The 144,179-nt window shown below is 40.8% G+C and overlaps 2 protein-coding genes across 2 annotated transcripts in view; one reads left to right on the top strand and one right to left on the bottom strand.

Annotated features, from left to right (window-relative positions):
• Positions 1 to 22,596, top strand: part of ACTR3 (actin related protein 3) — a 28,756-nt gene extending 6,160 nt beyond the window's left edge. The window contains exons 2-12 of the mRNA XM_058809114.1: positions 9,015 to 9,070; positions 12,685 to 12,809; positions 13,414 to 13,524; positions 14,977 to 15,072; positions 15,601 to 15,708; positions 17,646 to 17,789; positions 18,530 to 18,703; positions 19,068 to 19,160; positions 19,608 to 19,733; positions 21,281 to 21,364; positions 21,751 to 22,596. Of these exons, the coding sequence (XP_058665097.1) occupies positions 9,015 to 9,070; positions 12,685 to 12,809; positions 13,414 to 13,524; positions 14,977 to 15,072; positions 15,601 to 15,708; positions 17,646 to 17,789; positions 18,530 to 18,703; positions 19,068 to 19,160; positions 19,608 to 19,733; positions 21,281 to 21,364; positions 21,751 to 21,846 (1,213 nt within the window). The 3' untranslated portion in view covers positions 21,847 to 22,596. The remainder of the gene's footprint in view (positions 1 to 9,014; positions 9,071 to 12,684; positions 12,810 to 13,413; positions 13,525 to 14,976; positions 15,073 to 15,600; positions 15,709 to 17,645; positions 17,790 to 18,529; positions 18,704 to 19,067; positions 19,161 to 19,607; positions 19,734 to 21,280; positions 21,365 to 21,750) is intronic.
• Positions 22,597 to 49,135: 26,539 nt separating this feature from the next.
• On the bottom strand, positions 49,136 to 126,247 carry LOC131560784 (uncharacterized protein in mobD 3'region). Its single transcript, XM_058809736.1, has 2 exons — positions 126,082 to 126,247; positions 49,136 to 49,884 (listed from the first exon to the last, which is right to left on the bottom strand). Exons 1-2 carry the CDS (start codon positions 126,245 to 126,247, stop codon positions 49,136 to 49,138), a joined length of 915 nt encoding a protein of 304 aa, XP_058665719.1.
• Between the last annotated feature and the right edge of the window lie 17,932 nt (positions 126,248 to 144,179).

The following is a 144,179-nucleotide window of genomic DNA, read 5'->3' as shown; positions in this document are numbered from 1 at the left end:
GGGAGACAAGGTTAATTTCAAAGGTAAAATAACTAAAATCATACTTGGGTTTGTCCCCAAGGAAATTGCAAGTTCTTTTCTCCTCAGTGTAAGAAAAGGAATCTCTATTACTTTAATCCTTAATTTTTGGTCACTGAACTAAAATATATTTAGGTGTACCGTCTAACAGAAATCATCCATGGGTAGATGTTTAAAAATACCAATTGGACTGTAAACTTGTTAGTGCCCATAGCAGGGTTATTTAACCATCAAAATGAAGCATCAGTCCTTTCCAAGTGCTGCTTGTGATGTATTGCTGGGGTTTTGTTTATTCAGTTACATCCAAAATTGAAAAAAATAATCATGTTATTTGCTGACCTAATGTAGAGTATAATATGATTCATATCTTTTTATTTTTGTTCTGGTCATGGGTTTGCATTTTTAAGACTAGACGGAAAAACTCTAGATGAATGCAAGGTTTTGATTTTTTCTGGGATTTCCTTTTTCTCTTTATTATTCTCTTGTGGTCAGTGCAAATGTTTGCAGCTGTGCACAGGATGTGTTTTGGCATGCTCAGGCTGTAGAGAGCAAGATGCAGACAGGAGGTTGATAGTTTATTATGATAAATAAATGCTATCAATGGATGAATCCAGATTGTAATTTTTATCTCCATACCTCTTATCTAGGTTTTCAGTATTAGTATTTTTTTTTGTCATGACTTGCCTTAGATATAGTACATTGTTTATCATCTGCAGGATCTTTCACAATTCAACTGCTTGCATATTTACTGTCAGACTGCAGAATCTCTGTGATCCTGTTAAATGAGACCTGCTTTTTATATTAAACAAGATTTACTGGGATGTTTTTGTCCACAGCTGAGTTTTTTCCTATGAGCCAATTGTTTCTGATTGAAACAATCTTTTATTACAAATGTGGTGGAACATGATAAATATGTAATCTGGTGCTTTAGGTGCAAGGCTGCCCTTGATAGAAAACATTTGGTTACCTGCTGAAAGGCTGAAGTGGTGATGGGGCAATTGGGAGTGCTGGGACAATCCCTTGGTGCTTGCTGGGTGCTCCTGCCCTCCATCCCTGCTCTCCCAGCCATCCAGTCTCATCCTGCCCTCTGCACAGCTCTTGGGTCAAAGCTGGAGCTCTCAGGTGCTGAAACTGTGCAAATAGCAAGCACAAAAGCCCAACTTTTTTTTCCTTTTTTCTTTTTTTTTTTTAATGTTGAACAACTTTACAGTTTTAGCCACTTACTACATTTCTTGAAGGAACTTTCAAGTCAGGCTTTTTCTGCATCATAAGACTTAGATTTCATCAGTTAATTTCTTCAAGTGCAGGACTTTTTTTACTTGCAGGTTATGTATATGTTCATTTAATTGATCAGTCCTTCCTTGCTTTATCTGTTGAAAAATATGTATAATTCATTTATTTTCTTGGGTTTTTTTCTTCCTGATAAATGTCTGTGCAGTCATAGAATATTCTGAGTTGGAAAGGACCCACAAGGATAATTGAGTCCAACTCCTGATGTTAGATTATTTTGGGTAAATGATGTAGAAAGTTGCCAAATAAATCTCCCCCTCATACTAAATGACTTACACTGTTAAGTAATTATTCATGTAAGACTGACAAACTTTTGGGCATTCTTTCCTCAGTATTTGGAAATACTGCATGGAGTAGGCAGGCTGTGAAAAATGCTCAGAAAGCCTGGAAAAATGAAATAGAAATTTATTAAAAAGCCTATCAGTATAGGTGAGTGCTGTGTGGGTGTGGTGTAACACAGAGGCACTGTTAAGACACTTGTTAAAATGAATTAGGGTAGAAGTCTCAAAGGAAGCAGTGAGTAGAAAGGGAGCATTTTGCCTTTGCCAACACAAACTACTCTACTCTCATTATACAAAGATAATACCCAAAGCCATTTGCTCTTCTTATTTTGAGGAAAATACAGTCAGAGAAAAGCTTTAACTTTTGTGTTAAAGTATGTGCCAGTATTAAATATTAGAAATGGGTTTACAAATGCAAATAAAAGTGGCAAAGGCTACGAGGGGTAGTGTCATCAGGATGCCACAGTTTGGATTTTGTTAGTTGAAAATACTTTAAGTATGGGCTGGTTTCAAGTCCACTTTTCATGACTCAATTATAATCCAGTTCTTTGGACATAAATGCATCTTATCTTCCTCTTTACTTTCAGGAGAACTTTTCCAGAGTTCAGCTTACCAATGCTGTTTGTTGTTGGTTGGTTGGTTGATTTTCAAAGATTTGGTGGTAGTGAACAGAAAGCAAAATCGAAAGTTATTGCTCTTCTACTCCATCCAAATGTTGGCAAAGTTAGAAGCAGCACAAAGCAGTAGCTTGCTCTGTTCTCCAGACTGGTGTTAAAAATGTCACCTGGAGACCTGGATTACAGTACAAGTGAATTTATTCTGAGTGCTGTTCAGCACAGGCTGCTTTTGTCCCCTTGTTCCTCCTGGTCATTCTGCTCTGGCTGTGTGCAGCTGTGTCTTTGTGGTTCTCACTCCCCATTTTAGCTGCATTTTACCAGCAAGCTGTACAGTTGTCTGTGCTCTGAGTTGTAAAGGTAGCTGCTGATAAAAAGCAGCACTGGATAAATTTCTGCACAAACCAGAGATGCCTTTAAAGATAAATCAGCCTTTTTCAAAGGTGGTTTTTGTCTATTTAGGAAATAAAGCTGTACTAGAAGCACTTCTCTTTCAAGCTGCTTTTAAGCTCATTTATTAAATTGCTCACCAGTCTTCTTAGGGTTTGTTTTACTGTGATAGTTTCAGTATGTGGCACAGAAGTGTTTGTTGCCAAGGTAAAGGCTCTTGCTTGAGTGGGCTGAATTTTTTTGGGGGGAATACTGTAAAATAATAGTTTGAAACACAGAGTAGTACAGTTAATTCCAAGGTCAAGCTGGTAGACTGAGATTTTTAACACCTCTGCTGCCTAGAGGTCCCATATGTCACTGAAATAGTGTACTCCCTTTTACCATCCCTCCATGTGACTTATCTACAATTTAAGGAGGTTTTCTTTACCTGCTTCTAATCTTGTGGGCTTTTTCCATTTATAGAGCAATTTCTTTGGTTTCCACTATTGATTGCTTAAAACACTTGTAGATCAAAAATGTTTTCAAATTTGACAGAAGCAGCTGCTATTTAAAAATGGAAACTAGTAATGTGTGAAAGGTAAACTATATTAGCTAAAGATGTAAAATATGAGAAACATGGCTAATTTCAAAATCTTGCTGTCTTATGTTTTATCAAGGACATTTAAAAAGAGATAGTAAACTAATTTATTAATGCAAGTCCCATTTTCCTAAAGTAATCAGTCCTTCAGGGACTACTGCTGCTGCTTAACCAATTTGCACCTGATGCTAGAGCTGGGACCTTTTTTAAAGGGGCATGACAGCTTTCCTCTTTCACTGGAATTTCCTCATAATTTCTCTTTAAATGATTTGAAAAGTAAATACTTCCCATTTGGAAGTTCAGTCCCATCTGGATGAGAGAACAATCCTGATACAAGAAGGATGATAGAAGAAAAGCAGCAAATAAAACCATAAGGGCTTGTTTAGGCTTTTCAGTCACATGAGGCTCTGTGTATGAAGACTGTGAATTCATCCATGTTTGAGAAATGTTCCACTTCTTTTTAAGGCAGCTGTTTTCAGAAGACATCAGACAGTAAAAACATGGTATCTATCTCATAATCCCTTTCTATGTTGAATTTATCCAATTAAAACAAGAAAGAATATTAAGCCCTTTTTTATGAAGTCTTTTATGGACAGACCATGTGCAAGGAGCTGGTATTGAAGAGCAGAATCCCTTTCCATTCTGTTTAAAAACTAGGAGTTTTTGCCATGAGATTTATTTCATGCCCTTTTGAATATATTATCAGGTGCATGTTCTCCTTAGAATCTCCACAGTCTGAGCTTTTCTGTAGTGCCTTCTATACCCTGCTTTACTTAATTACAATATTTTGAGTTAAGGTCATTTAGCCAGCAATGAACATGTGTTGAATGATGAGTGTTGCAATCATCTTGCTTTCTGTCTTTGGCCCTTGCTTCCTGGAGTATTTTTTCCACGTGATTTCAGTAAAGAAATGCAAAGCACTCCTGCCTCAGGAGAGTTCATAAACACATGGGAAGAGGCTCTCAAGGGAAATGGGAGATTGGCTTCAGACCCATTTGCATGGAAGGGGATATGGAGCAGAGATCTCCTGCTGCCTGAGCAAGTGTGACACCTTGCAAAAAGGCAGTATCAGCTTACATTTCAGAATAAATGCATTTAACTGTGTAAAGGCTAATCTAATCACTGGATATTAGACTTGCTTGGAGCATCACCACTTGGACGTGTTCTGCATATGAGTTGAGGTGTGTTTAGGTAGGGAAACCTTGCTGGGCTTGATGTAGAGGCTGTGGTACACACCAAAACAGAATTTTAGCAGTTACACAGGTGTCCTGTCCAGACTGTGGTGCCTGTGAAACCCCTTGCATCTGCAGGGTGAGATACAGGCATAGGATGTGTTGTATATGGAGTGAGGACTTCCACATAAGGACTATGGCTCAGATGATGAACAGTAATTCAGAACCATCATGAAGAGAGCAGTTTGAACAAGAAGGAAAAAAACAGACTCTGAACAAAATGCCCTTGTTTTGCTGATGATGCACCTTGAAGGTAAACCAGAAAGAGACCATTTTGATTTCCTGTCAGTTATGGGTTTTTTTACTCCCACTTGCTTTACTTTTCCCACAGAAAAATGTTGGGGTTTTTTTTTTTTTTTTTTTTTTTTTTTTTTTTTTGTTTTTGTTTTTGTTTTTTTTTTTTTTTTTTTTTTTGGGTTTTTTTGGGTTTTTTTTGTGGTTTTTTTTTGTTTTTTTTGTTTTTTGTTTTTGTATCTTTCCAGTAGGACCAGCATTGCAGGTACATCTTACTTCTGTTTGTGTATGCATTTTAAATGTGTGCCATTTCTGTTAGCCCAGGTCATTAAGAGCAGCTGAGGAAAAGGCTGCAACCCAGATTTGCTCTAGGAGCTGGAGATCAGGTGCTGCTTGTCCTCGGGTGCTCTTGCCTGCTTGTGCTTGGCCAACTCCTGTCTTTGTGTGGAGCTGTCAGAGAATTGACACAATTTGTGTTGGACCCCCCAGCTCTGGGGTACTGCAGGAGCAGCTTGACAGCTGCATTGCCCACAAAGCAGTTGTGTTCCTCACTTGTGTTGGAATTGCAGTTGTGCTTGAACAGGGGTGTATAACTCGTGAGAATGGCATTTCTTGTGGGTAGGAGAGCAGTGGAGCAAAGGCACGTGCTCACAGTTTGTGGTTTGCAGATGGAGGTTCTGGTAATGACATCCTTGTTACAAATTCTTACCCTCAGCACTGTTTCCTCTTGGCTTTAAAACTGTCTGTGTGACTAATGCACAAGTAACCTCCCAGTGACATTGCTTTTGTGTCACAGCCTCAGAAACATCTATTCTAGATGAGAGAGCACATGTAGGAAATGCCATTAGTGCTGCTGAGAACATTGTGGGAAGCCTTTGGCTGTCCTTCCTGAGAGCTCTTGGGCAGAGGGTGCAGAGCTGCTGTGCACTTTCAGGATGTGTTTTTGAGGGTGGTGATCACATGCTGAAGATATTTCTCCACTGCTAGGTGAGATAGGAGTTAGTAGAGTTAACTCAGAAGGAACCCTCATTGGTTGCTCTCCCAAACCTGTTTGTGCTATGAATATCCAGTACAAAAAGATAATGTTTTATTTATCACATAACTCCGTAGGCTAGAGAGTGGTGCTGCCTTTTGGAGAAGGTGTTAGAGGGAAGTCACTGGGGAATATCAGCACTATATATATATATATATATTTATATATATATATGCATGCTCAGAGAGAGTGTGGGAGGGGGTGTATATGGTTCTCCATACACAGACATGCTCATATGTATAGAGAATGTGTACTGCTTTTGGATATTCTGTTGCTGATTTTCTGAATTAAAGTTATAGGCCATGATTATCCAATAAATTTCTTGCCTGATTGTTTCTTAGAGGTTTTTTTGTTTGTTTTTTTTTTAAGGAGATAATAGGCCTGCAGAAACAGTTCAGGGAGCTGAACACAGAGAAGTAGGAGGGAAACACCTGAACAATCCAGGCTTTCACCTTTGGGATTTTGTAAATCGGTTCTGTGTTACAGATTTTAATAGAAATCAGCTTATACCATTACAGTCCTGTGTGCAGTGCCTTGTGCCCTTACTGCTGAATGGCCCAAATTCCGTGTGGGAAAGCTGAGTCCATGTCTCATTAATGGGGTGTGCCTGCCTGTCTCAGTGCAAGTCCCTTCTGCCACTCTTCAGTTCTGAGTAGCAAGACCAGGGGTGATTGATGGAAAATCCAGTGTTGGTACTGCCTTATGGTATCTCTACACTCAGAATTCCTTTTCTATAGCAGCAGTAATTCCTGCCCTGGGGAAGCTGGGGTGTGCCTTGTTCCCCTGTGAATCATTGATTAGTCAGACACACGTTGCTGTGTGAGAACTCCTTATGGAAACTGTAGACTTGTGGAATCTGTCCTATAGTATCCTTCTTTTCATGTGATTTAAATATTTACTTCAAGTGAGTGATAGATCTGTTCAGTCTGAATAAAGCCTCTTATCTGCAAAAGTTAATTTGTAAAGAATCCCACAGTGACTAGATTGTGCATTTATTATTTAAGATTTTTATTGACTTTCGTTCAGTTTTACCTTAGCTTTTTGCCTCACCTAGCACATTTTTAGACTCCATTTTAACTCAAGAGTACCTCTATATGTATTTATTTATAAAAATCAGGTTTAGTGTTTATAATGTGTTGTGCCATGGTCCCTGGCTGTGCTGTGAGCCTGAGGCTCTCAGGGCAGCAGGGATCCATCCCCAGACCATGTGCCAGCAATGCTGGAATTCCAGGGGTGCAGGGAAGGTCTTGTACATGAGAGGTGTGAGGTGTTGTGTAGGACACTGCACTGGAGACTTTCTGATACAATGCTCTAATATTCAGAGATATCAAGGTTTTATTCCCCTTTCTTTTCTTGGAAGCCTAAAAATGCACTACTTTTTTTTTTCCCTGAGTCAGTACACTTCCTGCTGAGTAGGCCATAGTATTTTTATATATGCTGATTTTGTGTCTGAGTACTCTTTTTATGTAAAATGCATCTTTCATGAGATTATTTTTCTTTCAGTCTTCCTGGCTGTGTGTGTGCTGGGCAAACTCCCTCCCACAAGCAAATAAGCTGCCAGTTACCTGCAACAGTTCAGCTTCTGCTTTCTTTGAAATACTGAGTTTAATAATCAAACAGTTTTAACTGTTAAACAACACTTTTAATCTCATTGTAGGTTTATGCAGCATTCAGGCTCCAAAGTTCCTGTGTAGATTTAGCTTTAAAATCTGCATGCCACAGTTCTGGTTTGCAGGGGAAGGTAGAGGGAGTGAGTCAGTATTTGCTGGTTTACTTAGTAATTGTGGCACTAAAAGCCTCTTAGAACAATATAAATACAGTGAGCAATTGTGCTGTGCATGATAGGTTAAAGAAGCACCAGTTTGTGGAATTCTTGCTACTTTTCTTTGGAAGTAGATCTTTTGGAAGACAATCAAACTTCAATGAGCAAAATCCAAGTTGTGTGTCCTGAGTTGAGGTACATACAGTGCCTAATGTCTTCATGAGGTGTGAAGTTCTTTCTGATAGTTTCTTTTTTCATTATTTGTCATCTTTTATGTACAAAGTTGACTTTGTCAAGAAGCATTCCTGTTGGTTGGTATGAAGTCAAGTTTCTGTGCATGATTACTCACAACTGTTACAGTGTGTTACACACAAGATCCTGTTTACAGCTTTGAAAATGCATCTCCTGCGAAGCATTTGTGGTGTTAGATGAGGTCCTGTGCTAAGCACGTTGTAACTCAGAGAGAAATTCACCTTCCCTGTGAGATCTGGAGCCTTGGCCAGCGCTGATGGGTGCAGTCAGCACCGGGGATGGAGATTGTGTGGGTGCTGCTGCTCTCTGCTTGGGGGCACGGCAGCACCACTCCCTCCCAGCCTCCTGCTGTGTCACTGCCATGGATTTATGGCTTGTGAGAGTATTTACTGCTGCCTGACACCTCCTAAGATCTTCCAGCCTTCCATCAGAGTGCTGAAAGCTCTAGAGGTGCTACTACAGCCTTCATGCCTTTGCTGGTGGTGCTAATTCAGTGCAGCTGCACTCAGATAAAATGAGAACTTTGTCATGTCTGTGTTTAAGAACATGTGGGTGAGCTCTAACTCTTGAGCTAGAGCTGTGCATTTTGGTCTGCATGCTTTAGAATTTGCCTGTGCTGCTTTAGTGACAGCATTTCTAGCAGCTGGTTTTGGTACCCTGAGTTTTGAAGTTATTTTTCTTGAATACTTTGTTAATTTCTTCAGTTTTTTTACATTGTAATAATGAAGATAATGTATATATCCATAGCACATTCTGGAGACTCGGTGAAGGCATGTGGTTATTTTCCCCTTGCTTTCTTTATTCTTATTAAACACATTTTGACAGTGTTTTTTCCATTTGTGAAATGGAATGGCTTTTGCTAGGACTTGGCATCATCAGCTGCTTGTGACACAAGGATGACCAGCCCAGCCTCATGCCCAGCTGGCAGTCCATGGGCAGGGCAGCTTTTCTTCCTATAGTGGAATTACAAAAACATTTTAACCACCAGCATTAGCTATATGAAAATATTTATGTGAAGACACTAGCTGCTGAGCAGGGAGGAACAAAAATTGCACTCCTAAACATTGATAGAGTTACATGTAACTTTGTGTTCCTTAGTAAAATGTTGTTAAGAGTTGAAGTTAGCAGTGATGCTTGATCTGTGGCTGGGAGCAGTTTTATACTTTACGAGAGAAATTCTTACTTTGCCTTAGTTTTTTTAATTTATTTTTATAGGAAAGTCAGTGTGGTGTCCTCCTGATATGGGAAGAGGGATCTGTTCATTAAAAAAGCAGATATCTTTGTTATTTGTGCTATTAAGTATTGCAACCAAATCTTTTTTGCCTCAACAGGTACACAAAGCTCGGCTATGCGGGTAATACTGAGCCCCAGTTCATTATCCCTTCATGTAAGTATTTGTTAATTGTGTATCAGTGCTGAAGTTACTCTTGGACATTCTGTAACATGCCATAAAAAAACCCCAAAACACAAAACAAAACAAACAAAAAAACTCCCACCAACCAAAAACAAAACAAAAAAACTCCAAAAAACCAACATTAAAAGAGAATTACTTGATCTCTGAGTGATGACACAGAGTAATAATGTGGCGTATTTTTTGTTTTGCTGCGGGTACTCGGTTTAGAGAGATACATTCATTAAGAAAGGATAGTAATAGTTGAAGCTGATTTTTTTCTGGGCATTGAAATTATGTAAAAATCCAGTAGCATGGCTACATTTACCTTCTAGGAGGTTCCCCCCCCCCCCCCCGTTTAGTTATTAATCTGGTAAAACATTGAGTTGATTATAACTGGAAAAAAATTAAAATTGTATGGTTTTATATCTCTAGGGTTTAAAATGTTCTGCTTGCCTGGAAGTTGTCAGTATTAGAGCGATGTTAATTTACTGTATTTTGCAAATGTAACAAGAAACCGTGCCAGTTTTTTCCCCCCACGTAGAGCAGCTTATTTATTTGCTGCCTGGCTGCTGAACTGTTTCTCCCACCTGAAGAGATAAAGTTCTACCCCAGAGAGTGGAGCTCACTCAGCTTCCCTTAGAAATGCTTCACCTTTTGACCTCCTACACCACTTGGCAGTTCCTCATTGTTCATCTGTGCCAAAGCAATCATGGATTACATCCTGGTGAAAAGGAATAATTAGCACACCCAGTTTTCCCTGCAAATACAACAGGAAGAGAGCTGGAACTAATACTACTTTAGCACAGTAACTGTGAAATAGACTTGGAAGTTCAGGCTCTGGGTTGATTTTTCAAGGAAACATGCTTCAAAAAGTAATTTTCATGGAAAGATGAGGCTAATTCACTTATATGAGAACAGAAGAATGCATTCAGAGAATCCATTCTGTATCTTCTATTTTAGCTTCTAATAAGTATTTCTTAGATTATTTGGTTTTCCAAATTAACTTCATTAAGTTTATCTCAGTGTCATGTAAAACACTCTACAGTTTTGCTTTTCACACAAAAGCTAGTTTAAGTTTGTCTTAAAAGTTTCTAAACATTGAAAAAATGCTTACAGTGCTCTTTAAACTTTGTAGCACTTGTTAAAATGTAAATGGGCAAGTGGTTATTTAATTTCAGAAACACAGTGTTTATTTTTTCTGCATCTTTAGATTTGGTTATTTAATTTGAAGATCCCTTTCTTGTTCAAAAAAAAAAGAAATGTGATATTTTAAACACTGGAAATGAAATGACCTGTCAGATCATTAAGCAGGGAAATTTGTCCAACAGGGATGCTATTAAAGTAGAAGAGAAGGAGATGAAATGAGATTTTTTTGATGGCCTTTTGATGCAGTGTGGTGTATGGAAAAAAGGATGCTCAGTCCAGATGCTCCTGCAGCTGAAATGACCCTTGATTGCAATTCTCTCAATAAAAAAGGCATTTTTCTCACTTGTGCTGCAGCCCAAGCTAGATAATTACAGTAACGGCATGAGTTTGTGTTAATCCTCTGCCTGGAATGAAACAAAATAGCACTGGGTTAATCCACGTTAGAGAAACTGAAATAGAGTACAGCAGCACCCAGTTTCAAAGTAAAATGTTACAAAATACCACTTTGGTGTGTGTAATTTCCTTAATTCTATTCTATGTGGCAAAATGGTTTGGTTTCTCCTTGCACTTCCAGCAGTGGCATTTTATCAGTTTGATTCTCTAAAATTAATGTTTGCTGTTAAACAGGTCTGAGCAGCATTCCTTGTGCCTTGTTCACTTGTAGCTTATCTTATTCACTCCTGCTCTTAACAAATTTTTATCTCCTTATGAGGTGTTCTTGATTTTATTCTGAATATGCTTCTGTAGAGATGATAAATGCTTACATGAAAAGTGAAGTAAATGAGAATCTATTGGGCCAATGCTTTGATGCAGCTTGGGTTCACTACTTTCTTCCCTGGCTGCTTTTTAGATCTTAGATCATTCATTTTGTTTCATTTTTATTCACTTCAGCAGGTTTTTCCTGCTGTTTGTTAAAATGGGAGTCACCTTCTTTCCATTACCCAGTAGTTCCCTTGATTTTTGATTATTTCAGTTTATCTGTGATAGCTGATGACTTCTAAAAGAAAAAAATAGTGTCAGCACAAAAATTGATTCAATGCAAGGATTTTATTTTTTTTTTTTCCCTAAAAGCTCTTAATTCTTGTGCCAAGCCAACCAAAGGCAACTGCTCTGAATATTGCTGGGGTGCTGCCCATCCTCAGGCACAGCAGCTGAGGTTTCAGCAAGATTTATTTTCTTGTTTGTGTTTTCAGGATATGATTCAGGTTGTTTGCTCCTAGTTTCAGTCTTTCAAAAGCAGGGCTGAACAAGCTGGCCTTGAGGGCAGCAAAATATTGGAGACCTCCCATCTTGTTTTAGGCTTGTAACAGAGTGACACCATTGGGTTTGAAAGCAATCCTGTGGCAAGTGGTGGATTTCACTTGGGAGTTCTTGAGGATGAGACACATCTGGGCAGAATAATTCCCCCAGATGTGTGAGCTCTGTAACAATGACCTGAAAATATTTGTCAGGGTTCCTCTCTTGACTTGCAGCAAGCACCTGCCTTGCAACATTTCCTTCCCTGTGATTTCAGCTTCTGCTTCCCATCTCCCCCCCTTCTGTTTGGCTTCCCCCAGCCTTCTGCTTCCTCTCTGCTCTCCTGTAAGCAGCTACAGAAGTTGCACTATGATTCAGTTTTCTTCCTGAAGAGCTCAAAATAATGGCTTGTGTTCCATCCTGTTCAGTCTTTCACAACACTCAGCTTCTTGGTTCCCGTGGCTCTGTCTGCGTTGCTCGCTGTGGGAAGGGAAGGGAAGGGAGGAGGATGAGGAGGATCTGTGAGCTCAGCTGCTGATTTCCAGGTCCTGTAGCTGTGCTGCCCTGGCTGCTGGGCTTCAGAATGCAGCTTTTCATAACTTTTATAGTCTTAATTGTGAGCAAACGTAACTTGCTGAAGGTGAGAACTAAAAAAATACTTCTGCCATTGAAAGAGCTTTTGGAGCACAGCCTTAGGACAGTTGAGGCTGATTTAATTCTGCTTGGATAGGTGAATTTCATCATCTGTGTAAAGGATTGTGTTTAAAGGCAATTAGTAAGATTCGAAAAAATACAGCAGATATTGCTGGAGCTGCAGCCCTCATGGCTGGGGAGTAATTATTTTTGAAAGAATAGCAACACTAATAATACTTAAAATTGTTATTGTTATTATTGGAGTGTGCAGAAGATTAGCATGTTTGTTAAATAAAATAAGATCTGTAGGGGTATCCTGTCTTAGTGTTTCTGAGTATATTTTATCTTTCTGATTGCATGCTGGGTGTCTAACAATTAAATTTGTAGTTAAGCCTGTTACTGTGTTACTTTATAAGTCCTTACCATGCTTACCCATGACTGGAAGTCAAATTATCTGTGTTCTATGTAGCTTTTCTGAATTACACTTGAAACAAAGGATGATTGTGATCAGGGTGTCTGTTTTTCCAGTGTAGGTTTTCTTTTTTTGGTGCAGGATATGTGACCTGCAATAATGTTTGTGTTCTCTGTTGAAGGTATTGCTATCAAAGAGTCAGCAAAAGTGGTGGATCAAGCACAAAGGAGGGTTTTGAAAGGTGTGGATGATTTAGACTTCTTCATTGGGGACGAAGCAATAGAAAAACCAACTTATGCAACCAAGGTATCTTGGAAATTTTTAAAAATAATTTTTCAATCCTGTTTGGCAAGCATCATGTGTACAGTAAAGATAATATTAAGAATGCTTTTTGGATAAGTTAAATCTTATTTATTTATTAACTCTGTTTAAATAGAAAATAAGCTTTGGTATTAGTTTTGTTGACTTTGGGGAGCATGTGGGAATTTGCAAAACACTGTGAAAATGTATATTACAGATATATATAAAATTTCCTCATAAGTGAAAGGAGGCTGAGAGCGTGTTAAGTGGAAATGCCCATTCTTTTGTTCCTTGGCAGCTTCTGTCAGCAGCATCAGAGTGGGACACTGGGCTGGGGGAACTTTTGGTTTATCCCAGTACCACCATTCTGTACTGAAAAAAATGCAGTGTGTTGTCTCAGCTACTCAAGATTGGAATCAGAATTTTCAGTAGGTGTCACACAGGAACAGGGCCTGAATTGAGATTTATTGCCTGTGTAAATCATATACTTTAATATATGCAGTTGAAAGCATATTTCAGTTGAAAACAGATTTTTTTGTTTGCTTTTGGTGTTTTTTTTTTCTTGTTTTCCATTTGTTTCCAATTCTAATTTGATATTTTTCTCCACCAGTGGCCTATCCGCCATGGTATAGTTGAAGACTGGGACTTGATGGAGAGGTTTATGGAGCAAGTAATCTTTAAGTATTTAAGGGCAGAACCTGAGGACCATTATTTTCTTTTGGTAGGTAAATTTATGCCTTGCTTAAGAAGTTCTGTGTGATGAATAACAATGTGTTGATTTATGTAAATTCTTAAATATAAATATTCATATTTTGAAAGCAAAAGTAAATAAATTACCTGGAGCTTTGTTGACCTGCCTTAAGCCATCCAGGTTCTTTAATTTTCTAAAAATGTCAATGTGTTTGAACAGCAAACATTTTTCTGTTCTCTTCTCATTTTCCTCCAAATTGTCTGATTCATCACTTTATTTTCCTTCTCCACTGAATTCAGTAATCTCAAGTTTATATGTTTGAGACAAAAACAATACTTGTGTTTTGACTTTACATAATTGCAATTATTTTGTTTTTACAGTACTGCCATCTGGATGAAGTATCTAGAGAGTAAATTTCTGTCTTTTGTTTTCTGTGAAACTGGAAGGGTTGATTGTCATATTTGGGCTGATCAGATATCAATTAAGGCCAATGTTATTCTGAAGCATCTGCTATTCCTTAGTATTTTATTTAGGGTCATTGAAATAAGCAATTTGGTTTAGTGTGATTTTTATAGACAAGTTTGGAATTAGAGGTGTTGGCCATACCTGTTTGAATGCCTTCATCCTCTTGAAACAATAATTAGGTCCAGTTGCTCAATGCTCTGTCCTGCCAAGCTGTGAATATCTCCAAGGATCAAAATGCCATTGCAACCCTGGCTCCCTTTTCAATATTTGACCACCTTTAAGTCACCTTTTTTCCTCCTAATACCTACTTAGGATTTCCCAGGTAGTTTTGTGTCCCTGGCCCTTGTCCCAACACCTTTGTGAAGAATTTGACTCCCTCCTCTTTTACCCTCCTGTTACACAGTTGTTGCAATGGAAGAATGATGTTTTCTTTTCTCAAGTATCTTTTACCACTATCCAAAATGCTCCTTCAGAGTATAGCCTTGAGTATGTTTGATATTTCAATGAAAGTTATAGCATACTATTATGGGATGGTTTATGCTCAGCTTCTGTCACTTGAATACATTCCTGTAGCTGAGCATATCAACTTGTGTTACAGTGGCTGCCTTCTGAAGGAAAACAGGTCTTTTCACTGAGAAATCTAAAAATGTCATTCTTTAAATGTGCTAAACTGCATCCTTTGACATATTTGGATAGTCCTTGATTCTTTCAAGTGAAATCAAAAGTTGTAATGAGCTAACCAGCCCACAAAGGGGGTCTTGGATGTAAATTCTTAAGCACAGTAACTGATGTAGTTTTTATTGGACTTTTGTTTTTCTTTCTTTTAATGCAATTTGCATAAATTCTTAAAAGCACCCTTTGTCCTTACTATTTTTACATGCTATTGTTGTTGAATGACTCATCTTAAAAGTTAGGAGTTGGTGGTTCTATTTTTTAAAGTCAAATGTTTGGTTTGAATGTAAGTAAAATTCATCTGTTTTTTTGTTTTTGTGTTTGTTTGTTTTTTGTGTCTCACAGACTGAGCCTCCATTAAATACTCCAGAAAATAGAGAATATACTGCTGAAATCATGTTTGAGTCTTTCAACGTTCCAGGGCTATATATTGCTGTTCAGGTAAGGGGAGGGCTGTTGAAATCACAGCTGCAGTATTTTTCCTTGGGCTAAAACTAATTTCACTTTGAAAAAAACAGTGTAAGTGGTGTTTGGAATATGTTTCTGTCCTTCTGGCATTTCCAGCACTGCATGTTTGACATGCTTTGATTCTGTGGGTGGTTACTGGACACTGTTCCTCTGTTACCTCTGCAGGCCTCTGAGCAGTAGAGTATGATATCTGTTGCATCATAAGTAAATAAAAAACCACACCACATCATAATAATTCCATTAATCCAAGAACTGAATCCCTTTCAGTATGAAGTAACGAAAAACTATGTTTGAGCATGGCTGAAAAAACATCAGGCAATTGTCAAAAATTACATTTTGCAGCCTCTTTTTTCTAAGCTGTTGTATATAATATTATTAAATCAGTTTCCATGCTGTAAATTACCATGGGAGTGTTAGCTTGTTTTTGGGAGGAGTGGTGGGAGGTAAGGTCTGCAGGCAGATGTTTTGCCAATATTTGATTTTAGTGTGTTTTTTCCCAAGGCTGTCCTTGCCTTAGCTGCATCTTGGACATCAAGGCAAGTAGGAGAGCGAACACTGACTGGCACAGTTATAGACAGTGGAGATGGTGTCACTCATGTCATTCCTGTGGTAAGTGTGCCTCAGAGCTGCACTACAGCTTCAGTGCACAATTATTTGTCCTCTAAGTTCTCTGAATATACACCTACACACACTGAAGTACAGATAGGAGTCTTCAGAAACATCAGATAATTCCCAGGGCTGTGGGTGTGAGTTTTGGTTCATTTTGTAGTGCAGAAACTCTTGAAGAACTCTGTAACCCTGAGTTTGGCAGGGCTGATTGTCTTTCAGTGACTTACCTTAAAAGGTGAGTTGTCAAGGCTATGCTAAGTGATGAGTGAAATTGATTTAGCAGATTTCTATTTTGGCTTGCTGGTAAGAGTGAATAGGCTCTTTACAGTAGTCAGTACAAAAAGTTTGACTACTTATTTTCATTTAGTTCAGTGCATTTATATATAAAGAAGAAATAATACAAAGTATTAGAGGGCAGATATAGTTAGTATTTTTTAGAGTTTTTCTTCATCTGTTCCCAGTATTTAGTAGTGTGTCAGCATGCATGCAAAGTTCCTGTTTGACAGGAAGAAAACAACCCCTAGGGTTGGTTAGTGTTGAATATCTGTTCCAATACCTCAAGTTGCTGAAGCAGAAACTTGGATGATTCAGTGATGTTTTATTAAGTAATGAACACCTAGAGCTGCAATAATTTTCCTTACTGTCAAATTATTGCCCATCTTTCCTGGGGGAGTTAAATTCATGTCTATGTAGCAGATATATTTGTATTTCCAAAATGAAGTTAGATTACAATTTTTAAGACAAAAATCTGTACAAAGCTTTATCATGCCACAGTAACATCAGTTTTTTAAAAACATTGGTGGTGGTCAAACATACACTGTCATATAGCAATTTGTTATTAATTTAGGGAAATATAGTGACTAAATCTTTGTTCATACTGTTCATCAAAGTTGGTGTATTTTTAATAAGGCTTAGGAAACAATTGACACTTCAGACCTTCTGTAGGTAAACTTTTAAAATTTTACTTAGTAGTTCAAAATTACTGTTTAAGAGTGTTGAACTTCTCCTGACTTGTGGGTTAGGGTTTTTTTTTTTAGTTGAAATAAGAGTAGGTAGTCTATATCATTTTAAGCATTTACCTCCTTTGCAGAATGTCATTTACTTGTAAAATTTTTAAACGTGTTGAACAAATTGTCAAGATGTTCTACCATTTCTGTTATAAAATAGAAAGGAATTAACAAATGCTTATCTCTGTAGTGAAGTAGGGGTAGATTTTTTAAATGACAGCATTTTCTGTGTTAGTAAGACATTTTTGTGTGAATATGAGATGTGTGTATATAGGAAAACTTAAGCATTTTGAGTGTGATATCTGCATTCCTCTGTTTGGATTTAGCAGCTCTGGTAGGGTTGAAGGCCAACCTTGCACACTTGACCATTTTTTAATGTATTTATACTTGTCCCCAGGATGAGTGTGACTTGTAAGGGTGACTTGATGGGCCAGTCTGATGTTCTGAGCAGTCTCAATTAAAGTCCTGAAATGATGCATTTTCTCCCTGCTTTCAGAAAATTAAGTTTGGTTCATGTGGATTGTAACGTCTTACATCAGTGGCTGTGACTGCAGGGCCACATCAGTTATTCTAAAATAATATTTCACCAAAAAAGGTTCCTTGACCTTTTTGTTAAGAGTAACCTCATTTTGAAGAGAAAATAAAGGCCAAGGAATAGTGAGTATAGTGATTTGTCTGCCTTATGTACCAGTGACCTTTCTGTTCTTCTAACCTTGTAAGAATTATGAACCAATGCCATGCAAAGTAAAGTAAGGCTATACTGTGAAGAATTGGATTTGTGGTAATTAAATGAGCCAGTCTTAAAGGGCTTTAGCCTCAGAGCCACAGGTAGTGGGTAGGAGTTTAGACTCCATGCCTTTCTCTCTCCTTCTGAGCTTTGATGAAAGTAGTTCTTATCAGCACTTTTGTCCCCATTAATTTTGTTTACAGGCTGAAGGATATGTGATTGGCAGCTGTATCAAACACATTCCAATTGCTGGCAGAGATATCACATACTTCATTCAGCAGTTGCTGAGGGAGAGAGAAGTAGGAATTCCTCCTGAACAATCCTTGGAAACAGCTAAAGCAGTGAAGGTAAGTGAATGTTGCAGATCTTAAAGTTATTTTATATCACAGCTTGGTATCTGATTTTAAAGTACAAGAATATCTGAAAGTAATTGTACTTCTGAGTAATGGGGCTCTGATTCTAAGTAATATAAAAATGTCTTAATGTAATAACATGAAATAACAGGGTTTACAGTTGGGTTATACTTGCTCAGTCTGGCCTGGAATTTCACTCTTCACCTGTTGTCTCCCCTTTCTCTTCTCCTCCATTATCATTATTGTTGTTATTATCCTGTTGGTATTATTATTGTAATGTTCTGTAGGAAATGCTGTTGGCTGGATGTGTCATAAAAAGAGCTGTAATTGCTCTTATATTCTTTCTGAATATTAATGTGTTCTTTTTTGTAATACACATTACATAGAGAACAAAGCTATTCTGAAAGACATTCAGCTTAAAGTACACTTCAGTTTTGTTTCTCTGGCAGTTCTTCAATGTATTTCAGAATTAATTTCTTACAATCTTGGAAGTTTAGGGGAAAAGCAGAAGAAAAGTAATTTAGCTCAGCCAGAGCCTTCAGTGCTGCACAGAAATGATCTGTAGTAGCAGAGCCATTATCTACCTGTGTACAGTAAATGTCAGTTCAGCTGTTTTATTTTTTATCTGCCAATGTAATACTTACTCTTAAAAGTTTAAATTAGTACATTTTTTGAAATTTCTTACCAGTTTTCTATACTTTAGATAGTTCTAACTGTATCTATTCCCTTTTCAGGAGCGCTTTAGTTATGTTTGCCCTGACTTAGTAAAAGAATTTAACAAGTATGACACAGATGGTACAAAGTGGATTAAACAATATACTGGAATTAATGCTATCTCAAAGAAAGAATTTACCATTGATGTTGGTTACGAGAGATTCCTGGGGCCAGAGATTTTCTTCCATCCTGAGGTACGTTGGTTTGAATTGTCTAGACTTTGTTTTAGATGATAACAGAGAAATCCTATTTGCAAAATTGTAAAAAAGTAGTTATCTTCACTTAATTTCTTCTTATTTATAAATAGATACTGGCCATTGTTGCAAGTCAGTGTGCTTTGATTCTTGATTGCTACTAATCTTTATACAAATTCAGGCTGATACACAAAGCACTTAAAATGGCAGCAAGAATATTTAAAAATTGTTTCCATTATTAATTTTTAATGACATCTCTAGTGTAACAGAATGGTTCTTTCCTTTTTTTTTCCTCTTTACCTCTTTTCCTTTGCAATGTGTGGTCCTCCACAATGACTTGATTTGATTTTATTCCTGATTGCAGTTTGCTAATCCTGACTTCACGCAACCAATCTCAGAAGTAGTAGATGAAGTTATTCAGAATTGTCCCATTGATGTTAGACGTCCTCTATATAAGGTCAGTAGCTATAATGTCTATTTTATATATATGGGTTTTAGAAGAATTGGAATTTTTATCAAGGTACATATTTGAAAATCTTAAAAACCAATACCAAATGAGCAAACTTAACCATTTTCCTAGAAATTAATCCAGTATGCAGAAGGGTTTGTTGTTCACTGAGACATTTTCAGAATGTGCTTTTTTTATTAGGGAAACAAAAAGCTGAGCAAAAGTGGCGAGATATAGTGAGATATAAATGGATTTTAAAGCACATACAATTTTAATGTGGCAAACTCTTGGTGAGTTCAGGTTGTGTCATGCTTGTATGCTAGATCATTTACAGTAAAAGCATACCTGCTAACTGTAGCTTTTAAAACTCTGTTTAGACATTTAGAATTTAAGAAGTGGGTAATGTGGAGACTTGCATTTTCAGATGTGGTTAATGAATTTTGTTTTTCACAACAGAATATTGTCCTCTCTGGAGGCTCAACCATGTTCAGGGACTTCGGTCGCCGTTTACAGCGAGACTTGAAAAGGACTGTTGATGCCAGGCTGAAACTTAGTGAAGAACTTAGTGGTGGCAGACTGAAGGTTGGTTCCTGCAGCTCATGCACCTAACAAGCATCTATTACCTGCAAAATGTGCAAATAACATCTTGCAGTGATTGTGGTCTTTGTTGAAATGTCTTCATCTTATTTGATGTTCATATAGAGGCTTTTCAGAGCTTCATCCCGTTACACTGGTCACACACCAGCAGTTGGCCACTGCAGCTGTCTTTGTGCTTGGTGTTTATTAATCAGTTACAGCTCATTGTGCTCAGGCTCTTGAGCTTGAAGATAAGAGAAATGAATTGAGCTCATTGTTGAGCACCAGGAGAGGCAGGAGTATGTGTCCTGTGAGGAATGAGGGAGCCTTGATTAGAGAAGGGAAGGCTTTGGGACTCCTGATAGTGCCTCAGTGCATGTGGGGAGATTACTGATTTTGAGGTGCAGCTGGGTAAAACCCTAAATACCTTCCTCTGGCTTCATAGCTTACCCTGCCTTGAGCAGGAGGCCAAACCAGAGACATGATGTGGTCCCTTCCCACCTCAATTATCTTACAATCCTATAAGGGCCTTCATGTTTTTACTAAACTGCATGATCCTTAATTTGTGCTCTTTGCACTGCAGACCTCTGACCTTACTGTTGCATCTTTCTGTTGTCTTTGCATAAATAAAGGACTAGCAGAGAAAAAAAAAGTGGTTTTTTCCCTTCTAAAGGAAATTGATTTGCCTCATTTTTTAGAACCGATCTAGCTAGATGAGCTCAAACAATCATTTAAAACCCCAGTAGAGCTTTATAATATGTCATGTAGACAACTCTGAAATTTCAGTCATACACAGTTCTCTGGCCCAAGAAGCATCATTTAGTCTGTTTTCTTCACTAGGTTTGTACCACTTAGTAAAGAAGCAGAATCTGAGTGAGGGAATTGGATGTGATTCTTCTTCTATTCTAAGTACCAGGCATGGCAAAGAATCACTGGCTGGAGTTCTGACATGTGTTACACAACATTTTTAGATACTGTTTCAGTTTTCAGAAGGTTGGACGGGAAAAATAAATTCTGAAACTGTTACATACACTGGCAGTGTTGATTGGCACGAGTAAGGAATAGGTTGTGTGCCCTTGGGAAAGGGAATGCCTGACTGGAATGAGTGCTGTAGTTAGAAAAGCATGACTGACTATTGATCCTGGATAAACTTCCAATCTGCAAGTGATGCTTTGTTAGAATAATCACATGAAACTTCCTAAAGTGTGTTTTTTTTTTTTTTAAGTTTAGGTAGTATGGGTAAGTGCTTATAAATGCATAAATAAATAGTTCATCAAGAAATTAATCAGAGCATTGTGTGAAAAAAGTGGTTGTGAATGGAAGTATCTCTGTCTGATAAAGCAGGGAACTTATCTATTAGCAGGAGCTGTTTCTTACTCTTCATTGTACAAGGGCAAGTCTGATGCCATAAATGTAAATTTACGTGTACAGCATTTATGAAAATACTAATTTATGAAAAGTAAGCTTGGTATATACACTCCTTTAAAACTAGATCTGTTTTTTAGCAGCAGAAGTGACTTTTAATGTGTTGCTTTTCTCTCCTTTTTCTGCAGCCCAAGCCCATTGATGTTCAAGTCATTACGCACCATATGCAGAGATATGCAGTCTGGTTTGGAGGATCAATGCTGGCTTCCACAGTGAGTTTAGCTGTAAAGCTGAGCATGTTTGAGCTATTCTTTCTGGACTTTTGGAGCTCTCATCTCACCTTCATTGTATATTAAATGTTACTAGGGAATTTCTGGTAGGCTTCAGGTGGTAAATATACCTTCCCTGTTTTTGCATTAGACTTTAAAGACTTGGAAGAGCAAAAGAAAGCTGAATTAAAGCTTTGTGTGAACTGTTAAATTGCACATTTTGGTTTTGTGGCAGAATATGTTCTTTGCATTGATATTTAGCCACGCATGATATAAGTTAATTTTAGGATTTATGTGCTATCTTTTTTTTTCCATGGCTATATAAAAGTTAATGTTGTTAATTAAGGTGTCTATGCCATACACTAATGTTTTTTCCCTTCCCTTTACAGCCTGAATTCTACCAAGTATGCCATACCAAAAAAGATTATGAAGAGATTGGCCCTAGCATCTGTCGTCACAACCCCGTGTTTGGAGTCATGTCTTAAAGCTGGCCCTGCAGGGGTCAGGGATGGGGAAGTGGGAGGAGGAAGAGTCTTTCTGATTACTTGTTTGTCTGATGGCTGGTATTAAGATAACAAACATGACTTGACAATAAGAAAAAGACCAAACACAATTAAGCAGGATCATTTTAATAAGTGTCTCAACATGCGGATGTAGTGGAAAGCCAAAATGATCACGTTTTTTCTTTAGATTGATTATTTGAACCTGTGCGTAACAAAACAAAAAAAAAGTGGATTTTAGTTCTTTCTGTGCCCTGATATTTTGTATATTAATGAATTATCCAAGATTTGATGGGATTTGGTGGTGTGTAGATAGTCAGCTCTCTAATGCTTCCATTGTACCCCTTCATGGGTGCAATACAGGAGCTTGTTTATATTTCATACTTTTTTATACTTTGAGGAAAAATATGAATAAAAGAAACTGTAATATTTGAGGAAAAAAAATTTACCAGTGACCAACTTAAAAGTAAATTAAAAAAAAAAAAAGGAAAAAAGTCATGACTCATGCAACTAGCTCTTGCAAATCATGACCAGTCTAAATCCTGGGTTCCATACAATGCGAGTGCTTTTGGAACTAAAAGCTACTATCTTGGATTAACTAATGCCTGCTAGTGCTTTCTGATTACTTGGTGCATTTTCATACTATCTCTTGCTTAAAAAAAAAAAAAAAAGAAAAAGTAAAGACAAGACTGTTGGACCAGTATTGCAGTTCTGTAGTGTCATTTCTAATTAAACCAAATAATCAGGTTATCAAAATTTGGTGTATTTAAAGCCTAACACCATTCCAATAAAGGCACAAAATTTCTTTTTATGTTGGTGTCAGACTTGTTAATCTCATGACATGGGAAGTTGTGAGCATGGGTCCCTACATATCCGCTGTGGCTTTTGAGGAGTGAGGTTGGTCTGTGAGGTAGAGATGTAATGTGCTTTGTGTAACTCAAGTGTGAGCATTTTAGAGCTGCAGTTTGTGTGTTCAGCTAGCTAGCACTTACCTAGAGAAGCCTGACAGCTCCTCCACTGTTGGGTTTGTTCATCTACTTTGTTCTGTAACTTTTTTCCCCCCACTTTCTTGCAGGTGGTGCTATTCAGGAGTCAGCACTGCGTTTTCAATCTCTGTGGTTTTTCTGCAAGAAAATACCATGTAGATAAAAATAAAGTGAAAACAATCTCTTTCTCATTCTTTCTAGGAAGAACACTTTCTGTAGTGACTGGAATTCTTACAATTTGTTGATATTTGATGGCAGAAAATTCTTTAGGCCCTTCTGAGCCCACAGAGGGAGTAGAGGCTGTTTGCATAGAAAACGACAAGAGGGAGATATCCCAGTTTCTTCTGAGTTGCAGAGAAGCCTCACATTTTCATCAGAGAAGTTTATCTATTGCCAGAGCTTCAAAACTTGGCAAATGTGACTCCAAAACAAGGATAAATGTGGGAAAGTGTTTTTACAGCAAGCATTGTAAAAAATTTACATGCTGGAATCAAACAGAACACGATGCAAACAACAAAATTTTGAACAATTTTATTACAGATCTATTAGTGACATCTCCCTAACAGTGATACAGTGTTTGAGTTTTTTATAAGTCTCTTTTAAACTTAGAGTCCTAACTGTAGGTTGATTCATGTGGTAAGGAAGACCAATATGGCAAATATATATAAAATACAGTTAAGAGTTGTGCTTTTCCAGCAGTCCTGGTTCTGCCACTCTATCATACTCTAGTGACAGGATATTTTGATACACTGCAGTGGTGTGAAGATAAGACAAGGATCTTTTTCCTCTCTGGGAAAAAAGTCTTAAAAATTCACTTGAAAAACTTCAATTCCTGACACACATATACATAACAGTGAGCAAGTGCAAAGAGAAGGAGTGAATTCCTTCCTGTCACACACAGCTGTAGGGAGACCTTGAGTGTTACACAGATTCTGGGTTCATCTTCCTGAGGCCCCAGGGAAGCTGCTCTAAGCTTCTATTTGTTGTTTGTGTAGAAGAGAATGGAAGGCAACCATACCCTTACACAACCATTGATTTTTTTTTTATTTTTGTTTTTTTTTTTTTTTTTTAGTACTGTAGATGTACTTTTGGAGAAGTTAGACAGCCACAGCTGATTTTCAGTATGTTAAAAGAACTCAAAAAAAGTATCAGCAGCTTCTGTTAATGACTTGGACTGCATAAAGAGTCATCAGTACTTTAACACACCAGACGTAATGCAAAATTCAGTGTTGTACAATGGGAATAACTGTCTGGGAGTGCTCACATCAGTGTTCTGAGGCTGTAACACCAGATCCCAATCAGATCTGCTGGTGAGTGGTGAAGGGCTGAGCAGCCTGTGGGTCATCCCAGGGATTGTGTAAAGCACACACTGTACAATGTGGAACACAGGCAGCACCAGGAAAACCCTCTGCAATCTTGAAATGTGGATTTCCCATTGTTGTTCTGCGTGGGGTTGGGCTTAAAGCATCCAAAAGGTTCATTGTTGACGAGTATTTTAAAAAACCCACATAGAATGAAATACATTTTTTCCTCCAAATGCTTGTTACTGGGGAGGTTACATGAAGAAAGCAATTTTAAACCCATGTCGGAGGATTTAATGGGACTGATGTCACAGCATAGTTTTGTGTCCTATATATGAGATTGGCTGACAGCATCCCTTAGGAGACCATCCTGAAGGGCAGAGGAGTCCAGGCAGGCTGCACCTTCTTCAAGAAGGAAATCTCAAAGACACAGGAGCAGGTTGTCCCCATCTGCTAAAAGCTGAGCTCATAATTTCCAACCTCCTGATTTTATAGTATATAGTCTCTATAAAGGAGACTTGTGCTGTCCTGCTGCTTGCAGGATGAGCAGGAGCAATGCTGGTTGTGCACAGAAAATAGCAGAGCACCAAACAGCTGCAGTCTGACCTGCCCAAACTTGGCTTCCTTTACCCTTCTCCAGGAATTTGATTTTATTCCAGTAGATGAGGTAGGACTCCATGTTTAATTGGCTTAAAAGCTGGTGGTTTCATGCAGCTGAGCTTGGAATAAATCAAAGGTCACTGCCAAGTCAGTTTAGGCTCATCTCTTCATTTTGTGCAAATGTGTGTACCAAGTGTTGTGTATTGTTGGGATGGATGAGTTATCACTTGAAAAGCTGCCTGGAGGTGACTGCTGGGCTGGCTGAGCTCCTGCCCACTGTGGGCTGGTGCTGTGCAGCCTCCCTGCCCGATAACTGCTGTTCTCTGTGTAGGCCAAACTCCTGTGGCAGTAAAATGAAGAGAAATACATTGTTAGTGTCACTTAGTTTTTGTAGTTTTGGTTTTTTTTTTTTTTAATTGTCCCCACAGAAGCAAAGCACTGGAATAATCAGCTCTAAGTCCCTTTTTCCAGTCCATGCCTGTGAGTTCCCATTTCAAACAGGACAGAGATCCCAGCTCCCATGTGGATGCTGCAGATGTCTCTTTCCTCTCAATGTTTTTATGTTTTTTCTGAAGCTGGTTTCCCAAAGGGAGGGCAGAGCCTGGCCCGTGTTGGCTGCAGGTGTCCCTCACCTCCATGAGAAGCAAAGCCCCTCTCTGTGTTTGGGCAGTAGCAAGCACAGCGGCTGTAGGTTTTCCCCCCAAAGCTGCAGTGTTAATATGAATTTATATTTTTAGTATAAATGCATTTACTGCTGGAGGAAGGCCCAGAGAGCACAGCAGCAATTAGTTTATAGGAGGTGAAGCTGTAGTACTTGATATGAAGCATGTAACATTGACATGGCTGAGAAAGGAGCTTTTTTCCCTTCTTTTCATGAATTCAAATGTCAAGAAAGAAATTTTGTTTGAAAGACAGACTGGCACAGAAGAAGCCATTCATGAAAGCCCAGAAGTTGACCAGCATGAGCACCCAGAACTCATCTCTTTTAGCATCTTGGAGTTCCATTTTTTTTTTATATACGTGAACTTTAATCGGAGCAGGGGTTTAAATACATCTCTCCTTCCCAGCTAAATGCCCTGGCTACTCAACTGTATGGAAAATTTACCCCTGGTCTTTTTTGGGTCTGCCCATTCCTGACTTATTGCAGAGCCCAAGGCTGAGCCTGCTGCCCTCAGCATGGCAAGGGCTCTGTCAGCAGGGACTGCTCTGAGATGCAACCCCCAAAGCTGGTGTTTACCTCTGGGTTGGTTTTATTCTCTTCTCCAGTTTCCCAACTCTCATTTAGCCACACCGTGTTAGTGGTGAAAAATACTAAAATTTGTGCCCCAAACAAAAATAACAAATATGAAGCAACTGGTCTATCTCTCAATGAACCCAGAAAATCAGGAACATGCACGAATCTGTTGTAATGCAGAGTTGCAGCTGAAGCACTGTGGAGAGGGGAGGGGAATTGACCTTATTGTAGCATGTTTGCAATATTATTATTGCAATTTCACATTTGCAATAATAATATTGCAATTTGCCTTATTGCAGCATGTGTTTAGTTGTGTGAGGCTTTGCCCGGCAGGAGCTGGAGGCTCAGGTTTCACATTCGGCCACACGATGGCATTTTCCTACAAGAAATCCTGCATGGCTGCAGCCTGGAAAACCCCTGAGCACAACCTGCCTGGGAAAAAGCAGCTGACTGCAAGCATCTGACGGCAGACCTTCCCGGGAAGGCTGGTGCCTTGGAGTCACGGCAAGGGAGGAGGATTAGAGCCTCGTCTTTCTGTCTGGAGCCAAGGAATCCGTGTGTCCCTGCGGAATTGGAGTGAGCTCACCTGTCGGTGCTGAGCAGGACTGAATCCTTCAGCACGGGGAGTTCTGGAGGAACACTGAAAGGGAATCCGTGTCACATGCAGGATGTGGCGCCCCTTCAGGGGATAGCTGCGAGGAGGTTTCTGCACTCATTGCAATTCAGTTCTGCATTACCTCAACCTTTCCTTGCACCTGATTGTAGGGAGTGCACAGGAGATGGCACAAGCATCCACCCATCCCACAGGCAGAATAAATGCAGGGAAATCTCTGCTTATCGTGGTTTTTTAGTGTGCTGAGCTTGTCCCCCCTAAAAAGTGGGTAATGGTAATCTTACCCTGCTGTGGTGATCCTGCACAGACGTCTCAGCTCTGCCCTCAGTGTGGCTCACCAGGCTTTTCTGAGCAAACTGTGCTGTTACCCGAGGGTTGATTTGGGGAAGAGGAAAGTTTTTGCATTGTTCTGGGGAGCTGAGCCATAACCAGGCTGTTCTGGTGTAATCACAGTGTTCAGCCCAAGCAGACACTCTGGAAGTGGTGCTGGGCTGGAGCTGGGCAGCAGCTGTGTGTGCCTCTTGTATTTTACAGAGCCATGAGTATTTATAGAAGAACTCCTCTACTTATTGCTAATGCACTTTGATTTCACGAAGTCATGACCTGCCAACCTTCTGCTCTTCTCTCACCTCCATTAACCCATCTGACCTACAAAATGTCCAATGTTGTTTATCTGCCCAATGTGCAAGCTGACAGTGAGCTCAAATGGGCAGATACACCTTTCCTCAGCTGTGACATACCCTGAGGGAGGGGATGATTTTGTTCTGCTTGGGCAGACACCTCTAACTCATGGTCCTTTCCCTCTCTTAGCCCTGCATGCCCTGCAGCACCCTGGCAGCTGCTGAAACCTCTGCAAGTCAGGCAAACATGGGGCTGTCTGCAAGGTAAAGGAGGGACAGTGCCTAATGCATCAGGGGCTGAGCACAGGTTATGGAGCAGGGGAATGGGAGGTGCAACCCAGATTGTATTCCCAGGTGATCTTGGGGCTCCTGGGGTTGTTCTGGTGGTGGCCTTGGTCAATTTATACCTCAACTCCTCACTGCATGGATGTGGCAAAAGCCTCTGAGCCTCCGTGCAGGGAATCCATGTGGTGATGGCAGCTCTTTGCTGGCCGAAATTCTGCCCACTGAATACCTCTGGTTCCTTGTTCTCCCTCCTCCTGCTGTTGTACTCAGGGAAAGGGATTCTCATTTATTGTCTGTGCCCTACAGAGCTAAATAGATCAAAACTAATGATCAAAGTGATGACAGGAGACATTGCTCTATGACCTGTGAGGTCAATATCTCATTTTGCAGCACTCCACAAATTCTGTACTCTGTTTTTTTTAAAATTCTTATTCCATTATGTCCGTAATTCCCCTAATGATGGGGTGTGTTTGCTGGGGCAATGGCAGCAGAGCTGAGCACCAGGCTGAGAAACCAGAGGTGGCATGGGCACTGGGGGCACTCTGTGCCCATTGGTGGTGATGTCCAGCCATGGTGTGCTGCCTGAGCACAGCCTTCCCCCCTCATGCCTGCTCCCACCTCCTCCCAGCTGAAAAACCTGCTGGATAGCAGTGGTGAGCTGCTTTCTGCAAGTAATGGCTGCCAGGGCCCAGGTGCTGTGACCCACTCTAACCCTGATCAGAATTGCAGCTTTTCCAGCCTCCAAGAGACAGGGAAACCAAATGGCACACTAATTTCCAGTCGCCTAAGAGTTTGACCATGTTATAGTGGGTATCCAGAGGGACAGATAAAGCACACCTGGAGCTCATGTGGAGCAAGAGGTTGGATTTGAAGTGACAGACCTGCAGCTGGGGTCACCCTGGTTTTCCTTCTTGCAGCACGTCCATACAGCCTGGAGCCCTGACTTTCACTTGGAAGGTTAATTATCCTTTAAATGAGAAATGTGTTGGGCTCCAGCAGTCAGAGCAAGGTTAAAGACCTGGGCAGAAGGATTGCACAGGGCTGAATCCTGCAGATCATTCTGGATCATGGGCTGGGAAGAAGGGGCACCTTTCTTTGCCTGCTCCTTAGCCCACCCAAGCATCTTCCCTGCCAGCTTTTGTGACCACATGCATGCCTTCTGCTGGGTACACAGCCTGTTGGTCACGGAAATGGAATTTTTGTTAAATACATAGCTGTGTAGCAATTTATTCATTTTCACAGAGTTTTTCAGAAACTCAAGCAGGTCAGAGTAGCTTAAATAATAAAATCCGAGGGGAAATTCACTGGCATTAAAAAAATTGCTCTTAAACGTTTCATTCAGAACACGCAGAAAATGTGAAATTTTCCTGGCAGTAAACATTTGCACCTGTCTGGTCCTATCTGCAGGGTTTTCCTCTCCCTGGTGGGCAGCGCTGGCAGCTGCCTCAGCCCCAATCCTGGCAGGGGAGGAAGTGCTGCTGCAGGACTGTGGGATGTGGGGCTGCTGAGAATTCCCTGGTGCATCCCCTGAGTCCCCTCAGATGTGTGACCCTGCCACCTGCTGCTGCAGCCAAAGCCAGAAAAGTGATGGAAGTCCCTTTGCTGCTTTGTTTGCTATCTTTCACAAAGCAAAAATATTTTCCTCTTCATGGGTATTAATGAAATGAAGGAGTTAAATTGTTTCTCTGCATTTAAGCCCTGATTCACATCAAAAATACCATTTGAGGGTTTTTTTTTTCCCCATTGTTCAGCATAAGGATAGCTTCACATAAATTCCTAAGGCAGGACAAATGTCTGGACATAAAGAAGAAGGTAACAATGGTACAGGGGCTCCTCTCAGTGTCTGGGGTGGTGGATCAGGAAAGGCACTTCTCCAATACATGATAAACAATCAATACCTGGTGGAGAAGAAGAAGGAAGGAGCTGCAGGGCTGGGAGACTCCTTGCTTTAAACCTGGAGCTTTTGGACAGCACTATGGTGTGGCATTCACATTTTCTGAAAAATCTCTTTGCCCAGGATTGTTCTCCTGGGAAGCTGAGAAGCCTCAGAGAAAAGGAAAACAATTCTTATCTCAGTTGCTTCTCCTATGTTTTGCTCATGTGGAATGTGTTTGGAGATTGTTTACCCACAGGTGATTGTTTCAGTGGATTCTGCTGTGAGTTATTTTTACTCTTTGGCCAATCAGGGCCAAGCTGTGTCAGGACTCTTTTAAGAGTAATGAGTTTTCATTATTATCTTTTTAGCATTCAGTAAGTACCTTTTCTGTATTCTTTAGTATAGTATAGTATTCTTTAATATAATACAGTATTATAAATTAACAAATTAGCCTTCTGAGAGCATGGAGTCAGACACATCATTCCTGCCTTCTTTGGGGCATTCCCTGCAAATGCAATACCTGCCCAGCCTGGTGACCTCCATCACCTTCCAGCCCTCACCCAGGCTCTGGCAGCAGCATCCAGACTCATCTTCCTGAGGCTTTTCTGCTGCAATGAAGTTATAACTGGAGGTGTCAGCATTTCAGCAGGGGGATGGTGCTCAGCTTCACACGGGGAATAAAAAAGGAGCGGAAGAATATAAAATAAAAGGCAACTGCAAAGATATAGAAAAACTTAATTTAGTTTTTATAGTGTTTGTATTTGCCTTAACAGCCTTTGCTTGCCACTGACTCAGTGCACTGGCCTAAGTGAGCATGTAAAATGTGCACGTTAACTTGGTAAACACAAGTGACTTTTCAATATTGTCTTTATATTGATGTGCACAGGCAATATTGAAAAGGCATTTTGCTCATTCACAGCTGGATCACACACTGGGAAGCTGTCATGTGTATTAGATTGTAGACAGAAGTGGCTCAGAAAACTCCAAATCTGCCCTTTAAAATGAAACAATTAAGATGTGACGGGAAAGACTATTTAACAGCCAGGTCTTTATGTGGTGAGTGCAAGTCTTGAGTGACTTACTGGATAATATTATTTATATGGTGTCCCTCTGCCGTGATTTTTAGGTATTACATGGAAATAATGTGATAATTAAAATCTGGTGTGTTTTTTGAGTAAGTTACAGGACAGAGGGATGGGTCACTTAAGGTACTGAGGTGCCTGAGCTCCCTAAACACCAGTGGGGATGGTACCCCTGCAATGTGGGGCCCTTTGCCCCAGGGGTTACTGCCTGCATGCTCCACATGGGGATTTTGGATAAGCAGCTCTACAGTAAAAAGGGGAAGGCAGTCAGGAAAAAAGGAGGGGAAGGACTCACAGGCTCTTGCCCTTAGCAGCTGTAATATAATAACAGTAAATAGAAATTTAAATTAGATTGCTCTCCAAGATTATTACCCACCAATTGGTCAAGGAGTCGCATAACTAATCAAATTGTTATGCCTATAAAATATCTGTGGATGCATTTTCTCTCTCCTCTTCTCTTGCAGGAGCATTGATCATTTTATTGTTAAGTCTGATGTTGGCTACAATTGCTAGTACTGCTCCTGGAGCCCCTGGTCTGTGTGCAGCTGTGTTTTGGGGAAAAACCACAAAGCCTTCAGTGCATGATTTACTGGAGCAGCAAAACTTGCTCATCCCTTCCTTGGCTCACCTGAGCTGAAAATACAATCTCCTCCTGAAGCAGCCCTGCACGCAGCTGGGTGTAATTCACCCACAGCTTCTGCTGCCTTAATTCACAAAGATCAATTTACAGAGGGAAGCCTCCAGCTAACTGGTGCCAGGTGGTGGCTCTGGCTTCCTGAGGGGGAGGGTGACAAACACAAGTGGCCTGAAACAAATCAAGGGCTGATGCTGTGCCACAGAACGGTGCCGGATGCCTTCTGTCTGCGGGTATCTAATGCAGCTAATAAGCAGCTAACATTACTGCCTGATTTGGCAGGAATTATTACCTGCTGAATGGCTTAATAGATTTCCAGCCCCTCTGTGTGTAATTTCCACTCGTCCCCAAAGGAAAGCTATATAATGTTTCCCGTGGTTGCTTGTAGAATTGGGATGCACCACAGGTGTACTTTGAACATCAGAAACTGCTCGGTGTTACATCCCATTATGCCTCTTGTGGGGCTGTAATTACTGGGAGCTCTTCTGGGGCAGGGACTGCTACTTGGGATGTGATTTTTGAAAGCAGGACCTTACACTGTCTGGCCTCCCTTTGTCACTGCAGTGTTTGCCTGCATTTTCTGCAATGCACAGACATTGGTAAATCTGCCTAAGTAACTCTTGGACAGCTTAAAATATGTTTAAGTGGTTGCATTCAGAGGTGTTTTTTTATGAGGGCTGTGCTTTTAAATAAAGCAAGACTTTGAAATGTGGTTTTGACTAGTGGACCTTTTTCAATAGCTTTTAAAAACAGTGTATTTAAATTAGCAATATGGTCACAGGTTTAATCGTTTAGGTGGCCTATCTTATAGGAAACTAATTCGCTATTTCAGATTCTAGTTCAAGAGGAAGAAATAGATTCCAGTAATGCTTAGAAGTTATAAATTAGAATCTGACAAGATGCCCTACACCCATGTCCCTATATTAGGGGAGAAATGGTGTGATGTGGGTGTGAAATGAAGAGAAGGACCCAGGCATTGAACACAGAGGGGTCCTGCTCACATTCATTAGCCAAGATGATTGCAGCAGCCAAATATTTGATTAAAGGGTATATAAAAATACCCATTAAATAAAATAAGCCTGCATGGGTCTTTGGCTGGTGTGTCTGAAAATGCCATAACCCTGGAACTGCAGCGTGCAAAGCGAGGGAAGACTCTCTGAAGTGCCCACCTGAGGGACCTGTGAAAATTAATGGCACAGCAGAAATGCTCTGTAAAGGTCAGCCAGGACCGTGTGTGGAGCCTGGGAGCGCACAGCACTTGTTTGGCTCAGGGCTGCCTGGTGCAGTTGTTTTTCAGCACAGAGGGGTTTTAATTACAGTAACACTTTGTGCATCCCCTGGTTCTTCTGTCAGAGGAACTCCCCTCCCAGCAAAGCAAAGCAAACCAAACCTGCTGCCTGCTCCAGACTGGTGCATTGCCACCATTTAGCAAAGAGACTTTAAGGGAGCAAAAAGGATTTGGTTCATGAGGCTGCAGCCCATCGAGGGCAGATAATGGCATAGGAGTTTTGCTTGTCCCATCCAAATGCCCTGGTTGGGTGGCAATCCCTGTGATCCCAGGCTGTTCCAGGGTACCAATAGGTACAGCCAAAAATTCACCTGTAAAAAAGGGGTACTGCTTGTAATCTGGGGAGGTTGCTTGAAAAATGGCTTTTTAAAAATACACCATAAGTGTATTATATCCTCAGCAATACTGCCTTGAACAAGCAAGCAAAAATGTTGATGCTCTCCAGGCAGAAGTGAGGAAAATAAGAGCTGTAAAGGGTCTTTTAAAGCTCCAGTTTTGTTATGGCTTCAAGTATCATTGCTAGAGCTAGCTTAAAATAACGCCCACGTCCAAGGGTTTTTGCAAGTAGAAAATGTAACAAAAATCCAAACAGCCATTTAGTGGTGAGAACAGCCACTATTTCAAGGGAAGAAAAGTGTGTTTTCTTGCTATGCACAAAAACTAGAAGTGCCTAAAAAGATGTCACTCCTGTTTGTAATGCTGAAGCTTCACCAAAACTGCAGAAAAGAGTGATCAGGAATGTTTTTATTTTATCTTTAGTTAAGTGGGGAACTGCTGGAGCAGCACTACCGTGCTGGGGTGGGAGGTTTTCTCTGGGGCAGCCAGAGGAGGTGGCTGGGCCTGGACTGTGGCTGTGGCTTGGCTGCCAGGGCTTGGGGAAGTTATCTTGTGCTGGGTGCAGGATGCTCCCACCCTGCCTCTGGAAGCTGTGGCACTTCACAGGCACCTTGATCTGCCTACCAGGAGGGTTTCCTGCTCTTCCACAGGCTGATTCACATTCCCTCCACACACAGCTCTATTGAAACCTTGCTTGCATCTCTCTGGATGCTGCAATTTTGCAAAATCCTCAAGTGTGTAGCTGTCGTGTCTCCTTTTTCCAAATCTTCAGCAGTCCTTGCTGTCCTTCTCACTAACCCTGCTGGTTTATCCAGTGCACTGCCTGCCTCTATTCCCTCTGGAGCAGCAGAACTTGTGGCTATTCCAGGGAACAGCCCTGAGCCATGGTCACATTTTGATGATATTTACCAGTTTGTGCTCACCTTACACTCACCTGATTAATAGTCCGTTCTTAGGCTACTTCTGTTTTGTTGTTTTCAAGGCTTCATTCTCTTTCTGAATAAAAATTCCACATTTTGGATTGTATTTCCTATATATACAAGGTGGCCTTTTTCTTCTCTAATTTAGACAATACCTGTCTAACTTCATTATCCTCTCTGGACTTCTCAGCCTCTGAATTAGCCTGTTCTACAAATGTCAGGGATCTGCCACTAACTCCCCATGACACACAGTGAGGGAAGTTATTAAAAAATGCTGTCCCTTAAGTGGTCCCATTGGTGCCCCAGTGCCTCTTTAGCCATGGAGCTGGTGTGCAGTGTGCTGCCCTCAGGGCTCTGGGTGATGTTCCTGCTCTGAGTCACAAGGGGATGCCAGCTATTATTTGCATCTTGTTGTGGTTTAAACCCAGGTGACCACTTAGCCCCACTCAGATGCTCACTCAATCCCTCCCACACAATGGGATGAGGGAGGGAATTGGAAGAGTGGAAGTGAGAAAAGTGGTGGGCTGAGATAAAGCCAGCTCAATAGGTGAAACAAAAACTGTTCTCTCAAGAAAATCAAACCAGGGAGTTCACTCTCTATTTCCAGTGTGAAGGAGGGTGTTCAGCCATCTCCAGGAAAGCCAGGCTCTGTCACACACAGAGGAAACTTGAGAAGGCAAACACCACTGCTTCATCGACTGCTTCATCCTTCCCTTCCTCCCCTTCTCACAGCTCTATGTGCTGAGCTTGATGCCCTGTGGTCTTAGGTTACAATGCAAGATATAACCAAAAACCTGTAATATAATCTGTTAAAACCAGGTGGGGCAATTTTCTTTATCTCTTCCATCCTCCCTCCAGGAGATATCGTCTGCTCATGGGCCAGTGAGCCTCACTGCATGGCTGATAAAATTCTATCATCCCATTGGGAGATGCTCCACCCAGGGGGAGGAGCCAAGCATTCCTACCTGGATATAATCTGAGATTTGGAACACCACAACAGCCTTTTCCCACTGCATTCCCACAGGAAAACTGGACCCTTCTGCACCACCACTGAACCTTCAGAAGAGAACTGCACCCTTCTGCAGGATTTCTTCAACAGAAACACACCTGTCACTGCAGGAGGACTGCAGCCTCCATTTAATCAGACTAGTACCAACACCCTGACCAACAGGTTATGTTCTGACTCTGTCAGTGTTGGGTTTTTTTTTTTTTTTTGGTGTATCACTGCATTTTGATTTTAATTTTCCGAGTAAAGAACTGTTATTCCTATTCCCATATCTTTGCCTGAGAACCCCCTAATTTAAAATTATAATAATTTGGAGGGAGGGGGTTTACATTTTCCATTTCAGGGGAGGCTCCTGCCTTTCTTAACAGACACTTGTCTATTCAAAGCAAGACACCTGGGTCTGGGATATCCCTGGACTCAGCTGTCATATCCCTCCTAATTTCCTGAGTACCTCCAGCTGCCTCACTGGTGGGGCAGGATGAGGAACAGAAAAGGCCTTGGCCCTGTAACTGCACTGCCCAGGGATAAGGAAAACATCCTTGAGTTATCAGCACTGGTTCCACGAAAAATACAAAACACAAGCCTTACTTTGAAAAAAATTGACTCTATCCGAGCCGAAACTGGGACATACCTGTAAGGCCATTGCTTCTTGCTTTTATCTGATCCCTTCTAAAGATGTTTTTGTTTATCCCAGGTGAAAACAAGAGGAAATCGTGAAGCCTCATTAGTTCCCTCAGAGAAAAATCTGTTCTGCCTGATAAAAAGGATGTGAAGAGGAGAAGATAGTGGTAGATGAGGCTGAGAGATGGGATATCTGAGACTCATAGGGGATGGACTGCTTGCCTCCTCCCCTCCTAATTGACTACATTTCTTGTGCAGTTGAGCTAGAGGAGAAATCTTGAGGCTAAATAATAATAATAAAAAATAGTAATTCAACCAGGAATACAAATCATGTGAATGTGAGCAAAATGTAAAGCCTTTTTGCTAGGTAGACTGCAGAGCCCCAGTATACCCTGGAGAATGTCATAAATCTAATGAAGCTTTCACACCTTCAGGGACAGGGCTTAAGCTGCTGGGCTTCCTATCCATCTTGGGATCAATAATGCAGTTAAGTCAAAATCACCTGCAAATAGAGAACACGAAGTTGGGAGTGCAGTTCATCTCTCACAGAGGAAGCAGAATAATAATCAAAAAGTCCAAGCCAACGAGTTTCAAACATTCAGCATAATTTGTGATGCTGCTTTTTTTGGGATGACCCAACAGTAATTCAAGAAAATGTTAATGTGGGCACAGGTAATTTTGCATATGGTAGGACCTTCACTTTGGGGGCCATGGCTTTAAGGCACTGAGTAAAGACCCAGTCTCCAAACCTGGCAGAGATGGTGGGGGAGGTGAGTGACATCAGCTTGTGTTTGGTGTCACCTGTGTAGGGGCCAGGTGTAGCATTAGTGGGGAAATATCTGCAAGCATGGACAGAACATCTGGGGCACAGAAACACTCAGCTCTCATTGAGGTGGAACTCACCCTTCCACCTCCTCCAGCCCAAACACAAAAATAATTCAGATTAATTATCAAATGGCTGAGGTACATTGCAGCACAAATTGTTTTATTCTCTGTGACTTTCTCTCACATCATGCAGTGGGTAAGTGCCAATAAAATGGAGTAGGAAAAGTCCTGCTTGAGGAAAGTAAATTAAAATTTTGCCTTTGCTGGGGTGGAAGAGCTATAAAGTTATTCATCTTTAAGAGGTGATTGCATGGCAATGTTTTGCCTTCTGCTGGAAGGAAAAAGAAAAGGTTATGTTCTAGAGGGTGAAATTAAGAGCGCTGACTGCAGTGGTTAAATACACCATATATCCTGGGGTTATGTAGTTGACATGAGCCTGTGCTATGCCCAGAAGTGAAAACAGAAGGTTCTGGAAAGGAGAAACGAGCAGAAAAAGGAGACAGCAAAGTAGAGGACAGGTCCTGGGAGTGGACAGTTTCAGGGGACAGGTAACCACAGGGAGGACGTTGGTGAGGATGCAGGGACCTCTCTCAGGATACCATTTTTTGTTTTTGTTTTTTTCTTCCAGGCTGGCAGCCCAGATGAAAGTTAAGCTTCAGTTTTGCTGGGGTGACGTAGGAGTGAGCTCTGCTGGTCTGCCCACTCACACAGGGATCTGGGGAAGAAGGGATGTGCTGCAGGAATGACAGTCCTGTGTCTCCCTCACTAGAGGCGGGAGCTAAGTGGGCTGGGGAGGGAACAGACAGCTTGAAAAGAGGTGGAGGTGTTAAAGAGGGCCCTGCGCGGGGATTTTGCAGGTCTCACTCTTCCCTCTGCATGCTCTGCACCTCAGAGGAAAGCAATATCCTCATGCTTTCATTACAAGTAATAATCACCTCTCAGATCCTGAATCTGCAGAAAAAGAGTGGACTGGTAAAAAATTGACCTTTGTGTTAACACTGGCTTTGTTTCTGGTTGGAAACTGCAAAACCTGTTCTTTATGAATGATGTCTATCTCTGGAACTGGGGTGAAGGATGGGAAGTTAAACAGATCATTGATAGAGACTCAAATTTCAGGGCCCATCAGTGTCCCTTGGTGTGTAGGGCTGCATGCCTGAAGCTGTCAGCAAAGTGGTTCTTCACAGAAGGACACGGGGCTTAGTCACCACTCCTTCTGCCAGCCTGGGCTGTGTGCAGGCAGGATTTTATCTTAGGATACACAGATTTAAAGATAACTTTCCCCCCTTCTTTTTTTTCCCCCTTTGCTTTGGTTCTCAGCCTGGCAGTAAAGCTTGAACATCTCCAGCTCGTCACAACATCCAGGCAGGGCTTGTGGGAGAGTAATGACCAAAAAGCACAAGAACTGCTGGCAACTGCTTAATAACAGAGTGTTTTAGAATGTGAATCTGACACTTCCATTTTTTATTTATTGAATGTGGAGTACATGCAAATAGAGTGTCTTTGGGATTGCATGCTGAGCCCTGGGACATTTACAGATCCTAGCTATAAATCTGGAATGAGGCAACACACCCCCACTGTGATATCATTACTGCTGTAATAAGCATGAGATGTTTCCTCTTTTCTCTCTTTTCCTCGTGTGAGATACTGCAGATTTCTGCTGTCTGGTCCAGTACAGCCATCCTTTGAAGACATCTGGGCTCCCAAACTGGCAGGTCAGCCCTGAGCCACTTCTCTCCCCTTAAAGCTGCTAGAAATTAGGGCTCAAGTTCTCAAAATTCCATAGTCACCTAATCCATATTAAAAGCATGTGGTGACAGCAAGAATTAATTGGTTGATTGACACCAAAGCCTTTCCAGCAAAATAAATGAAAACCAATCAGAATTGGGGAAAGCAAAAAGTGAAATGTGATCATATAAAAAATAGGATGATCACATAGTCAGGTCAGAAGAATAATGTAAAACAACAGGACTGGGAGAAACAGCAGCTGCCTGGAAATACAAAACAAAGGATGTGAAATAAAAGGAGAGGGTAGTATGAGAACCATGTGTGGGATGGTGTAAGGCATGATGAAGTCCTGCCTAGCAATATCAAAGAGACAATAACATGTAGGCTGGTGTAGATGTGACAGACAAGACTGGTGGGGGAAGATTTAATGTGAGGATTTCTTGGGCTGCAGTAAGAATAGAGAGAGATGCTGCAGCTGACAGAATGAAATAGAAAAACTATGTTATGCAGAATTACCTATAAAGTAGTATATTGTTATGGTCATTCCAACTATGAAGCAGATATAAACTTCACAGCTGATCACCTCCAGAATTTGGAAATGTCTCTGAACCCCCTCTACAGACACACAAAATACCATCCAGAAACTCCCAAGCAGTGACTGTAGCCTTTGACTGCAGTGCCTGTGGTGTGGGCTGACCTAGGTGCAGGCATGCAAGCTCTGGGCAGGGTATGGCATTTTAGTTATTCTTGCTCTGCTCCCAGCTCTCCTCTAAGCAGTTCCATTGGTCTTTCCTAATTATTTGAGAAGATGATGTGGAAAACTATACATGAAGAGAAATTTTTGCTCAAGGAAGACCAGAACTGTGACCACATGTCTTGGGTAATTCCCCTTCTCTTTATCATCTGCCTCCTTCCCAGCTCTGCACTGGCTGAGCACAGTGCTGGTGACCTGGGACAGCTTGTGGAGGCTTCCAGTCACTCAGACATATCCTCTTGTGGAGATCTCCCACCCTCACAGCAGTGAGCTGGTGAGGAAGCTGTGTGTATGTTATTGCAGCAGGAAAATGCTGACGGGACATTCGCTCCACTTATTAGTACTGAGCAAATGGATATTGGGAAAATTAACAGCAAAATTCATTTGGAGTTTAATTAAGAAAAAAACCCCACAATTCTGCAGGCAGAATACCTTAAATAGGAAAATTATTCCAGCTAATAAAAAACTTTAAGAGATAGGATATGCTTAGAAATAACATATCCAAAAATTAATAGCAATAAACTATATATCATGTTGCAGCACTTGCTGTTTTCCTTCAGAAAGGAACAAACTGCCAACTGCATTTCAGACGAAAAAGAGGGTTGTGTCTTTGAAGGGATTACTGCTCATGTCTTCACAGGGTGGCTTGGATCATCAGAGACTGCCTCAGCTTAGAACAAAGTGCTCAGAAATGTCACTTGGCAGCCAGGCCCATTGCTGAAATCCTAAAAGAAACAACTTACACAAAGTTACCAGACTGAGTCTTAATTGGCCCAGCTGAAATGTCTTGCTGGGAATTGTGACAGGCAAAGTTGGCACTTGGGTCTGTAATTTGTAACCCAACATGACTTTGGAAAGATGTTAAGGTACAAAATGTGCATTTTTGGCAGCTGTGCTCCCATGCTGCAGTCCAGTGGGGCAGGGGCCTGCAAGGCAGCTGCTTGAACACAGGGATTTGGTGCCATTTGAGATCCCCATGGGCACCTTGCTGCGCTTCACATCTGCCTCAAGGAGGTCTCAGTTACCCTCCTGATGTCCTCAAGTCACCCCTCAGGTGGCACTTCAGGCAACAGCAGGGAGCCCTTTGCTTCCTTGCTGGGTGGAACAGCCTCCTGAGATGACAACCTGCCTGTGCACCATGTGGTGAATCTCTTTGTGCTGGAACAGGAGTGGTGAATTACTGACAGAACAGAAGGGAGCAGGTTCAAGCCTCTCTGTGCCATCTCCTCTCCCTGACACCCCTCTGGCTGTCCCCAGAACCTCTGTGATCCCCTCTCCATCACCAAGCCCTCCTGCTGTCAGCCAGGGAAGCGTTAACCCTGCCTCTGGCCCTCGCCTTGATGGCGGAGACAGAGGAGAAGCACCCTTTGAAAAGGAGAAGACACACAAGCTTGCTGTCTTGTTCACTGTGAGCTGTACATTATTAAAGGCCCAAGTTGTGTTTATCCAAAGCTCTTTGCTGGAGCTGCAAGATGGATAGAAACAGGAACGAGGGCACAAGAAACCCTTCCCTGAGGCAGCCCCAGGGCTGTGTGTCATCTGTGCCCCAACTCCGACAGGATGTTGAATTTCTCTAGTGCTTTCCATGAAAGTCTTGCAAAACCTTTATTTGAGACTAGAAATCAGGCCCACAGGGGTAAGAAAACCCCCTTCAATTTCCAACTGTGTGTGACACATGTGTCCAAGGAGCAGGGAAGGCAGCAGGGGGAAACAGAGGCAAAGCATCAGTGCTGCTGCCCGATCACTGGACCACCTTCAGCAGTTTTCAATGGCCAGAGCAGTTCTTCATATGATTTCTGAATATTTAGAGAAGCTGATGTCTTTGTAGCTGCCACCCTGAGGACTCTCCTTTGCTGTGCTCTGGCCCTTGTGAATGGGTCTGGGAGGGGTAACTGAGGAATGAAGACGTTTTCCCTTTTCCAAACATGATACCTGCCCATCACTCTAAGTTAGGCAAAGTGTCCTGGGGCTTTGCGGTTTGTGGTTGGAGGCACTTTTTGGAGCCAGGTGATCACTCAGAGTGCCTCATTTGGCTTCAGCTTGGAAGTGCCCACCTGCTTAGAAACCTACAGGAAGCTCAAGCACAGATTTGTATTTAATGATGAACACAACTCTGACAATGTTCCCTACAGCCCATCCAAAATATTCTGAGTCAATCACAATGTGGGGCTCAAGGGCAGCAAAATGGGACCACAAATGAGGAGAGTTGCTGTGGCCAAGCTGAGCTGTACTTCTTTGTGTGCATGGTTTGAAACACTGGAAGTACCAGATAGGTGAATTTCTCTCATCCTTCCATGTTGCAGACAAAACTAAATCAACATCCTCCTGCTTGAGCCATGCTAAAAGCATGGACACAGCTGGTTCCTGAAGCCCAGCTGCTCCTTTTAAACTTCCCAAGCCAGGTAACTTGCTTTTGTGTCTGACCCCTGTTTAAAGTCCTGTGTTTTCAGCTTACTTCTATTTCTGTAAATCCCAGTGTGCTGTGTGAAGAGAATGAGTCTAAAAATCTGTAACCAAGGTCTGCAGAGTGAATTAAATGTGCTGAGTGCTGCTCGGTGATCTTGCAGAAAGAAAAAGCTGAAAAACACAGAGAGGATAAAGAATGATCAGACTTGATATTTTAAACAATTAACATTTTCAAGCCCTTTAAAATGGAAGAGAACATCTGTTAATAAAAGAAGAAAATGGAAAAACCAAAATCCCTAAAACCAATTATGTGAATCAGCTGCAGAGGCTCAGATCTGTCGTATGTTACTTTGAATTTTCTAGTAACTTCTAAAATCTTGAATGAGGAGTCACAAATGCATGTATTTGCTTCTAAAGCAATTTCCAAAATGTGAAAGGTGAACAGGATGCACAAAGGCAGAAAATTAAATGGAAGCTAGACAGGACAAAGCACACAGTATTTGCAGAGGCAGAGCTCTGTCCACATTGAAAAATAAAATAAAGGACAAACTGTAATTTCATCAGTTGAGTAGAATTGATAGGAAATGTAAATTTTCATCCCAAATGGAAATCAGATTTTCATGGAAAATGAACTGGATAAAAAAATCCAACAAAACAAACCTAAAATACCACAAAGTGGTACCTGCCAAAACATATCAAAGTATGGATCTGATCATTGCATCCAAAGGGAAATTACAGCAAATTGGTGTCTCTGCTATGTGGCTGCACCTTTACAGACTGTTTCCCCCTCAGCCCAGATATCTTCCCCAGTCCCAGGGAGCTCCCTGAGTTTTGGCCCAGTTAGCAATGAACAAATGAGCTGCCCCAAAACACAGCACTGAGGCACCTCTGCACTCCCCAGGCTTTCTGCCAGGTCTTTGTTTATTGTCACTCTTTGTTTTTTGGCTGCTCAAGTTGTGCATTTCTTGTAACTGCTGCTCTTTTGGAAGCAAAGAGAGCTAATTTCTATAGCTGTGAAATGAAAAATATGTTCCAAACTTGAGAAGACAGAAACGTAATGGTTGCACCTTTCAGGCTGACCTAGAGGTGGAGTGATTTCAATTAAAAATCGATTCCAGTGAGTACCAGACAGAAAAGAAAAGGAATAAAGTCAGAAAGACGTTTGCAAACTGTTAAAAAATTGTTTCATTCATATTTGAAAGACTAAGAATGCTCAGACTTGCATTGCAAAGTGACAGGGAAAAGGCAATGTATTATCTGTCTAGACAAGGATGTCAAGTTCGCTGCACAGGTACATCACAGGAGGACCAACCCTACATCCACCGCTCCCCCTGCTGTGTCACACACTCAGCACTCCAGGGAGGGGCGTTTCATCCAGCATTAAAGCTGCTGCTCGCCCTGCTTCGGCCTCATTAGCAAAGAGAAAAGCAAAATCATTGCAGATGGGTGGTTGGAGGGGGAGGGAAGGCAGAGGGTTTAAATATGTTCATGCTTCAGGGTGCTCCGGAGATGTGCTTTAACTTTGCTTGGTCTGGGCTGGATGTTTGGGCAGCCCCCGGTGTGGGGGAAGGATGGAGCCTCGCCCATCAGTGCAATGTCAGCAATGACAGCAATGACAGTGACCACAGCAATGACAGCGGCCAGCCCCAGGGCAGGGACAAACCCAGCATCTGGCAGGGCTTGCTCTAAGATACCCAAACCAGAAACCAGCCACTGCTGCCCATTGTCACTCTTGCTGTATCTGCCCCCGGTTCTGGGCACACACAGACCTTTGTTTGGCAGATTATAATCGGTGGCAGGTCCCTGAGTAATGGCTGACCTAACATGAGACAACATGAGAAACAAGGAGCTCTAGAGAACTTCCTACAGAGGCTGTTTCCCAGATGGGTTCAGTGATGGAAAGATGCTGTCCTGTTATTTCCCTAAGGAAGCCCAGCAGGTTCTACCTGACACTCCCATTTACAGGAGCTGCCTTCTGCTTGGAATGGCAATTGTGTCTCTCTGGCACTTGTTTTATTTTTATTATTTATTTTGTCTCCATTTTCTAATTCTACAGCTGCAGATCCCATAAAATGTAAAAGCTAAATGACATTACTCACTCCTGACTCAAGAAACGCATTAAGGTGAATCTTGTGAGGGATTTCACAGGGCACATTTTGAAAATACAAACAGATCTTTCATTGTAACCCCATTTTCCTTAATTCCTCCAGATACAATCAAAACTCCATTGAATTATAAATACCAACCACAATGGGACTGTGTCTGCAGACCCACAGACATCAGGGTGTGGAATACACATCATTTTATGTATTGGAAGTCCAGAAGTCCAGGCTTGTGGCCATGGCCACCACTGGGTCTGCAAAGCCCACAGCTCTGGTGCAGTGGAAGGGATTGCATGAGGTGATGGGGGTGAAAGCCAGATGGCAGAGAGCAGTGCTTTTGCTGCCCCCCTTCCTACAAAGAGCACCTGGTTGTAAATAACAACTTGTTTAAGCTACTAGAATTAATCAAAGAAGTATTTTACAAGCTTTTTGTCTTGGACAGGCTGGCCATACCAACGCTATTGGAAAGAAAAAAATAGGTAAGGCACATGTAGAAGTTCTGTGATGAAAAAATATGGCACATATGGTGGTTCAAAAAAAGGATATTCCTAAAATGTTGAACAGCTGAAGTTGGTCTCAGCTTCACAATTGCTCATTTCACACCTCCCCATGGGCAAATGGGTGTTGGAACACAGCAGTGGGAGCTCTGACTGCACCAGACATCAGCAAAAACCCTGGGCTGCCTGCTTTGCTTGTTTTACTTATCATGCTGCCTGCAGAGAAAAAGCCTCAACAAATGTAGAGGAGTGTGAAGACATTGCACTGCACTCATGAGAGAGGAGGGAGGGCTGGAGCTGGTCCAGAGCAGGGCAGGGGCCACAGCTCCCCTGGCCCAGCCAGCTGCACCCTGTGATCAGGGACAGCCCATGGGAGGGACAGGTCTGCACTTGGCAGAATCAGACTGGGAAAAACGCTGAGATCTGATTAGACTCCAACATTACAGGAGCTGCCACCCGCCCCAGGTGGCTCTGGGGTCGGAGAGGAGCCCCCCTGACACTGCTGCACTCCACCAAAGCAAATATAGCAACATGGATTGTAAATCCCTGGCTGGTACAAAGTAAGAACTAACATGAGGAAGGGGAAATCTTATTAAAGTCATGCAGATCACTTGGGAGGTAAGGCTTATTTGGGCAAAATGCATTTTAATCTGATTTTAATGAGACTGATATTTTAAAAAGGATGTTGAAGAACACTATTGGGGATATAGAAAAAAAGAGCTGTACACAGAATTTCAGTCCGCAGAGTTGGTTCAGGCTCCGTCTGAAAGTGGCAGCATTAAGGAGTTTAAATTTTTTAAATTATCAAAAAGGAAATGGAGAGGTAACTTGATTACCCTAGAAATCCACAGGGAAAGAGTAGTGATTTATACAATTAAGTGGCTCAGGTTAAAGAAAAGTATAATAAGAAGGAATAACAGAAAGCTGAAGCCAAACACATTCAAATGAGAAATCCAGCACAGTTTTACCAATGAGGATGATTAATTACTGGAAAAAAATTACCAAATGAAGCAGCGGATGAACAGTCTCCCAGTGTTTCAAATTGTGACCAGTTGTCCTCAGCCCAGAGTGGACCTCTTCAGCTGAACAAAATGGTGCCAGAATCCTTTCAGTGGTGCCAGGGACAGGATGAGGAGCAATGGCCAGGAAGTTTCACCTCACCGTGAGGAAGAACTTCTTTACCTTGAGGGTGGCAGAGCACTGGAACGGCTGCCCAGGGAGGGTGTGGAGTCTCCCTCTTTGGGAATGTTCCAAACCCACCTGGGATGTTCCTGCATCCCGTGCTCCAGGTGGGGTGGGTTAGACTGAGTGATCTCCACAGGTTCCTTCCAACCCTGCAGGGCCCCCCACACCTCCTGCAGCTGCTCTGTGGCTCCCCATGGCATCCCATCCTGCTGGACACGTCCTTGAGCACAGTTCTTGAGAGCTGCCTGGCTCAGCTAGCCCTTTGGAAACAAGTCTGGGCTCTTCCTCACTGTTGCATTGCTTGCCACTTTTTGCTGGGTTTGTTAAACACAATTATGTTTTAAATATTGCACAGAAATTTGGACTGAAATTCTCTCTGGCAGGAAATGCACACAAATGCACTGAAAAAGAGAGATTCCCACATACAAGGCTATAACTGACAATCATTTCTCATTCCATCATTCCTCAGCAGAATTGCTACATTTATATTGTTAGGTGAAGCTACACAGAGCCTGGCACAGAGTCCATTAAGAAATCCCATTGGCTCTCAGGAGAACACTCAAAGCACAGGCAATAAGATGCTGCATTTAGAAAGATAATGGATAAAGATGAAATCAGCTTTTCAGATGAGTCTTCCATTTCCATAGGGGCTGTCTTTATGGTTTCAATGATGTAGAGTAAAAAGAAAGAGTATTCACTTCCTAATGAAATGAAAAAATTTATTAATTTGAGGATATTCATTCCTTTAAGAGCTTCACTCCTGGAGTTCATTAACTCCTCAAATGTGCCTTGAGCTGATGCTGCCTTCCAGTCCTTGCCAGGATTTTCTTTCTGTTCTCTGGTCCAGGCCAAGACACAAAGAGTTTGCCAAGCCCCAGCATAACGCCTGTGGTTACTGAGCAAAGAGATTTCCTATCAAATGAGAGAAACCTCCTCATATTCAAATACCCTGATATTCTCAGCTGTTCAATCAGGCCGACTCCTGCAGCAGTTACAGATTGCATCCTGGTCCTACAAATCTTGTAGTGTTTGCAGATCTCACCCTGGTCCTGCAAAGCATCCAGACCCTGGTAATTCATGTGACTTTAAGGAAAGCCATGTGAGCTCATTTTATTTGAACCAAGTGAGATGTGGCAGCAGTTCCAGCTGAGTGGCCAGGGGGACCTGTGTGCAAGGGCTCTGCAGTTCTGGGGAGCAGCTCCTGGAGGCTTTTGGGCTCCTGCAGAGTCTCAGTCATGCAGAGCCTCATTAGCAGCACTGAGCACTGGCTTTTGGGTTATTTGATCTAAGTAGCCATCAGTGAGTATGAGGTTTCAGCAGCATATGAGACTTGGAGAATCTTTCTATTTACAGCATCAGGGGTCAGCCATAGCACGAGATTAAATTATTAGATTACAAAACATGATTTCTGAAACTATTTTCTATGTAGTCAAAATGAAGAAGGTGTTACAAGAGCTTAAAAGTGAATTTCTGTTTTTTTGTCTTTCTTCTCTGTGCCACTTCCCTTAAAACATTCAATGCTCTTGGCACTGCATGATGCTTTCTTAGTCTTAGTTAAACATTTTCTGTGATTGAGATGTGTCCACCTGCAAGCTGATTAAAATTTTTGCATAGCTTTTCATTGTGGAAATCATCTTCACTGTAAAACTCTGCAGAAAACAATCTCTAAAACTCAAACCAAATACCACTGTGGACTGAAACCTGCTATTCTTCCCTAAGCAAAAATGTAACCTCATTGAGTGGGCGTTCTACTGCCACAAGGTCAGCAGCATCTGTTCTTATGTATTCAAAATAACTGCCATGGGACAAGCAAACGACATTTTACAGTATTTTTGGATTTTGCTTTCTGTAACTAATAAATTATGAAAACATGCTTCCAGGAAGCTAGACTTTGATCTAAAGAAAGTTCATCTGTAATAAAGCCAAAGGAAAAGAACAGTATAGAGACTGATAATGAGCAAGTTTTGAATCTGTAAATTTATAGTTCTGTTTATTTCTGTCTATACATACACATAAATCTCTTTCTATACATAAACATGTTTTCTGTACTTGCTCCATCAACATTCAAAAGCCAGAAATACTAAATTAAGTTCTTCTGGTTCCAAACCACTGTGATTATTTGCATTTTGCTAAACAACATTCTTATGAGAACCTGCCCCCTTCCATCAATTATCTAGAGTATAATGGTTCAACCAGTGGAAAAAAGGTGATGTGAAAATCAAAAGATGGTCTGAACTATAAATGATGGGAAGAGTATCTTTGATTGTAAAACTGGTAAATAGTAAATGAGATTTGTGAGTGAAAAGCTGATCCTTGAAAAAAGACATGACAGGAAGAGGGGTGGTGATGTGAACATGTCAAGGTGCAGCACGGGGAAGGAGGGAGCTGTATAACTACTTCGAGGTCCAGAAAGTGATGAGCAATAAAACCACATAAAGTCCCTGGCTGGAAGTGGAAGGAATGAAGGATGAGGATGCCAGTTATAGGGGCCAAGGTAATCATCACAGGGCTGAGACCTCAACAACAGCAAATAACATTGTCTGAAGGGAAGACTGAGCTTGATGAGACACTTTATGGGAGGGAACACACTGCCCAGGGACACAGACAGACGTTCCAGAAGAAACCTGGATACAATTTTGGACAGAGAAGCAGAGAAAGCAGGGAAAAAGAATTGTGTGGCTTTGACCTGATCAGCGCAGGGGACTTACTGAGGAAAGGATGGTGAAAGGCACTTTTTTATAATCATGATCATGAAAGCGTTCTTGGGGAGGTGAAACAGGGAAAGGTAATAAAGACAGCAGGTTCTGGTTCTCTCCAATAATTGGTAAGATTTCCACATGGAAAACAAATCTACAAAGGAAAGGTATTCCAAAGGCTTTGCTGTTTTTTAAGGAATTTGAAAGAAAAGTATTGTGCTGTGGAGATTGGGTAGGAAGTTGAACTGTCAGCTTTTTAGTGACCTGAAATTCTAAAATGAATCGTTAAAGGCCCAAAGTGACAAATGATGTTTATGAAAAGGACTTTTGAGTCACACACAATTATACTCCAGCTATCAGGAAAATCATGAACATTACACTCTTGCACATCTCCTCCCCACTAATACTGCAATATGTAAGGAGCAGTGTGGCATTTGAAATGTCTGAATGATGAGTGTACAGCACTCTGGGAAGGGTCGCTGGTGTTCGTGGCACTGTTCTCAATAACATGGAGTGGATCTGTCCTAGGGAGTACAGGGCTGCCAAAAGTGAGATACATGAGCAAAGAGTGAGGAGCTGGACCTGTGTCCTGAAGAGGAGAGGATAACTTAAACACCTCAGGCCTAAAATATAGCCTAAAAATGAGCAGAGAAAGAAACTGTTTCCATGACTATCACAGGTAAAGGAAGAAGTACTGGACTTAAATTGCAGCAAGTAGGACTTAGGCATTATAAGATGTTTGTAGTTCTGGGCTAGCTAAGTACAGGGACACTCTGATTCTATGAGGATTCTCAAAACACATCATGGTGTGCTAAAATACAGCCCAAATCAATCAGCACTTCTCAGAATGGGAACTAGCTAATCTGCCACTGTCCCTCGGTGAAGGAGCCATAGGCAAGGATTTTCCTCATCCATGTCTCTCTCTTTTGAACCACAGTGAAAAAGGCTGTAGGATTTCTATTGCTGAGGTATAAAGGACAGATTAGGCAGACATTTGCAAGGTTTTTTTCTGCCTGTGTGGGTTTGATATGTGGTTTCAATTCCAAGTGCAAACTTTAAATCGGAAATTTGAGGAAAAGATCCAAACACCCAAATAAAGGATGCTCTTTTCTATCCTCAATTCCTCTTCTGCAGCAAGAATTTGGAAGCTGTTGGAGCCCAAATCCATTCAGTACTTGTGGGACTTTCTAATTTGCAATGCTGGAAGGCCATTTTCCAGAGTATAGGGCAGAAATTAAAAAGTCTTGGAAAAGCTGATGAGACTTGGAGAGAGCATTCCTTTTCAGAGGAAGTCTGCCTCGTGGCAGATCTGGCTCAGATCTAAGGATTCTGGCAAGGTTTTCCTGGAAATGAGCCCTGCTCTGTGAGCCAGGCAAAGATTCGGCAAAAGTCCTGATCTCAGTTCAAGATATTGAGAGAGAAATAATTCAGCCTCCATGGCCATAACTGTCTCTGATGAATATTTCTGATTAAACTTGGCCAGTTTGAGGCATGAGCTGTTTCTTCCCCCTGATCTCACAAACACATTATTTAACAGCACTGAATCCCCTAAAAACCTGCCAGGACTTTTGATGTGAGGAAAGATCCCCAGGCCACTGAAGCACTGCAAGGGATGTGCTCCTCAGAGTTCCACCACAAAAGCACGCTGTGCTTTCTGAAATGTGATTTTCCAGGGGTGCCGGTCACAGGGCTGAGGGTGGCATTTCTGAGTGTGGCGTTGCTGAGGGTGGCATTGCTGAGGGTGGCATTGATGAGCAAATGGTGGCATTGACGAGGCTGGCATTGATGAGGATGGCGTTGCTGAGGGTGGTGTTGATGAGGATGGTGTTGCTGAGGGCAGCATTGCTGAGGGCGGCATTGCTGAGGGCGACATTGCTGAGGGTGGCGTTGCTGAGGGTGGCGTTGCTGAGGGTGGTGTTGCTAAGGATGGCATTGCTGAGGGTGACATTGCTGAGGACAGTGTTGCTGAGGGTGGTGTTGCTGAGAGTGGCAATGCTGAGGATGGCATTGCTGAGGATGGCATTGCTGAGGATGACATTGCTGAGGGTGGCGTTGCTGAGGGTGGCGTTGCTGAGGGCGGCGTTGATGAGGGTGGTGTTGCTGAGGATGGCATTGCTGAGGGTGGCGTTGCTGAGGGTGGCGTTGCTGAGGGCGGCGTTGCTGAGGGCGGCGTTGCTGAGGGCGGCGTTGATGAGGGTGGTGTTGCTGAGGATGGCAATGCTGAGGATGGCATTGCTGAGGATGGCATTGCTGAGGATGGCATTGCTGAGGGTGGCGTTGCTGAGGGTGGCGTTGCTGAGGGCGGCGTTGATGAGGGTGGTGTTGCTGAGGATGGTGTTGCTGAGGGTGGCATTGATGAGGGTGGTATTGCTGTGCCCAGCCGTGGGGCTGTGGCAGAGAGTTCCTGTGGAAAGCTCCTCACACAGGAGCCCTGTGGCTCATAGCCAGCACCTGCACACAAACACCAAGTCCAAGGGTGACTAAAACATTTGACCCTTTATTCCTAAACATGACAGAAATTAAAGAGTGAGGGATGAGCAAGAGAGCCGAGAGCCGGCGTCTGCCAGGAGCAAGGCCCAACAGGCCCTCACCTCCCCATCCTGTGCAGTAAGTCAATTTTTATTATGTTTTTTAAATTTTTCCTCCAGTGTTTTTAATTATTTGATGATTCACAGCCTCTCTTTTCTCTAATAACTGAGTTTAGGGAAGGAACATTTTTTCACAGCCACACCAGGGCCTGAGGGGAACTCAGGGATCTCCTGCCCCTCAGGGTGAGGCCCTGGTCATACCCAGGGCCAAAAGTGACATTTTTCAGCTCTATCCTTCTTTCACATGGATCTCTAAGTTATAGCAAAACTTGCTAGTCTTGGCAGAGGCAATTCAAACTTGCTCAACTTCTTCCCAACTTGTACACACTGGAGTGTTTCGTACTGATGATAGTCCCATATTCCTGACTAAATTAAAAGGCCACCAAAAATCTGAGAATACCTTTGTTAGTCAAATATGCTTGTCCACAACTATAAAACATGCACAGTTAAATTGTCAGTGGGAAAAAAATGGCTGAAAGGTTGAAATTAACTCTTTTGAAATACTAATTTTCCTGTGGGAAAATCTGAGCCATAATTTATTCTATTAACTCTATGGAATCAACACCTTCAGACATTTCCTGTTTTTTCATGGGGAAGATGGTACCATTATATGGAAGGAGATTGCTTGTTATCACAGATAGTTTAATTAAACTCATAACTTTTTCTAATGTTGGATGTGGCCTAGCATCCAGACTGAGTAGTGTAACAATTTATCATCAGTCTGGACATTTCCAGTAAAATAGCAAATGGTTTATTAAAACCATAATTATTCCTTGGCATTGGAACTGCTATTGTGAAAATGATTATAACAGCTACTGATTTCTGTATTTTAAAAACTTGTAATATTTGTTTCAAAACAAAAATTTTGACAAAACAATTTCCATTAAAAATGTTAGGGTTTTTTTTTCCTATGGTATTGTGGCAATTGTGGTAAAAGGAGTTTTGGTTCTGAGTGTCTGCAGTGTAACCCCAGTTCAGCATAGACCAATTTGTTTCATACAGCTGGAGAAAACAAGATGCCATTCAAATAGAAAATAATATAGTTGGTAAGAGTTTACTAGCTTATACCTTTTCAGTTTTTTTAGCTGGGTAAATTTTTCCTAAATATTTTCTTTCTCTAAGTGTTCTTGTCAGTGTGTATAAAGTCATTTCAGCTTTGATCAAGCTTTTGCTTTAGCTTCAGTCATGTTCCTGTGCAGAGGAGTGCTAAACAAAGTTTTGAACAGAAACCAGTGTGAAGGTGCATAATAATAAAATCAGGTTTCAGAGCCCATGAATCTAGATGTGAAAGCTAAAAATTACAATTTCATTTGCTTAAGGGAAGCACAGATTTCATGTTTAAGGTACCCAAAGTTTTTACATATGCTGTTTTAAAATGAATAGAAGTGTTTCAGGCCTGCTACCATCTGAATGCCATTATTCTGAGGATGTCAATTCTGCAAACATCTCTACCTGCCACTGAATACTGCAGGATTTAGCACATACTGGGACTAGCAGGCACCTGCTGTGAGCTTTAACAACCTTGAATTGCCTTTCTATCAGTAACGTGGTGATTATGTTACCCATACCAAAATTCCCTCTTGACCATATCTTAACAGATAAAAGTGTATTTTGTGCTAACTGGGTGTGATAGCAAAAGTAGTTTTCCCTGTAAGACTGCTCTTCCTTCAGTGAAAATGGAGTATTCATCTAAAAGCATTGCTAGAGAGAAAAACCTTCTGTCATTTCCTCTTTGTGCTTTCAGAGACTGTACATAAATGTAGCTGTAAATGCTTTTATTTTGTGATTTTAAGGAAGGTGATGGCCTAGGTATCTGCACAGAGAGTCTCTGTAGCTCCTTCTGGCTGTCAAGCAGTTAGGGTTTTCCTGGTGCTGCAGCAGTCCTGGGAAGGTGGGATGCTCATGGGATTGCAATGGGAGAAGAAGTTTACCACATTGCTGCAGGAAAACACTTCCTTCTGAAGTTATTCACCAAGTGAATATTATGCAGTAGAGATTGAGAGGACCCCACTTGTCCAGCAGGAACACAGGCAACAGCTGTTAGATTTTCCACTGCTGCTGTGTGGGTGCACGTGCACATAGAGGTCAGTTCCCAGTCTGTCAGGATGCAGGAGTGAGAAGCACTGAGTCATCTGAAGAGACTTTCTCTGAGTTTCTTTAAAAACAGAAAGGGAGGGGAGAGAAAAAATATTGTCCCTAAGTGGTTGCCTGGAATTACTTCTGGTAGGGGCCAGATTGCAATTACAGATGTGCTGAACGCAGTGTCAGCTCTCTTGACAAATTCAGCGTTTGTGCTGCTGTCCACAGTATCTATTTCAGACAGCTTGAGCCATAAAGTGTTCTGGCTGTAAGATTGAGAGCAGGAGCAGAGCCTGCAGATGCTGACAGAGCCTTGGGTTTGTGTTCCTCACGTACACTCACACTGATTGCTGTAATGAGGGGACCAAGTGGTTTTAAAATCAGGGCACCAGCAATTTGCAGTTTTTCTGCAAGCCCTATGCCCTTCCGCAGAAGCAGTAAGAATTGAAGTTTATAACTTCACCTTTGCCACTCATCTGCTCAGTCTTTCTTTACATTCTGAAAGAATAATAATGATCTGAGGACATTATAATTTCACTATTTTCTATCATGTTTTCTAGGCATCCAATTGTTTGATTAGATTTTTTTGACCATTGCTGTGCCTGGAGTAGAGAGTTTTATTCAGCTACTCTGGATGATGCTTTTAGACTTGTGCAGCATGTAGAGATAGCGATCTTGCAGACTATATCTCTTGAATTAGATTGATTAGAATCTCACTGATTCTTATCACTTGGCCTATGTAGCTGAGAGCCTGAAATCTGGCTTCCAAGGGATACTGGTCTCAAGGGATACTCAGAAATGTAGAGGAAAGGTAAGTTTATACTTAGTGATAGCCAGTTAGGGAATTTGAACTAAACCTTGTCAGCATTGTTTATTTGATGTCTTCACAGCTTGTAGGTTTCTGAAAGCCTTTTCTTGCAATTATGGGTGATGCATCCATAGGAAGAAAAAAAGTCTGACTTCATAAAACTTTTTATGTGATATATTTTTTTCCTGAAAGCTGGTTTTAAATCTTAATATGCTTAGAGGAGTAATTCTTTCTTAAAGGTCCCTCAACAATGAGAGGGCTTTTTAGGCCTCCAGAAAACAATCCCCTAAGACCAATTTTCCTGGCTGTGAACTGGTTTCTTAGGAGGAGTTGTACATTCAGACTTGGTGTGCTCCTGTGCCATGCACTTGGTGTGCCTCCTCTGCTCTCCTGCCTTACTCCTGGAATGGTTTGTGCAGAGGAGGATGAGGTTGTGTTTGGTATCAGCCAACAACTCACCTGTTGATGTGAGTTGTTATTGAGCAATAAATAACAACTTAGAGCAAATGCAGCCAGGGTGGAATTGCAGTTGGAAAAAGGGAGTTATTTGAAGGGAAATATCCATCAGAGGTGGAACAGGCCTTTCATCAAAATGTTAATGTTTGAATGCACTCAGAACCTCCAGATGGGCTGGTGCTGCTTCAGATGTCATGGGAAGGATGTGAAAAACAGAGGAGTGTTTTATAGCCTAAGACATGGAAATAGATGAAAAACTAATCTTTACCTGATCTGGCTTTCCTAGGTGTAAAATGGATGTTGGGTAGCTGAGCTGAAGCACACTGTCTGCAGTGGGGTAAGCACAAATGCATGAGCTCAGGAATGCAGATTTCAGACATGACTCCCCATCACCAGGAATGGCGCCTTGGAGTTCTAGTTGTGTGCTTTTCCCCTCTGTGTTGGGATCAGAAATAGTTAAATGAGCTCTACTGCCTCTGAAACTTTCACCAAGCCCTCCGTATGTGAGACTCAGCAGGGCTGAATAACATGGAGGAGCAAGGAAAATGTTCTTATTTCCTTATTAACTCCAGTCAAAGGCTGAAATTAAACTCATACCTGGCAAAGAAGAAAAAACAATTCTAATTCAAAAATAAGTACCTGTAAAGCTTAAAACCACCAAAACACTGGGTTTTTCCCACCTTTTTTGTACAGGGCCATTTGCAAGTTTCACTGCTCTGTTATCCTCAGGTTTGTCATGGTTTCTAGCCTGGACTGGGTTGAAATTTGTGATATGCTGGAGCTGAATTTCCCAGGTCCTTCCTTCAAGTGTTTTACCTAGTGAGATGTATTGTCATATCATGTATACTAACATGTAGAGCCTGACTGAAACTCAGAACATTGTTATTGCAGACATTTAGATATTTAGGATGTAATTAGAAATATGTGCTAAAGTTTAATGATGTCAATGGCTTGTTATAATGGTCTGTATGGGTAGGGATGTGAAATAAAACATGTAGACTAAAAATTTTGGTTGAAAACTGCCTTACAAACAGCAGTTATTTATGAGCATCTTGCTAATGCCTCATTTACCCACAAAGTTACTTCACTTCATGGGGGCCTGTATGGTGCTGAGCTTTGAATTGATGATTAAAACAGTGTTGATAAGACACAAATGTTTTAACCACTGCTGGACTGTGCTTGACTCAACGTCTTCTGTTTCTCACAGTGGTTTTTGGTGCCTGGCAAAAAAGGGACTTGAGATAAGGATGAATTTTCATGAATGTGTTCATCTGCATCTCTGATTTCTACACTCAATTAGTAGAGTTCAGGGATAAGAAAGTGGGAAAGCCCAGCAGCAGAGTTCTATCACTGGATTACATTAGGGTTATCTATTGGAGCTGGGAAGAGGAGTGGCCCCACAGCTGTCTGGGTTGGGATATTAAAGCCCCAAAAGTAGGTGTAGCTTGTGTTTAGCAAATGGGCATAAATAACCTGTCCCCAGACGCTGCCATTAGTACCTGGGGGACTCCTGGTGGCCATGGCTCTCTTGCCCTGCAGCACTGACAGTGCCTTGCTCCTGGCCCTTGCCTGCTGGTGGCCCTCCTGATATGACTGAGAAACAGAGAGGAGATTTTCCCCAGAAGCTCTGTTAGACGTGCCTTTACTCACTTGCCTCAAGGCATTCACCTGAATTGTGAACACCTGTTAAAGGTAAAATGCTTTTCTTCATATGACATCTTCTAAGTAATGGCACCTTTGTGAAGAAAGCATTGAAATAGGATCACAAGGCTGCAGAGATGCACAATGAACATACCAAAGCTTTGTGCAAAATGGATGGTTGTGAGGAAAAAGTCTCACTGCTGGAAGTATAAAATTTAAAAAAATGCTTGTTATTTCCCTGAAGAAGCCTGATATGAATCATCTCGTTGATATTCTAATGGACTTATATGGTACAAATATTCTGATTAAATCAGAAAAAGCATAATGACATCGTCATCAGATACATTTTTGTTCTTTTTAAATTCACCCATCTATCAAAAATGCTCAGTGAAATACTAGAAGGGCACTCACTGGTTGCAAAACAGATTCATTTCAAATTCTAATGGACAGGAATTGATCTAATCATCACATCAGGATTCTTGGAGAATTAAAAATGCAACCAAAACCCACTCAGAAGTCAAATGTTTTGGTTTTTTGGGCACTGATTGCTACAAAATATGGAGAGAAATCTTTTTACTTGCTCTGATTTTAAGATAGCTGTCTACATGTCAACTGTTTGCATAAAAAATCCCCCCAGCTTCTTCCTTGTAGAAAAGCTGTTCTCTCCTTGCTCTAGCCTTTAGAGCATTTTGCTCTAGTTAGAAAAAACAAGCTTCACAGAAACCATATGCTATATGAAGCTAGAACAGATTATGGCCTGTCTTGGATGAATGCAAAATTTCAGAGCATTAGTGCTGGTTTGGGACCCGAACAGGGGCTCACCAGGGAATCCCTGGGACCTGGGATTTGGTCCCTGTGCTCTGATTGCTGCTGAAGCACTCTGTGAGTGGGAAGTGCCTGGGAAGTGTCTGTGGAGCAAAGGTCTTCAATAGTCTTCATCCTGCTTTCTACAGGGTGCCCTGATATTATACACAGTAGATGGGATTTTTGGAAACTTCCTCTCCTTCCTTCCCTGCTCTCTGGCCTGTCTCAGCCTCAAGCCACCTCAGTCTGTTTCCTCAATCTAAAATGCTTTTTTTTTTGCATTCCTGTGAAGTTAGCCTTGGCTCCCTCAGACCCTTTCCTCCCAACAACCTCTTTCTGCCAGGGAGATTCTCACACATTTTCACATGTTGCCTACAACCTGCCCAGTGGGTCCTTCTCTCTGCTCTCCTAAGCTGCCCAGGGTTGCTGGTGGACCTGCCTTGTCCTGCAGAGATGTTGCAGAGTGGCCTCCTGGTGAGCCAGCTCCTCCCTTGGGACACATCCAAGCTTGCCATCAACAAGCTGAGCTGAGGTGAAAGGGGAGATTTCCAGCATGTGTGTGTGTGAAAAGCAGTGGAAAGGGAAGCAGGCAGCAGTTGAATAAAATCAAACTCTTTGTGGTTCCCTTCTCACATCTGTGAATGCCTCAAAATATCACTGAACTTTATTCCCTCATGGCAATGCTGCAGAGCTGCTGACAAAATCTGTTTTCATTTTTCAAACTGCTCTTTTAAATGCTGTGGAGAGCAGCAAACTGGTGCATGGTTGGCATCATCCTTTCTGCTGCACTCTGGTAACTCTGCTTGGCCATGATATGGCCACATGCCCACCAGAACTAATGAAAGTTCCCATTCCTATCTCATCCATAAATGCATGGAGTTCACCTGTGTAGTTTCAGGCCTGTACCCTTGTTAGTCTTATCTTCCCCCTCCTTCAATGCCTGTTGCACTCATTTGCAATTACATTGCATACAACTAATGCAATTACTTTGCAAAACAGATTAGTATCTAACACCTGCTCTACTTCTAATTTAAATAACTGCCTTAAAATTATTCATGAGGACAGTAATTTGCTGATGCCTCTCTTAGGGCTAATCCTTGCTTTGGCAGTACAGGTAACAGTGCCTGGTTGTGTGTTTGCTTTTTTCCTTAGTGCCATCCTTTCAGTTACTTATACCTTTGTCCATCTCCTAATCCTTAGACACATTTTGTTTAGGAATATTTCAGCTGAAATTGTTGAATCACAACAAAGTGTGGTATGTTTTTGATACTAAGAATGCTCTTACAACAATTTTTAGCGGTGTTAGCAGACTTTTTGGTCATTTGCAGGCAACAGGGAACTGAAAGGGTCAACGTTTTACATGAAGAGATCTAACCCCAGTCAGTAGCAGGGGTGGTGCTGAAGCAAATCCCAGCTCAATCACAAACCTTCCCAGGATTTCAGTGAATTGATTTGTGCAGTGGGGTACCTGGCTCCACTTCTGCTGTCCCAGCTCTAGGATTTATCTGACAATATCTGAGCATGTATAAAGTCACATAATAAAAGATGCAAAAAGTTTGCATGAATAGGGATAAATTTTCACTAAATTAGCAAGAAACATGTCTGCAACATTATTCTGCTCCCTTAACCAATGTTCCTCTGCCTCTCTGAAAGCATGAAAACAGAAGAAGCTCTCAGCTAAGCATAGAAAAACATTGAATAGTGCTAAGGAAGAAAGGATACATTTTTTTCAGTCTTACTTTCATCATGTCCACTTGGCATCGGTTCTGAAATATTAAATGTTCATGCTGTACAGATGTTGTGTTACAGGAACAAACCAGATTAGAGCTCCTCCTTAATTATAGACTATAATTCTAGCGTTGATGTTCTTGAAGAATATACATTTATGATAATTAAAGCTCAGAAAAAATCTCCATAGTGAGAGTTTTCATCTTCACACCAGACATGATTTTGCAAGTTGCACCAATCATTTCTGGATATGCTTTTGGAAATGGCTGTGTAAGATGCAATTTTTCTTCTACTTGTAGCAATTTGGAGTAAAACAAAGTGCTGCCACTTAAATTTTTTCTGTGCCCTTTTACTGAGCTTAGGCCATTTCAAATGACATTTTCCAGGTAGCATGGGAACAAATCATCAGCAGGGCAGTCATGTTTAGCTGCTCATTAATGAAATCAGTGTTCTGAAGCATGAATTGGCAGAATGAACAAAACTAAAGCAATTACCAGACTCTCTGCAGAAGCGTGTAGAAAATTGAGGGTCTCATTTAAATTGTTAACATCTTACCAGTACTAGATTTCAACCCAAGAAACAATTAATTTGATCATCTGCATACATACTAATTATAATAATGATGAAACAGTTGAGAATGGACTTCTCATTTGATGGGAAAAGGAGATAGGAAAGTAAGGTAATATGCAGCTGCCAGTGCATTGAATTCCTTTCCCTCTTGAGCATCACTTGCCCCTCATGGTATGAGGGAGAGGAGCAAGGGAAGGACACACAGGAGATGCCGCAGGGCTGCACTGGGGCTGTGCCTCAGTCACTGTCACTGGTGGTGCTCCCAGAGCATCAGGGTCATGAGCCTTTCCCACATGGGGGAATTTCCTGCTCACCAGCTACCAGCCCAAAGAGAGCGGGGTTGGCATTACTAATGTCTCACACCACACCAGCCAAGTCATTAATTTTCTGATTAACAGCAGTTCTTACAAAAAGAGACTAAACTGTGCATTGCTCTAAACATAAATCTAATGCAGTGGCACTAAATTGGGTAGGAGCAAGTAAAACAGCCCAACTGAAGCTCATACCTTGCTAACTGGCCATTTAGATAGGCAGGCCATAACTTCTGAGCAGCCTGAAATAAATCTGTGGTGTGTAAAGTTTCCAAAATGCCTACATTATCTATTGCTTAATCAGTGGTTGTGTAAGAAATCACTGTGGTTATCGGAGCATAGGAAACAGCTTTACTGCTTCCATTAGAAGTACCATTATGCTATAGCAACACATTATCTTCATAAATCATTTGTACTGGGAATATATTTGTCAGGTTTCAAACAGGTTGTGTAATTATCACATAATTTTATTTCAAGGGTTCATAACAGGGAATTAGATATGACATTTGGTAATATAAACAGTGCACTTGACTCGAATAGCAGTTAGCCATAAATGTTTAAAGAACTTGGCTCTAAAGGATTTTTATAAAGATTTGACAGCAGGTTCTCAGAATTCATATTGTGCATATAACATGTAAAAGGGCAGCTTGTGAGACATGGGAGCAGTGAGGGTCCAAATGCTGTGAAGTGAGCACAAGTGCTTTGCAGTGTGTCAGAGCTGCCAATGTGTTGTCCACAACACTTCTAGAGGAAATAGTTATGAAGAAAAAAGAAACCTAGGAAAAGTTAGAACACTAATAAAACTTCCAATATTTGTTATAGAGAACCTCTTAAATGGGGAAGGTTCAGAAATGTGAGAGGTAATGGACCGGTAGCACAGCATCAGTGTTAATGATGTCTGTCAATGTGCTAATTTTCCTTTGTACCTGGAACGTGTTTTGAGAAATACATCACTGATGTTGCCAAAGATCTAGTGATTTGTCATGTTTAGCTGTATGACATGTGCTGTGAAACTGAGCAGTGCCCAGAATCTTTTCTGCTTGAGTATTAGGAACTCCAGTATATTACAGAGCTCTAATATGTCCTGTAATTTCACTTATTTCCTGAAGTTTAGAAGGCTGATTTCATAATGACTCAATTTGGTCTTCTGCAAAGTGAATGTGAAATCCTCTGCCTCCTGTGGGTGCCCAGAGAAACCAAACTAAGCAAAGTCTTCTGATAACTACAGTGTAAATGCAGTCTTGTTTTCACAATGCAGCAATGCTCTGTGGCAGGCTGACAAAAGAAAAGTTATGTCTGGAAACAGCAAGCACCTTCCCCAGCTCCCAGGCCAACTATAAGGCTGGAAATCCACACATTACCAAGCACATCCTGCTTTCTGATGATTGTATTTCATTGCTAAGTCAGGATGTACAATCTTTCCAAAGTAAATTTCCTCATCTTATTCTCCCAGTAGTCCTTTAAATCCGTGATCCATAACCAGGGAGCTGCTATCTCTGAAACTGATATGTTTTTCTGAAATGTTATGATGAATTGGGTACTTTTTTAATAATCCTAAAGTAGAGATGGATATCAAAGCAGAGATCTGTTGTTGGACTGAACCCACTGGAGTGATAGCAGGGTGCAAAAAAATGGCCATTATTAAGCCTTTTTCTAGATAAGTTTTGTTTGCAAATTCTGGCCTTCACACTTCTGAACTGTTTGGTCCTGCACTAATTTCCCATACCCCTCGGCATTTACAATTTAAATAGTATTGACCTAAATTTTTACTAGTGTTTTATGGAATACAACTCAAACAGAAAAGGCTTTTCATCCTTTACCTTTAGAGAGATTTGAATACCTTAAGTTTTGATAAAAGAGTAGTGCATTGAGTAGCTGAATATTCCAAAGACAGACATTTGAGGAGAGGGAACTTTGGCAGTGGTGCTCTGGACTATTTGCTTTTCACTCTGTCCCAACCTTATCTTAGCTGGTCTTATCTTGCAGGACGGGATTCCTGCTGCTGTATGCTGCATGTGGCATAGGATGCATATGGAAATACTGGGAAGTGCACACATCTCTCACTGCCTCTGAATTTAGGCATTATTTTGGCAGCTTTTGTTATTCAGAAATGCAGATCATAGCTGGCTGCTGCTGAGGCTTTTGGTAGTTGTTTACCCTAGGCAACTTGTTTTTACTTCTGTCACTGTCAATTACTGCAAAATCCATTATCTTTGTGATTAGCAAGTGGGCTTTATTTCCATCCAAAGGCTGTGGCAAGGAACTTGAGGGCTTAGCAAATTGGGTTGATTACAGAGGTGACACGTGGGTGATGTCCTTGACACCAATATACAGATTGTGATACTGCCAAGCCCTTTATGTCTGATTTACTGAACAAAAGTCTTTTGAGAAATGGTGTATCCTGAAGGCACTACAACTTGCATTTTTAATGTATGGCTTCAATCACCTCTCTGGAAAGATGGTTAGTATTTTATTTTTAAAAAGCAAGTAATAGACAATTTGATGGCACGAGTTTTAAGTGAAATTGCTGCAGGCTAATGAGAAACAAGCTATGGCTGCATAAGTCTATATGGCTGGTCATTCTATATTTTCAAACTTCTATTGCATTTAATTTTGCATAAAATTACATAGTAGTTAGTAATCCTCTGTCTTCCAGGAATAACCAGGGGGCAAAAGTAACTCATGAAACCAAGTGTTTAAAAGCAGTGAATTCAGAAAAAGCTTGACAGCCCTAATTAAGGGATTCAACAAATAAAACTACTGTAATAAAAAATGTGTAGTAACATACAAATGAGATCACAAACAGTATCTGTCCTGGGAATCTAAAATGTGAAGAAAAAACTAGTGGTTGGATCTCACTACAACTTCTACAATATTCTTAATTAATACCAGCCTGATAGAGATAAGCCTTTCCCAAACTCATGGAAAGTCTTTATTCAGTGCACTCCGTGTGTGTGGAAGATCAGACAGCTGCAGAAGCTGAGCTGGGTAGCACTGCCAACCTCTTGGCCCTGGTAGAGTGGGAGCTGTGGGAGACATAAACTCAAGGCAAGAACAAAAGTGAGGACATCATGTCTGGTCACTCTGACTGCTCTGACAAGAGAAGATGTAACAAGATCTTGATAACCAAAGAGATTGTGTTGCTACGGGAACAGGGGCAAAGGGGTCCGAGTGGAAAATTTTGTACAGAACGTAGAGAACTATAAATGCCGGTGACCAATGTAATCAACTGGCTTTGCCTGTGCAGCACGGTCTGTGTCTCTCAATCCCCACATATGTGAGCTGCAGTGTGGGGGCAGGGAAAAATATTACAGTCCTGAACCTTTCCTTTGTTACCTAACCAGAGAGGAAGTACTTGGGTTACCACTACACAAAATTGGTGTTTCCACCCGTTTTCGAATTGAAACGGCCCCCTCATTCCATCATGCCTAGGGTGGATCCACCTGAATGCTGTCCCTGTTTCCAATGTGCCAGCTGTTGTTTCAGACTGCCCTTGCTGCCCACCAAATGGCAGAACCACGCTAATCCCATCCCCTGGGCAACAGCAGCTCAGTCAGGTATGAGATGGTCCCCGCGTCTGAAGCTGCTTGAGTGTGGAGGGGGCTTTTCCCCAGCTCCTCCTGTCCTTCTGCTACAAGCTTTAGCCCATGCTGACTCACATTCTGACAAACACAGCTCTGTTTGGAGAGCAGCCAGCCCAAGGAACCAGAGCCAGGGTCAGCCATGGTGGGAAGGTCCTGTGAGCAGCACTTAGCTGGTGAGGATGAGAGAAGGGAACCAGTTTTGTGTCAAACTTGGTTATGCTGGGTCACTAAAATGGATTGTGTCTCTTCTGTCTGACATGTGTGGAGCTATAACACTCCACATTCTGCAGTGCTTCTTATCCTGCTTTACTTCCAAGTATTTAGCAAACCACAGGCAGGATTTTGTAGTGTATAGGAGGCAAAGGACAGAAAGAGCAGCCTAGGGAGAAGGATTAAAATGTCTTTGAGTGTTCAGCCACTCTCTGATTATTCACTGTGGCAGGGCTGTGTGTCTTGGGCCACCACTGCCCCCTGAGAGCAGAGCTTCAGAAGCTGCTCACTCCTGCCACGGCCTTTCCAGCAGCTGCATTCCCAGCACATCCCTGGGTTACAGTTTGTTAGAGAGTGGCCTGTGAAGAGCCTCTGTAGAGCTTGTGTTAGGGCTGCTCTGAGCAACCCAGTCCTTTTATGTGTTATTCAGAGACTACCTGAGAATGTCAAAGAGCTTGCCTTTTCTAAGTATGCACAGTGCATAAATAATGCATGTCCCTGTGCAGCAGAGCTGGGGAAAATGTTTGCAGGACTTCAGGACCTGAGGGATATTGGTATGAAAGACACAAACCTATACATTTAATTGTAGTGTTTTGCTTTAGTTTTTACTGATTTTGACGTACATGGAGAGCAGGGAACTTTAATATCTGCATTATTTTGGCCTTGCTGGGAAAGATCAATATTTTATGTATTTACTTGAGTTACTTTATAAAAAAATCCAGCACCATGCATGCCTTGGAAAAATCTCTGAAATCCAATAAAGAGTAGACCTTTATTAATTCTTCTTTAATCCTACCCTAAATCAAATACCTCTCGACAAACAAATGCATCAAAATAGTTCCCAAAATTGCTGTTCAGTTTCCCACTGCTCTAGTCTGTTTCAGGGCAGTGGTGTAAATCTACATTTGGCCTTAAAGTGCCAAGTCGCCAAGAGTGCCTTGAAGGTTTATTAGTCTCTGGTTCATAAGGGAGTGAGTAAATATAAATTTCAAATGTCAAGGAGAACATTTGGCTTTTTTCATACTAAAAATGCTCAGTTGATGAGCTCGACTGCAGCCCCAGCAGTTAAGCTGCCAGGAAATAGAGAGGTGTGAGGGTAAGCTAGGGCTTTGATAAAACTAAAATCTTGAGTCATTTGGGAACATGCAAGAGACAGACTCATACTTCTTATCAGGAAACAGACTCATATTTCTTATCAGGTGGGCTATCAAGTTCTCTAAGGCCAGTCCTGCAGGATTTAATATAGACTGGTTTTAAGACACTAAAGGCCCATGTGTTTATTTTGCTTCATCTTCCTTTGTGAGAAGAGGTGCCAGGCCTTCAGCTGGGAGCAACTTGCCTTGGCTATGGTAGCCACTTTGTTTCCCAGCAACAATTGAGACCATATCAAAAGCTCAAGAGGCATTTTTTAACTTGTCTTTTAGAAATGGGCAGGGCCTGATTTCCCTTATTACCAGGATAAGGTCATCTAGCAGCCTGTCTGTGCCATGGAAAAGCTATTAAGTGGATTAGCAAGGGTTAGGAAAGCACTGGATCTCACTAAAACTTCTACAATATTAATTAAAACTAGAGTATACTCAGCCTAATCTTAACTCATATTTACTTTGGTGCTTTCATTTAGAAGGATAATAAGAGAGATGTGCAGGAATATTTAGTTTGCAAAGAAGACTGAGTTGTGTTATCATAGCAATGACAATGCAAGGGACAATGGCAAGGGAGTAAGAACAACATTGCCTGAGTGGCAGAGGATGCTCTGGAAAAACAAGGGGTTTTGTCTCTGATTGGGGGTGAATTTTTGAGCCTAGATTTGCTAAAACATTTTTGGCAAGTGCTGGAATAAAGAAATCTTGATGTTGCCTTTGCATATTTTCAGCCTTGCAAGAAGGCTGTGTAGCTGTGCCTGCCCAGCCCCAGGCAGCTGCTGGGCACTCCCAGCCTCTGGTGGGCACAAGGGGCAGCTAACACTGGGCTGGGATATTTCTCCTCTCACATTGTGTGCTACAAGCAGGAAGCCACAGTGGGACGAGCAAGTTCCTGCACCACCCATGCAGGAGGCAATGGGGATGGGTAGAGAACAAGTTTTGGTGTCCCTACTTCCTTGTGTCCACTCTACTAACAGCAGAGGTGTAAAACCCCATCTTTTCTCTTGACCTGCCTCTTACAGAAACTGAGTAATTGCAGGTAAATGTCCATGAAAGCTCTGTCAACAATCATACAGGAATTTAAATAAGAAAATACTGAATAACTTTTTCCAGAAAAGAATTCTCTCTAGTAAATGACAGAGCTAGTATTAAAGAACAAGTTTTTGTCAGATTGCACAGTTATACACCCAAAGATATTTTGTTCATAATTATGAACTATCATTACCTCATTTCTCTTATTTGCATTTAGAGACACAGTTTGGACCCAGGGCTTACTCAGGTGTTTGGGACATGGACTTCCTGTTAAAAGAAATATTTTTGGCAAATTTTACTCTCCTTTGATTGTGGTCCTGGTAATAGAGGAGGTTCCTCAGAATGGGAAATTGGAGGAGTATGTTCCCCCATTTCTTGCTGTGCCTTTACCCAAGCATGTGAAACTTTGTCACAGACTAAGGCAGGTTTTACAGAAGCACTTTGTAACACTGTAAAAACTGCTGCAGTGTTTGGTCTGGATACCTCCCATAGGACTTCAGGCATTGAAGTGGAATGTTGAAAATCTGAAAAGTCACCACAGACCAGAGGGAAGAGAGATTGCAGTGACTACACTGACATTGTTGGGGTTTTAACTGGCCCTCAAACATTACATGAGCCTCTTCCACAATGACAAGAAGTCTTCTCAATTACTGCAGAGGCAGTAATTGATATCAAAGCTGACATCGTGTGTACAGCAGCCCCCACACAGTGTCTCAGTGCCATTTTTCCCCTCCAGTGATGATGGTGATGATGAGAGGCCCAGTGCAATTCGAAGGAACATCTTTGCTTTGTGGGACCTGATATTTCTTTTAAAAGATGATTTTTACAGGTACAGTCTTGTGCCACATACCCAGAGAATGCAATATAAGCTGTCTGTAGGGTTTTCTTTCTCTTACATAGTAATATGTATTTAGAAGAACTTGCCTCAGTGAAGGTAGAAGAATATTGTATAAATATGTTTATCAAAATAAACTATACAGATAAAAATACCCAGAATATTTCTTATAACTACATTGACTCAAAAAATAAAAAGCTTTTGGGTGTATTTGTTTTGAAGCAGATAGGAGTAAACAGACTAAAAGCTTTTATTGACTCAGTCTATACGAAGAGTTGGTAATGCAAAAATTGAACAGATTGCTCAGGGATGTATAATACAATAGAATTGTGTTCAAAATACATCTTGAAGAGAAAAAGGTATAAAGATATAAAATTATGGAGGAAGATGAAACTTTAAATGATGGCAGCTTTTTACAAGAAGCAGTTTATGCTGAATTTCTACTCATCTAATGATAGATATTCTCACATTGGAGTCTCTGTTTTTGCACTGCCTGCACTGTTGCTGGAAAACAAGCCCTTCCACAAACACTGGGAGGGGAAAAACATAATTATGAGATTCAGATGAATTATGCCATAGAATTTATGGAAATACTTATTAAATTTAGAAATTAATCAAGTTTGTAAATGGTTAAAATTTATTTCCTAAAATCATCCATAGTTTATTGGTGAGATGGAATTGGACAGCAAGTTTTGGAAGTTGTATGTCTGATGCTGGCACAATAGCACCAACAGTGCATGTTTGCAACTGAAGAAAAACCATTACAATATTTATCCAGTCAAATGTTTCATCTGATTAGTGCTAATCAAGCCAGCAAGTGGGAATTAGTAACATGTGGTTAAAAGGTTATAAAATTTCATTTAGAATGAAATGCATCCAGAAAATACATCAAAAGAAATACTGAGATTTAGTTTGTGAGAAAGCTTGCAGCAAATAATTAATTTCTTATACACTTAATTTTCTCTTTCTACAAACAATTTTCTCTTTCTCAAAACATTTTGGAGTCTTTGTCTCTATCAGTGCACTAAATTAAGCTGTATTTTGCACCACTGAGACATTTCTTCTGGAAAAGGAGTTCTTTTGGGCTGTTGCTTTTCTATCCAGGGTTTTTGTAGCTTTGCAAAAGTTGTTGGAGCTCCTCCTGCACTCCTGTGCAGATTGACTCCCCTGCAAGCAGCTGCATTACTGAATGACTCAATCTCTGAAAACAGTGGGTTTTTTTGTAAATGTTTCTTAAATTACCTGGCAAAACACAAAGATGAATAAGAGGTGAGTGAGGCACATACCTTTTATTCCTGCAGTGAAAGCAGCTGGTTATAGATTTAAGAAAATGAGGAGCTGTGTTTTGCTTCTCAGTCCCTGTTACTACAGAGTAAATGACTCCATCCAATTAAAGTGTAATGTGTTGACTTTATTATGTGATGGCAGATTGTGCTTATGCTCTAACAACCACTGTAGCTCACCAGAAAATAGGTGTGCTCAAAGCATGATAATGCTTTTTTCAAACCAACAGTGCAAGTAAAGTCTCTTTCTCACTGTGCATATTATGGGGAATGACTTAAAAGCCTCTTGCCCTCAGCTGCCTGTGCTCACATTGCCTCCAGTAGGAGCTTTGCCATTGACTTCACAGGCAGCAGGCAGAGGTCAACAGCAAGGGACTCCAAAGTGACATCTCTGTGACACCAAGGGGCACTTGGGGCCAGGACAGTGTCACTGCTGAGCCTTGGATGGGGCTTCACAAGGAGCTGGCTCAGTTCCCTGCTCTGGGGAAGATTTGTCTCCTGCTCCTTGCTCGGGATTAAGTTCTCTGTCAAGTGGGGTTAAGGCTTTTTCCTCTCATCTGTGTGTCTGTACTAAGACCATGCTCTGAAGTGGTGTTACTGTGTCTATGTGAGTTGCTGGATCTTTTTTCCCAGGTGTGACAGAGGCTTGGTTGTAACATACAGTGCTCTTAAGCCCAACTAATCAAAGCATCCATCTTCAGAAATCTCTAAAGTTCTCCAAATATAAACCTATGTCTCTATGGTGCACATTAAAATTGAAGACGTCATGGATCCTGTTCACAGATATGTGCTCAGTTACTGTGTGAGTGCGCCACTTCCTGAATTTGATAACATGCACTGTACTTCATCAGATAATGAAGTTGCATCTGCAATTTATAAAAGCGAGTACTTGAAAGAAACTAATTTCTGCAGTTGTTTAAATACAAATTAATTTTGATCAGATAATTGGCTTTAAAAAGTACCTCTTGGAGATAGCGTATGAGTCCAAGTGGGTACTCCCTCATCCAAGTGGATACCCACTCATCCAAATCTCTGCAGTATAATCAGACCAGAAACTTCCATATATGTCAAGATTTTATCCTGCTACCTGAATGCCATTGCAAATATTTCCCAAATTCATTGGATATTTGCATGAAGCTGGAAGAAAATATCTTCAAAAGAACAGTTTCAAAGCCAGATTTTTCTCTTTCTCTTGCTAATCAATACACAATCTTGTTCTCAAATCAGAGCTAAAACCCCAGCAGAAGTTCAAAAGGAATAGTCATGGTGTGTAGAAGAAGGATTCAGCCCTGTGAGAGGCGCAGAGGCTTTGATGGGAACTGTGGGAGCACTCTGCTGCAGAATATTACCTTCTCTCATGTCTGTCTTAAACTGCTCATGCTTCCTCACAAAACAGGCCATCCCCCTGTCAGGGTGCAGGCATTTTATCTCTGTCAGCAAGTGCTACAGCAGGATCTGAGTGTCAGGAAAGTGGGGGATGTGAAACCATCCCATTAAGCTGCAGGTTGGGAGCATGGATTGTCACTCATGCCTGTCCGAGCACCATCACCAGAGTTGGGGTTTCTCTGCTGAGGGAAATTTGGCTTGAGGGAATTATTGTATTGACTCTGTGGGCCAGTGAAGACTGGGGAATACACCAGCAGCTGATGAGGTGCTGGTTTAGCTGGGGGCCTGCACTCCTGTTTGCTGTACCAGGAATCAGCCAGGAATGGGAGCAGGAGCTGCAGGTGCCACTGGGGTCTGTGCCATCACCCAGCACCTGGCAGGACAGATCTCTGCTCCTCTGTGTGGCTGCTCTGCACAAAGCTTTAGAAATCTGGGCCTCTTCCTCTAAGGGGGCTGACAGAAACAAATGTTTAACCTCTGTTTGATTCTTAGGCTTACTGCAGACTGATTTATGTGTATTGTCTTGTGTAGGGAAGCTTTTTAGAAACTTTCAAGAAATCTTCTTAGTGGTATAACTGGTATTCACTAAGCTAGACAAATTTAGGAATCAAGTTCTTAATGTAGATTCATGCCACTAAAGTTGTTTTAAATTTTTTTTATTCAAGTGTTGTGTTTGAAAAGATCTATGAGATATAAATTATCGTAACTCCAATTCAAAAACAAAGTCCAAAATTAATTTATTATATGTTCTGCTCCTAGGTGGTTTAGTTAAGTAAACTTTCATTATTTCAGCTACTGTAATATCTGAATGGAACTTGTAAGACATTATGTATTCATGACTTTGTTTTAAATATATGACCAGCAACTTATTAATATTTCTGTGTTGAAATGTACTTAATCACTTGTGTTGCATTATGAATCACCCTGTTCTTTCCTGCAAGTTTCCATGGCAGAGAAGGATGCTTAGGGACTACTAATGGAACTAGGAGATGCAAAAAGTCAGAGTACAGAGCATTTCTTCAAATTTTGCACAGATTCAAATGAAATATTCTCTATTCCTTCCAGGTCATTAGTTTAAAAGGTCCTTAAGTTAGGATAACTGTGTTAGTCAAGAGAAGGCTGTATTAAGCAATTTGAAAATTGAATTTTTTATCAGTTTTATGAAGATTGCTTCAAGGGTGTGGAAGCCTTCATGGGGAAATAGAAGTAGCTGGAGATGAAATGAGTGCTAACATGTCTGCTTCCTGGCTTTACCTTAGCAATTTTATAATTGGCAAGGAACACAAAATCACTTTTCAGCTGTAAATCAGCATCTTTGAAAAAAGCCCTGGGACAGTACGATGGGTTACAGTTATTCTGTACTGTACTAATGGAAAACAGAACACTAAGTTAATTGAAAGAGCAATCGTGCTGTATTTCTGAAAAGTCAAGATAAAATAATTTTTCATACTGAAAGGGGAAATAAGGAATATTTCTGGCATTCGACACAGTCAAGCTTTTATCTGGGGTTCTGCTGACATCAATCTTTGCTCACAGGCTGCTAAGGTGCTTTCAGAGCTTACCCTGAGTTTCCCATGAGGGAGGTTTCTGAGCTCCAAGGGGGCTTTGCTGGGAGGGAGGAAAGGAGAGCAGCAAAGGAGAGCAGCAGTTCTGCTCTCAGCTCAGCTGCAGAACCACTGCAGGTGCAGGCTCAGTCTCAGGAATCGCTGAGACCCTGCTGCAGCCTGCAGGGCACAGGGAAGGCTCTGCTGCCCCAGGGCTGCCCCTCAGCCAGGCTGGCCAACACTTCTGAAAGAAGAATTTCACCCCCTATTGTTGCTCCTGTTACATAAAAGGTTTGTTTCCTGTTTCTCCCAAAACACATTGTTTGGTTTAGTTATTGTGCCTGCTCTGTTTGATTCTTCCACCTGCTTTTCCTTTCTGGGCATGTTAGTTTCCTTCATGTGACTTTGGTTTATGCAGCCTTAGAAACCAATGCCTCAATGAGCTACTGTTCCCCTCTGTGCTGGCTTCAGAGGGTTAGTTTGGGAACTGGCACTGCAGAATTTGCAGGAGTAATGCAGCACAATATTTAATAATTTATTTAATCAGCAGATCTATTCTGGTGCATTTTGAACTCTCCCTGGTTTAAACCTATGATATTAAAGGTTTTGAAAAACAAAGTGGGGCAGGATTCATGTACAATCTAGGAAGAAGTGCTGCTGGTTTTCTTGGACTCAGAACAAAGCAGGCTCTCTTCTTTTCATGGTGGGCTCTAGCTAATTCTTCATTCTCAACAGAGCATCAGATTCACTTTGAGAACATTAAATACAGCTCAGACCAAAGCTGTTTCTCTGAGACCTTTCCAGAAGAAGCACTTCTGTGTTATATACAGGTGTATGAGGCCTGGCATATCCCAAGTGAGTTCAGAGTTTGCAGTCTGCTTAATTAAAAGTGGTGGTATGAATGTTGAGGGAGCAAACAGGAAGAAATAAAACTAAAAGAAAAAAGGTGGGATTGAGCATAACCAGTTGAAAACATTTTCTTAGTAGCTATAACTGTTAAGATTTTCAAGACCACTTGTGTGCTTTGAACATTTTAAACATTGAGCAAGCTGGCATAACTGCAAACCTAAACATTCTGTCTGGCTTTGAGGATGCTGAACCTTTGATTGTCACAGAGGCGCAGCTCATAGAAGAACAGTGATTAAAAATGTTGGGTTTTTTCTCTTTTTGATATTTAAATAAAGAAGTGGTTGGTTTTGCTACTGACACATGAAAAATATTTCAGGTTTCTAAATTGAAAATATGGTTTTGGGGAAGTATTAATATATTTATGGGAGAGCTGTTTCAGTGCCAGGCAATGTTTCAGCACTCAGCTGATTTCTCTGTGTAGAAAACAGGCTTCTTAGTTCTGTTTCAACACTGAAGTTTTCCATCCTTGTGGGAAGTTGTGCCTTCCACCTGCACCTGCTGCCATTTTGTTTTCCTCCTCCAAGAGAAGCATCAAGAGCTAATTCATGTTAACATTTGAGGAGTGCCATAATGAAGCCCTTATAGGCACATTCTGCTTAAATTTTAAAGGTTGTGTCTACTGGAATATCTGTAAGAGATTGAACTGCCATGCAACAAATTCTAAACATCACTTTGAGAATGATTTCTAAATTAGTGTTAATGTTTCCTTGTGGCTGCTAGATGAGTTTTCATTTGAGCTCATAAAAAGTACTGCTTTCTCAGTATTGCTACCTGTGGATTTAACTTCTGATTTCAAAGACTTTCTTGCTTAACCCTGAGGAATTTTTCTTTCCTTCCCAAACAGGAGTTGCAAGAGCAGGAACACTGGATGTTTTCTCCAGAGAAAACAGATTGAAGCAAAAAAATAAAGCACAAAATGTGCTCATATTTAAAATGGTTTCTCTGTAATGGTCTTACAGATGAGTGTACATGTCATATTTTTATGTGCAGAATACATGTATTTATATACTTGTATAGCATTGTATACTAAATTGGGGCTTTAGAGGTAAAAATCTCTAAAAATAAAGCTATAGAAAAAAGATTCTTGATGCACAGCTGTTCCATCTGTGTCTGACAAGGGAACCTTTCTGAGGTGCCTGAATAACATGCAGGTTTGTATGGGCCCACTTTAACACTATATATAATATTTAATACTTATACATGTGTGTCTATATATATATATATATATATATATACAAACATATTATCATGCAAAATGTGTACTTACTCCTGTAGTTTGGTATATGACAGACCTTCCTTGGGGTGGATTTCCACATCTGCTTCTGAAGTACAGTTTCTGAAAGTCAGAATTCTCTTGGAAAAGTACAAAAATAATGCTAGCAACTGAAGATGAAAACCTTTTCATAGCTTCAGAATTTTCTCAGATTTTTTACCCTCCTTGTTAGTGTGATCATCAGTGATCTATGACAGAAATTTCTGATGTGTGTTTTCTTCACAATCCAGAGTGCTTAGTAAATGCTCTTATCTTTAAGATTCAGGCAGAAGAAAATACCCCAGTACAGAAATCTGATAAGAAACTGATCCTTGAAGTTCACAATGCCAAAGGCAGCATTTGATGAGAGGTTTTTTCCTTTTGCTGGTTATTGGCTGACACTGAATAAATACTCTGCATGTGCCATTTGCAGCTCAACAGTAGATTAATGTTCAGAGCAATAGAAATTTGACTGGGAAAGAGAATTTGATTGCTCACCCTACAAGAGATCCCACTGCTAGAGCTCAATGTAGCCTGAACCACCATGGGCTTAGGTTTGAAAACTATCACTCCTTTCCAGGAATCTCCTTTAGTTTTACCCCCTCTCCCTGGAAATTTAACCAGGCTTTCCTACTCTAAGGCTGGCAAGCAGAAAAAAGAGAAGGCAGCTGTGTAGTTACTACCAGCAGGAAAAAGAAAAATCAAGTATTGAAGTTCTTGTGAGAAACCTGGTCTTGGAAGGTTTTTCCTCACTGCTTAAGTGTCAAAGGGTTTGGAAAACGAGAGAAACATCAGACTTAAAACTTTAATGTCTCTTTCATCCTGTTGACTGAGGAAGCCAAAGACAGTTGAGTGTTTCTTGCTCAATGCTCATGCTTAGGATACTAGCCAGGAAGAAAAAAAGTGGAAAATTTTGGACTGACTCAATAAAGAGGCAATATTAGCAAACCATTGGAAGTTCTTATACAGGGTTTCTATCCTCTCCTTGGAGAGGTCTTGTTACTTTTCTAGTTTAAGAGACATTGAAGACATGGATTTATACTTCCTTCCTATCCCAAACTAGCTTACATTTTTAAGCTATTTGACATAAAATCAAAGGTTTTTTGGACTATAGAAAATAACTTTGTTGCCTACTTTGTAGTTTAGACTTTGATACCTTTTGGTAAGCTGCTGGATTTTTCTTTTTCTTCTTGGACTTCTCACTCATAGAAACAGAAAGTACTGAGAATGTGAAATAGTCTGGAAATGTTTGCTCTTCCATCAAGAAACACAACATGTCCTTTCAAAGCTTAATTGAGCAGCACAAAGCTAATTAGCTGTCCAAAGACAGGGCATTTAATGCACAATCCAGCATTAATTTGTTCTACAGACTGAGCTTATCTCATATATAACTGCCTTTGCCCTGTGGCTTTCCAAACAGCTGCAATATAAAAAAAAGACTGATAACTCTGTCATGTAAATGTTGCTTGCTTCCTTCACTTGTGCATAAAATATTGAACTGCATGTGAATTGTAACTGGAAAGTTTTCATGGTCACAATGAAAAAATAATTTGTATTTTTATTCCCTTCTTGCTGGGAATAATGTTATCACTCTGGGAAGCAAAAGCCATCATTTGAGGTTTGTGCTTGATTATCATTTACAACCTGTTAACCTAATGTGTAATTTAGATGGTATATTGAATAAATAGTTTCACAGCTTTTTGTGGGTAGTAAATAATTGCCTTATCGCTTCCTCTTTATTGTAAAATTCCTAAGTATATTTGTTAAGCTATTAAAACACAGAGGAATTGCTGCAGTTTATATGAAGGAAATTTTATGTTGTTAATGTTTGAAGCGTACAGCATCGTTTTCAGAGGCTATTTAACAAATTCTCTCCCTTCTCCATCTCCAGTAAAAAAGTCATGATTTTCATAGGATTTGCAATGAATGTGTTCATGAAGGATGACTTTTCATGCCCAAATGCTAAAGCCTATATTGCTACTCTTGGTGTCTTGCTGAATTCATTGTTCTACAAATGTTTGCAATCAATTTCCCCTTTTCTTAATACCAGTTGATTCTTTTTTTCATTACACTGTTTCTTGAAAGGCCCCTTAGGAAAGAAGTTTTGACCCTTTTTGCAGAGATAAATGTACCTGGTCCTTAAAATATATTTGCAGTAAGGGTATTTTTCCCTAAAAGATTTTCTTTGGCCATCCATGTCAAAGAATTTGGAGGTGCTCATATGGGACCCTGGGCTTTCCCCAGGTTCTGATGAAATCTCAGGAATGAGCCTCCAGCATAAATTCCCTTTTAGGATGAGTCCTAAAGGGCAAAAGAACAGAGCTGATGTGTGCTTGGGCTGCCAGAGACTGGAGTAGGGAAGGAGAACATGAAAGAGGGAAGGAATGAGAGAAAAAAATGATTTCAGGATGGCTGGAAGAGACAACTGTCAGTAAGAGAACTTTTGCCAGTGAAGTGAGATGTGACTTCCCAAAATTTAAAACTAATCCATATCATTTCTCTTGCCTATAAAATTTTTTTCATGCAACCCTTTCTCACAGATGGCTTGTTCTAATGCTCCATCCTGCCTGGTGCCTGGGAATGAGTGGATATTAATCCACTCCCTGTGAGCCTGCTGCCCTGCTGTTGAATGTCCTGTGTATTCTCTCTGACATCCCCTCTGGCCCATGTGTCTTTATTCTCTACTCTGTGGAGTCCCTTAACTGCATCCTCCTTAGCCTCGAGTTGGTCAGGTGTGTGTGGAAATAAAAAGGAAGGAAATCACATCATTATTTGCTCATATAAATTGGTTTCTCAGTGTAGACTAACAGAGTGCCAGTGATTTATAAAGGTTATATATCAAGGAAAGAGATAATGGAAAGATATTTTCCATTTTCAAACTTTAAGCAAGAAAAAAAAAGAGACAACCCTATGAATTTTATTGCTAGGTCATAATTTATCTTCCTTGTAGTTAACATATCTATATTTAAAGAAGCCAGTATTGAATTTCAGGGTTTATAGGAAGTTGTGGGTACTGTCCTTTCAACATCAGCTTGCAGTTGCACATCTGGATGAGGTTTCTGGGGCAGGCAGCATTCAGCTGGTGAGGGCTTCTCAGCACTGTCTCATTCTGCACTCTGCTTCCTCCATCCCAAGGTGAAGGAGCTTCCCATGGGTTCTGCTTCCCTCTCCACCCTGCTTCAACTGGGGAAGTGTCTTCCCTTCTCCTGAAGGACATCAATGATGATCCCATCACCAAATAGCCATTGAGCAAATATAAAAGAGAATTTTTACCCAGGTGAAAGATGGAGGATGACTGATCACCTTCTCAGGATATCAGGTGGGAATACAATAAGTCTATCCACAAATCAGTTTTTTCCAGGAAAATGACCTCCAGTTCATACACTGATATTTCTGATTTGTTGAGCTGCTGATCATTCTGTCCTGCTGCAGCCACCGAGTGTGAGGCACAGAGTGAGTACCTGGGATAGGGCTCTGCAGCTGGAATGCAAGAAGTGCCCTCCACAGAAATACACACTGTGCACTGTGTTGTGTGAGCAGAGAAAAAGAGTGATGAGAGAATGGGAGATATTTATAGACTCACCATGCATTGCAAACAAATATGACAAAAATATGGTGCTTGTTATTTGGATTATGTTAAAGTTTGAAAGTGGTTAAATAATGCACAAAAGTGCTTTAGCTGAGAGAAGCTGAGGGTTTTCTGTGCCAGGGTAGAGCATTGAATGGGGCAACCTGACTGGAGCCAAGAGGAGAAACAGTGATTTTGGTTAACTCCTTTCACTGTTGTTCTGTTCTTCTGCTTATTCCTAAAGACTGTGCAGGTTTTCTTGATGAAGCATGTGGTCACTCCATCTAAATGCAAGCTGCGTCTTGCAGAGATGTTCACATCCAATACTGCTTGCCCACTGTCTTTGAAAACCTGGTTTTTCAGACTTGTTGATGTTTTTCAGCTACCCAAGGCACTAACTTTTCATCTGGAATGAAATTTTAAAAATATGGTGCATATCTGGCTGCAGCTAAAAGATCTACACACTTTCTGAAGTAGCAATCTCCATGTTGATTTTTTAAAGCTGACATTTAGTTCTAGAAAATCATCAACTTTGGTCTGATGGTCTGAGCTAAGCAGGACAGGACTGAAAAAGGAACTTTGGAGATCCTCAGGTGTACAGTTTATAGGTACTTTGCAGGTGAAATATTTAGAACACGTTTTTAGATTAGTTTCTGTTTCTGACTGATTTTTTGTCTTTGAAATACTTGAACAACAAGTTAGGATTATTACAATTTATGATTATTTAGATTTCAAAAAAGTTTGGATTATCTGTTTTATTACAACTGAATTAGTTCCCTTTGGTTGCCAGACTGTGTTATCTACGCAAACTTCACTGCACATCCTCACTTGCAGCAATCCTTCATTTTGGCACCAACTTTAATATCATTGTTTATTCTTATCTATTATGTTCCATGAGAGATTTAGGAAAGGTTTATTTTTTTTTATTAAATGGCAACAGTTATTGCTGATGGATGATAATTTATAACTCTCCTACCAGTAAGAAAGAAATAAGCCTTTTGTTTTTTATTATGCTCATGGTATAAAAGAAATGGCTGATTGCTGGTATAAAAGAAATAAAACAACTCATACATCCAGGAAAGCTTATTGCATTATCAGGCAATACACCTGCCTAACTGATGAATAGGACTCAGTCTTGCAGTTAATAAAAAACTGAAGTTATTTCAGGCTGAAATATTGTAGAATAAAACAACGCAAATATTGTTCATGACAATTTCACTATCATAAAGAAATTGGAGTTCTTAGCTGTGAATTGAAGAAAATCAGTGTTCTGCTCTAAGTCCAGACTTTTGGCTTTTCAGATTCATTTTTTGTATTGTTTTCTAAATGTCAAAATGGCCATTTTATCTTAAAATTTTGTTCAATTTGAAGACGAAAATGACTCCATACTAATGTATGTATTGCAAATAAAATACTATGATTTTTCATTTCATTTTTTTAAAAATAATATAAAAATTATAATCATTTGGATTACAGATCCAGTCTTCCTAGTGATAGCTAATTAACAATTGGAAAATTTTTGCTCAGCTGTATTTTACAGTCCACCACTGGACTACTAGCCTGTGAAAATAACAAACATCCCAGCAGAAGAAAATTGAACAATTTCCCTTCCAGACTTTTCCCTTTTACCACCACCAGCAGCAGCTGTGAAATAGGCTACATGAGTTCCAGAGATAAGAAGAAAGAATGAGACAGCAGAATGACGGGAATTCATAAAGAAGGGAACAACTCAAAGCAAGCACCTCTCCCTCCCCCAAACCCCCAATTCTCTAAGACAGAAATGCTCCTTGTGACTCCATTGACTTCACTGGCCTTTTGGCAGGACATCTTCTCCTTGGCCAGGACCTGAGTTTTGCAGCTGGAAGGGGCTCCAGGACAAGCTCTGCACGCCCTTCTTGCCTTCCTCCTTGCTGATTTCCTTGCCTTGCACTTTGGGAACTGCAGCTAGGACAGGGCACGTGAGATCCTGTTTGGAATGACCTGAGTGTCCAGCACAGGATCCCTCTGTGAGAAGAGGCTTCCTAAAGTTGAACAGTTCTCTGTTCAGGACTTTCCTATAAGAAATTTACTACAATGTTTCAGAGCTTCTAGGGCTCTCCAGAGCCCTCATGGGTCAGTTTGGTGGAACTTCTGAACTGGTGGTGCTCACAACTGAAACCCAGGGAAATTTGAATGCTTCAGATGCCAAAACATGTTTACTGAAGGAAACACAGACTCTCTTACAAGTCTCTGCAGAAAATTGCCAATTGCAAAAGCTGTTAGTTTGCATCCAGACATCCCTGGTGTCTGGATGGCATCTAAATTGTCCTTGTATTGAACTCCCTTTGTCATCAATGAGGCACATCAAAGGTGAACACTAAGAGAAGTGTTGGTTATAAAACTTTGTTTTATAATTTGACGTTGTCGAGTTCAGACACAATATTGTGTATCACTCCAGCATGTAGTTCCTCTCAATTTACATTGAATAGGATTCACTAGAGAGTATTCTGTCTCTTGTCATTCTTATTATGGACACTGAGTTTTCCCAAAGAAGTCTGACCTAATTCTCTTGGCAATTCTGATGCTATTTCTAAGACAGTCAAAGGAGTATAAATGAATATATCCCCTCTGATCATAAAAATCAAAGCAAGCTTCACATATTAACGGCAGACTGTGACCCCAAAGTTTCAATAATCTAAGAACAGTGTGCCTCAGCCAGGTTTTTCATGTTCAAAGCCTTGAGCCAAGCCATAAGGTCTTGAGCAAGGTCTTATGCCCTTTGTGAAGAGCTAGCATTTAGATTTTATGGTGTAGGACACTGGGAATTAGAAAAGTCCACCCTTTTCTGGTTCAATACCACAATGAACAATGTCAACACAATACTTTCAAACCTTCAGCTGCTTTTGTGTTTCCCTTTAGCTGATTATAACATACTGCATGTTGACATATTTATTCTTAAAAGGCTGAATGAAGCGATGAAGTTTTCTCCATGGAGAGAGATTTTCAGCGTATTGAGATGATCCAAAGAAAATATAACAACTTCTGCCAAGACTGGGGGTATCAAACAGAATGGAGGGGAACTCATTTTCCCATAACACCTTCTTCCCGAAAAGATCAAAGAACATGAAGTTTTATAACCACTAGACTCATGTGAAGTTTTCCCTTGTTTGAGAATTGCAAATTTTCCTTGATTAGAAAGAGATTTTCTGAAAGATACCTCTTTTGTACAGTGATTAAAAATGGAATAACCTCATGACATTTCTTAATAGAAGCTTTAACAGTCACCAGTTTGACCTCTCCTTATTGCTATGTGGAATATATATACATATATAAAAGAAAATGCTAGAATTGATTGCTTGTGTCAAACACCTCAGATAAGAGGATGTACAAGTTTTAAAAATTGGCAGTATACTGAAAATTTTGGAGTTGAAATCAAGTTATTTCATAAACTTGGGAAGAATCCTAAGTGTCAACCTGTACCTATGAGCAATCCTACAGTAATAAGTCATTCACATGCACATAATTAAACTCTAAAAATACTAGTACTAAGCTAGGGAAGCAGCTGACTTACAGTGAGTTTTAGAAGCAAAGCGGGGAGAAAATGTATTAACAAATGAGGGAACGTGTAACACCTAGACAGTGTAATTTAAAATCTGGCAGAGGAAGAGAAGTTGTCTGTATGTGTTATCAATGAGTATTCCCCAAACAACTTAGTAATTTTACTGTTTTCTCATTTCAGAAAGCAGTCTCTAGCATGGTAAAGTGCTACAGCTTTTTTAGATGTGATACCATTCTGTCTTAATGCTCAGTCATAAGGTCATTTTACTGTGTGTAGGAGTGAATGTTCTGAGAGTCAGAAATTCAAGTAATTAAATCAGAAGTCAATTTCAATGGCTTAATTGGCTGAATATTCTTTGCCAAGTACAAAAAATGCCATGAGATAGCTTTTTGTGAGACCTATTTATTTACATAATTCTTCCATGGACTCGCATTTGCTCAGTCTTGTGGTCTTGTATGTGCAACAAGCTCTTTTTGACCTGCTAGCATGCTGCATGTATCTGCAGATAAAACGATGCAAGTTGCAGATTTTTTTCCCTTATGACTTATTATTCCTCTTCATATAAAGTTTTAGATTTCCTTAAAACTCTGCAGCTGCTAAACGAGAAAAAATTCCTCGGCACTCCCACTGGACCCTCAAGGGCTTAAATATTTGGTTAAATAAAATGAAGTGGGGATTTGTATCCTATATGCTCTTTACCCTTCTACAAATTGCTGTAAGTGTTAACACCTACTCATATTCAGGACTTACTGAACCAGGACAAGCTTTACCCAGAGGCACTAAACCCACCAGCTGTGAGGGGGTTACTTTGCATTGCAGTGGCTTTTGCAAGGCAGCTCAGCTCAGCTCAGTGCTTAACATCCCTACTAAAAGGCAAAGTGTTCTCCATATGTACTACAAGTGAGTTTGATTTAGCAGTTTTTGAGTGATTTGAGTGATTAGCTGGATTCTTCCTGCCTTTGACACAACAGTACTGATTAAGCTGTTCAGTTTTTAATTGTACATTATAAAATGTGTTTGAAATTAGGAGTGTGCTAAGGGTTTTTGTGTAATGTTTTTAAAGTGGGCCTAGAAGTCAGGTTTTGCTGACTTTCCATGGGGGTCATAGCTGTGTAATCACTTCTAGCCCACTGCAAGCATAAGATAAAACATATCAATGTAAAATCATGCATGTGGGCACTCTGTGCAGGGCTGAGGTCAGACTCCAACTTGCACAGTGAGATCAAAGACAGCCTTATAGCAGAAATAGCAATATAACCACGGCAGCCCAGGCAGGGGTCACACACCCATCCAGGATTTACTGGAAATTCTCCCATTTGGCCCCTGTGCAGTGTCAGGAGTATCAGGATCGTACCTTGCACAGTTATTTGGTGCTGAGATGCCTATCTGAATTACAATCATATCTTTGACTGAAGTGAGGACAAGCTCTGAGCACTGAAGTCACTTTTGGAAATGAGATTTAGCTGAGTTTGAAAATTGGATTTCCCTGGTCTATTGACAGGCTTCTAAAGGACCAGCCAAGTGGGACGGAAAACAGGTTTATAAATGAAATATGTTATTTACTGGCAGAACATTAGGGAGGCCTCTGGTGCAGTGTTTTGAATAAGTTTTCTACTGAAACTATTAGTGAGCTGAATTCAGAAAAAAGTAATGGCTTCATTAGTTGCTATGATACAAAGTAAAATAAAAATTCTCACACTAACTTCTGGTGTTGTAAAATAAAATGTTCTGCATCTTATGGATATTGCATGTTTAACTCACATTTCCAAAACTTCCCAGAATATATAAACAAGTATTCTGTTTTTCCACATCAGGTGCTTGAAAAGCTTATTACAGCCTGTTTCTGCAGCTTAGCAGCTTCTCTATAGTACAGTGACTGGTGTTTGATATGTGAATAAAGCAGACAAGACACATCACAGAATATAAAAGGATCAAAACCAGAATGCTCCTCATTACCCCTGGTTTGTGCTCTCAGAGACGTAACAAACACCTGACTAGCACTGGAAATTTATGCTGAATTTTGTGCATCAATAGGTTTCTGTGACTTCCACCAGTGAAGTGTTTACATAAAAGCAATTCTTTTGTACAAACATTTATATCCATGAAAGTGTTTACATCTTAATCTGGAAAGAGAAATTATCACATCTTTGGAGAAAGGCTCAGTGTCCTAAAAATGACATGTCTGCATGAGGATAATTAGCTTCTTAATTGCGTGACAAAGCACTCAAGGCTTCATTGGAGATCAGAGGCCCCATTGAGCTAAGCTGTTTATAAGCAAAAGTGTGGACACTTCCTTCTTCTTCCTGTACGTATTTTCCTCTAAAATATGTTTCCTAACTCAGCCAGAATTTCTAGCCAAAGTAAAAGAGCCATTTGGTGAAGTTCTGCTTTGGATTTTGGCCCCACTTCACTTTGAGCTAGGTGAAAAGGACCTGAGGTAAGGAAACAGTGAAAGTTAGTGGAGACATCAGAGAAAAGTACTCTGCTCCTCCTTCAGAGGAAAAAAGCTTATTTACAGCATTAATGTTTTAATTCCTCATTGTTTTCTTCCCTCTTGCAGCTGTCTAATTGAAGATATCCTTACATAAAAGAAAATGGCACCATAAAACCCGTGTTAGTCTGTGGAAGACCTTGAATTTCCTGTATTTTCATGGTGCTTTGGAAACCAAAGCTGAGGGGCACTTCAGAGAGCTGCAAACGAGAAGGAAAAAGAAGAGTTTTAGGACTATATTACATTATGAATCATACTTTCCACTGAATTTCAGAGTGTTAACTTTATTGGACTTTTTCTAATTATACTGGAAGCAAATATTTAGCTAAACTGAAAGACAGAAGGGAAGGTAAAACCTCTTTAACACAGAGTGGTCAGATTTTGACCTTTCCTACTGTGGTATGACTGCACAGCATCACCACTGGACTGCGAAGTGAGTGATATTGCAGTGCCACTCACTGGAGTCAGGATCAACATATTAAGTTTGGTGCCAGAAAATCAGGAGCATTCCAGGCTTGAAAATCATCATACCCAAGGTGAGTTTACATTTTCAATTCTTGGAGATGTCCAGGGTGGTGATAAAACAATGGGGGAGGATTAGATCACCCTGCTTTATGATATAGAAACCCAACCTTATACCTTAGAAAATGTAACAGCAGAGAACAACGGTGGCACATGAAAAATTTCTCTTGTTCTCTCCCTACTCCATATATTTCAGACCTACCAGAAAAGTGGTCAAAAAGTTATCAGACTCCAGCTGAATTCATGTTTTCCCATGAGGTTTTGATGTGTACTGGAGATGAAGCTCTTTTAAACAGTTTCACAGACCCATGTGCTGTGCCTGAGTGCTCACCACTGAAGCCAGGTTAGTGCTGCCAGCTTGCTGGAATGTGTTTGTCTTTCTTTTTAATTGTTCACTTGAAAAATACTGATCCAGGGGTGTACAGAGTGCTTAGAGGGATCATTCCCCTCAGTTCAGATGTCTTATACTGATTTACTGAAGGTGAAGATTTCTAATCTGTTGGTCAGCAAGTGACTCAGTCTTCATTTTCCCCAGATTTTCTGCAGTCTGAGAGTCCTTTCTGAAAACTCCCTCTTGTACCAGAGGCTGCCTCATTTCTCTCTTTCCAGGCTGGCCCCCAGAGAATTTGGAGTAGGCTGACCTGAACAGGTTTTCTGGAGAAACTGTGGCTGGTAGCAGCAAAACCTCCTCTCTCCTACAGGGTTCTTCCAAGGGGTCTGAGAAAGGGAAAGAGTGGAAAAGTAATACAAATAATTTATATAGCAGCAAGGAAAATGTCCACTTAATTTTGCGTGTGCAGAGGATGATCTGCACAATATTTCACTGAGATGCCTCTGTGAAATGTGTATTCATCTTTCTCTTATGAATTCTTTCAGAAATTACTCTTCAAAAATGTGTCAAGCTATGTAATAGATTTGTGTGGCTATGACAAATTACAGGAAGGAACAAAAACATTTCTCTCTCCTTACTAAAAAAAGGCCAATTTGAGATACTTTTCAATGTGAATAGTTCTAATTTAATGGCATCTCAGTAGTCAGATCTTCTCAGTGCATCCAATGACAAAACACACAACCATTTGCAGTGGCCTATGTGTCATTAAAAGAAACTGAACATATTGATGAATGCTCCTGAAATAATTTTTACTCGTTCCAAGACTGCAAGGACTTTCAAAGCATTGCCTTGGATTTCATTTCAGACAACACTGAAATGCTTAACTGTTATTCACTGTGCCTAAAGATTTTAGCAGTTTATGATATTCTTCACAAATCTGTGCTAAGAGATGTCCAGACAAGCGAAAATATTATGACCTGGGTGCAAAGAGATGTTCAAACACCTTGGATGGTACCATCCAGTAGAAAATTATATGATGCTCCTTTATCTTTGTAACCCTAGGCATGTCAGTGTCAAAGGACTCTGAAGAAGTATTTTCTTCTTTATTCTGAGTACATTCTTGAAAAAAAAAACAAAGCTAAAAGTAAAATCACTGAGGCAAGCTTTGACACATATATATTCTTACTAAAATTTCTCTTGAATACTGATTTGTTTGTACAGGTTTGGTTTGCATATAATCCTGTACTTGTCATTGAAATGCTTTCCTTATCAGAAACATGACAGAGAAAATGAGTCTTCTGTATAAGAAAACACTCAAAAAAATTGGTAAATGTTTGTATCTTGGATTCTGAGAGCTTTCTTGTTAAGCTATATTATTTTCTTTTGCCACTAAGCTCAAGTGAGAGCTCTTATTTCACATCATTTTCTTATGAGATCTCTCTGGTAAACCTGGCTTGTTATTGGTCCTGCCACTTTTCCAGCCTGATTTAAAATGGTGGTCAATGGTTTTAGCTCCCTGTGACTTAAATGGGACTTGCAGATGCTCAGCAGTTTTAAATATCAAGTCAGTAATTTTTTTCAGCAATTTATTTTACCCTTTGATTTTTCTAGTCTTTTGTGAAATAGTATTTTGGCTGAAGTTCTCCACTTTTGGCTTGGATCTCCCTTTCTTCCCATGAGAAAGACCCTGCTTTGTAGCCAAAAGTTATCAGTTATCTCATACAAAAGGTATATTTTAGTGCTAAAAGTAAATTAACTCAATCATAATAGTAAGAAATCTACCAGCAAGCTCTCTGTTTGTTATTCTACGAGATTTGTACTTTTCCTCTTAAACTTTTATTGCTCTTTTGTAAAACCAGTTGTTTCAGTTATTTTTTCCTTTTGGACTGATTTTGCTACCACACAAAAGTGTGATTAGAACAATCTGAAAACCATTCAATGTCATAATCAATGCTGTCTGTATGTAGCACAGATAGATTTAATATCAGATTTAATATTAGATATAATATCATTATAACTAAATAATGTAGATTTTGATACACCTAGAAGGGCAGATGAGTCTCTAGTAGTTAATTATAGTTACCTTTGTTCCTATATCCCTAAACATTTATAAAATTATGGCCCTTGAGTTGTAGCTTTTTACAGATAACTGAAGTCACTGGAGTGCTGATCACCTTGTGCCAGGTCAGGAGCTGCTTTGAAGTGCAGAGTTGTGCACAGTCAGATTTTGTTTCTTGATAGAAACCATAATCAGCTCACCCACAGCCATTTTGCTGTGGTTTTATCTTGATTAAGTTTTTTTTAAATTTTTTTTTTTTTTGCAGATTCTTGAATTCTCTGTTTGTACCCAAAATTATTCAACCTCGAAAGTGTATTATTGAGCCCTTGCAAAATGCTTGGAGGTGCAGTTTCAAAGCAAGGTATATTAAAGGGTTTTGTGGGATTGTTCAAGTAATGATCTCCCTGAAGTGATATTCAATTCACTCTGTGTCTACTTTGCTAATGATGGCCTGAGATACTGGTAATTAGATCTATATCTGTTTAGTTTGTCAGAGGAAGAGGAAACCAGGAGAAGTTGACAGGAGAAAAAGAAAGGCTACATGATGGCCCTAGATATGAGATTTTTCAAAGTGTGTTATAGACAAAGGTCCCTGCCTTGTTGGTTTGTAATGTAGACACAGAAGTAACAGGAAGAAGTCTTAAGAAAAAACTCTAAATGGGATGTAAAAAAAGCCTCAGTGATCAGCAGCTCTGAGCTATTGATAAACACCCAGTTTTAATGCATATGCATTCATGCCAATAGCAGATAATTTGATGCATGTATGTAGCAGAAGGAGGTTGCAGTGTGTACTGAAAGGCCTCAGTGCAGAGATAAAGGTGAAAGGAAAAGTTGGAGATGAGAGAAGCAGCGAGGGAAAGTGAGGAGAAGTCAGGAAAGAAAGATTGACTCAGATATGGGTGTAAAGTGATGGAGCTGAGAATAGGGTGGTTAAAGTACAAGAAAGGTAGGCAGGGGAAATAACACTAGAGGAAATGAAAGAAAGAAAAATTGCAAAGAAAGTTGAAAGAAAATAATGGGAAAGAAGAAAGATAGGAGAAAATAGAGCATATTTGTGTTGCTCTCAAAAAGCTGTGCACTGGCACGCTACAAAGACTAGAAAAACATAAAGAAATCCTTTTTCCTTCTGCAGGGAACAGATTTGTGAGATTGAGATGAGAAAATATGGCTCTGAAGAGTGCTTTTGGGCACAGTGAAAATAATTATTTGCCTCTAAAAATTTCAGTGTGAGCAAGAATGGCACTGGGGAAGAGGCTGCTGGGAGAGTGTGGTCCTGGCAATGCAGTGGTTGCTCTAAGCAGAAAAGCTACATGCCAAATTATTTAATTTATCAACAGATCTAACACCAAACCTTAGGTGTTGCACTGAGATTGCATGATCAAACTTGACAATGCTTTTATTTATCTGCTCAGAACTTAGCTTTGCTTAGGCATCAGCTCCCAAACCCTTCCCCAGCACTTTTGCCAATCCCAGCTGTACTTTGTGGTAGCACAGGTTTTGTCAGGAGGCTTTTGGAAGCAGGTCCCAGCCCCAGAGCCAGAGCACAGGAGATGCTGCAGGACCCCATCTCTGTGGGAGAGGAACTGCAACCAGACTGTAAGTGGGATTTTGGGCTTCCAGGAGCTGCCTTTGGGGACACATCAGGAAGCTGCATCGTTTATTTATCAAGTGGGCATGGACCTGCACCTGTCTTTAGTGGCTGCTTTGATATCTGAGATCTTGTAAGTCATTGTGTTTTCAGCTGTAAGTTTAAATCTGAATGATTTTTCTGAGGTGCAGATAGCATCATGAGCTCAAATGGGAAGCCAGCTCCTGAAAGTTGCCAAGGATTTTCTAATCTTTGTAGGAATTTTATTTGTCTTGGATTCATTTTGAAACTCACTTATTCCTGGTAGAATTTATTTTTTACTTATTAGCACATATTAGGATTGGAAAGAACTGTTTCTTTTAACCTTATTAATATAAACATATAAAAAATCAGCCTAGAAAGGCATGTAGAAAATGAGCATATGAAGAGTTAACACACTTAAAAATGTCTTTGGTTGTCAGATTAATTAATGTTTCCAATAAACATGCTAATTAGTTGACATGGAGAATAATCTTCCTGTGTACATGTTGGACTTTTTCATATTATCCTGAATGCAAACACCACCTTATCATATCCTTACCTTTGAGCACTACCTCTACATCATTTCCTGGGTTTAGACACTTGTTATTGACTATACAAAGAGCAGCAAAAAGACTTAATAAAATCTGACAGCAGGCAGCTTTTCCTGCCTGGAAAGATTAAGTGCTTAGCACTTTGCATTTCAATTACCTAAAACTAATGGAAAAAATATTTTACATTTTAGCCCTTATTTGGCAAATTGCTTGTAGGAAAAAATATTTCTGATCTACAATTACGTTATTCTTTTAAAACTAGTTGAAAAGTGGATTAATCTATTGGCTGCAATATATAACACTGCTTTTTTAATTAAGCAGATATTATGCAAATTTTAATCAATAGTATTGTGTGTCTTCTCTTTGCTAATTTGGCTACTGCCAGAATTTTAGCTCTTTCCTAATCCAAAAGTATATTTTAGAACGACATGTATAAATTATTTCCTATAAGTCATGACTATTCTAATCTTCATAAATTAACTAAAATACTTTCTTATGCATACCAAGGCCCATAAATGAATGTAATCAGTAGAGATTTTTCTATTTGAATGGTCATTATATGGAATAAAACACCAACTTGAATTCCAGTTCTTCATTTGTTCTGTTTGAACTCAAGAGTTTTTCACACAGGAGAATGGCTATTTAAAGCAGCATATACAAACAACTTGAATCACACTGTTTATTGAATACTCTCTCCATAAATTATAATTATATCCTTCTTTTTCAGTATTGCATATTTCAGTTTTAACAAGTGCAACAAATCTCTTGGCTTATGGATAAAGGACTTGCCAATTTCAATATTTGAAGTGCTCTCTCGCAGAGCAATCATGTATTTCCCTGCAGGTACATCTTGGTTTAAATATTGTTAGTAAGAGTAAAAAGATCATTTTCAATCCTGAAGGGAATGATGCAGAACATGGATGGAAATGATATATGAAGTATAGCATAATTTTAAGGGTAAAGGCCTTGATGCTTCTGAGTTACTCAGTCAAATATTCCCTCTGTAGCTGTTGATGACATCTCTTGAGTGATATTGCCCTTTTAGCCTGGCCATTTGCCAGCATTACCCTCATTTATCCTCCTCCTTTGGGACTAGAAATGATAATAGGGGTGAAGTATTCCTTTGGAACAGCCATATTTATTAACAGATTGCATAAAATCTTGTTCCCTCTGAGTGCAGTGGAGGTGAGCTGCTCTAGGGGTGCCTCAGCAGCAAGTCCTTCACTAGAAGGGACAAAATTCAGTCTGCTCCACACTTGCTCCTGCTACTTTCCTTGGTTTTGGCATGTCTTTCCTGCAGAGCTCTGGTTATGTCACCAGTGCTGAGCAAAGGCTGCTTGTGGGAACACCAGACAGTTACCTAAAAAACAGCTTGACAAAGATGTTGGGGTTTAACTAATTTTCTCACTGTAGTACAAGAAACAGAAATCTGAGGGAATCTGGTAATTTTTGGAAGCATTTCAGCATTAGGCTGAAACTCTCCTTTATGTGAAAATGGTTGAGACAAACATACAATCCAAAGTTTCTGTTATCTTTGTGATTATGGAGCTTCCCAAGGATGTGGGGAAAGGCTCAGGTAGCACAGGAGCACAAACCAGCTTCTTCTGCTCCTTGGCTTACAAATGCAAGGCACATCCAGCTGCCAGCAATTCATGCATTAAAACAAGAGAAGAGTTTTCCTTTTTAAATTCCTGACCAGCTCTGTTTTAATTTTTCTGAGAAAAATGCAGATGTAATTTTGTTGCAGATTTATTTTGGTTTCAATCTAGTGATATGTGGTATAAATAATGGCTGATATCTCCTCATTGCTTCATGAAGTAGAAAAGTGACTCCATAAGATTTTATAAACTGCCTCAAAGGGATGTGAGCAGCAGGCTGTCAGATGACAAGGTGCAGTGGCTCAGGAATAGCTCTGTGCCTGGGAAATGGGTGATGGATCATTCACTCACCAACTCCCTGAACTATCAGGGGGTATATTTGACTGATTTTCAGTTAGGGAGCATGTAATCTCAATGACTGTCCTGAAAAAAAATCTAAAATTCCAAGTGCGAGGTCCATCCCACATTTCCTCATGATGAATAGAGGTTTGCTGAAATTACAAAGTGGACTTTTACTGTAACAAGAAGTCAGTAAATGTGTGTTGCAGCATTGGATGAAAATTATGATGAGAAAATCAAAGAGACATTTTGTAAATGGGAAACTTCTCATTTCTATTTTTTTTTCCTGTTTAAAGTGGAGATATACACTTAAAGCTATTTATTTGTTGATGGTGATGCAAGCATTTTACATGAGCTGAACTTTTCTCTACATCTTCTATTTTACTGCAGTCTAACACAAAATACAGGTTTTCAACCCTAAGATTTTAATCAGACAGGCAAAGATATTTAATTAGTATTCAGTAGATAAGCTACTCTTCAATTAAAAGGGCTGATTGAAAATTTGTTTGGCAGTGTTTGCTATACATTTCCCACCAACACAAATGCATTTATTTCAGATTCTGTATAATAACCAACAGCTAGCAATCTGCAGCATGGAAAAGATAAAAGAGTAGTTTGCGATTGCTGTTTTGACAGGATTCTATTCTCTTACCATTTTTAAATACCTCCACTGAGGTAAGGGTGGTAAAAGGGGAAAAAGGGGAGTTCCTCAGGCAGAAGAGCTGTGGGCAGAAGTCAACACATAATCTCCAGTATTTCATAAAATGTGCTTATTACTGACAAAAAAATTTGGGCAGAGAGTATTATGGAAGTGAATTATGGCTGCTGTCTCCCTCTTGTCATGGCAACACAGAAGCATCACCTCTGAGACCACAGCCTTGAAGCAAATAGATAGTTTCAATTATCTAATTTTTGCAATGAATGAGACCTGTTTATTGGAAATCTATATGTGGTTGGCATTGGCAAATGGTATCTGTGCATATATCCAGTGCAGTGCTGGTTAATTTACAGCCTCCCCTGAACTATAAAGCAGCAATGTTATTTCTAGAACTAAACACAGGCAGTATAAGTAGCCGTGGCAGAATAAACAAACTTTGTCTTTCTTCTTAATGGCTTTAAATTGTTTGCATTTGTATTTATTTACAAGTGAGCCATGGCTGGAGATCCTCATCAAGGGGTCAGGACCTTTTATGCCACAGTGAATAACTGAAGATAATTACTGTTTTGCTGAAAGATTGGACAAGGTTTCTAACAAGATGCCACATGTGAAAAACAAGGAAATAAGGGTCACATTTGCAGCAGTAGCAGATTAATAGATCACACAGACAAGCTGACAGCAGCTCGTGACAGCTTTACCAGGAATTGTTCTCAATGCTACAGTGATATTTTACCATTAAACAGCTCATTGTAAGCTTTGCATGTGGTTTTGCTCTAGAGTCCCTAAGTTATGTAGACAAAAAGGACGGCCAAAACCTTATTCTTGGCCTCTATTTGACAGAGAGGCTTTTATGCAGTGAAATATCTTGCTCAAGTCAGTGAGGAAGTGCTGCCCCTTGGTCAGAGAGCCCGTGTGACACGAGGTGTCTTGTCACCTGCAAAGCACATTTTGACCACAACCTTAATCCTGCTGCTAGGGGAAATCTCTAGGATAAGCAAAGCCACTGATAACTTAAAGGTTAGGATAAGGGCACTTTCTGAAAAGACACTGGAGAATGAGGAGCATCCAGAAAGGCTCATGCCTTTGTGTCCTGCATTCCTGACCTGGGTATCAGTAGCTCCATGTCCAGTTCAATTGTTGCACCGTTGTACAGACAGGAACGTGTCTAACAAAGACACACAGATAGGTGTGAGACACTATCTGATAAATGGAATTCTAGTCTACAGGGGCTTATACAAACTATAAGCTACTGCTTCTGCTGTCTGACAGGAATGGGGACCATGCTGGGCATCAACCACAGGAGGGGTGAATCTGCAAACATTTTGCAATTCTTTTTGCTTTCCAGTGGTGTAACTCCCTCCTCATGTGAATTCAGCTTTAACTGTTTGATTCTTACTGATGTGTTGAAATTCTTGCAGGATAGAGAGTTTATAATCCATGTCTCATTGGCAAGAGAATTCAAGTGTTGTTACATTTTCTTTCTGTGAAGATATTGAACAGGAGACCATAAACCACGCAGGTGTGGCATAAGCACCGTTTCCCTTCATTACTCCTAGGAAGGCATCTTTCAGATTAGGAATCAATTAAAGAAATTAGCCTATTCCTTGGAATTGAGCTCAGGGAGACATGCAGTCTCTCCTGGCCAGCAGCACAGACAGGTGAAAGATAAGCCTTAATGTACTGTGGTCTGAAAAATGCTCAGGGTCTGGCCTTCTGCCTGCAGAAACAAACCATTAGCTAGCAAGAAGGAGCAAGTTTTGGAACTGTGGCTGGATCTTGTGTATCTCTGTAAACCTAAGGACATAAAAAATCTTAGGCAAAAGGCATTTTCTTATTTTCAGAGTAGTTCTTCTCTTTTATGGGAGATTTTGCCAATATAAGTGTGGAAATCTTCCAGCATGAGATTGGAATATTTTACCAGCATGGCTGACAGTGCATCCCTGAATGCATCTTGTGGATTTATTTACCCTTTGGTCTATAAATGAACATCAAATGGGGGTGGTACTCTTGTAGCAGACTCAACCACCACCTCTCGAGAAGCTGTCATTACAGCCTGTCAAGGAGCTCTGGTAAAAAATGCAAAGGCAGCCAAAATCTTTGAGAAAACATTAGAAAGGCAGATGATTGAAACTCTGGGCAAGGCAGTAAAACTAGTGCAAGGGCTACAAGAATTAGGAAAACTTTGCAGAGCTGCACAGATACCTGCATATTTGGGAGTGGCACATTGACACAGTGAGCACAAACCAGCTACACATGAATTGTCACCAACATTTCTGGCTCCCTTTACAGACAGCACAGCTTAAACATTACTTCTGACTTTGGTGGGGCTTTTCCTTCCTGCCATCTGCACAACTTAGATATGGTAAATGCATGACTAAAGCAAGTAATCCCAGGCAATGTGCTCTGGGTTGATCCTGCTTGAACATGGAGGTTGGACCAGATGATTCACTGTGATCTCTTCCAACCTGACCATTCTGCGATTCTGTAACTCTCTGAAATCAAAACCAAGACAAAGATTACATGTGGGCACTTCTGGTACACAAGTGGCACAAGGCAATTAGTAAAACTAGGATTGCACATTTTATTGGACAATTAAAAATGAGACCCTAGAAACTGTATTTGCTCTCCAGTTTCAGTTATGGCACTCTGTGTGTTTGACTTCAGAACTATTGATCTAAAACTGATCTCTATTTTTCAATGGCAGAAAATTACTATTAGAGAGCCATGAAGGAAGTCATGACTGCCACTGGCCAACATGCTGCTCTGGAAAGTGGACCTGCCTGCATCTATACTGAGATAGGAAGTTTCTTATTGATATCTTCTGCCAATTTAGATACAAAGATAATCAGTCTTTCAATAAAATGGCAGCCTAACATCCAGATCAACAACCGGGTCCCTCTCTGGCAGATAGAACAGAATAAAACTTTTGATGATGTTTTGTTTACAGATATAGAAAATGTCAATTAAAAATCACATCTGCATGGCTTTTACTGAATACTGATCAAAGAAGTGTTTATTAACCAGGGAAATGGGCTTGAAGAGGAAGAGAAATGTAAATGTTGTGTTCAAGGCAACAGAAGGCTCAGAAGTGAACCAGTCAGCAGCAAGTGAATATCCCTCCTTTACTGGGAGCACTGGTGCACAGGCCATTCCTGCTGCATTTCCCTGGCTCCTGCTGCCTGCCCAGAGTGAGGGTGTGATGGCACATGGGTCCTGTCTGCATGAACACACAACACCCCTTGTACAGCACTCAGCACCTCCTGTGGGCATGGAGATCATAGAACTCTGTGTTCTCCCCTTGTGCCTGCAGTGCAGAACAGAAAACTGCTGGGGATTATTTTTGAATGGAAAATATGGGGAAATCTTTCTGTTCAACAACAGCATGTCCATGAAAATGACCTCAGAAGGACATGATAACTAATGTATTTTCACTAAGGATAAGATTTAATGGAATAGTTGAGCTGGAAACTGCAATATTTGAATCTGGTATTTCTAACTTTGCCTTCTTTTTGCCTTATACAGGCCATGAGATTTATTAAAATTTTATGTAATTACAGCTTTGACCTGTAAAATCTGCATGGATGATTTTAACGTCAAGGATGGTACAGCCTTGAGATACAAACTTTAAAGGAGGCTGTGAATTATATCCTCAGTTATAAATCTTCATGGGATTGATACTTGATGGAAGAAAGCAGCCTGCCACAGCACAGGGTGAGATTTGTCACTCTTACTCAAATTTAGTGAGTACATTGCATTCCAAGCCTGCTCACTGAAATTAGAGAGAGATGATGAAACATGCTCCTTTCCAAAAAGCATCCCAGAAAGGTGCATAAATAAGTACTAGAACCCACTGGAAAATAGATGGGTGTAGGCAATGCTTAAAGGTATATTTTGTGTCCTGCCAAAAAAATAGATACTTTAAGATAATATGATGGAAGATTTTCCCATGCTATTATGCATTTAATTTCATTTTTATGGCAGAGTTTTTCATACTGTACATGGTAACTGAATGCAGCACCTGGATTAAACACATTTATGTCTTGTTTCCTATGGAAGGAAATCAATCCTCTCCATTCCTTGATGCATTTCCTATGGAAGAAAATCAATTTAATGTATTTTCTTTCATGCAAATTAGTTACTGTAGGAGGGGGGAAATGATAAGCTTTTCGTGAGTGCAGTGAAAGAAAGTTCTTTTGGCTGGCAATTAAAATAATTAAATTTAGAATGAACACAATTATGCTTTCAAGAAGGATCCAGGAATGCAGTTTCTATGAGTTTTTGAAATGGACTTTGTAGTGAGCGGGGACAGTCATGTGTCAGCCACCAGAATTAATTCAAGGAGACTGCAAGGAAATGAGTTCTAGTGAAATCCAAATTTGATAGGTGCCCAAATGCCAGTTCAGCCTTCTGAGAATGTTCCTCTGCTTCTCGCTAAGGGATGAGAATAAAACCAGCCTCACAGAAAAACATGCAGAAAATCTTTATATATATATATATATAAAGATGCTCTTGTCCCTGCTGTGTGATTGCCTTGTTTTCTCTTTCCCCAAAGAATTGGTGATTGAAAACAGGGAGATAACTCATTGTGGTTCGGTTCAAGGCAAGAAGAGGGGATCATGCAGCAACGGAAAAATGTATTACAAAACAAAAATAGCCTGATCAAAGTTATCTTGATCTCTGATGGAAACAGAAACCTGCACTGTGTTGAAGGAAATGAAATATGGAAATTCAAGCTCCCCCAATTTCAGCCTCAGTTTCCCTCTGTCACCCTGTGCTGGCAAGTTTCCAGCTCTGGGTGTGCACATGGAGCCAAGGAGAGGCAGTGAGGCCTCCCTGGGGCACACGGGGCAGGGGAAAGGCTCAGCAGTGATACTTTAATGGATGAGGGACTGCAAAGAGAAATCCCTGCACCTGGTGCTCGAATAAACCCAGGGCAGGGGCCAGAGACAGACTGGATTTCCATTAAAACCATTTCTTTCATTAGAAACTTTCTGTTGAGAAACTGCATTTCTTCAGGAGAAGCTTCCCTGAACAAATTTTAATATTATGAAACAACTGAACAACAGAAATGTTGTAAAAAAAACCCAAAATGGACTTTACTAGTATATTCCTCCAAGGCAAAAGCAGGCACACTCTGTTTGTCAGTGGTGATGTCAAACATTTTTCAGGCATTCTCAGCCACGTTGCTGCTTTTGCCACTGGTAATTATTCAGTCTTAAACAGCAAACTCTTATTTGTGTAATGAGGTAATATTCTTTAAAGTAGTTCTCATAAAACTGCACTAAACTTTCCTAGGATTTAATATCCTTTAATGTCTTTGTCGCAAATCTGCTGAGTTTAGGAGTAAACATTTTAAACATTTTTTCTCTTCAAATCTACAAATCAAGATGCATTCTGCCTGACAGCCCCCCATTTGTAAAGATGTTGTCAGTCAGATCTTGTCTTCAGCAACATCTTTCTTACAAAGCTGTCATTTTGGGGAGTTCTCAGTCAAGAGGAGAAGAGGCATTAGAAATCAGAGCTTGGGATCTGCATGTGATACATGGAGGGGGATAAAATGCTCTGCACCCATGACTGGGGCATGTTAGCACCTCCTGCTAAGATAGGGCAGAGTCAGAGTTTTCCCTTTGCTTTCTGGAGCTGCTTTCCTTCCTGCTCCCTCCCACAAGGTCTGGGGTGGTGGATCCAGCCTTGGGTGGGCAGGAGAGTGCCCAGAGAGGTCTCATTCAGGACAGGTCATGTTCCCCAGCGTGTCTCCTGCAGAAAGCCTCTCCCAGGAACATCCCCTGTAAGTGCTGCTGCTGCTCCTCAGGGTGAAGCCTTCATGCCCTCCTGTGCTGTGCTTCCCCAGGAGCTGGAGCTGTGCTGGCTCTCAGTGCCCTCTGTGTGGCTCTGGCTGCGCTGATGACACACTGCCCTCCTCAGCTGAAACCTGAACACCGGCGTGACCCAGGGCAGGACGGCTCAGCAGGCTCCAGCTCAGAGTTCACTGGAGAAAATAGCACTTACAGCTCTTTTTTAAACCTCCAGGCAGTATTTAGCCAGGAAACCTCTGCCTTCTGGGTCCATCCATTCTCTCAGAGGGAAAAAAAAAAGCCCGATGTTTCCGTTTAGAGAAGAAGCTTCAGAGTGGAGGTCAGGCAGGGGCGTTTAGCAGGTGTGTTGTCCTGGGCTGCCTTTCGGTGCTGCTTTGGGCAGCATCTGTGGTGTCTCACCTCTGTGAGACCCAGATACAGCCCTGGGAAGGAGGAGTTCCCTTCCCACTGTCAGTAGCTGCAGTTAAACCTGGTGACTCGATCTCTTTCCTCCCTGCCAAGTGAGAGGATGGACAGCAGGAAAAGCCCACCTGTAATTTGATTTATGAGAGAAAAGGTGCTATAAGAGGCAGCAAAAAAAAAAAAAATGAGGATGTTGCATGATTTCCTTTAAACTATTTCCCCTTGATGTTTGCCCCTTCTGCAGAGAACAGCAGGCAGGGTGCAAATTCCCCCAGAGTTTTCTGGAAAAGAGGAGGAAATGAGGGAAATACTGCAATATCCATGAAGTTAGTGGCAAAATTTTACTAGTTTCATTCTGTCTCAGACCACAGGAATTTTTTTTCAGTACTCAGACACTTTATTCAAGTAATTACACTAGAGCAGATTTTGCCCTCAGCATTTCCACTGTGAAATCTTAATTTATCTGGGACTAATGTTTTACACAGTGTATAGAAAATAGTTTCAACTTTACTCCAACTAAAGGAAAAAAAGACCTGGCATTAAATAAATGTCTTGGGTCATATGGAAACTTTGGCTTATGTCAAGGTTACTGTTTTTCTAGAGTGATAATAGAAATTTAATAACCAAAAGAATTTGTATTTTGGGGAAAAACTTACTCACACCTAACTTATTATTATTAATGACATAGTTCAGATCATTGATTTTACATCCTGTATGGTTTAGCTAATGATTACAGAAAGGCCTTCAAAGATTGTATATTAATGACATCAATTATCACAAATGATAGTCTTTATGAATTGTTATGAATATCAAGTGACACTTAGGATATGAACAACAATAGCATGTGATGTGGGAAGTTATGTGAAGCAATTAAGGTCATGAAAACTTTGTTCAGTACCTCTTTTAAAAAAAGTTATTCAATTATAATGGTCAATTCTCAGCAGACAAAAAAAAAAATCCTTCATCTGGTTTCCTTCTGGGCATTTAGTAATGGAGCTCCCACCTGCTGTGTAACATTTTATCACGTCATTTCTAGTGAAAACAATTTATACTGGCAGCACTAATTGAGTGGAAATTTTCAGACATTATTTTTGAAGGAATAAATACCCTGAGTTTTGCATGAAACCATGTTCTTTGTTATCAAATTCTACACTTGTAACGGGAATTTTTAAATGCCTATTTTTACTCTTTCTTTAAAGGAAAATACAAAAACCAAGGGAATAAGGAATGAGGGAGTGTGTGATGCTTCACTGTTGTGCCATGTGATGGGTTTTGGTTGTGTTTGGCCCTGATCCTCTGACTTTACCAAGCTTACACAAGTTATTCATGCAGGAACAGCGCACTGCACTTCACAGCAGAGTGACAATTAGTGCTTGTCATTAATTATCCCATAATAAGCATTTGTGGAGAGCTCACAGCCAATCCAATCTCCCAGCTCCATGTGCTCTGCCCAGGGAGCTGCCTGTGGCAGTGGGGACAGCCTGAGGTGTGGCTGCCTGGAGGTTCAGGGACTCCCTGCCCTCTGTGTGGGGCACTGCTGAGGTTTGGGCTGGGAGAGGGCATTTTTGGGCAAAAGGCTGGGGGGAACCACCATCTCTGGGAGGATGCTGCTGCTTTGTTGACCAAGATCCCTGAATTATCATCACTGTGAGCTTTGCTCTATTTCACTGATAAAAAAAAAAAAGAAAAAAAAAAGAAGTTAAAACTGAGTATTTTTTTAACTGAGAAGATGAACTGAAAGACTTTTGCTTTTAGGAGGCTTATAAATGCTTATGAGCCCCATGGATCTGTTTAATGCTCTGTTCCACTGCAGTTTCCCTTTGAAGTGAGAGAAGACTCCTGATAAAAGTGATGTACTTTATGCTTAGAGCAGGATTTATTTTGTGGTGAGATGTGAAAAGCCTTGGCCAAGGATATGGAGCTCGTTGCACAAGTTCCTGTGGACAGGCAGATAAAGGCTCTGTCCTGAGGAACACCCAGGCTGCACCAAATGTCATAAACCTTCTGCTTAACTGAAGAAAGCAAGTTATGGTTAAGGGCTAGTTCTTCAAAAGAGTTCCTGAAAAATGGATTTCATCTATTCTGATGCCTTTTCTCCATGGCCTAATAAGAATCCCAGCAAATACATCAAACAGGAGGTAAAGGGAGCTACTGTGATGAGAACAGGGTTTGCCCCAGCTGGGAGGGAAGGACTGAAACCAAATGGGTGTGGGGAGCACAGGATTCCTGCTCCCTCACATATGTGACGTTAGATCATGTGCAGAGCTGAAGATCTGCTCTGCTTTTCTTGGAATCATGTTATTATCATATCATACTTTCCTGCAGTTTCTGCCTTGGGCTGATCCCCACACGTGCCTGTAGGAATGAGCCTGGAGGAGGTTTTGCCTGAGCTGAGTATCTGTGGAATTGCATGGGGCAAGCTGCTGCAGTGGCTCTGCCACGAGGATGTTTTTTCACTTCTGCAGACTTTCAAAAGATTTAAAGTGTTTGCTGCCATAGTGCCCAGTGACACTCATCACGAAGCCACTGTCCCTGCCACTGCTCAGTTCAGGAAAGCACAGAAGTTAAATCACATTTTGGGCTCTGGAATGGTTTCTCTGGGGTTTCAGGAAAGCTGCTTTGCTGCTGTCTGTCTCCTTTGAGGAATGGAGGGCAGTGATGCTTATCAGATTCACAAAGACTTTGTGATAATTAACATTTTAAGATGAAAAGCTACTTGATTTTGTAACAGGATTTTGGCTTATGTGTCTGCTGATTGGAGACACGAAGAGCAATAGATGAAATTGCTCAAAGACAAATACAAATAGCTTCAAACTCCACTGAGGTTTAAATAAACCCTCTGTAGCACATTCATTTTTCTTAGGGATATGTAATAACTTAGAAAAAGTATTAAAATGGACAAATATAAATTTTAAGTCTCACCAGCTCAGCTCTACCTCTTTTCTTGTGCAGTGGTGCTATGAATTTTCTCTTCAGGCTGCCAGCTACTGATGCAGCTTCACATCATCTCTTGCCATTAAACTCTGGTTGAGTTCAGTTTTAAAGCAAAACTCTGAAGAGGGGGGTGTAAAATGGAATGGACACTTTGAATTTTGTCTTTGAACTCTGGTTATCCCACTTATCTTTTCAATGTTTATTTCAAGCTCAAACTCTTTTTTTGTGCCCTGTGGTCCTGTATATCATCTTGGATCCAAATTAATGAAAGTACCAAAGCCATCTCCTGCTCCCTGGCTTTGACATTTTGGCAGTTCCTTGTTCCTCATTGGAACTGAGTTTGTGGCTAAAAATTGTAGTGTCATCCACAATGCTGAAAAATAATTTGGTTCAAACAGATTTCAGTCTCTTCGAGGATCAAAAGCACGATAGATGAAAACACAGTATGTCAGGGGGGTTGAGTGTTGATTTGAGACATGTCAGACCCAAATTTCCTGCTTCTTCCTTGGAGTTAAAATGAAATGCTAAAGATACATTGGGCAGAATGCAAAGTAAAATAATCTTCCAAGCACGCTGGGAGAAATCTTGTGGCCTCTGATCCCTTGCCCTGAGTTTCTGCTGATAGTTATTTAACACATTTCAGAATGCTTTCTTCTGTGTGCACGCAGCTGATGTGAATCAGCCTGCAAGAGAAACTTGAGCATTCAGTGCTCTGCCTTGGTACAGCATGAAGGACATAAAGCAATTTAATGTTACTAATTGCTAGCTGACTGATTAGATTTACAAGAAATTGTCAAACCTTAAACCCCCCAAATAATAATTTCTCACCCAAAGAAAAAGAATTTATTATGCCATTAACTTTTTTCCTAGCAGGTTTTCCAAAGTGAAATCACTAACTGCTATAAAATTTTTATTGCACATTTTAATTTATTTCTCACTCCAGTTAGGAAATGTCTCAAAAAATGTATTTTGGTGTTCTCTACTGTCATTATTTGCCATTCATTAAGAAAATATTTGTAGCTACTTTTTCTATCCATTCTGAATTTGAAACCTGTGTTACTTTTCTGGTTTTTTTACTTTCTGGAAGGTCTGAGACAAATGATATCAATAAAAAGTTTAGTTTTTAGAGGACTGAATGGGAAGGACCAGATGCTTTCTGCAGACGTGGCAGCACAGGGGAAGGGGATGAAGGTGAAGGCAAACCAGCAGCAATTCAAGCATTTTAGTGCTAAGACTACACAAAAGGAGTATGGATTTACCCTGCTTGAGGCATCCAGGTTAGGAAGGTAATTGCACTGGGATCTCTGCAGTCAGCAGAGTCAGAGATGCTTTCAGGGGGAATGATCTTATTCTGTGTGTTACATGGGGTCAGCTGCAACTACAATTCTACCCAAGTGCTCTAAAGTGCCCCAAGCAAGGCAAAGCCTTGGTGCTTGTTAGAGCTGCTTTACGTGGTTTATGCTCTGCTTTCTGAACCAGCTGAGGGTGCAGGTGCCTCTGCCTAAGCACCCACTTTCAGAAGCTTCAGAATATAAATTTTCACTGGGGTAAAATTTTCCTGCATGGGGGAAAACCATTCTGTGAGAAATATCTGGTGTGAAAATAAAGTGCCAGGCTTGCACATTTACTTTATGTGGATAACTATGTAAGGGATCTGGGGAAGGAGAGTAAATATTTTAGAATGACACCAACTGCTTTTTGATCTCAGCAGAGATTTAATGCTCAGTTCTGGTGCAGAGGGGCTCCAAGCTGCTGGAAGCCTGAATTTCAGTAAGGATGTGAAACTTTAGCATCAGAAAGGCAGGCTCTGATACTTGTAAGAAGAGTGTAAAAGTTTTTGACAGAGAAGTACATAAACAGAGACCAAGACTGGATGTTGATTGTATGAATAATGAATATTTCCCAAGTGTTTAGTGCAAGGTTCACATTTCTTCCAGTATAAGGGGTATCTCTGTATATAAAATATCTCAGGTATTTTCAAACCATCAGTCGTTTGAAAAATTCCTGGAAGATTTCCATGCAGTTGCAAATAGTAATTGGCATAGGAGACTACAACAAGAATCAATATTAAAACTATCTTCATAGTTCAGAATATCTAGTCTGGGAGTCAGATTAATCCAAGCTTCAGGAATATTGAAAGTGAAGTGCTAGTTGCCTCCCAGTGGATTTGGCAAATGGACATTTCGAGTCTCTGCTATCCAGGCTGCCAAGCCCTTGAAGTTTTTCCTGCTGCATCTGAATTTGCCCTCCCTGGGCCATTAATGAGTGTGGCTGGGCAGTGTGGTGGCCACACTTGGGGCTGCTGTGCTCAGAGAAGGGGGACCCAGCCACGTGGTTCTTTCTATTTCTGCCTGAAAGTTTCTGGTTTTCACTTCAGGCTCACCCCTAGCCCTGCAGCACAGGGATGCTTGGCCAGTCACACAATTGTCAGAGCTGTTAAAGCTCCCATGTTCTTCTGATATTTAGTGGGAACTGCAGCTGGAGCTAGGGGCTTCTGCAAAGCAGTGAGTGTTTCCAGCAGCTGCTATTGTTAGGCTCCAGCCCTGCTGAAGAGAGTTTATGGGATTGCCTTTGAAACTTACTGCACAGGTGAAACTCAGCCTGTTTTCTTTCTTTCATTCCTGTCAAATACTGACTGACTGACTGCACTTTCCCTGCAGCTGATTGTCAGGATGAGATATCACAATAGGAAGAGCACACTTTCATTATTTACGTGTCAGACACAGGGGTACCTAGCAAAAGGAGATGATGGGAAAGATTAAATCCTTCAAGCAAAATGCTTAGGAAAGCAAGAAGGCACCGCTAAAGGCAACTGAGTGCTAGATGTGGGTGCACCAGCTCTGCTGACACCCCTGCACCCACACTGCAGGAGGAGTTTGTGAGAGACAATAACACAATAACACAGATGTGGGCATGGTGTTGAGAGGTCACACATCTCTTAACTGGCACCTCCTTCATGCCATAATAGATTATCTATATGATAAACAAAACATAGCATTGCTTTGCCTCACTGCCCCAGTCTGGGCCTGTATCACTCCATGGTGGAGGAGGAAAGGTGGGAATTATGGCTTTTATAGATAATGATCATTTAAAAGATCTTAATTTTCCTTTATGTGTCTTAGCCTAAGTGAAATTCTAGCAAACTGATGATTTAGGAACTTTATAATAGGCCCTTGTGGTGAAAAAATGACCAAAGCTTTCTTCTGCACAGGTTCATCTGCAACTGCTACACCTCTGCCTGGCATTTCAATGTCCCTATGAGGGGACAAACCCAAGTGTCACACAAACTGCACAGCAGGAGACAACTGTAAATGTGTTAAAGCTCTCAAACTGCTCTGCTTACAGATTTGGTTTCTGTCTTGGTAAACTTTCATTCTCCTGACCAGCAGAAATGAGGGCTGTGTGGATGGGTGGGGTGAGGGTGGCACAAGGTCCCCACACTGTGTGTGAGCTCATAGGTGTGACTGGGGTTTTCTGAAGGGCCCCGCAGGTGCTGGAAATGGATCCCAGTCTGGCTTGACTACAGGATGGAGTGAGAGCAGCTCTGGAGCCCAAACTCAGACCTCACTTCTGCACCCCTGCCTGGTGCCAGAATATGCTGGGGCAAAATTGAGACGCTGGCAGTGTTCAGCCCTTCCCTATATCCATTTCTAAGACTGATTTGCAGCCACCTAAAGATGGGGATTTTATTTAAGGGGACTGACTCAGACCATGCTGCGATGCCTGTGCACTGCAGAGTGGAAGGTACAGCTGTGTCCCCTCCTCTGATGTGTTCCTCAGGAGTATTTTATAAGTAGATGAATTATGAATGGGTTTCAGTTGTCAAGAAAATCCCAAGATAAACATGACACTGAGCATCATGTTACTCGTGGCATCCAGAAGTTATTTGAAAACTAATGGAAGATTATTTCCTACTCAGCTCACACAGACATCTGAATCTGGGTGCTGCCAGCTACTGCAATGTTTTACATGAGAGCATGTGCAGAATGTTTTTAAAATAAGAAAAATCCTTCTGGCTTTGTAAAAAATAATCTTTATGCAGTTGCACAATAGGCAGTTTCAGCAGTGAATCTGCAGATCATCAGTGCAGATGTTTAATGTGCAAACATGCAAATACTGTGAATTCATTGAAAGCTTATTTAATAACATGATAGGAGCAATACATACATTCTTCAGTGAGAATAAACACATATTTAATTTTATCTCATCATGAGAGCTAGTTTTAATGTTGATGCTTTTCTAAAGATGAAATGTTGACAACACATATTCCTTGCTATAAGAATAAATTAATATTGATTAACGTGACTTAATTTAAACTGTATTGTCATGTCATACCACTTAGACTTCTTCTGAATGATTTTAAAAGCAAGAGAAGCTTCAGTTCACAAATAGATGAGTAATTATATTTATTTTATTTTTTTATAGCTCTCTTTTCAAGGTTTCCTTCATCTGTATACATGAAACTTTGAGCCTTGGTAAAATTCTCATGCAGCAGATTTTATCCAACTAAACTTGTCCTTAGTGTAACACAGTAGAACATGTTATTATGGGTATTATTCCTCTCTCTATTTGTGTCCATCTTTTAATAATTGCATTAACTTTGGTCAGACACTACAGGGGTAGAGTAGTAAATGTTTAGTTCTAAAATCTTTATGGGTTTGATGTGTTCAAGGAGTTAAAATATTTGCACTTTCAATGCCTGTGCTAAAGTTAATCTATCGTGATTCTCTCAGTTGCTTCCTAATATTTGAATGAAGAAGTTCAAAGCATGAAGGAAAAAGTTCCTAATCTATGTAATTTCTTATTTTCCTGTCTCTTCACATATATATGAAAGAAAACAGCATGCTATTTAATCTTTAAAAAAAATCTGAGGTATGGAGACTGTGAGGGTGGTGTGAACCATTGGTGTGTTTGGGCTCCTTTGAATGAGTGCTTTGTGGCATCAGGAAATACTTGATGGAGAGCACAAAAATGGGACAGTGTTTATTAGGATTTTCAGAAAATTGTTCTAAATATCACCACGGCAAAGAAAGTTCTGAATACCTCCAGGATATAGCAGAAAGATTAGAAGGGATTCTGTAGGAAATGTTGTATAATTGATCCATTTCCAGGGCAAAACTGGCAAGAATGGGAGTTATTAGTTGGATAAGAAATCTTATATATATTATATATATCTTATAACTCCCAACTATCCAGTGTTGTGCTGCTCTGTAAATTTACCATGAAAATGACTTTCTACTTTTTGGGTTGCATTTCCCAGACCCCAGATCAGCTCCAGAGTGTATCACATGCTAAGTCTATCTTTATTCCAGATGCTCTTGAGGATGTTTATCTTTCAGGGGCCTCAGCAGCACCGAGCTGATATTGAGACAAGCATGTATTGAAGAGCTTTTCCAGTGTGCTGCTCTCCTGAGTTACAGCAGTGCTGTGGAAGTGTTTGAGAGAGGGAAACAACTCCCTGCTATCTGCTGCTGCTTGATCACAGCCTTTTGATCTGCAGCTGCCTGTACTTTTAAATGGATTGCTTTCCAAGTACACCCATGAAATATCACAGAACACTTTGGCATTGCAGGGAGAGAGGTGATTTGGGAAAGAGGAGAGGAGCTGGAGAGCTGTGCCCAGGAGGCATCGTGGGGCTCCCTCTAACCCAGATCCCTGCTCCTCTGAATCCTTTCCAAGCACTGCAGTGCAAATAACTAATAATAACAGAGCTGTTGCTGGGGGAAAGAATCATCCTTGTAAGTAATCAGATGGAGTGGGATGCCTGCAAACTTGAATGTTAGGCTGGGGGAACAAAGCAGGAACTATAAGCTTCTTAGGTTTGCAGAGGCAGTTTTGTACGAGTTTTCCCAGCTTCCTGTGAGAAGAAATATTTTCAAAATGGGTCTGATTGCTAATCTGATTATGCCAGCTTGGAAGTTAAATTGAAACATGAAATAAATGAATGCTTTTGGAGTTATGAATTAATTAAAAAACTAATTAGGACAGATAAAAGAAATGTAAGTCAGGGAATTGTTTTTCTTATCTTGAAATAAGAGCATTTAAATTGAAAAGATGACATTAAACAAAGCCTACAAACAACTGGAAACCGTGTTAGGAGAAAGATAAGTCCTAAAAGGGGATTTTTTGTTTTCCATCATGATACAGCTCTCCAAATATATTTCTGAAGCGGGAACAGCAGCTTAGAGGAGAGGATGTCTGTAGACTCAGGGACAGCTGGAAAAGAAATGCTGAATAGGGACTGAGTAGATGGGAGAGATGCAGGGCTGGTGAGTCTCAGCTTCAGTGATGTCTGCCAAGGAGTGTCCATGGGTGGCTGTGCTGCTGTGCATTGGGATTTTAGGGCAGGATCATGTATGTGGCACTAACTCCCAGATGGGTGGTGGGGAAATCTGTGGCCCTGGGCCATTCTTGCCTGCACCAGGCACTGGTCCTACACCATGGGTGGCTGCAGGCCCTTGGAGTGCCAAGAGGAAGAGGAGGATGATTTCTAATCACAAGTACAGAAAAGTTGCATTCAGACATTTTCTTTTGGAGCAAATTGTACAGGAATGTATAAGAAGTGCCTCAACCATCTGTCCATAACACCTTTGGCATGAAAATGTTGCTGTGCAGGTTAATTACTGCAATGAATGATGAAATGTCTGTGCACTGACTGGAGGAGTCAGAGATTACTTTCAGAGATCCGATGAGAAGAAACTCGTTCCTCTCATCCCTGGACAACAGCCAGAGGGGAAGGGCCAGGACACACTGACCCTGCAGTGAGACCCAGAGTCACCCAGAGATCTTCCCCCTGGGGTTTGCAGCGAGAGCACCCATAACAAACACCCAGGAGGGGCTGCTCAGGAGGTGAGCACTGCAGGGCTGGGGGTGCTGAGGGCTCTGGAGAGCATCCCTGGCATGGTGCTGGGGCAGAGACACAGCTGTGCTATACCACCCACCCCTGTGGGTGCCACTGTCTGAAAAAGTCCTCACACACCCCAGGCACACCAAATTTATGCTGCTTTAGACAGGTCAGCAAATCCATTACTACAGCTGCCTTGAAATGCAGAGACTGTCACTGCTGTAATACATTTTAAAATCAGAAAGAGCTTTAAGCCCAGATGGTCTTACCAGTCAGAAAGAGTTCCTGCTCAGAAAAGCTGGAAGCAGCATAAGTATTAAGGAAGTTAAAGTGATCATTAACATTAGTATATTTCTCTCCTCACCTACATGAACATGAGAAAGAGAACCATAGAGGTGATGTATAATATTCATATTTCTTAATGCATTACAGGAAACTGTTCAGACACTGCAGAGGAGAGACAGATAAAAGGACTTGTACAGAGGAGTAAATGTATATGTCCCTGAAATGTGCTGCAGTATTGGGTGATCACTCAGTCTGGAAGACAGAGACTGCATGGCAGGTACCTGGCTCTGACTTATTGAATTCTCTGGCTGGTAGCTTGGATTGTCTATTCTCGTTGAATTATCTATTAGCAAGAAGCTTAAACCAAACCAGAAAAATCCCAACCAACCAGCTAAACAAAAAACCACAAAAAAAAAAAAAATAGAGAAGAAGAAAAATAATTTCCTGAAGTAGTTACTGTCCAAGATCACAGTGACCAACTGAAAAACCCAAGCACAGAAGGGCTATGTAGCCTGGCTATGAAGTTCAGAACTAATTTACCTCCCTCTCTCACACAGGGGCTGATTTTAACCTTACCTTAAATCTCTCTCGGTTATACTTTAACTGTGTGGTGGCACAGGGACTCCTCTGAGGAAAGCAGGGAGTTAATAATGTTTTCCTGAGAAAAAGCATGAATGGACTTCTGTCAGGAAGGGAAAAGGGAAAAGAAAATGGAAAAAGGTCTGTCTCAGGAAAACCTGATGTATCCCTGAAGCAGAATATCATGGAGAAAACTCAATCTTGCAGAGTTTTTATAAAACAGTCTTACTACCTTAAGAAGCAGTCTACCTTAGCTGTGAGCTAGGAGCTTAAAAATAACAGACAATCTTGAAGGAAAAAAGTCAAAAGAAGAATTACCATAATAAAATATACTGTATGAAGCCTGAGAAAGTGAAGCCTGGCTTAATTGACAAAAAGTGTCAATGAAAAATGAATGAGGTTCAATAATGGATCTTTTCACATTTCAGTACTTTTGTTCTAGTCATATAGTTCACAAACTGGAGGTAGTGAAATAGTTTTTTTAAACTCTTGGTTTCTTTGAAGTTTATGATAAGTTGATAGTTCAAAACATATTTTTCCATCATTGTAACTTACAGAAAGTAGCACAGTTTCATTTGGTTTTAGGAGTTTAATGAGCACATGAAGAATTTGGAGAGCTCCCAGAGTGATGAGCTATGTGTCATGTCTAAGCAAATAAATCCTATGACTTTACAAAGATATTGCAGGAAAATGTGATCAGAAACTCTCTGGCTCAGTAGGACCAGTAATGACAGTCAATGTCAACTACTCAGCAATAAAAGTTCTGTTCAAGTTAAGTTCACTTATGCTTTTTGGAAGAATTTAGACAGTATGAATACTGATTGGATCAAAGAAAATGGGAAAAAGCAGGATTTAGCTTCTGAGTTTATGCTTTTAGCTCATGCAAATCAGCCTTTTCTGATCATAATCTGAACAATAAGTTTGCCACTGCTGGAACTTCAAGTTTAAAAGCATGTAGAAGTGCAGTATGTGCATTGGTCAGGTTTTCAAAAATCCCTACCGCTCCTGAAACGTTCACTAATGCTAACCTGCCAAAGAACTTGCTAAGTTGCAGTCTATTAATCTTGGTCTTTTGAAGATAAAATACTGAAATAGCCAAAGAAAAGACAATTCTCTTAAATTTAGAGCTTTTGCCTCTGAAATAGATTTTGGGTTTGCATTGACCATAGGATAGCCTATTTCATGTCCCCTTTAGAATGTTTACACCTTTGGGTGACTGAGAAAAATTACTGGAGCAGTGATATGTGCTGTTTTTAACAAATACTATCAAAAATATTTAGAAGACCTCTTTCTCTTTGGCCAAAATTGTGTCCAGCAAGGTTGGGTTCATTGTTCGATAGGAGGGAGACTCTGTAAAAAATAAACAGGGACACTTGCTACTGCTTTAATGAGGAGGCAAAAAAGGAGGTGGGAACTGGTTTTTGAACCACTAGGCTGTCACCTGCACATGCACTGGTTTACCACATGGTGAGATGCAAACCTTGGACACAATTTTGTGATGGCTGTGCTGCATAGAGGCAGGCATTCAATTTCAAATTACTTTTTTTTTAGATTTTAGAATTTCCATACAAGAGATGGCCTTATTCTACCCTCACTTCACAGATCATTATGCCTTATGTGTGTATATATAAGTATATATAAACCCAAACTGTGTTTGAATAAAGTAACATATGCTAGAAATCAATGCTAAATCTGCTAAGCAGATTTAAATATGTCAAAATAGCCAGAGTGATACGAAAGCATCAGCAATTTTCTTTCATTAAACTCATTTAGCACAGTACCAAGGACAGAAACAAGCCCTAATTGGATAGCAAACACATTTCAATTATCTATGGTGAATTAGCAAGCAGATAACAAGCACTAGGTGTTATCTTCATTTGTAAGTGTTCCCGCTCCACTCTCTAGCCTTTTAACTCTGAATCACTCCTGGCTCCTCAGAAGCTTTTCAGAAAGAGGTTTCTGATTCCTGTGCAAGGATAAAACACAACTGATATTCACTGATCTAGAGTGATTTGTTTGATAAGCCAGATCATCTACCTCTCATAAGACTTGGAGAATTCAGTGATGCTTTTCTGAAGTGTAATTTAGATAATTAGCGTTAGCCAACCTGATAATCAATAGAATCACTTGTATTGCAGATGGCACTAACAAAACCTGTACTAGTTAATAAAACAAAAGGGTTTGCTTATTCAGCTTTAAAAGGCAGAATGACTGGTAGTTGCCAGCTGCTTTACTGAAAGTGCTGTATAATCCTTATGAATAAAATAGGACTCAGTTCAGGAGATTCTTTCCAGGTTCAGAATGGTGATAGCAGAGAAACAAATTAGCTTCCAAGTGTTTTGTGTCTCCAAAGAGCAGAGCATTTTGCAGGCTCACTTTCCTTTCTAACAGCAGCAGAGTTCTGTGACTGCCCATGACACAGAATCTTTCTGTGTTTATGTTTTGTGTATTGCATCCATTAACTAATCTGAGAAAACCTGCCATAAAACTAATATTAAAAACACACCAGCTAGTAGGATTTAGCCTGCTGTCATCCCCTTTGCAGTTTACATTACGTGAGTGTGTAAAGGATCAGGACTGTTTTCTGCCATCAGCTCCAAAGCAAGAACAAAACAATCAACCCGAGGGTGCTGTCCATGGTCCTAAGCCCAGAATCCTGCCCGTGAAAATCCTTCCTCCCCTGCGGCCTTGCAGTGGTGACACCTAAACTTTGTACAGCCTTTCTCCTGGGTAGCTACCCCGGATTCATCAGGAAATGTCATAAACAGTAGATCATATTTAAATACTTAGAAAGTGTCTTAAAGATGAATGAAAAAGATTAATAAAATCTGTGCTCATTTTCTGGGTATTTAAAAGGTACCCAGACATGTGAGGAGCACTGGGATCTGCAATGGGCCAGAAGGGTGATGCTGCACGAGCACACTCACGGGGGTCTGGGGTAAAGTGTGCTGTGTGCTTTCTATCAGAAATCCCACTGGAAAGCAAAAGATTGCCCCTGGTAAATCAAAACTGACATGTTGTAAGACAAGAATTAATTTCTACAGACTGGCATATTTTGATGGATAGCTGTTTTGTTGGAAACCTTATGTCCAGCTGCACAGCAATCGTTTAGCCAGTTTGGATGAGTGCAAGGGCACAAATGCTGAATGGGCACTCGGGGGGAGACACATCAGCCAAGCACTTGCCATCCCTGTAGCTCAGTATTGCACAGATAGATCTGACAGCATCTTTCTGAAAGGAGGCAATCCATGCTGCTGAGATGGTTGGAAATTGGACAACAACAGCAGTTATAGCTGGATTCTTCAGAATAAAGAAGAAATAAAACTGCAGTATTAAGCAGCGGGTCACGTTGCAAATCACCATCTTTTTGTCATCTAGTTTGGGTATGATATTTGATAATGAGCCAAGTGACTCATGCCTTACATTTCTTTTCAGAGCAGGTACTGAAATTTGAGTCAGATCATTGCCAGCAGGACTGTGATAAAGAAACTTTTTTCTGAGCATTCCACAGGCTCAGCCCAGTCCCAGTGCTTGTGAATCTGTCTCTAGGGATGCAGCCACTGAAGGGAAAATGCAATGAAAAAGGACTTTTTCTGCTGGCTTATTTTATATCCATGCTTGTGCTGGCCTTTTGAAATGCAGTATTATGCCAGAACTTAATTGCAGTGCTGTTAATTGCATGCAGAGCCATAAACACTGAGTTAATATATTGCCTATGACTGTGTGTGTGTAAATGTCAGTCAAGTCACAGATTACTTGGCTACCTTTTTTGACATTAAATTTGTGAATGTTTCTTAGGAAAGAAACCTTCACCAGTATGAAGTCTTTTGAACCACAGTGAGATTTAAGCCATTCAGGGAGCTGACTGCCCCATCTGCAAACAAATGGCATGGAAAAATTTAACTTGCCAGTCACTGAATGCTCATCTCTGGGTAAGATTCAAATATATACAACTGTCAAAATCAATGAGGAATATTTCTTATGGGTTAGCAGTAATATTTTAAGAATGCTGGCAAAAATAGTTTTACTGTAAAAGGTGTGCTGAGCTATTCTATGTCATGGCCAGATCTAAATATAGTTTTTACAGAAATTGCTTCTCCTGCAATTTTTACTTCTGTCATCTTTGCAATGTGTTAGTGTCACTCATTCAATGTGCTCATCTGATCATCACATTTTCAGATGTAACCACAGTGTTGTGCATCTCACTGCCCAAACCCAGGGGAGTTTCTGGTGAGCTGCTGTTCACATAAAACTGAAGGTACCAAACTGAAGGTGCTGTGCTTGGGGCAAAAGAAAACTTACTTCACCCTCTAGATGCTGGAGAAGTTTTAAAATCCACTTTCACTGTGGGTGAAGGCAGCACGCGGTGGACCAACTTTTTCTGTCAGAAATCCTTTACTGGCAAATTACTAATTCAATGAAATGAGTGTGTGAAAAAAAGAAGTTTCTACTTTCTGCCAAAACCAAGAGTTTGTTTTAATTTTTTCTCTCTCTTTCTTTTGAATCTAGAATTGAAATATAAAACATTGAAAGTGAAAACTTGTCATTAAAATTCTGAAATATTTTTCTTTAGGAATGCTTTCTTTTGTAACAGCAGCACCAGCAGTACCTGCCTGTTACTAAATCTTGTTGCTTTAGCAGAGATTTGTGTTCAGTGGCTGCTGCTGTTGTCAGCAGCTGCCCATCCCCATGCTGGCCTCTGGCCAGCTGCCTTTCTGGATTCCCCCAAATCCAACTGCCTTGCTGTGACAGGAGCTTTCCAGGGGGTTCCCCTCCCTTTTGGACCAGAAAGGGACCAGGGGTGTGCTGGGCTCAGCTCAGTTTTCCAGCAGTGCTGTTTTAGGGAGGTGCTTTCTAATTAAACACAGCTTTAAGTATTTGTGTGCCTACAGCTCAGCAGCACTCATGCATCTGGCTCTCCTCAAAACAAAATGTTATCTCTTGGGATGGAATTGAATACATTCCATTTCAAGTAATTTGTCAGAGAATTACCATTTTCCATGCAAAAGAGGGATGAATTCTAATGTCTTCGTAATGCATTCAGATCAATCCCATGGAAGGCTGGAGCCAAAGCAATATAGCAAAACCCCACTTCCACATTTCTCAAACACTCTCAAATATTTATTCACAATTCACTTTGATAATTTTCCTGGCTTCTTTTAGAGCATTCAAATTTTGTCTGGGAAGTGAATTCTAAAGTTAAAGCTCTGAAACAGAATTTGATATCTTTGTGTGTACACATTCTGAGTATGAATCCTTATGTTTGCTGAATATGGGAACAGAGATACAGAAAGGAGCACCTCAAAATACACCTGGTTATAAATTTCCTGTTATTCAGGGGAGTTCGTACTGCGGAAGCTGGACTAGAACATGTAATGGATTTGGTAAAATACATAAGTAAAGTGAACAAAATTATGAGAGAGACTATTTTCATATTCATCATAACAAACGTCATTTACCTACCTACAACAATTATTAGTCAAAAATGAGATGTAATGAGGCATCTTTAAAGCTGCTACTTGCTAAGTGTTGGTCCAGTTTGACCTGGACAAAATGTCCCAAAGCAAAACCCACCATGCTGAGGCAGTGGAGCTTGAAGCTTGGCAATAATTTAGCATAAGGATCAGATGATTTTGTTGAAACAGAAGGGCAGTGCAAAGGAAGCTGCTGCTGCTTTTTGGAAGGTGCTGAGGACTTCTCTTCTGATGAGAGTCCCACTGTATTTAGGTGCAGGAAGTGATTATGTTGCTTGGAGGAAGGGTACTTGACAATCACATGAATTATGCTTCATTTGGTAAGCAATTCCAGGAGCATAATAGGGGTCAGAGAAGAAAAGTGCTGTTTCATGGTATGTGTACCGTGGTGTTGCAGAAATACTTTCCTCTTTCCCTGCCTTCTCCTCAGTTAAAACAAAAAAGCCTCATTAAAATCCAGTAAAAGACACTGAATTTTTTATGTATCCATAGATTTGCCACTGCTGTCTCTCTTGCTTGTGAGAGTTCAGACACACTGTAACAATTCAAAACTGTCCTTTCTGTAACTCCATTTTCTTCAGTTAAATTAAACCAAGGGGAATTAGCTCCTTTGATATTTCTCTTCCAAAGCTGGTTGAAAGTGTTGTACATGTGAAAAATGAGATTTTAAATGGAAGGAGAATGACTGACATTAATTTAAAACCCAAACTAAAGAGATAATTGCGTACAGTAAAAGTCCTGTTACAATGAGGAGTTAGTCATAAGTGATTACATAAATTTTAGAGATTAAATGATTAAAAAAAAATGTTTAGGATTAAATCCTGTCCTGAGTGGAACAGAAAATGCAGAGGCATCCTCCCTCTTTGGCAGTAATACTGCTGCTGGCCAGACTAGAATTTATTGGGGAGGACTCAGAGATTTGCTGAGGGAACAGTTTGTTGCTTACCCCAGGCCTCTCACTTATCCATCCAGTCTTGCTGCTTTCTGGGCAGGATGGTATTTATTCCTTACTCCTCAGTGTTTCTTAGGCTTTGAATGCAGATTTACGCTCTGAAAGCCAAAAAAAATCCCTAATATTTCCCCCTCCTCTTCTTCTGCACCAAAGATTATCCCTTGTTTTTTTAAAAAGGCAGTTGCTGATATGGAATAGGAATATTCACTGCAAATATTTTTCCTATATGAATTGTGGAAGAGACACCAAATTCTGAGCAGATCCATTTCCTGATTTAATTAGATCAATTCAATTGATTTGAATTAGTGACAGGATTAGTTAGCAATAGCTGAGGGCATAAAAAGGTATGCTTTTTATCAGCAAGGCTTTATTCCAAATGCTTGGGTAAAAACAGATAGGTGGCTAAAGCATGAATCACGCAGATGGCTGGCAAAGTCACAGCAGTGCTACATGCTGATATTTATTTTGAAGTGTTCTAAGCTTAGGAGTCTCATTTAATCTTAACACCAATCAGTCTTGCCAGTACTCATGAACAAAGCCTCTTTTCAAATTTAGTGCTTTTTTGAATGCTTATACTTAGATCCTATCAAATTCCAAGTTCTTAAAATAAAAAAAAAACAAAGCAATGTCTCTCCCCTGCCCAAAGCCTGATCTTTTCTATGTATCAGAGTAATTTTGTTTTAAAAGCAGAGATTAGATTTGAAATGTCTCAGTAGAGGGGCAGCTTCTTTTATTGTCTTTACAAAGCTCAGTGCAATAGCAGCTCAGATATTTTCTTGGGTCTTGCTCATTTTATTAGAAGTATTTCAGTGTTCTTTACTAAGTTATCCTGTCTTCAGTCTTGGATCTTCTTGTTTGTGGCAGATACCTCAGGGAAAGAAACAACTGAAAATGTTTCAGTAACTTAGAAGGGCATGTTCCCATCATTTGGCTTTCAGACCTTCCACTGGCATAAAAAGGAATTTTGCTTTTAGAGAGATGTCAGTGTGACAGCTCTTAAAAAGCAGAACTGATGGGCTGCTGCTGCTGCATGGCTTTGTTTCCTCTAATAGAAAGATTTAGTTCAAATGAGTGTGTCTTGCATGAAATCACATTGCTCAGCTGGGTGTTAGGATGATGACTCACTAGTTTTTCTAGTCAGGGACATTATGGGGCCACGTGTGTCCTTCTCCTTCTGGAAAGGGTCGTTTTCCTCCTGTGATACCATGGCAGGAGCCTTCAGCCTCCCTGCCCACCATGATGCTGGGCTCAATGCCAGCTGCTGGCACCGCTCTTGGACCCCCCCTCAGGAGGTCCTGTCTCTCTTTTCCAGCCTTTTCTTAGATTTGAGGCAAATCTGTTCCTGTATTTCTGGATGTTGTTTTCAAGAGGTGGGATGGAAACAGTGACGTCCTGGGTTGTGATGGAAATTCCAGTTTGTTTGAATGGGCAGTTTCTTGGAACTGATGAGTTGTGTCCCCATTGCCAAAAATTTGCAACTCCCTGAGCTCTGATAGGGATGCTCTCATCCAATCCAACAGTAAACAGATACATATGTTCATCTCTTTTCTGTTTTCTGTTGCAATTCGTTATACACAAAATTGATTTCTCTTCCTTCTTTTTCCTGCAAATTCTCTCATTAAATTTTAAATAGTCTGAGAGGAATAACCATTAAACCTTCATTTCTAATTAATTAAGTGGTTTAAAATCTAGGTCTTTGAACACTTCCCTAATTAATTGTGTAAAGCTAGATACAAAGTTAACAGGGAATGAAAGAGTATTACTTCAGGGAAGTGCTTTACAATAAACTATCAAGCTATCTACCAAGTAGTGCAGAAGCTGGGAGACATTGGAGTTCTTACAGGCTAGAGGGGAAGTCTCTTTCCACCAGCAGCCATGATGGGAGTGGAAACTCTCCCAGTTACAGCCTGTTTATAAACACATGTGATACCAGGTGAGCTCTGAGCTGTCCTATGCTGAAAATCCCTCTGTGTCTTGTCACACTGCTCTTGTCTCCTGTTCTGCCTTCAGCCTCTTCTTCTTCCCCTCTCCTTCTCCAGCATTTTCAACAGCTCCTTTAAAAAAATGTGAAAAAAAAATATCTTCTGAGCATTCTAGGTTCTGTTTTCCATGCAGCCAATTTTTGATCTGTCCCTTCTCACTTGTGGATGCCACATTTCATTGGGGATTTTCTATGATGAGTTCCTTTCATTGCCAGCATGTCCAGCTATTCTGTTTCCCACCCTTTAAGAAACTTTAATACTTGACATTTTGCAGTTTTAAAATGTATGTTACTCTGCCAGTTGATTTACATAATCCAGCAATTCCCGATATTATTGACTACCTCACTGGTTTTTAATGTTACTGTGAATTTTATTAATGATCACTTATATCTGCTTCTAAATGCAATGTACAGCAGCACAGAGCTAAGACAGACACTTAAATTAAAATTTATGCTGTAAGATATATCAGTTCTATAATTTAAATCCATTTAGCATGAACTTTGTTGTGTAGTGTCATAATGCTTTTTTCACTTAGAGCATCTTTTGGAACTAAATCAAATGAGATACAGAACTTTGTTCCATCAGCACAGCCACTTTTACAGCCAAGTTTGTACTTTATTGGGAACAAAACTTGAATTTTGTTTGAGATGACCTATTTTCCATACACAGTAAATAAGTATATTCCTAAGTCCTAATGCTTTGTTGATTATGTGACATTGGCTATTTTTTGATCCTGAATTCCTTCCTTCCCTCCCTCCCTCCCTCCCTCTTCAATATCCTGAGACTGCAAAATACATTTCCATCAAGAGTGTGCCTGGCACTGACTGAAAGTTTCTGTAACCAGAAATAAAACTACACGACCCGAAATGTCTTCTGACAGAACAAAGCAATCCATCAGGTTACAAAATGGGTTTTATTATTTGGTCACCTGCAATGGCAAGGGACTGAACTGAATACCCCAGGATGTCTCTCCAGCCCAGTGTGCTGTGATTAGAAACACAGGAAGCAGCAGATATGTACTCCCAGACATCAGGTCTCTGCAATGATTCTTTATTGAACTCCAAAGTCAGTGCAAGGCCTATTGTGTGGATAATCAAAATCCTGGCAATTTCCAGACCAGCTTCTCACAATAGTTGTGCTCCATGAGAGCAGTGAAACCACAGAGGAAGATTCCTGGGACCACTGGGGTCATTCTAATATATTCCTTTACAGTTACAAGCTCCAAGTTATAAAGCCTGTTCATAAATATATGAACACAGAAGATAAAACTGAACTATGAAATTAACTCCTGTTTGCACTAAAGGCAATAACAGAGCTTGTTTTACCCAGAATTTACTCAGAACTCTACTCCTTCAGCTCTTTTTTTCTTTGCCCTTGCCTCCACTCACTTTTACAAAGCCAGTTTTGATGTCAGTTCTGGCTTAGATGCTCTGGAGAGAATGGGAGAAAAAGAGACAGCATTACTGGTGACACTTGGGTAATACATTTCCACATCCAGGCTACTCCCTTGGCAGTTTTATGTCAAGAAATGGGGATGAATGAAACAGATTAGCACAGAGTGAGATTCCCAGGTGGTATAAATTGACATAGCTTCTTTGGGCAGCATTTTTACTAACTGAAATTGTTTTTCACCTCCTGAAGATGTGAACCACAAATTGAAGCGATATGAAGATTGAAAAATAAATAAACCCCATATCTTTGCTGTTTTAGTTTCAGAGTTTAGCCAAATAGAGTCTCATTAGGAGGTCTGTTATTTCATCACATTTTCTTCTGTGGCATCTGTCTCTTAATAGGGAATACTGAATATTTGCAATTTCTAAGGACATTTTAATTAAAGAAAGATGTTTGCTTTGTGACAACTTTGTCCCCCAAAAAGTAATAAGGAAAATAAATCCAGTGTGAGGCAATGCAATCAACTATCCCCAGCATAACACTATGAAAGCTGGTTGAATTATTCACTTGTTTTGAGCGTTGTTGGTGGATTAGCTGTCAGCCCAGGAATCAGGAAGAATTGCAACAAACTGCCCATCCAGGGGCTTCTCTCTGCATTTTCATAGCAAACTTCTGTCTCCCTGTTGAGAGATGCTGCCACTCAGGAGTGAAACAGGAGCGTGGTACCATGCAGGCAGCAAAAATAATATTTCTCCATGATGTTACCTTATTTTAAAACAAAAGAAACATTCTGCTTCCCAAAACACACTTAGCTTTTCCTCCTTCCCGAGCCAGCAGCACTCCTGCTGGTGCAGTGGGGCCGATGCTTTCTGTGATCAGATTGACTGCAGATGCATCAGCCATGCAGATGAGATGCTGCAGTCCTGTCCTGTGTGCCAGTCTCACTCAAAACATTAAAAATCCTGTATTTCCCTGACAGACCCATGTACCTGTTTGGGTACAGAAATAAATATGTTGCAAAGGGCAAGGGAAAAGACTTTCCTACCCTTAAGACCGAAGCATCCTATGGCACAAAGGGGTTTTAATTCAATTTCCTAATTTTGAAATATGGTAATAATATCTAGGTATCCCTTTGAATACTGGGGTTTGCAGTGATTTCTCTGGATGTGAAGATTGCCAGGGGGCCAGCTGTTGCTGGTGTCTATAACTCACCTTGCAAAAGAGATTTTTATATTCCCCAAGTTTGCCTTTTGGGGATCCTACAAAGTGTACAGTGAATGCTTTCAACATTTGTGTGCCTGCACTTTGAAGACTGAAGAAAGCCATAACAAAGTCTGTGTTTAATAATATAGAAAGAGCCAGTAGCCTCTTTCTGTATGAAAACAGCTTTGAAAATGTAAATGGATTAGCAGTTAATTGTTAGAAATACATATCCCTTCACTTCCCCAAGCTTCCTCTCACCCAGAGCCCCGGGGGTGTGGTTGGAGGATTAGGGAGCCAGCAGCTATTTCACAGCCCTGCTTAAAGACCCATTTGTACCCGTGTGGCCTGGTGCTATTGAGAGTGCTGGGACTCCAGCAAGCACCTGTGGGCTGTCTGCTTTAATTTACTGAGCAGCTGGGAGGTAAATGATGATATTTCAGAGCTGCCACAGAAGGAGCACAGCTCTGCCTGTAAGCTACTACTTAGCTGCAGCCTGGATAGATGAGAATTAAATTCTATAAAGGAAAAGGAAGCAAATACAGAAATTTAGACATTTTTTCTTTACAGAAGGATGTCTTAGCCCTGGTCGTACTTCAGATAAGCACCTTCTGAATCTGTATATGTCTGCTGGGCAGTGTTGTTTCAAGGCTTTTCATTTCTTGACTTCTCAATATAATTGACTAAAATTAAAGAAAGGTTCAGAACATGCCTGCCAGTGCCTAGTAAAGTCCTTAATTTGAGATTTTAATAGGTTTGGTTCAAATTGCCATCAGGATAATGGGTAAGTTTTGAACTGCAAAGATCCACATGATTTAGACAATGCCTCAATTCCCAAGTAGCTCCTTGGCATTATATTTTTCATATCAGCCACATCTATATTGTGTATAAATTGCTTTGGGGTTCTTGGGGTGAAAGGCTTTAGATAAGTGTAAATTATTGTGTGGCCTGTAATTATTTTGAAGTGGTGATTGCAGGGCTGTGCTTTTTATTTGTATTGCAGGGGATTATGATTCTGGTATAGAGATATGGCAGCTTCAGAATTGGGGGAGAAATATGTTCTGAGACTTTGATTTATGTTTTTCTATTCTATTCTTTGAACATAGGTAGGAGGGCAAGAAGGAGAGCACAGACGTTTAGTGAACGTGCTCCTGCAGTGTAATTCATCTTTGAGGCTGAAACAGCAGGTTTATAAACTTGGTTAAGCTAGCTCCAGTCTCTTTGCTGTTTTTCTTACACCTCCTGGAAGTGCGTTTGACAAATCACGCACTTTAATAAAAACTTATTTTCAAATCAATTTGGAAAACATACTGCAATCAAAGTAATGGCTGGATTATGTGTTTGGAGCTGGTGTCCTTTTATTGTGTGTGCTGGATGGCTGTGTTACATTTGCCTCAGAGGTTGTGAGTAAATGCAATGAACAGTGTTTTCCTACAGGTACTGTAGCTGTCAGCCTGCATTTGAGGCCTTCAGCTCCCAGCAAGCATAAATTGTGGTATTTTCCTGAGAGCAGGGTAATATAATTTCTGGATTTAGTTGTTAGAAGATTGCACAATTGCTAGAGAATATGTAACTACATATGAGACTTGGTTGTTCCTGAAAAATTCTTAACATTGTGAGTCCCACAAGTCTTCAACAGCTCTCTGGGACTTACTAAAAGGCTTGCAGTCCAAAAGAAGGAAGAAATCCTTCTGATCTCACATCTTCCTTGGTTAGTTTAAGCCTTGTGACATTGACTGGAATTTACACTGAAATAGCTCTTGGTTTGTTGCAAAGTACAGGAGTGGGATCCTGACTGTTTTTCCCCACATAGTGTTCCACTTTTTTATAAGCAGAATATAAAAAGGATATTCAGGCAGAAGGAAATGATTTCTATGTATGTTTATAGGATATTGGAAAGAGCAGCTGGCAGTAATGTTGTCTGTCATTAACAAGGTAGTATTTTCTAACTGGTTGGATGTGATCCTTGATGTCACTAAAACCCCTGATGTATGTGAGCAAAGGTACATTGGTGCATGCCAGTAGGGGACAAACATCATTCTAACAAAAGGAAGTAAATAGGTTCCCCATGATTTTTGGGCAGCCAAAACTTTCACAGCTTGTCAGCTGAAGTGCAGCAGCAATCATGGTGGCTGAGCAGCGTGGGCTTGTGACTGACACGCTTCTGACTGAACAGAAAAACAGAGATAAGGGGAATTTCAGATGCTTTCTTATTGAAAAGGCATCACAAATCTGAAGAGATTGGAACGTTTTACACACGGAGGAAGAGAATTGTCTTCCAGGAATATGTTAACAGCAGCTCTTATGGATGTGAGCAATAGCAGTCAAGGGCACAGTCATGTCTGGTCCTGGACTGCAACCCCACTGTTGTCTTCATAGCCTGTTGTAGGGATTATAGCTAAAATGTGTGTGAAGTTGAGTTTCTCATTTGTTACTGGTGATGTGGACAAGTTCTCTTTTCAAAGTCCTGTGGTTTGTCTTCTCCCATTTTCATTTAAGTTGTTTAAGTTCTTTAAATTTTCTTCCTCACCAGCATGCTCCCTCCTGCCCCAGAGGATGGGGACACAAAGCAGTGACCTTCTAGTAGCCACCTTGGAAATCTGAGCTGCAGTCCTTCTGACATGGTTGCTGGCTATCCCATATTTCATTCTGATTGATTAAAATGATGGGTTTTGCCTCCGTAAAGGAACATGTTTTGATGGACCTTTGCCTGCACCTGCTATTGCTTCCCTGATAGCCTGGGCCTGATGCCTTAAAGTGTTTTCAGATAAGGGAAAAGGCTGATCTGTTACCCTGCCTCAGAGGTGGTCACAACACATGGACACAGACTAAGCCAAACCAATGAATTCTGTGAGAGGAGAATAGACCAGAATATTAACCACTAATCTGTGTTTCTGTACATGTGGCAATGAGTTAGGGCCTTCCTCAGTGCCCCAAGAGTCTTGTAAAAATATTTTTTAAGTGGGGAGACAGGAATACATGTCTTGCAGGGAAAAGAGACTTCAGAGGTTGAGAAATCATCTTTTCATTTCTGATAGCAATTGCTCCTTGTTGTTCCTTGAGCAAACTGCTCTGCAGTGTTCCAGGGAAAGTACTCATTTGATGGTAAATTATCCTTCATTTGTGAAAAAAAAAATCCTGTTATGTGCTATGAGATTTACACAGAGTAAAGGAAGGGAGAGCTTTTGTCTGTTATTCAATACCATTGAAGCATTGTGGAAATAATTATGGTTTAAGTTTTATTCTTCTCATTTTTTTTCCTCTTAGTGATAGTATGCCTCTGAAATTTTGCTTAGGTTTGTATTAACCCAGATAGATGAAGGAAAATGATCTATGTAGCCAATATTTTTTTTTTCTTGTTGTCATTGAGGTTTTGTAAGTTGTTTAATCTGGAAAGTATCTTTCCTGCAGCCTATGAGACCTAACATAAAGTCCTCTACTTCACCACTCCATAGCTACAAACTATTAATTTAAACTGCAAACCCTCTAAATAATGTGAAATTTTCTTTTCTATTTCATTCTGGCTTCTCTGGGAGCTAATTTCAGGATGATGCTTCTACATACAAACAGTTCAGAGCAGAATTTCTCATCCCAAAACAATGGCTCACTGTGAAATTCGCTTTCATGAGATTCATACATAGTACAAATATCCCAGAAGCAGAAGGAGCTGTGGGGTAACCTCTTCATGTTGAGGGGACAAACAATTTGATTACATAAATTCTGCCATAGTAAATTTGGCCAAGCCTTGACAAGTTTTTGGGCTACCTATTAGGTACATAAATACTTGGAATGCTGGGCTGACTATCAGTGTAGGAATTCTTGTACTGTTTCAGAAGTTTAACTACCTGGTGTCTAATCTTTAAAAAGGGGGCTCTGGATGATTTCTTATATCTATTGAAAATAAGGGAAATGATCCTGCTCAGACAAAATATTCTCACTCTTTCTTGACATTTCATTCAAGCTTGTGTGCTAATCTTGAACCTTTTGTAACTCCCCTCTGGACTGGCTTTTGGCTGCGGTGTCAACCCAGAAATCCACTGCTCAGGCCTGCCTTCAGTGAGCCAGAGCATCCCTGGAGAGCCAGCACTGGACAGGGCTGTGATGTTCTTGCAGAGCAAGTGCTCTGCATGATATTCAGTGTTTCCCATGGCAAGCAAGATTTTAAGGTGCAAAGACGCACAAACCTGTGCAGAAATTTGACATTACTTGACACTGCTTTTGGCATGCCTCCACCAGTGCTCTGTGGCAGTTCCTGAGTGTGGTGCAATGTCCATGGGCAGGGAGATGGGTACCTGTGCTCCTGTAAATCCTCACACTTGTGAAAGCATTACTCATCCTGTAGCTCTTGCATGGTAGAAATATTGAATCCTGTTAGCAGTGTGAGTAATAGTTATGCATGAAATTAAATCTACTTCTCAGATAGGTCAGGTTCACCTTCTTCTTTTTATACTGCAATAGCTTGTGCAAATAGAAGGCTAAATGAATGCAGTGAGATGGAGCAGAGTGCTCCAGGGGTCTACTATGGAATTCATGTGAGACCAAAGAAAAAGGATTTGTTCCTTTTTCCTGAAGTTCCTCACCTGTAAAGTATGTCTACCTGTCAACATACAGTGTGATAAAGAAAATTAATATAGCTTGCTGGCCATGTATGGTTTTTTTTGCTTAATTTTGTTTTCTTGGATGGTATTGCCTATTTCTCTGAAGCCTCAGTTGAAAATGTAAAGGACTCAAAGTCATTATTTTCTTTTTCTCTGTTAGAGTCTGGTAAGAGACACATACAGAACAGACTGAGGGGATCCTGAAGAAGATACTTCTAGCTTTTGGCACTGCCTGTGGTTCATCAGAATTAATTCAGCAGCCCACAGAGACCTGCTCAGAGGTGCCCTGAGAAGGGCTGCTCATAAAGCCACCTCCTGTCTGTGTAGGTTTTGTGGGTGACACATTCAGTTCATCCAGGCACAGACCATTTTCTCCTGCCTCTACTTGCAGTTTTATATCTCAAACAGCACTTGCTTCTCTTCCCTGGTAACAAGGCAGTTGTATGCAGGCTGTTTTCTCCATCTCTTCTCACAACATACTCTCTGCACTGAATCAATGATATGTAGACATTACTGGATCTATTTTCATTATATCTCTCCTTTTCAGGCAAAATCTAGAAGGATAATTCATTATTATTGTAACAGGGAAGATTTTTTTCATCTTCTGACTATAATTCAATACCATTCACCTTCACGGAAATTAAGTGAAGGAATCATTGTGCACCAATGGTTCCTTTGTGTGCCAGAACTTTTTAGTACACCTTTTTTTTCTAAAAGGAGTTGCAAATACTTAATCTAAATATTTTCTATTGAAATAAATGTAGTGAATAAGAACAGAAAGTAATCATAACTAATGCACCCTTATGCCTCAGTGGATATTAGCTAGTATAAATGAGGAACATCTATATTTTTCTTCTTGATCATTTCTGTATATTGGACTGGATTATGTTTTGAGCATGTCTTTCAGCAATGGAGTGGATTCTCCTTGGTTTTGCTCAAAATTTCAATTAGTGAATCACGTTGAGCTGGTTAGAAATCATCCTACAAAACCTCAAGACAGTGAGCTGTGAGGGAACCCTGGAGTGCTGAAAGGAGGGGGCATACACACAGTTAATATAACACCTGGCAGGGATAACACCAGCCTTTCCCAGTGGGAGAGGTGTCCCTTCCCTGCAGCAACCAAACTCTGTGGGTTAACACAGCAGCAACAGCTCCTGGCACTGCAGCCAGGCTGAAAGCTGGCATCCCACTGGTTTATTGAGTCTGCCTGAAGTTGGGCTTCACTTGAGGGAATTCTCCTTCACATTCCCTCCAAGAGCTGCAGCCAGACTGAAGGCTGCAGAGCGCATGGGATTGTGCACATGTGAACACGTGTGTGCATGGCCACAGGGCCATCCTCCTGGAGCAGCTTTTCCTGGGATATCTTGAAAGCTGCTGCCCTTTCCCTTGAGAGCTGCTTGGCGTAGAGGATTTTTGAGAAGCTGAGTGGAGGCAGGCTCTGCCCTGTTGTGTTTCACACAAGCTCAGCACTCACACACAGCATGGCTCCTGGTGGGTAATTATTCTGAGGGAGCTGCCAGCCTCACAGTGATCCCAAGTCAGCCTCCCTTGTGGCATTAAAACTTCTTCATCCATACACAGGGAAGTCTGTAATCTGATTATGAACTGGTGTGAATTAGAAATTGAGTTCACTTGTGTCAATAGCTGCCAACATGTGTGAGCAGAGAATAGGGCCCTTGGTATGTGGGGCAGCAGTAAGACTAAATTTTATGTACTTGCATAAAACAGAAAAGAGAGCAAATATTTTTCTACAGCTATAGAAAAACATGTCGCCACAACGTATCTATAATTACCAATATAAACTTTAATATTTTATTTCGCAGGGTGGTGATTATAAAATTTATGTAATGTGACCAAAAAGAAAAAAAGGAAAAAGGGTTGTGAGGATTTTTTAAGAAAATAAGGCTTAGAAAATAAGAGGCAGGAAAATGTGTGGCTGGGGAACTGTATTGGGAGTTTCTAAGAGCAGGTTACTGCAGGACTTGAATAGTGATCAGGAGCCTCTGGGAAATGCTGCCTCCAGCAGCAGTTCTGCTGCACTTGGACAGTGGGACAGGCAGGCTTTTCTGTCACAAGCAGGGATTTTCTTTTCTCTCAAATTTTCTGGATAGCTTGATCAATTCTCCTGGCTGATCACGTTGATTTCTTACTCATTTTAAATATTTCAGGAAGGAGGTTGTTCAGTGCACTGAGGGGCTGTTCCAACATGGGCAAGTGCCACCTGCTCTACTGCATCTGCTCCCAGCTTTAATATTCTCCAGCATATTTTGGTAATCACTCAGTTATTTAATTGCACCCTAAAGGCACTGAAACATTGGAGAACTTCCTTGCAGGGCTAACATGGATGCCTGCATTAGCAGTCAGCACCCAGGGTGAGCTGCATTTTGCTAAGCAGCCAGTTCCCAAAGAAGATTACACCTATGGAGGACTAACAGCCTCATCAGGGATGGCAGGGAATGACATTACTGGAGAAGCAAGCAGCAGAGTGGTGCTCGGGAGGATTTCAGCAGGCATTTTGTGGAATCCCCCTCTATTGATCTGCCTTGTTTCTGGGATATTTTATAATGGCAAACCACACACTTCTAGAGATTTTACAGCTCCAGTCCTTGTTAGGTTCATCCTCTAATTAGGTCCCACCTTGTGAGAGCAGGAGGTTAATCAGCAAAGAGCACTTTCTAGGAATAGCTATCTCAAAATTTGTAGAAGTTCATTTAAAACAATGCCAGCAAATTATTGATCTTATCTCTGTCCTTGGCAACTTTTTAACCCAAGCTGCCTTTTCTTTGTTATTATAAGGAGGAGATTTTTTTAGTACCTTAAAGCTGGTTTTGGGGCTTGCATGGAAGGTCAGCCACAGTGAAGCTTAAAATCAAACATGAAAACTACACAAAGTTCTCATAGGAGCTTACAAAACCCCACAGATATTTAACTATTTCACAACTAAAATTGTCATGAGTCCATTTTTTTTGGTCTTAAAGTAGTTCCCATGTGAAATTGTTAAACACAAGTGTATTTCAAGATGAAGAAAAATGTCTTTGAATCTTCCAGGCTACTTCTGCTTGCTTGAGTTCCTGGTGACAATAACTTGAAGTCATCATTTTCTTTTCAGAACAAATATTTGGGCAGAGTATGGTGAAAGTTACCCTGTTAGCCCTTTACCCAAACAGCCACTTACTCGTTCTCTCCTCCTCAACACTCACCTTTGAGTTGAATCATGTCTCATTTTTATGTGAGGGTGGTTTTTTCCCCATCTATATCCATTAAGTTTCATTCCTGTCTGCATATGATAGAGAGAGGTGAAAGAGCACTGCTGAGCCCCTGATATGCTTTCTAAATGTGGTTTTTATTGCTCAAAATCCAATAAATCTGCTAAGGTGAAGGAGGCTAATGTGAGCAGTCCTGCAGGCTAGAGGCCAGCCCGGATGCCTCGCTCGTGGTGCCTGGAGATGATCAAGCAGGGACCCTCTTGCTGTGCTTTGCTTTGCATTTGGCTTCCTTTAGCAATGACATTTTTCTCAGTATCACTGGAGGAAGCATTGATTGCTCTCCCCTCTCTGGAGGGGTTGTTTGTACCCAGGGCTGCTTTCTGCAGACTGAGATCAGTCTTTTCCTCACCAGTTCCATCTCCAGCAGCACCTGCCTTTGCGTCCAAATTAAGGTGTGCAAAATGAATTTTGAGTTTGGAATGTTGTGTGTGAGATGATTTAAAGCAGATTTTCATCCAGGAAATTAAAATCTTCTGAAAATGAGCCCCATTGAAAAGAGCTCTGGCAAATGTCTGAAGTCATGATGAGATTTACAAGCACAGATGAAGGTCCTCACAGGCTTTTGTGGGCTGTGACCACAGCAAGCTCTCAGCCTTCTCCTTTGCAGAGTGGGATGGACCTTCAAGTAGCAAAGCACAGCCTGAAGACTTTAGCAAAACTTTTGCTTTGTTGCATCACTATTTTTTGGGTATATGCTTTGTACATTTTCTTCAGCTTACTTAAAAAAGAGGGAGTGGCATTAGGGGAGAAAAATGAGACAGAACCATAAAACGAGCTCAACCCAGGACCTGAATTTTAAAACTCATTTTATTTTTGAGCAATAACTTCCTGCACTGGGAGTATAACTTTGGATATGGTAGCGAATACTGCTCAACAGCCTCCCTTTTGAAAGAACAGATGCTTCAGAGATGCCTGAAGCAGGAGTCTCATGCAGTGAGAGGTTCCAAATCAGCAGTTTCTTTAGGAGATTTGTGCCATGGCTTCTGGCCGTAGTCTGTCCTCATTTTTCTTTGCTTCCTCTTGCACCAACTTTACCTGCCCTGGCTGCAGTTTTGTGCACCCCTCAGAAATGCCCTGGTGTGTGGCACACTGTGTTTTGTTTTACTGGGAGGTTTCTCTAAAGGATGTTATGCATCTACAAAATATTGCTTGTTCATTATCAGCCTGCGGTGTCACAATCTGCTCACAGAGCTTACCAACTTCCATCCCCAAATCCTGGCTTTGGCATCAGCTCGGGGTTGGACCGGCAGAAAGAGAATCTGTGTGTTCCTGGCAAGGTCTGCTCAGGAGTCTGGAGGGTACAGATTCTTAGCTTGTACCACAACCAACCCCCCAGAAAGTTATTTGGGTGAAAGTCTAATTAGAGAAGCATTTCCTCTGCTCCACGGGGAAGCGTGGAGCTGTTTGCGGTACTGAACACAGCGCGGTGACTTCGGGAGCCCGTGCGGGGCCGGGAGGCTGCTGCCGGTGCCTCGTACCTGCGTTACATAAGCACGCCCGTACCCCGCTACCGCAGTGGGCTGGAGGCGTTTGGAACCGAGGGAAGAGGCGGCAGCAGGGAACGGGGAAGGCAGAAAGGAAAAACCCCGCGGAGCACGAAAGAAAGAGCAGCCAGCATAAACTTTCTGCTGCAGTCTTACTCATCTCGGCTGAGAGCACTGCGGGCCCGGCTTTCACAGAGCGGGGCAGATCCCGTTCATCTCCCCAGCCCGGGGGCGGCTCGGCTGGGTCCCGGCTGGTCCCGGTCCGGAGCGGGTCCGGCGGGCGGGGCGGTGCCGGGCGGGGCGGAGCGGGTCCGGCCCCGCCGGGCGGAGCCGCCGCGTCCCCCGGGGTGCGGAGCAGCGCAGCCGGAGCCGCAGCCGGAGCCCCCCGGCCCGGCCGCTCGGAGGCGCCGGGAGGGACCCGCGGGCGCCCCGTGCCCGCCCGGCGCCGCCGGCAACATGAACCAGACGGCGACCGTGTCCCACCACGTCCACTGCCACTCGTCCCGGGCCGTCAAGGTAGGGCGGGCGGCAGCGGGGCTCCCCGGCCGCCCCGCGTCCTCTCGCTGCGGGCAAGTTCGGCGGAGCTCGGGGAGAGGCGAGGGACAGCTCCGGCTGCGTCCCGGCAGCGGCGCCTTCCGAGCCAGCCCTGCCCAAAGTTGCCCCGAGCGGGCGGCGCTCGGCGCGGAGCTGGCGGTGCCTCCCGGAGCGCCGCTCCGCAGTGCCGGCACAGCAAGGGCTCTGTGAAATGGACCTGTGAGACGCGATCTGTGCTCGGAACCGGGACCGGACGGGACGGGTGCTTGCTGCTGGTGGCCGTGTCCTCGCGTGCGGGAGAGTTGGGTGGGTGCTCTGGCCGGGCACTGGGGTGATTGATCCTGCTGCGGGGAGAGCCGAGGGAATAGCGGGCTCTGGCCTCCACTGCCTTCTTGGCCAACCTCTGACACCATCCCGCCTTTGCATTGATTGGAAACTACTTTCTGGCCGAGTTACTGCACTCTGGAGTGATAGGATGAAATCCCTAATCAGATTGGTATTCAGTAGGAAGTACCTCTGCAGAAATAAGTGTGGTTTTCTTTCTTTTTTTTTTTTTTTTCCTGAAATGAAACAAAAACGCAGTAAGTGACAATATTTGATTCTTAGTCCTGAAAAAAACAACATCTAGAAATTTTACACCAGCTATTTTGTTTCATAAAATGATGTGAAAGCCTGAAGAGTTCACTTCAGTGCCTTTCTGTGGGTGCCAGGCTGTGCTCGGGTTTGTGTGGGGTGAGGAATCCTGCTGGGGGTTCATTCCTTGTGCTGCAAAGTTGAGGGGTCTGGGGTTTGTTTTTCTTCTCAGAAGGAGCAGCTGAACTTCACATCATGTTAGGAAATTCTCAGTTGGGCTTTATCCCGTTAGTGCTGGGAATAAAAATCATGACTTAGAGCTGAGACAGGAGGCGATTAAAGGTATAAATCTTCGATTAGCACTGTCATTTTTATATAGGCTGCATTAGGCTGTGCAGTCTATGATCAGTAATGCAGAAGGTCTGCAGTCTCAGGGACAGGGAGGGGGTTACCTGTGGCTCTAATGACCATTTGTGTAAGGTGTACCTGTGTCCATCACATCACAGAACAGCCCCTTAGTTTATGCCCAAATGGGCAAGGTGATGTGAAATGATGAATTACAATTGCCCTGGCCTACTTCAAAGAGTCAGCAAATATAATCTCAAATTGCTTAAAACCATTTTATCCTCTCTAGGTCTATCTCTGAAAGTACTGGAGAACAGAGAGCAGTGTGGTACTTGCTCTGGGAAATATTCCCTTGTTATGTTTGGAACAGCCAATGCTAATTTTTCACTGCCAGAAACATTTATTAAATTCATTTGACTGGACTTCTAAGCCAAAACAACAACAACGACCAATATCAATATGCCATTAAAAAAAAAATAGAAAAAGAGCCAGAGGAGTCAATAGTCTTCAAAAAGAGAGAACATGAATCAGAGCCTTCTAGACATGAGTCCATTTTAAAACCAGCACAGTAATACTGATGCCATTAGAAAACTGTCTCATTTTTCTGCTCTTAATTCTATGTGTCAGGTGTGAAATGTGCTTTATAAATAGTTCTAAGTGCTTCAATGCTGAGCCAATGGATACTGCATGAAAAAGTATTTACGACTGTAGAGGAGCAGTAACTTCCCTATGGTAATGGTAACTTCCCTTGTATTGGAAATTACTTAAAAAAAAATTCATCGGTGACCAAATAGAAATTGCATTTTAAGCATGACTTCCCAAGAAACAGTGTTAGTTCTAGCAGTTATGAAGATTCAAGAAAAAAGGTTACTGGAAAACTTCACACCTATTGGAATGAGATCCCTAAAACCCCTTATTTTATTCCTCTTGTTTCTCCCCAACACACAAAGCTGTGGCATCTCAGCTCCTGTATGTTAATATCAATGTAATGTTGCTTCTCAGTGGTTTTTGGATCAGCCACTCTGCTTTGTAGCACAGCATAAAGTTCTGGATTCGTGTAACAAGAAGCAGAATGATCCACTTGTCCACTAAATGGAATCCTGCAAAATTAATCTGTGCCAGTTCCCTCTCTGAGTCACCCTGGGGCTGCATGGAGGGACACCCCTGGCCCTTTCTTACATCCTTCTTTGTTGAGGGATGGGTACATCCTTTTGCATCCATTAACTAAGTGCACTGCAACCAAAGTAAGTTTGGTGACAGAGAAACAAACAAATTTTCAAGAGGAAAATGAATATTGAGCAAGGCAAAAAGCCTAAAGGTACCAAACCCCTTGGACAAAATGCCAAATCTCCTAGAAAAGCCTTTTATCTCTAAGACTCGTTATAGATTGTTTTGAGGTGATTGCAAACCTCACCACCTTGCTGACAGAACTATGAACAACGATCTTTCACTCTGAGATGTGTAAAAAACTTTAGGGTCTAGCTGGGAATGCCAAATACCTGCCTCATTTCTGTATCATTACATGCTTGACTCCAGGATCCCCCCCCATGGCTATGGAATTGGTTTTATTCTTCACAGTTTTGGCTCATCTTGTCAACACAGCAAGCAAATTAGCTCTTCCAGGAGAATCACTGAGTTTTGTACACTTCCATGTTGTGCTGATGGCCAGATAATTTTTCAACATTCTATTTTGTCTGACAGAGAAAAATTCTTTTTAAACATTGTTTGCCTTGCTCGGAGGAAAGAAAGAAAAAAAACCCCTCCAAAACCCAGAAAATAGAAAATAATAATTATCCTGGCTAGCTAGGAAAACAAAGCAAACATCTGTGTGAAATTTACCAGGGACTGTGGAATAGAAAAGTTGGTCTTGCTCTTAACACAGTCGTAGTTACAATGTGCTCTTATTTAAAAAAAAAACGGAGTTAAGCTAATATTTCTGTGGCTTTATACATTCTTTAATAATAAAATATTCTTTACCAGATCATGAGTCTCTGCTGTTATCAACCTCATATTGATCTAACTGCAAGCTGGATCATGGAAAGAGTTACTAATTGGCATTTCAGAAGCACATAATTACTGTGTAATATAATATGTATGTTATAACCTTTTACTCTTCTTTCTTTCCTGCCTTCCTTTCACTTTTATTTATTCATTAGCTCTTAGATTGTAAACTATAAAAGGAAAGTGCAGATATGTCCTTAGCAAAAATTCTGCAGCAAGTTTCATTAGTGTCCAGGGACTGTATCAGCAATTTTTACATTTCAGGTTTATTGTAGTGTTGTAGCACCTGCTAATTGATGGGTAGTGGTGTACTAATAGTTTTCTTATTTACAATTAGGTTGAGGAGCAAAGACTTTAGGGGGGTTTGTAGTGTTCCCTTTGGACTTCTATGTGTTTAGAGCAACTAATTTCTTTTTAAACCAAACCTGTGCCTTAGCAGGAAAACATCTGCCCACTCCTGAAAACTGCAAATGCATCTCCTCCTACAGAAAGAGAGAGAGAGAGAGAGATAGATAGATAGATAGATAGATATTAATATGTAGCTGTTCCTGGTCATAAGGGCTGCTTGGTCACTCTTTTTGGGTTGAAACTTCAGGTAGTTAGATCTTTGCATGCCCACAGCATGTGCACCCACCAGGCCTTGTGCAGATAGGAGAATCACTGCAATCTACCAGCTGCTTAGGAAATAAATCCCTTCAAATGAGAGCAGTGTTTCTGAAATCCATTACATCAAAAGCAAGTCACTAACAGATAATCTCAGTGAGTGTTCAATTATGAACTAGCCAGGATACACAGCAAAGGGCATAAGTGATACAGGGCTCTGTCATTGGTAGGAACAGTATATATATGGCAGCATAATAATGCAAAAAAAACCCCAAAAAACCAACAAACCCTAAATAAGTGGTGCATTTAAATGGAGTAGGTTTGCATGGTATTTTGTTTAAGGCAATATGGAATTTGAGCAGTGATGTGCCATGTGCCAACATGTTTGTCTTGCTGTGTGAGGAGCTGCAGCCCCGGGGAAGCGCAGTGTGGTGGTGGCAGGAGGCAGCCTGGCCATGGGGACACATGTCACCGTCACCTTCAGGATGTGGCCAGCTCAAAACGCACACTTAGAACAAAGTAAATATTTCTATTTTCCAAAGCACTGAGAAAGTGTACAACACTCCTGTGTTTATTCAGTTCTTGAGACTCTGTCTGGAGGTGTATAGTGACCTCTTAGGGGACTCCAAAAATTACAGATTGTAGCACTCATCAAAGAGACTTGCTTGGAGCATGATAGAAATACCTTAAGTGTTGCTGCCTGAATGCATTTTTGTTGAGTGGAGTTGCTGGTGTGATTTATTTGTATTTTGCAGACTAAAACTAGTGCATGATGACACATACATATATGTGGAGACAAGCTGGAGTTCTCTAGGTGGAAATTTGAAGAACAAATCACAACTTTTAAATCTTCCCATATAACATCTTTCTGTATTTTTTCAGTCTCCTTGCCAGCATCTGTATTACCAGAGAATAACTGGGGCCTTTTCCTATTAAAAAGTCAGTCCTCTGTTATAAGAAGGGGCAGGAAAGAGGAAAAAAAACCATTTGAAATGCTTGTATTTTCCCCTTCCAGTCTATGAATGAAGAATTGCTCCATGTTAAAGGTGACATCAAGATTAGTTAACCAGTACTAGATAAAAACTAGAGGAGAGAGAGAAAGGGGAAGAGTTGCTATCAAATCCCCAGCTGATGCCATAAGGAGCAGCACAGTGTCTCCATAGGTCTGGTGCTCAGCAGCAATTGCCCAGCACTCCACAGCCAAGGTAGAAATGGTGGGGGTCTCTCCTTGCAGGGGAGCTCAGTCCCATTGCCTGCTGTGGCCTTGTGGTGGGGCATGTTTGCTGCCACTTCCTTGCCTACAAATTTCCTACATGCTTTCAAAACTTTCCACTCTTAATTCCCTGCTGTTTTCATAAAACTTCAAAGCAATTAGCAAAAAGTGTGAGCACTTTTATATGCATGAATATATACTGATTCTGTGGTATAGATTTTATATATATCATATATAGCCAACCCCACCCCATGTATTCTAATACAATTCATGACTTTCAGTGTAATGCTGACCATAGGGATTTAGAAGGCAGTCACTTTAAAACTAATAAACACAAAGATACATGAACATGGTAGTAAATTATAATTAATAATGGCTTAGTACTTTCCTGATTGTAATCCTATAAATTTTTTCCTACTGCCCATCATTACTTTAAGGAATAGGGTATTAAGTTTGATTCTCTTTGAAGCCACTTAAATTGTGGGTCTGTGAGTGTTACATAACACCTTCCTGAACAAACACCACATCATGAGGAATTTAATCTTTGTCATTCTTTAATCCAAAACTGTTTTACTAATCATGTGCTAGGAAAAAATTGTGCTTATTTTGTGCAGTATTTCATTCTTAAACTTAGCATAGTAAGACTGACACGCAGTCTAACATCTGAGCGTTGCTTTAGAATTTGCTTAGGACCTTTCCTGTTTAAAGATTTTTATCTAAGGTCTTCAAATTGAATTATAAATGTTAAATTATGCAACATCCAGGTTTGTGACTGCTCTGTGTTAATCATTTGACAGGTTTTTGGATCAGTGACTTTGACTTCTCACGTGCTGACAACACCCAGTGTTACTGGCAGCATGTGCCAGAAGCAAAGCAAAATTAGCTTCTGGGACTCTTAAAAATGAGGCACCTGATATGGCAGAATGCATTGGTAGCTTTTTGTTTCAAAGAGAGAGAATGAGACAGGCAGGTTCGTTTCAGAGTGAATGGAACCAAGAGTGATTCACAGCAATACACGCCAACCCAAGGGACCTGCGGGAAGGAGCACCTTGAATGAGAGTCATCAGCTTAATTAAAGACTCTCCACAGTCCTGAGCTGTGAAGCTAATGCAATGGTTGCAGATGGGAGTGTGATTTATTACATTTTGAATTTAACTGGTGAAATAGTTTGAGTGAATTATGCTTTAAAATGCTAATTTCTCAGTGCTGATGGCAAAGGCAGCTTCAGTGCCCAAGCTGTGGTGGGCGTGTGCTGTGGGTCTCATCCCCACATCAGGAGTGCCAGAGGGAGGGAGGGAGGGAGGATGCTGGGGCCTCCAGGGAAGCAGGATAATGTCCAAAGATGTTTAAAGCTTAGTGATACTGATACTGGCCTTGAGCTGCTGACCTCTTCCCTGAGGATACATCAGAAAAATAATCCAAAGTTAGAGTTTAAAAAAGGAAGCGAGTGCAACTGGAGAGAAGGAGACGGCTGTCTGAGCTTGTGTGTGACCTTACCAAGGGAAAAGAATGGGGAAGGCAAGCCCTGGGGAAGTTTTGCAGAAAGTTGGGACGGAAGTAGAGATGATATCTGAAGGACACCTTGAGGCAGTGGCGGCAGCTTGGCAGGAGGAGGCAGAGACAAGGGAGTTTCAGGGAGACAGAATTTGAGTGCAGCTGGCTGCTGATGGCGGCTGGCAAGTCAAGGAAGATCAGAATGGGGTATTGTGTTCTGGCTTCAGCTAAGGACACTGCACTTGGCATATTGGCTGTTGGGTTAGATTACGTTGCTAGATCTGACCTTCTGTCACACAGAAGTTGTTGCAAAAAATCACAGCCCTCAAGAGAAACCAGGAGACAGAGATAATGTACTTTTTTGGAGAAGTGACAGGGATGAGGTTTGCAAAGTTATCTCACTGTGGAACCCCCAGAAGCAAGAGAGCACAGTGTCTGCAGGCTTCATGCTGGGGGAAAACCCCATAGATATATTATATTTGGAAGAGGTATATATGCATATATTCAGAAGAGTTAGGCAATATGGGGGAAAAGAAAAATATATGCGCAGGGTTTGTTATATTGCGTCCACTGTTTTGTGCAGTAACATAGAAAAGTAACTAAAACAGCGCCAAAACCATGAGTTTGTTGGGAAAATTATGATTATAATTATGCAAATGTTTCCTCTTTAAGAAAAGGTTTGGGGAGCATACAGTGATAGTATTTTGGTAATCTTAGTCCAAATTTGGCTACCTGTGCAGTAATGGTTTAGCATTGTGGGAGGCAATAACAGTACATATGTGTTAAATTATTTTTTAAAGTTTTAAGTTGTTTTAAGCTTATTTAATAATGTTTTAATTGGTGCAGCTCATAAAAAATGAATATTTCATTACCAATAATAAGTCTATTCCTATTGGTACAACCTGAGCCACTTCTGCAAGTAACGAACGTTGGGTTAATTTCAGGGACATTTCTGCACAAGAATTTCTAAGAATTTTCATGTTAGCACAATGATGGTGAAATCAAAATTAAAGCTATTTGTGTAAAAAGAGTGGGCAATTGTGCAGCAAGTTGCTAAACACAGAAAAATTGATACTGTTACATTAAAGGATAACACATAGGTTTATGTTCCTGCAGATTGAGAAAGTCACAACATGCTAGTGCTTCATATCAGACTTGCCTTTACATTTATGTCATTAAAAAGACAAACTTTGTCTTCAAAGGTGGCTGTTCTTTGGGGAGATAATTGTGTTCCTCCTGCTGCTGGGAGAGCCCTGTGCCTGATGCCATCCCAACTGTCCTTTTCGCCAGTGGGGCTTTGCCTAGGGACATCCCTGTCTGGCAGAATGTCCTGTGGCTGTTTCTCAGAGAGGAACCTCTGTAGGTGCAGCAGGGAGATAGTTTCACACCCCGAGGATAGGTGACATGCAAACATTTTCAGTTCTGACAAAACTGAGACCTGATGAAGGTATTTCATAGGGAGATGGAGGGAGAAAGCTGGGGCAGATGCCTGTGCCTCGTGGTCACACTGGTGGCTGTAAATGCTCTGTTTGTGCTCCTGCAGAAGATGTAGGAGTTTCTCCAGAATAGGGGATGGTGCTGGAGCTTTTCCCTGAACTCTGCAGCACCGTGCAAGTCAATGCACCAAAGTCCATTAGCTTAAGGGGAGCTGATTTCTTGATGCCAGTGGTGAGGGCTGAGTGTCCCTCTGGGGACCCCATTTCCTCAGCCCCTGCCGCCTAGGTAAACGATCTGTCAGAGATCTGGAACAGTGTCTCTTCACTAAAACAGTCAAGGAATGAAGAATATTTGTTTAAATTCTTGTTTATTAGCCTTATTTATGTTTTTAAAATTGTGGTTTCAGGAGTGTAAAGGCAGGAGTTTATCCCTTGGCTTAGTTTTTCCCTGGGTATTATAGATGAATAGCAGGCTTACATTTTGAAATAAACTTTTTTTCTTTTGTAAAATCAATTGCTTAGGCAGGAGAGTTCCTGACTTCCCAATTAAGCAATTTATCTAAAAGAAATCTTTTTTCCCTTCCCTTCAGAGCATTAAACCCTTACTCAGCTTGAAAGCTGCATCAGTCTGCCAGTGTGGGATTAATGCCACAAACGTTACTGCTCATATTTGCTGCAGAGATGACCTGCAGACATGACCATCATGTTAAAAAATAGCTTTTATAATCCTTTGTGCCTGATAACAGAGCCAAAAAACCTGCCTCTGTTTTCCTGCATTTCTTCTTACTGGTTAGAGGAGGGGAGAAGGCACAAAATGTGGTGCCTGTCCCCGATGGCCCATCCATCCCTGCTGCCTCCTGGGGCTTTGGCAGTTTCTGGAATGGTTTTCTGGCTGCAGTGGCTCTGCCTTTGCCATGTCCCTGTCCTGTGGGCACCTTGGGAACATTGGCACACATGAAAGCCTCCATGGGCTGTGTGTGAGCACTCAGCCTGGCATCCTAAAACCTGCCCCGAGCCTGGTGCCATGCACACCAGGAACGCTTAGGGCTTACTTTGGCTTTTTGCATAAATCTAGGGAAGGGAGGAGAGTTTTTGTTTTCCTCTTAACCTGTTTGTCTGTTGTCAGTATAAATAAGTTTGAATGTGTTCTAAAATTATCAGCACAGGTCCTGAACACTGAAAGGAATCAACCTCTCAAAGCTTTTGAGCTTTCCCATCACTCACATTTTACCTGTACAAGCAAACCCCATGTGTGTGTGTGGCACTGAGCAGCACAGAAGTGTGTTTATTCACTCTCTGAGCTAACCTTGCTTCTCCAAGAGGCAGGAAGGAAATTGCTGTGCTTCTGCATTTGCTTGTGGGACATATTAGTTTCTGTTGCTCGTAAAGATCCTTTCCCCAACTCTCCTGCTAATCCAAACCCAAAAAACCATTCTAGCAGTGCTGGAATGACTGACTAAAGGTTTTCTTGCTGTAATTTATACACCATCAATAATTTCATAGTTGATTTTTTTTCCCTGTACAGGACACAATGTCTTATTGCTGGAGCTGAAAACTTGAAAATTGGAGTTTGGGATAGACTCATGAGTTCTGTTTCCTCTGGTGGTAACTGTTCATCCAGAGGTTCTGCAACTGTTTCTGCTGGGCTTTTCCAGAGAATTAAAGCTAACTTTTAAGGTTAACAGTTTCTCTTAGGAGGTGGAAGGAAGCTCTCTGTGGCTTAGCAGGCTGCCCCAGCTGCCCCAAAGGTCAGGGTGACCTCAGCAATGTGACAGCAGAGCTGGGGCATCTCACTCACTTTTCCTTTGTGGCTTTCTGTTTTCTTCTGGGTGTGAGTCCTCCTGGGTTGTTTGCCTGGGCAATCACAAGCAAGTGAACCTCTGTAGCAGAAAAAGAGATGGTGCCAGTCACTGGACAGCCTGGAGGGAGCTTGGTCCCTGTGTCACTCTGTTCAGCCGTGCCTGGGGCAGCAGTAATTCTGGGGGGAAAGGAGGCAAAAAAAAAAAAAAAAAAAGGCAGAAAAAGACTGAAGGAAAATAAGGGGGAGAAAAGTTAATCCCTCAGAGCCACTCTGGTGGCCTCAGGAGACACATCATCTGTTGATGGCGCATCATACACACCTTGTTCATGTGAGCATCTCTGCATCTCTATAGTTTGGGATGATTTTTGCTTTCTGAGAAGACAGGACTGTGGTCATACTAGAAACCTTTTCAACTAATTTTTTTCACACAGTATTATCTGGCTGCTGGGAGTCAATACAACCCCGGGTTGTCTGTTTAAAGAGCCAATACACACTACCCATGGCCCTCTTTCCTAGTGATGATTTTTAAGCTGTGAATTCCCTACATTTACCTACAGTAAAACCTCAGCTGACATCCAGAGTGCATAATTTGGATAGATTTAGTGTGGAGTTTGAAAAATCTCAGTTTTGTAATTCAACAGCTGCAATGTGTTTTCTGGGAACATTAATGTTTCTGAAATTTGATTATGCAAATATTTGCAGAGGGCAAACAAACGCTCAGCGAACAAATCCATAAAATAATTAAGCAAAGACTGGTTGTTTTCTATTTTCATAGTATTTCTATTGGTTTCTATTTTCATAGTATTTGTGTCTCTCTAAACATTTCCCAAACTCTCTGGATGCCTCTTTCCCCTCAGTGATTTAGAAGCCCCTGGTGACATTGATTGCATCCCAAGAGAGGTCACCTTTACTGGTGAAACCCATCAAAAAGCTGATGCCATGTGAAGAAATTTTTTGATATATCTTTACAGATATTTTATAGATTCAAAGAAATTTTCTGGCATCATCAGAATTATAATACTAAGCAGTGTTCAAATTTGAGGACTATTAAAAGTATGCAGAAAAAGAATTTTAGAAGACTACTGTCCTCTTGGTTACTGGTGGGCAGCTGTGCTTTTCCACATCTAGTACTTAAATACCAAGTCATTGAGTTGGTTGTGCTGTGGAAGAGATTTATTTCAGGAATTATAACTAAAATTATGTTGTGTCAGAATTTTGTGATTTTTAAGTTGCTTTTTGTCATATTGGCTTGAAATTCTGCAGGTTCACTGTAGCAATCCTGATACAGGAAAGTTATATTCAGATTGAGCTCCAGACACATGGAAGTGAGAGGCTCATTCCCTACCAGGCTTTGTGTTCCCAGAACAGCTCTGTCATTTTTGTACTGGATTGGGCAGCATAAAATAAGTGCATTTATAGTCCCAGGCAGTGTTCAGAATGAAAGTTGTGCATAAAATTGCTTGCTGAAGTAACTTGCCTGATGCTGCATGAGAGATGGGCTAACAGAGAATTTGGGTCGCTGTACCTAAGAAGATTTCTGTAATTAAACTGGTTTGCATTTTTACATGAAATACTAGAAAAAGCTTTAAAGTTTCAACCTGTCTATCCCCTTTCCTCCTGAAACAATATTGTTATAGCTTCACATCTAAACCCTTTAAAACCAAATTTTGATAAAGAAAAAGCATAATCGTTGCAGGATTTTGAAGAACTTATTTCTCACGTTGAGAAAGATATATAAACATGTATTTTCTGTGTGTGTCACCCTCTGAGTACTCTAGCCTTACAAAATAAAGCTGGCATGGGTTAGATGCCATGGAACTAAAAAAAACCTGAGTTTGAATGAAAAGGAAATAATAACTGATACTCAAGATTTTTATGTTTCATTTTTAAACTGTAATCAAAAAATAGTGTGTACTCTTGTTTGATGGATGCTGCACACACTGCAGAAAAAATGCACTGCAAGTTTTTGGAAAAGTGCCCACAACTGAAACAGTGGGATTTGGGAAGAATTTTATTTTTTATGGTTTGGTATTTTTTAAAACACTAATAATTCTCAAGCTGCCTTCTTGCTTAGGTCAATTATTTTTGAGGAGGGTTGCAATATGTTAATTACTTTCCAGTATTTCTTCTGTGTTGTTACTGCAGAGAAAGAAAACAGTAAAGTATCTAAAAGCCCAAATATCAGTCTTTAATGATTTCTGCATTTAGAGCATAGGAATGAAACTACTAACATTACAGTTTAGCACAAAGTTTCATTTCTATTTAATGACTGCTTTGAATGGTGACTTGCGTGATTGATCATGCACACTTACACAATCAGCATTTATAGTTTAACTTTTTAAATGAAAATGTGGAACACCTACAGGTATAGGCTACATAGAGTAGTATGTGATAATGTAAGAGTTCTCCAAATTAGTACTATGACTGTTTGACAAACTCTCATAATGTCAAAGTTTAAATTATTGAATAGCTACAATTCTGCTGTAGAAAGTGCTATGTAGATCGTGAGACATAAAAGGAAGCATGTTCCAGATGAAGTAGCTGAGTAAATATATCATCTAAGTGGTTGATAAAGTAGCTAAATTACTGTAAACAAACAATAAAACATAGAGGAAATATCTCAGAGAGATTGCTTATTGAAAGCTTAAAAAGATAAATGCAAATTGTAAATATGTAAAGGCTGGAGGGCAGTTTTTTGATAAAAGCTGTAGGTTCTCTTGGCTGTCTGTCTAATATAAATGATATCCTTGAACAGTAATGACTATTCCCTCTGACACAGAGTAAAGCATAGCAGATGAGAGTTTATATAAGATGGACCAAATCTATTTTTGCCATTAAATACTTATAGAAATATTTCTGAACATTGTAATATGAAAATGTTCAGTGAAAGGTAATGTTGAGACTGTATACATCATTAATCAATTATAAGTCATCTTAATGGATAAGAAATTACTCCCAAGATATTTGTTTTATTAGTGAACTCAGTTCTGCAGAGCATCAATTCACGGCATACCACACAAACAGCTTTGTTTTTTTGGTTTTTCTTTTCTTCTCATTATCTTTGATAATTTTAGTTTGCAAGAAAATATCCATGGAATTGATCCTCCTCTATCCCCAAGGCTGAAGATGCCAAATATATGATTTTATGCCAGAAGTATTTGTGGAAGCATCAAAGTTCTTGTCTGCCAGCCAGTGGCCAGATGCCATCTGCAGCAGCAGAGGTGGCTGGGAGTTTTCAAGCTGGAGCCAAGGTGTTGGAAAAGTGTCCAGGGATCCTCAGAGCAGCCTTGCAACACTTAAAGGGCAGCACTTTCTCATCTTAGGAGGGTCAGAATTTTTAGCTGGGCCTGTTGGGGTAAAGAAAAGGGTAATTAAAATTTAAAAAGAGTAGATTTAAACTAGATATGAGGATTTACTTTACTATGACAGTGGTGAAGCACTGGCACAGGTTGCTCAGAGAGGTGGTGGAAGGTCCCTCCCTGGGAACACTGGATGTCAGGTTGGATGGGGTCCTGAACAGCCTGCTCTGGTTGAAGATGTCCCTGCTCACTGCAGGGTGGTTGGACTAGATAAACTTTAGAGGTCCCTAACAACTCAAATTATTCCATGATTCTATAAAAAAAGGAGAAAATTAAAAGTGCTATGAAGCACAGCACAGTTGTCAATAATATCTGCTCCCATCTAAAGGGAGGCAGCCTGGAAGAGCTGGAAGAAATTGTGCTTTGTGCATACATTGCTCTGTGGTAATGTTTTCTCTTTATATTGTATTTTTCATCCTATTGCCTCTGGACAACCCTCATGTAGATGAAAAGGTAGTGGTAATGAGTTGAGCTGATAAATCTTTCAGAAGAAAAGAGGAGAAAAAGAGATATATTATAACTGTTTTTAGTAAGGGGGGCTTACTTGAAAATACTTAATATCTGATTCTCAGTGTTTTCTCAAAATGACACCTAAAAAAAAGATGATAAAAAGTTTCTAAGATAATGAAGATAGTAAGAGGTAATACTAAAATGACACTGATAACCCTTCTGCATTCAGTATTATTTTATGTGACTACTTTATTCATTATGATTTATGGAGAATATCCCTGGCTACAAAAGCTTGATAATAGATGGGTTTTATCTTTTTAATAACAGATCTAATCCCACAGTCATTATTTAATCACAATTTCTTCTTTTCAGACATTTTCTTGCATGTATCTTTCTGAGTCAGGACTGTGATATTTAGGAGTTTCCATAGGTGACAATTTACATTTTGAAAAAACACATCAAGAAATGGTCATGTTTTTGCCTCATGCCAACATGATGAACAATTAAGCACTATTAATTCCCTTCTGTGATGGACATTGAGACAAAGAAATCTTAAATATCTTCCACAGGGCTGTTGAGGGCTTGGTGTAAGAAGTGGTGAGACCTTGAGGGCTCCCATCTCTTTCCAATACCCAGCTGAAATACAATATTCAAGAGGAAAAGAACCAGTCTTGTTCCTTTTTAAGACAAAGTTGCAGAAGTTATGTTGTTTTTTAAGATGACAGAGTCATGGGGTAGGTGACTCTTGATTTCTCTGTATGTCATCTGTAGGCACTTGGACATGGTGCAGAATAAAGGTGCTGTTGTATTTGGATTTTGGTTTTTCTTTCAGCCTGGAGATATTTGCATTCACCTTTCCTAAAGAGATAGAAGGATCTAAAATTTGGAGGAAGCATATTCTCTAAATAAAAAATATTATTATGAAGAAAGTTTAATTACCTTGGCAGTGTCAAAGAAATGAACTGATGTAATTGTGATCTTCATTGCTGTGTGAAGAACAGAGGAGGGACACAAAAAAGCTAATGAAGATCTTCCCTGTCCAGCCACATTTGATAGATTTGCTTGTCATTCAGTGAGAAATGCCACAGAGCTGGGAAATCTGCCTGGCTCTGCTGAAGGAGTTTGAGTTATGTTTCTTAATAATGTAGCTTTATATTTAGTGGTGAGTTACAAAGATTTTTGCCCTTCTTTCCTGAAGGCAAGATATGATCCAAGCTGGCTGATGAGACGAAAGCTGGTGGTGTTGAGTGCCATCAACGTGCATCAAATGATCTTATGAGGAAAACTGACTGTACAACTTTTTGAGGCAGACTCTAGGGCTTCTTGGATCCATCATTTCTACCACTGAATGTGCTGGAGGAATACACAGCATGTATAATGCATGCTGGAGCAGCGTGCTGATGAAATGTAGATGGAATCAAAGAGTAAAACCAGAGTAATTGCTGAAATCTGCTGCAAATCCTGAGTGTAACTGATAAATAACTACCAATAACCAGAGCAATAACAGTTTTGCTATGCACACGCTCAGAAGCAGTTTGTGTTTTCAAGGGAAGTTAAAGCATGGCTGCGTTTTTCTAAGGTTTCTGTAGCAGGGCTTCAGTGCAGATGGATGCTCTTTCCATGGTGCAGCAGCCTCACAGGGTTGGGAACACCCTGCACAGCCTGGAATGGCAACACCCTGCACAGAGACATCTTTGTACCCTGGTGGACTCAGTTAATCAGATCTGAGTGGGAACATACAGAGTTCCAGTGTCCCCCCTCATGACCCTCTCAGCTGTTGGAATGGGATCACACCTGATCATGGGCTTGTACCCTCTGCTACTTGATTTCAAATCTGTTTTGAAATCATATTATTGTGCTGACTACAAGGAGAGCAGGCTTAGATGGCCTCTCTGACACAGCTGGAGGATGCTTTGAATGTTCAAGCACATTAAATACACACAAAATGCCAGGTGACTTTGTGATTTAGTGATGATTGGAACTCCCACTGATCTTCTTCTCCTTAATTCCTTTCCAGTAGGTAGCTGTTTGACAGGTAAGATTAGTAGCCTGCCAATAATTATGTGAATTTAATGCCAGCTTCTAAATTTTATTTAATTGCTGTGAGATCCACTTTAAGTTTCTGGTCCAATAACATTTTAGTAATTAGTGACCTAACAGACATAGAATACTGCAGCAGTCATTTGGATGAAGGTTTTGTTGATTCAAAGAAGCTCAGACACTCTTTCTGTAATTAAATGTGGCTGTGAAAATGGAGGACCAGCACAAGGCAGCACAGGCAAGGGAAGAGAGAAGATTTTGGTTCTGGAGATGTGCTGGTGGGGCAGTGAGGTCTGCCAGCCAGAGGGACAGGCTGGTGTCTGAGGAGAAGGGGTAATTGCCATGAGCCATCAGGGCTTCCAGCCCCTTAAGGGGCAACTAATGAGATTTACCTCCCTTCTGGCTGAGGACTTCCTGGGAGTTCTAGGGCTGGAAGGGACCTGAGACAGGTCCTTTGAGGTCACTCTAAGGGTCACTTATCACTTGCACCTGCAGCTGAAACGATAGAAGTGGTGTCTGTGTGAGCAGGGAGTGACAAAGCTGGATCCTCCCATGCACTCCTGCCTTCTGAGGACAATTCTTGCACAGCTGGAAAAGTCTGGCATAGCCATGGGGCAGAGCTGAAGGTGTAGCACAAGTTCTGGGAAGCCCTGGATACCTTTGAGCAATCTGGTGTCCCTGACCATTGCAGGGGACTTGGAGTGAAATATCTATAGGGGCCCTTTCAACCCAGACCACTCAGGGATTCCATGACTCCAATGTCATGTCATCTTGCTAAACTGGAAATTTGTAGAAGCTTTTTTAAAACAAATGCTTATATTACATTCCTCCATATCTGTGAGAATTAGAAGTTGCTAGTTTCAATGAGCAGTTTTGTTTCAAATAAATTCCTTAGGGAATAGAATGAAGGAGATTTTCTCATTTTTGTATCAAGGCTTCAGTTAAATATTTATGAATAGAAGCTTCTCTGTTTGCTTTGAAGCCAGCTTCTTTCTCAGATATGTATTAGTGTCCAAATCCGTCACTATAACATCCTGGATCCTTTAATTAGGTTTGCCAGTTCATGAGTAAACTAAAGTTGCTTCATCAGATGTTTCTTTGAGACAGAAAAGATATTTCCTTGAGGTTTTGAGTTATTTGCATTTTCTGCAATGCAAATTCTAGGCATAGCCTTTCAGAAGGCTAAATGATGTTGGAAAATAGAGGTCATATCAAAGTGATGTAGAGCTGTCTTGCTTGTGTTGGCTTTATGTTTTTTCTGAGTAAAAAATATCCAGAAATGAAAACTCCTACTTCAGGTCAAGAGTTCATATGGTAGCAATTGCTATTAGACTTCCCTTTTATGTGGCAACAGACCCTTCCTTCCTTTCCTTCCTCCCTTTCCTCCCTTTCCTCCCTTTCCTCCCTTTCCTTCCTTTCCTTCCTTTCCTTCCTTTCCTTCCTTTCCTTCCTTTCCTCCCTTTCCTTCCTTTCCTTCCTTCCTTTCCTTCCTTCCTTTCCTTCATTTTTTACCCAGATATTACAATATAAGATTTCCCATAAAAAAACAATATAAAAATACCTAACTGATATGCCTCTCTACATTTTCTAGCAGGAGCTGTAACATTTTATGGCAAGACCATCTCCTCTGTGGATGGAAAGCTTTTCAGAAGCTGGGTTGTTGCCTGTGGTATGAAACAGCATAGCTAATGATTGAAACAGTCAGAGAGCCAGCGTGTGGTCTGGCTGCCTTCTCCTGACAGGGCATGTGCCAAAAAACCATAAAAAATTAAAACAAATATGCAGGTTTTTACACTGTATGTGAGTAAGTTGTGTTCCTCTGGGTTCTTCCATGTGTGTTGTTCCAAGTAATATTTGAATGAAAAAAATGCTGTTTTGGCTCATCTGAGGGCCCTGAAGGTCCAAAAAATAAATAGTATTTCTCAACTTGTCTAGATTAAAAGATATTTCAATGGAATATGTAAAAGTTTTAGATCTACTTCAATGAAAATTATTTTTAGAGAACTTGTATATTTTGCACTTCACTTGTAGAAGTGGAAGTTTATTTATTTATTTCCCCCCCCCCAAAGTAGAAATGGGACTTTGAGTAGAAGTACTCATGCTTTGCACAACCATATCCTTCTGCTAGCTTTTTGAGCTAACTGAGGTCAAATTTCCCATGCTAATAATGAGATAAAGATTCAGATTGTGGAGTAAAGATGATAATCAATAATGGCTGATTATGGTAACCAAGTGAAGACATC

The sequence above is a fragment of the Ammospiza caudacuta genome, chromosome 8 (assembly GCF_027887145.1).
Source record: "Ammospiza caudacuta isolate bAmmCau1 chromosome 8, bAmmCau1.pri, whole genome shotgun sequence".
NCBI classification, from domain to species: Eukaryota; Metazoa; Chordata; class Aves; order Passeriformes; family Passerellidae; genus Ammospiza; species Ammospiza caudacuta.
Note: the sequence above shows the minus strand (reverse complement) of the source record. Positions and strands in the feature narration are given on the sequence as shown.

Coding starts and splice junctions, on each gene's coding strand:
- LOC131560784 (XM_058809736.1), bottom strand. CDS start 126,247: ATGAGTAAGACTGCAGCAGAAAGTTTATGCTGGCTGCTCTTTCTTTCG. Junction 49,885..126,081: donor GGCGTGCTTATGTAACGCAG/GTACGAGGCACC, acceptor TATGAGCCACAG/GGCTCCTGTGTGAGGAGCTT.